We start from the raw sequence: 144,179 nt of genomic DNA, 5'->3' as shown, positions 1-144,179 counted from the left end.
GAGCTCTCACTCCGCCTCTGTGTGAATGTGAGCAAGTCGTAAATAATAATAACCATGTTATTTAGCCACTTGAGTTAAACAATCTCCACAACCTTCTCTAGCTGAAGACTATAGGATTATTATACTGAACTGTCATCATTTTCCCACAAAAAAGCATTTTTATTAAATTATTTAAGGAAATGAAGCTAAATATATCTGTTTCGCCGAGGTCAACAAATGCAAATTTAGCCAAAGCAGCAGAACGGGAAGAAGAAAACAGAACCAAAAGACTAAAGAGAGGAGAGAGGGCAGATGAGCCTTGGAGCAGAAAAGCAAAGCTGTGGTGGTTTAGCATGAATGGGCAGGAAGTCCTTTTGGCTGTGTCTGTGGTTCACCTGCTTAATCACAAACTTCTCAAAGTTGTAAATTGCACCTTTTCCTTACAGCCCACTACCGAGCACCAAGGGACCCTGAACAAACACAAACTGGTTGTGAGGGAGAAGAGAGTGCCCGTTTCTTGGTGTTTATTGGGCTGCTGAAAACATTCTTTCCACCTGCCTCACAACAATCCAGTCGTTTCTCCTGACAAGCAGCCCCTTCCCTTAGCGGGATGAACACGGTTAATCCAACCCCCAGAGCCGCTAGATCAAGGAGAGCAAAAACTGGGTCCTCAAGAGCACAGATTGGCCTGAAGCGAGGTAAATTATGATGCTAAATGCGTAGCTTCAATTGCTCACCCCATTCTGAATATGCTGTTTACAGGCCTCAGCTCAGCTCTGCCAAAGTTGGGCTCCCCGCCCAGCAGCCAAGGCAGACAAAAGGGGAAGCGCAGCGCCACCTGCTGTCCGCCCGCGGGGAGCTGCGAAGAAATTGCTCTGGAAGGAATTCCTTCCAATGGGACTGTGACTACATTTTGTAAATCAGTTTTCTCTACTGTAAAGGAATACATGAAATTTAGCTCTTGAAGTATGCTTTATTATTTTCTATTGTTTTGTTTTGTTTTTGTCTGATATTCTACATAAGGGTCTCAGACAAAAATGAAATTTTAAGTTTAAAACCTAGTTTAGAATATTTTAATGTATGTGCTTCATAGAACAACAACACACATTCTTTAAAAAGCATCTGACCTTAATTACAATGCTTTCCTTTGCCTGCATTCATTTTAAGTACCATAAAGTTAATGCAATACACACAGGGAACTACTGACAAGGGAAAATGTATCAATGTTATAAAAGAAACAACAGCACGTTTTGAGTTATTAAGATAAATATTTTTAAATTTATCTTTATTGTTAAAAGTATTACAGATGTCTCCCTTTTCCTCCCCATTGTTCCTCTCCACCCCGCACCCATCCCCACCAGGCCTTCACCACACTATTGTCAGTGTCCCTGGGTTATGGATATATGCATTTAAGTTCTTTGGTTAATTATTTCTAAAATAACATATTGAAATTTAAATAAATTGATTCAAATGTAGTCTTGCTTCTTAAAAATTAAAAAAAAAAAATTTAATTAAAAAATGCCAAAATTCTGCATCGAGTTTACTAACGTTTTTCTTAACTGGACTTGGTAATAAAGCCTATTTTTAGAGCTGACAGTGGTGCACTGATATTCTTTCAACTATGAATAAAGAAGCCCTGGTTAGGACTAGATATTGGCTCTCTAGCTTGGATGATTTGGGGCTTGTGCTTTATGACCAGAAAAAAAAATGCTGAACAAGATGTCAAGGACAGCCACAAATGTCTCAGAAGCCTTACCTACCAGACAGCCGTCCCTAAGACTCTGTATTGCTACCGCAGCAGCCACCTGGACAGAGAAGCCCAGAGACAGCTTCCTCTGGCCCCCTCTGCCGACATCTGACTCGAGTGATTTTATTAATTAAACTTCTATTCCTAGGAGTGACAGCAAGAATCAGTGATGCTTGTTTTTTATTACAAACATTCCCAAAAATATTAAGAGAGAACAAGATGCTAGAAATAGTGCTCATGAAACAAATTATAGATTGAGCCATAAGAAACTGCTGCTACTTGACTATTTTTACCTAAAATAAAGCAATGTGCATGCTACTTAGGAAATTCTTAGGAAACTCAAGAAAAGGAACACTGGCATGGACGTGACTAGAAAATAACATCCCATGGAAGCACAGTTTTCAACTGCACAGAATTTGTTTATGACTACCCCGTGCGTATGTGACACTGAGCTGGACAAGCGCTGCAGCTTGCTATTCGAGTTACGAAGTTAAAGGAGCACCATCGCTTAGCAGGCCCACACACGCAGACACGCTTCCAATAGGGACGAGCCATTCGGGTGTTAAGACTTAGTTTCTCATCCTTGTTTAGTAATTAAGTCTCTGTCAAATGTTTCTTGTTATAATATAAATAGGAACTCCATAAAAAGTTAGCATCTTCATACATCAACTAATAGGCATGCTCTGTTGCAAAAGTCCATTTTTAAGGCAGTTGCTTGAAAATAAGAAAGCACCTCCTCAAAGAAATAACAAGACGCTAAACTCAGCCCAGCTGGCTGTGGCTCAGCGGTTGAGCATCGACCTAGGATCCAGGATGATCCCAGTTTGATTCCCAGTGAAGGGCACACACCCCGGTTGCTGGCTCGATCCCCAGTCAAGGGTATGCAGGAGGCAGCCGATCCATGACTCTCTCATCATTGATGTTTCTATTTTTCTCTCTCCCTCTCCCTTCCTCTCTCTGAAATCAATAAAGATACATTTTTAAAAAAATAAAAATGCCCAGCCGGGCGTGGCTCAGTGGTTGAGCATCGACCTAGGATCCAGGTGATCGGGGTTTGATTCCCGGTCAGGGCACATGCCCGGGTTGTGGGCTCGATCCCCAGTCAGGAGCGTGCAGGACGCAGCCGATCAATGACTCTCATCATTGATGTTTCTATCTCTCTCTTCCTCTCCTTTCCTCTCTCTGAAATCAATAAAGATTTTTTTTTTTTTTAAATGTTAAGCTCCCAGGCCAGGTCACGAGTCTGCATAATCCACAATGCAGCTACACAGTGATGTTACTTTACAAACCTGAATTGCAAGCCCAGGAAGCAGAAAGACAAAAGGCGGAATGAAAAGGATCAGAAAGTGACACTGTGACCGTTAGTGTTTGTGACACCATTTCCAGTATTCTGATGCACTATACTATTTTTAAGTACTGAAATACGTATTCAGTTCTGGATAATACTGTTGTTTTAATATTTGAAAGAATGTGAAATCTGAATCATTTATGTATTCAAAGATCAATGACAGTGGTCATCTTATGCCACAATACAAATTTATGCTCGTTTTTTTCCATCTGGGCAAAACCATACCCATCAGAGTTGCAATAAGCAACCAAATGTGCAATTGCAAAGCTTCCCACTGAACGGATAAGGCCTCTTCCGATTCAAAGACTTTCTGAACAAGTGAAATATGGAAGCGGCAGCACTGAAACCGATGAAGATCCCTCAGCCTCAGTCTCCACATGCCGAAACTAAGAAAAAGACAAACCCGAAATGATTGCTTCGAAACAAAATACTACAGCTTGCCGTAATAAAAGGACTGTCACTCGGGAAAAAAAGGCTACGCAAATTTTCAAAAAGTGCTCCTCGAAGAGATGGGGTGGTTTGAAGATGGGGGGCTGAAAAGTAAAGTCTGGAGTTAGCATATAGCCTGCTCCTCTCTTCCCGCCTGGGTGGAGCCAGAAAGAACATCCAGCAGCTGGAAACATTCGACAGAAATACGCCTGTAACTGAAGGATGATACCATTCACCTCATTTTTTTTTTTTTATGTTGGTACTTCTTAAAAGAACTACAAATTATATCAAATATTTGACTTTACATTTGGGGACTAATTTTCTTCATTCTATAAAAAGACTACTTTTGTAAGGAATTATTTCATGTATTTCAGCTCTTAATAATTTATACTTTTATAATGAATGTTTATCTTCATAGATTTGTATTTTACTTGAGGTTTTATAGGTTTATATTTTTTATTTTTGAAACGTGCAGTTTGTAGTCCCACTGAATTTTTTTTTCAGGAATTCTGAAATTTCGTGTTAAATAAAGTATAGATAGTATGTGTATCTCAGTGTTGGTTTCACTGAAAATCAAAATAAATACTGAGGTGCCAGAAATACCATTTTTCTGACATATCCTAAAGTCCAGTGGTGCTCAAACAAGATGGCCTGTTGAGGGGAAGGAAGAGAGAACCAGGACTCCAGAGGCCTATATTTCAGGTCTAAACAGAACCTATAGAGGTCATAAGTAGTGAATGGAACCCCCTCACCAATATGTAATTAAAAATTAAAACCAGCCTGGCCGGGCGTGGCTCAGCGGTTGAGCGTCGACCTAGGATCCAGGCAATCCGGGTTCGATTCCCGGTCAGGGCACATGCCCGGGTTGCGGGCTCAATCAATGACTCATCATTGATGTTTCTATCTCTCTCTCTCCCTCTCCATTCCTCTCTCTGAAATCAATAAGGATATATTTAAAAAAAAAAAATTTCATCATTAAAAAAAAAATTAAAACCATACTAAGCCATAAACTAAGGCAGAGTCCTAATTTTCCCCATAATGAATAATAAATGTTTTTTGTTAAATATTTCATTTCCCCAGCACCCTCCCCCAAAATATAATGTGTTGGCTCCCTAAGCATAAGACACACTCCGCCCATCCGCTGGGGTGCAGTCCTCTTCGGCCTGTCCTGCCCTCGTTCTGCTCCTGTCCCTCAGTGACGTCACCTCTCCAGGCCTCTTCATGTTCAAAAACAAAATTCAGCCAAGTAAATGCGAAGATCTAATTGGCTTTAGTAAGAGACTCACTAATGAGGCAGCATCCCATCCGGCATTTCTAAGGCTTTGTACAAAACGGAAGGTTTCTACAGGAAGAAAGGTGGGGCAACGGAGCTCTGAGCAAAAGAGGAAAGGATTCTTTGTAGCCAGGACAACTTCTTTTGGGGGAGGGACCAACGAGCGTTTTGCATGCAAGTTGCCTCTTCTTCCTTGCAGCTGTGGGGGCAGCGAGGCGCATTGTGAGGGACCCTGTGACAGGTAGCTTGCCGGTGCTAGACCAGAAAATTCCACATTAGTTGATTAAGGTTACATTTCTGATGAAGGTTAAAACTGCAGGTAGGTCAGGTACTAAGTCTGGGTTTAGTATCATGGGCTTTTAGCACAAGCAACACCATTTTGGGCCTCTGTTTTTCTCCTTAACATTCATCAACACAATAAAGGGTTTTGACTAGATGATATCAGCCTCACATCCAGCTCCAAAGAATTACTCTCTGTTTCTGGTCACTGCAGAGTCAGTTCTTGGCAATTATGATATTATGATTTATAATAAGAAATATAGATTTGAAAATATATATATAGATTTGGTCTTCATATCCATTTCTAGCACAGAGCTTCTAAAACCTTTGGAATTTCCTAAGCAAAGTGTCGTTATGTTAAAATTAGATGACACTGGAAAACATCCAAGGGTGGGAGCTTGTTGCCAGGTGAACCAACCATGTGATTAGTATCACTCAGGAAGGGACTGGTTAAATAAATTATGACACAGCACACACAATGAAATACTATACAGCTATCAAAAGACTAATGTATCTCTGTAACAGTATAAATAATCTCCAAGTTATTATAGTAAAAAAAAACACAAAAAACAAGGTACAGTAGACACTGTATAGTATGTTATCATTTGTGTTATCTCTTCCAGTTGAGTTTTAAGTTTATAGGCCCTGTATTCTGGCCAACTGACATGGTTTAACTGGCTTTATGGCCACGCTAAGGCCATAATACCTTTCCATTTTCCTGTACCATCTCCTCTGTTTACCTCCTCCCAAACAAAATATTAAGTTTCTGTCATGGCCTGTGGTTGACAAGAATAATGTGAATCTAGAAATTGTGTGATTAGATTTTAGGTGATTTCCTGTTTGGGATCCACTAAGAGACTAGAAGTTCAAATTATAAACTGCTACCTTGAGTTTGTTTGGCCTGAGGATTTCACTGTATTTTTTTAATTCTGTGGATGGGGGGGATGAAGCAATGTTTTTATGTGTTTGTGACCTTTAACTCTTTAGAAAACTGTAGCATATGAAAAGATTCCTTTTTAGAAGTTCTACCTGAAACTAATATAATGTTGAATGTCAGCTGTAACTGAAAAATAAAAATTTAAAACAAAAGAAGTTCTGGAGTAGAGACCTAGGGTATGGACTGAGCACACCTTCATATGGAGAATGTAACCAACTCCTTCCAGGTCCACGAGTAAAATTCTCTGCCTGTGATAGAAAAATAATAGGAAATGGGAAACCTATTGTGAGACTTTAATTTCATTATGGTGATATGAGGAAGAGAAACTCACTTTTTGCACTTTGTTGGAATAACATAAGGAAGATTTAATAGTCATGTGTGCTTTGATTTTCGACGAGAAAAATTAAAATATTAATGAGAAGAGGAACTTGAACTTTTCTGTGAAATCAAGGGGTTTCATTCACAATCAAATCTTGGGCATGCTGTATCACTGGGATATATGTCCAGTGTGCTTCTCCAGGGTGGGGAGACCTCTATCTCTACCGGAATTTATTGTGTATGCTGCCTTCAGGTTTCCTTAATTAATGCTCTTCCTTGACCCATTTCAGAATCTCTGGGAGCAACATAAAAGAGGAACTTACAAAAGCCCTTCTGGGGCTGCACTGCCTTTTTAATTAGCCCAAAAAGTGTCTAAGATTTTTGAAGTGACTCCAAAAAGATCCAAGCAGGATATGTCACTCTGGATTTGGTTAGAAAACAGGGTCATGGCAAGTAGTAAAAAATAAGGAGCTTAACATAGGAATTCAAGTCTGCAGGTAGAAAAAAAGAAAAACAGTCACTAACAACCTTGGCTTATACTAAAGCCCGGGAGGAGAAGGGGGAGCTGGGCCTCACGGGGAAGCCCCAAAAACCGTTGCAGCTGGCCCTCAAAACCGCCAAGGCGAGCTCTGGAGAAACTGCAAAGCCCACAGTGTGGCCGCCACGACTTCCCGCGAATAATGGCCTTGCGTCCGCTTCCACCCTCCAAATGTCAATGCAGGCTTCTCTCTAGTGTCCACTTCTAACTCAGAGCCATCTCTTGCATCACCTTTACCTAGTTTCTCCCTCTCAGTCTCTTTAAATGATTCCTCTCCATCTCTCAGAAATCAGACCCATGACCTCCTTTCTGATCATCTGGTCTCATGACTTTAAATAACATTGGTGTACTGATGATGTACCCGAATATGGATCTCCAGCTCGGACCCTGCCCACAACTCTTGACTCCTGTATTCAAGTGCCCTCTTGATTTCTCTGCTCGAATGTCTAACAGCACACACCAAACTCTTGATGTCCCCCAAGAAAAACGTTTCCCTCAGTCTCTCGATTTTCGATGAGAAAAATTAAAATGGTAATGAGAAGAGGAACTTAAACTTTTCTGTGAAATCGAGGGGTTTCATTCACAATCAAATTTTGGGCATACCGTCTCACCGGGATATATGTCCAGTGTGCTAGAGACAAGGGCAATGAGTGAATTCGCAATAAATAGCAGTTCTGTTCTTTCAGTTGCTTCAGTCAACAGTCATCTTGATTTTTCTTTCATCCCAAATCTAATTCATCGCCAAATCCTATCAGCCCTATGTTCAAAATATTTTCAAGCACGTGTCTTACTGCATCTCAGCACCCCCACCTCTGTAGCCCTGTGCAAGCTTCCATCTGGATTCCTGAAATGGCCCCGAACCCACCTACCCCGCGTCTGTTTCCAACACCACAGGCAGAGGCATCCAGCTGGAACAGGTTGGGGCACATTGCCACGCTGCTCAGAACCCCACAGCGACACCCCATTTCACCCGGAGGAAAGCCAAGCATTTACAACGTCACACTATCAAAAAGGCCTGTCCTCACCACTTACATGAAACGGCAATGCCATATGCATTCTCACCTCCTGACCTGATCTTTCCCGTAGCGCAGAGCACCGTATTTATTGAGTGTTCTATGTGGAATCCTGCTATGCACTGAATTGTGTCCCTCCAGAATTCAAAAGGTTGAAGACCCAAAAGTGACAATATTTGGAGATGGGCCTTTGGCAGTAGTTAGATTGAGATAAGGGTGGGCTACTCATAATGGGATTAATGCTCTTAGGAGAGGAGACTTCAGAGTTTGCTTTCTCTTTTTCTCCCCACCATGTGAGGTCCTGGCTTTAAAGCCAAGGCAATGCTTTCGTCATTCCCTGAGGAGGGCTGTCTACAAGCCAGAAACCTCGCCAGGAGCCGGATCTGCCTGTACCTTGATCTTGAACTTGCCAGACTCCAGAACTGTGAGAAAATTCATTTCTGTTGTTGAAGCCACCCAGTCTGTGATATTTTGTTATGGAGGCCTGAGTAGACCAGGACGCCCCACTCTCCCCAACTAGATTATAAGGTTTATAAGGGACTAGGCTTTGTTTCGTTCACTACTGTATCCCCAGCACCTAGTTGCCACTCAGCATACAAGGTATTCACACAATGAGCAAACTACTGAATGAATGAGCTGCCCAGTCTTAGCTAGAATGTGACTGAGCTCTGGCTGGCTCAGATGCTAGCTGACAACTACAAAATGAAGTGGGAGTAAGTTTCTCTCTTAATTGTTTGAATCTAATTTGCAAATGACAATGAATCTTAAATATTCTGAAACATTCAGAAAATAGTACAAATTCTGCCTCTCTGGTTTTCTCCCGTTTGAAGGGAGTGGTCCTCTATTTGAGAAAATCTCATTGCATATCTATCCTGCCACAGACTTCATCCAGTGACCAGCATTTAGGGATTCAAAAAGCGCAGCATTAAATTCCAGTCTCTGCCTCCCCCATCCAAACCACAGAAATGTGTTCATTTCTTAAAAGCTATCGCAGGGCTCACTCCCAGTATAAGGGCTAACCAATACACTTGAGGTCCTGACTTTGAAACCAAGGCAGTCCTTTCTTAACTCCCCAAGAGGGAGTCCATGTTGTTACAAAGACATAATTCATTATGCGAATTAGCTTTTGATAATAATTCATCTGGTTCCTCCAACGGGGAAAGCTCAAAGCCATGCAGCAGAGTTTCCTTCAGACTGCTGAAATGAGAGAACTTCCCAAGCAGCAAATGGTAATTGTCTCTGAAAACCAAAGCCAAATGGGCCAGAAATGAGGAGCGGTTTGTAAATTCTGAGTTTGGGCCCACCAGAGCCAATTACTCTAACGGGCAATTCGGGTGTCTTTATTTGGACGCTCAAGGTAGCCTGTTTACTGCAAGGTAAACGAATTGATGTGCTCTCTCGCTGTAATTGAGGAAAAGCCTGTTGGATCACAAATTCACCCAGTGGTTACTTTAGGATTCCTCTGAGAAGGTGCCTACATAATTTCCTTTGTATGGGTTTTCCAAGAAGACATATGTCTCCTATCCAGTGTTCTCGAGACCACAAATGTACCCCATTGATTTCCCCAGTCTACAGTGTGTTGATTTTCAGCCCATAGTGTGTAAGGTAAAAGGAAACAATAACTGTATATAGAAAATATTGATCTGCAACCATTGATTGAAGGCCCCATGGTGCCAAAAGATTAGTTACCTTTAAAAGAAGCACTAAAGGTGACTTTCAGCTACTTTCTATTGACTAGCACAGACCAGATAAACCCTTCTATTCAAAGCCATAGACTTGTCTCCAGAAGCCATAATGGAAGGACCGCTATATTCCCTTGCTTGAGATCTAAATAATACTGTCAACGTATTTTCCAAATACATATAAACATAGGCTGTACTGTCACCAAATGTCATGGTATTATAATTTAACTAGACTATTAATTAATACATTTAGTGTTTACTATGTCCCCTAAATTGTTCCAAGTGATTTACTTTTTTATGTTTTTTTTTTATATGTACTTATTTAATCTTCACAACACTCCTCTGAGGGAGATACCAATATTATCCCCATTTTGCAGAAGAGGAAACTGGAGCCCAGAAAGATTAAGTAACTTGCCCAAAGTCACACAGCTAGGAAGTGGGAGAGCCAGGCTTTGATCTGAGATAAGCTGGCTGTAGAAATGATACTTTTAACCACTACACAGTGGTAGTCAAATATTGAGGAAAATGTGAGAAACTTCATTGGCCAAAATTGTGACATTATTCTGCACCTGAAGAAGGTGAAAAAGGAAAGGTAATTTTTTTTAATTGTAAGTACTTTTTCTGGTTTGTCTTCAAAAAAATAATTTAGAGAATAACAAAAATTAAGTTATCCTTTCATAGCTTAATAACTTATTCAATGGAAGATTTCCTATCATGATTTTTACCTTTAAATCCTCTAGACTTAGAATTTAGAAAAATGCAAGTTGAAACCACAATGAGCTACACTTCACACCTGTTAGGGTGGCTGGCATAGAGGGAAAAAACAACAGAAACTAACAAGTGTTGGTGAGGATGTGGGGAAAATGGAACCCTTGTGCATTGTTGGTAGGATTGTAAAATGGTGCAGCTGTTATGGAAAATAGTGTGGAGTCTCCTCAAAATATTAAAAAGAATTACCATGCAGTCAGCCCAGCAATTCCAATTCTGAGTATATGCCCAAAGGAACTGAAAGCAGGGTCTTAAACAGATATCTACACACCCATGCTTGTAGCAGCAGCATTCACAATAGCCAAAAGGTAAAAGCAAGCCTAAGTATCCATCAGCAGATGAATGGATAAACAAAATGTCATATATACATACAATGGAAATATTACTCAGCCTTAAAAATGAAGGATATTCTGATACATGTACAACATGAGTGAACAAAAGAACAAATACTGTGTGAGTCCACATACATGAGGTGCCTACAGTCATTGAATTCATCGATGCCTGGAGTCATCAAATTCATAGAAACAGAAAGAGGAATGGTGGCTGTCAGGAGCAGGGGCAAGAAGGAAATGTGGAGCTTTAAATCCTCACCCAAGGATGTTTTTTCCATTGCTTTTCAGAGAGAGTGGAAGAGGGAGAGAGAGAGAGAAAAAACAGCGATGTGAGAGAGACACATCGATTGGTTGCCTCCCATTCGACCACCAACCAGGGCTCAGGATTAAGCCTGCAACCGAAGTACATGCCCTTGGCTGGAATCTAACCCGGGACCCTTCAGTCTGCAGGCCGATGCTCTAACCACTGAGCAAAACCGGCTAGGGCTATGGAGCTATTTTTTAATGGGTATATAGTTTCCATTTGGGAAGGTGAAAAAGATATAGAGATGGATGATGGTGATGGTTGCCCAATAAGGAGAATGTTCTTTATGCCACTGAACTGCACAGTTCAAAAATAGTTAAATGTTTGTGTGTTCAGAATAGACAGATGATAGATAGATGATAGATATAGATAGACAGATGATAGATAGATGATAGATAGATAGATAGATAGATAGATAGATAGATAGATAGATAGATAATAACAAAATAGCTTAGACATAATTCCATACGAGCACATTACTTTAAAAAGCTGCTTGATATTCTGTGGTTGGGGATACTATAATTCATCTAAGTTACCTGTTAGCAATGATAACTTAATTAGTCTTTTGTTACAACAGAAAATTCTGCAACAACAACAAATCCTCTAAATAGACAGTGCCCAATAGTTCTTTCATTAATCAGGTAAGATTAGGTAATATGGTGTTAAAAACAACCCCCAAACCCTTTACTAAAGTAGAAAAAAACTCTCGAATTCTCTTAAAACAACAAGAGTTTATTTCTTACACAGGTGCCATGTCCTATAGGAGTCCGCAAGAGCTTCTGCTCCACACAGTTCCACCATCCTCTGATTGCATCAGCCAGGCATTACAGCCTCCCTCCTTAGTCACTGGCTGTCCACCATCTCAGCCCAGAAGGAGCCTCATCTCTCTTAGCCAGAACTAGGATTTGCTCCCTCCACACTAAAAAGAGGCTTAAAAATGTAGGCCAATAAAACAATTTGAAGAGTGTTATGACTATCTCTTCCACACTTCAATCACATAAATAGAAATAACTTCCTTACTACAGATGAATTCAAAGTTTGCAAATTATTTGCGGAAAGCTTCTTATCTCTCAAGTGATTATATTTCATTCAACAAGTATTTCTATCATTCCTACTACATGCTGAGTGCAGGAACATGGGAGGCATTCAATACATATTTGCTAAATAAACAAAGGAACGATCCCTAATTATACTAGTAATTGCTGCCATTTCTCCCAGAGCAGCCCAAATACTAGAAATGGGTAGAAAGAGCAAATAAGAAAAGGCTTTTTCTGTCTTCTCACCTAAGTCACTCGGCCAGAGCCCAAATTATCCTAACTTCTTGTTTGAGGCCAAACCTTGACCCGCCGGAGAACCAGGAATCTTACTGAGCTCCAAACTGCAGGTAAGCCAGGATCATTACCCAGCTCAAAATTCGCACTGATTCAAGGTCGACCTGAAGCAGGGCCGGCGCCCGTTTCGCTTCCAGCTCACGTTTGCATTCCGCGCGAACGTCGCGCAGAGGCAGAGGGAAGGCTGATTAGCAGCACCTGCGCGAGGGCCTCGCTCCCGTCGCCGCTGGCTCCGCTCGCAGTCAAGGACAAGTGATTACGCCTGTCAGATGATGACAGGACTGGCTTCGCTTTTTCTGTTCATGTATAAATTAAATGCTGTATTTTTAAATATCCCACAACATTTTTAAATGACATTGCTATTTTTGAGTTTCAGTTAGCAGATTTCAATTGTCAGTGACAGAATTATAATTCAGTTCCTAGAAAATTAAAAAGTTGTATTTACATGCATAAGCATACCCTTTAAATCATTAGTATCAGAGTGTCTTCTCTACTGGGTCTGATGTCCATCACTTCATCCCTGTGCCTAGCAGAAACCCCGGCCTGGGTGGATACTCAATAGCTATTTGTTGAACTAATTCAACTTCTGCCTCAAAGTTGATGACTCCCAGATCTCTCCAGCTCCAGGCTGCTCACTAAATATCTTTCAGTAGTCACCATTCTACAGACAGTACATGCTCTACTACAATAAACATCTACATTACTTTCTAAGTTTACAGTCATTCAAATCAAGGTAAAAAATTCCTAGTATTCCTGTCCACACATGAAGAAAGTCTTTCTTCCTCTGGTCCTAGAGGTAGCGTGATGGTGTGAAATGGGCTTTAGAGCCGCAGACCTAACCTGGACCACGGAAAGTCCTGTGGAGATCCAGGAATGCCCTAAAAGTCACCCCAAATTAGTGTCGTGTGCAATTTCTCTCTCCCCCTGGGAAGGAGAGGCGTGGCTGCAGGGTCCCGTGGGTATGGAGCATGGACACGATGGCAATCCCAGGTGCGGGAGGACCTGTGTGTCAGTGTGGGGACAGTGGTGGTTGTTCCAGGTCCACATGAACGGCGTCCACTTGGGATGGGTGGTGGTTGCTAAAAGACTGAGTGTGCAGCCCTGGCGGGTGTGACAGTGGTTAGAACATCTCCCTGCAAACTGAAGGGTCCCGGGTTCGATTTCCAGTCAAGGGCATGTACCTGGGTTGCTGGTTCAATCCCTGGCCCTGGTCAGGGTACATGCAGGAGGCAGCCAGTTGATGTGTTTCCCTTACATCAAAGTTTCTCTCTGTCTCGCCCTTCCATTCTCTCTCTCTTCATTCTACTCTCTCTGAAAAGCAATGGAAAAAATATATCCTTGGGTGAAGATTAAAAATAATAATAGCCCAGCCGGGTGTGGCTCAGCGGTTGAGCGTCGACCTAGGATCCAGGCGATCGGGGTTTGATTCCCGGTCAGGGCACATGCCCGGGTTGCGGGCTCGATCCCCAGTCGGGGGCGTGCAGGAGGCAGCCGATCAATGACTCTCTCATCATTGGTGTTTCTCTCTCTCTCTCTCCCTTCCTCTCTCTGAAATCAATAAAGATATATTTAAAAAAAGAAAAAAGAAAAAATAATAAAAATAAATAAATTAAAAAGAGGAAAAATGTTACAGAACAGAATATGCAGTGACCCACCCTGAGGTAAACATGGGCTGTTCCAAGAATTATATTCCTGGTCGTATGTATGGAGCAGAGTATATGAGGTGGGAGTAATAGAAATGAGAATGGAGGTGACGTGAAAGCAGTTGAGAGGCTCACTGGTGACACTATATTATATAATAAGAACCCATAAAGATCTGGTAAGCCAAAATGACAGGCTAAATACAAGAAATTTAATAGGGATAAATGCAAATTTCAAAATCTAACTACTAAAGGGCAGGGCGGAGCATGTGCAAAAGACCTTAGTTGACCGCAAGATCAGGTGACCGCGAGATCAACTGTGTGGCAGTGTGGGGACAGGGGTGGCTGTTCCAGGTCCACAAGACCTTAGCTTCCCACAAGATCAGTATGACTCACATGAGTGAGGGGTAACCCACGAAACAAACTTCTTCAGAATTCAAGTCCTAGAAGGGAGACGTCAGAATCTGACTTCAGGACATGGTGCCTGCCCTACATTTTGTCATTGTCCTTGCCTTCCAATGTCGAAAGGGCTTTTGGTGTGGAAGAAGGGTCAGAGTCGTTGCGGGAGGCCTGGGGGACAGACCGGCACGGGGGAGTCAGAGGAGCGCGCACGTTCGCCCCGGAGAAGGACAAGTCTCTGCCCGAGCTTGTCAAACGCGACAGACCGACGGGTGTGGTGGGAGTGACGGTGTCGGAACGTGTTCGAGCAGAGGCTTGTCTGCGATCGTTTGGGTGGATGTCTCCAAAGACCTTCATCCAGCTCTGACGAGGCGGGGAGACGAAAAATGAATAAGCAATGCCTGCCTTCTCGGCACCCACAGTGATACCTGGCTCTACAGGCAGAGAGAGGTATGTGGGAATCAATTAGCACAGTGAAATGATACTCTCACTCAAAACTTGTATTTTTGAGAGGTTATTTCCCCTAAATGTTAGCTTTTACAAGTCCTTGTGTATCACAAAAATTTTTACATCACCAAAATATCTTGTATTCCATTGTGAAGTTAAACGGCGTTGATTTACAGCCTGACATAAGCAAACCCCACTCTGGCTGCAAAGATTAAAAAGCTGTTCTCCGTGCAGGCCACCCTGGGAACCCATCCAATACACAGGGCTCCACGATTCCTGCGAGGTGGACTCAGACTTTGCCTCCAGCTGTACAATACAGAACCCTGTAGACAACATGTTTAAATTTACCATTAAAAGTATAAGAATGTTTTCCAGACCCTCCAGAAAACGACCCTTTGAGACGATGGGAGTTACTTTTTTCATTGCACGAAACTGAAAAAGGCATAATAGTCAAAGTCTTTATACTCAGAGAGCACAGAGATTCATTGATTTCAACTTCTACCTGAGAATGAGCCACAGCAGCAGTGACCTAGAGTTTCTTACAGATTTGTCCTGAAAAGATGCAGACTGGCCTTTCCACTCAGCATGCAGTATCTACGCTTCTACTGTGAGACTCTCATCCTCGACGTATACTTTTGTCAGGTCATGGATATTCTGTGCAACATTCACTTGACTTTGATCACCAATTTGACAGTTTAGCCTCTATCGCAGAAAATATCCTCTAGGTTAGAGATATAGTCTTAGAAACTGTGGTAGATTAGTCAGAGCAAGGCAATTTTTCTCTATTTTAGAATCTTTAGAGACTTCGAAGAATAGGAAATTGTTTTCCCACCTTCTCTTTTATATCAGGGAATTAGAAAAGTGGCAGAGGCAAGAAATAAAGCACGATGATTTTTAATATTTCTCTTGAATGGAGTGAGAACCTAAAAATGTAATTTGCAAAACAAATAATATCTACTTTTCAGAAATAAGACAAAATTGGCACAAAGTATAATCAATAGGGCTTGGAAGTTTTACTCCGTCATGCTGACTCTATGAAACGTCTTTAATTCTATACAATATAAATCATCAAACAGTATTAAAATTAAATATAATTAGAAGTTAATGATGTGAAGAATTTATTTCAGTTATCATTTAATCAAACCACTTTCTTAATTTAACTATTCACCTTGGCTTCCCAGAAACTAATGAAAGAAATAGCTTCCCAAATGGTGGGGGGATGGACTTTTGGTATCTGATCTTTACCACACGACTACCTCTATAACCTTGTACTAGTCACTTCACTTTCCTGAGCCCAGGTCCTCATCTGAAAATAGGCAAAATAACACCTACAGCATACATTCTGTTCATCTATATGACAAATACGTCTCAAGTGCTCAAATGGAGCTAGTCACTTAGATACTAGAAATTCGATTAAAAACCAGACAGGGTCTCTATCTTTATGAACTTACATTTTAGTGGAATAAGAAAATAAGAAAGCAGACAAATAATCACGTATCATGGCGGTCACATCTAATATTCTGACTCTGATCCCACTTCTCATCACCAAGTAAAATCTGTACCCAATTCCAACATGGGGGATGGAGGGTCCCACACCAACAAGCGATTCTCCAATACCAGCTGGGTGTCCTACAATGCAACTCAGTTCTGACACTATCTGCCACGAGATAGCATCAGGCTTCACAGGTTAAGGGTTCAATCCTACAGCACTGCTCCTCCCTCTTCAGATGCCAATCACAAATCCAGGTTGTCACCGGTGCTGTAACCAGCTACGGACTGGAGGTTACAATGATCCCCTCCTTGGGTTCAATTAATTTGCTAGAGTAGCTCACAGAATTTAGAGAAACATTTTACTTACTAGATTACTGGTTTATTATAAAAGGATATAACTCAGGAACAGCCCGTTGGAAGATGCATGAGATAAGGCATGGGGAAAGGGCACGGAGCTTCCATGCCCTCTCTAGGCGAGCCACCCTTTCCAAATCTCCACATGTTCGCCAACCCAGAAGCTCTCCAAACCACATCCTTTTGGGTTTTTAGGGAGGTTTCACAGCATAGGCATAATTGATTAAATCTTTGGCCGTTGGCATGTGATTCAACCTCCAGCACCTTTTCCCTCCATAATTCTAACCCTCTAATCCCTGATTGGTTCTCCAGGCCACCAGCCCCTGTCCTTAGGTAGGGTCCAAAGGCCACTCATTAACATAACAAAAGACACTTCTAACGCTTTCAACCCTTAGGAAATTCCAAGGGTATTAGGAGCTCAACAGGGGTGAAGACCAAATATATATATATTTTTATTATAAATCACAATATCACACCACCATACAGGATACACAGGGGTAAGCACAGAGAAGAGCAGGGTCCTGTGCATATAGCAATCATTGTTACAGTAAAGATGACAACAATGGGATCACAGGTACTGAGCCCTGGGCACACAGAAGGCCTTCAATAAGCAGTAGGTTTCACTATGGCACTGCTTCAGAACAGGATGAGAAAATTCTAAAATGCAGGTAGGCAAAATTTGAAATTTAAAGGAAGAGCAGGCTAGGTCGTTTCAAAAATTCTCCTACAAGATACTTAGAAAAATTGAGTAAAATATAATAGCCAGCCTTTCTAACGCATAGCTGAATTCATTTAAGAAGGATTAAAAAAAAAAAAAAAAAAAGGAAAATTCCCAAGAGCCAAGACTAAAAAGCAAGTGATAACCCACAGTTGCAGGCTGACATTGAAAGTGCAGTTGGCGGTTATCTAAAGCAGGGGTCAGGAATGTCCAGCCCATATAAGGCCTGAAAAATCATTTGGTCTGGCCCTGCCAAGGCAACCGCTGGCGGGACTCTAAATTCAATAAATCTCGGAGCATAACTAATTTTTAAGTTGGTAATTTTGTATGGCCCACTAATGGTGTTATAAATATCCAAATGGCCCTTGGCAGAAAAAAGGTTCCCCACCCCTGATCGAAAGGCTTGGGTTTTAATGGCTGCCTGGGGACGGAAAGAAGGCCTTGAACATGCAAAAGGTAGGGATTTGGAATTGAAGTCCCACATACATTGCTCACCTTCAGTGAAAAAGGCTAGAAAAAAAGCTGCCCGCCAGCAAAGATGGAACACAGGGTAATCTGTATGTCTTGGCACAGATTTAGGGTGTTTAAAAATATAAATTCATAATATCAATTCATAGATTCATAAGGATATAAAAATATAAATTCATAGATTCATAAGAATAAGCCTATCCTCATGCATTTGGGATTAAAATTCAGTCTCTGATTGGCTTTGGAAACTTCAAAACAAGAAATTAACAGATAAGGTTCAGACAAACATACTGGCCCAAGTATTTAAATTTGAAAGCTGCAAAATTACCCAGGTTACCAAGCTTAGATACTCTGTCCATGAAGGAAAACAGGAGCTTTCTCACATGGCTACCATATTCAAAAGTCACGACGCATCTTCAGACACCAACATGGCAAATAATCAGGTACAAAATGGCTTACGGGGAATGTTCAAGGTTTCACTATGGTAGAGACCAAACTCCACCAAGGCAACCTTGTTGTTTTCAGTTCGCGTCAGTTACATGTTTTCTCTGTCACAAATGAGGTCCTTAATCATATTGGAAGCAGGGCAAAGGGTCACTTCTTGCTTCTCCATGATCAAAGAGGAATTTGGGGCCAATATGTGGACTCTGGTGTTTACTGTGGGTTGCTGAGATGAGAAGAATGCTGTGTAGGTCTGAGCTGCACGTGTTTTCCAGCTCCGCCACGAAGAAACTGAGGCAGAAAGATCAGCTGACTTATTTAGTAACACATTGCACAGCATAGCTGGGCCACGGGATGCAATCGATGGTGCAGTTGTCAGGCCCACTTGTCCAGCCCTTCTGATTAGCCTACTGAACCATTTTACTTCTCTTTCAATAACTCCCAGTGAATTAATTCAAGTGTGGGTGTGTTTCCGAGTTACTTTCAACAAGACAAATGATGGGAGCCTCACAAGCAGCGCCCATAATTCAATTATTCATAATTAGGTGGTGCTGATCTAAGGAAGAATCATCCTGCAAGACCTTGATGCCTCCCTGGATACATTAGCATTATTGTCGGAGCATCTGCCTCCTTTATCGCCAGTTCCAAAACATACGACTTATCTCTTATTTTATTATATTATGGGGTCTTCCTCCTTGAACCTGGAATGTGCAATTGGTGTCCTGTTTAACTATGTTTTTCATCTGGCCACAGAAGGAACAGTGTCAAGTTACAAATCTGCCTCAGTGGTGTCATACTGGCTCAGACATTAAGGGATTTCCATTTCTGCTACCTGGCTCCATCTGCCTCTGCCGATGGAAAGCAGCTCTTTTTAAAATCTTGATTCTATTTGTTTGGTCTGTACTACACACTGGGCTTTCTGTGATCCAGTAATTAAGCATTAAAAAAAAATACTTCTATATAATGATTTATAAAGCAGAGAATTATTCCCATATATGTTATTCAAAGATGCAAAAATTCAGACCTTGTCCAGTTTCCACTTGTGTTACAGGGTGATTTTTTTAAAATAAATATGTCTTATTGATTTCAGAGAGAGGAGAAAGAGAGAGAGAGAAACATCAATGATGAGAGAGTCATTGATCGGCTGCCTCCTGCACGCCCCCTGCAGGGGGTCAAGCCCCCAACCTGGGCATGTGCCCTGGCCAGGAATCGAACCTCGATCTCCTGGATCCTAGGTCGATGCTCAACCGCTGAGCCATGCCGGCCAGGCACAGGATGATTTTTATTTATTTTTTAACAGAATGTTGAGTGGGATTTTTCTTTTATCCTGATACTGTTTTTCATTTAGTCACTCTTCGTACTGGCTTAACATGCATGGGCCACCCACCAAAATATACACTTAACTCTCTAACTGTGCAATTGCATGGTGTCTGTGAGCACGTGTATAAACCTAAATGAAGGCAGTGAGAGTTGGTGGTGGAGTGGGAAGGGAACAGAGAGAATACATTTTAAACATTTTGGACTTGGGAGTAAAAAGGCTATCAAAGTGCTCTGAATAAAATTTATCTTTGTTGGTTTTCCTTATATAAAATAAGTTTTTATTATTCTTTGAAATTATAACAAGTATGGTTACATCGCATGTAACATCTGGATAGGATTGAGAATTCTTCAAAGATGTTTTGCTCATCAACTGCCCTCTTAATAATTTAACTAAAAAAATTGTAAATGAATACAATGTAAATTAAAATACAAATAAAACCGTTCCTTTAAAAGTAATTTTTTAGAGCAAAGCGTGTCCTTCGAAATTCTTTTCCCCCACTGGTGGCAAGTTTCACCTCAGCTGGTTTTATGGCATTTTGTTGAAAAGCATCCCATGGGCTGACAGGGTGTCCGACACCGAGGCAGAGGGGACCCTCTCCTCAAACTGGACTCTGGGATGGGAGGCCGAGGGCTGGTCCCTAAGGCTTTCTTGTGCGCGTGCTAAAATACGTATCACATCAAATTCAACATTTTAACCATTTTTAAGTGTACACTTCAGCAGTATCAGGTACATTCACATTGTTCTGCCGCAACCTTGAGCACTTCCTTCATCTTTTGAAACGGAAACTCCACGCCCATTAAACAACTCTCCCCACTCCCCACCCCCCTCCCGCCACCCCCAGCCCCTGGCCCATGCTCTCCAAAGAAACCCGAGTCATCTCCGTTCAGTGCTCTCTGACCATCCCACCAGTTCCCTGCCTCTGGGAGTTAAAGTCAGCTTGGTGACCTCCAGTGCCCTGCCCACCTGTACCCCTCAGCTCTGTCACCCTCCCCTCCCCTGCGCATCCCGAGTCCCACTCAATGCTCTCTGTGGCTCCTTGGCGTCCTTATTAGCTGGTGTCACCCCTCCTCCCAACATTTCCTTTAGATTGCTGCTCAGTCAGCGTTTTAACCCAGGTCTGAAACTTCCCTGGAGGCTGTGTCAGCTGCAAGGGCAGGAGCGACAGGGGTGTAGCCAGCTGCAGCAAAGCCCTAGACGCGGAGGGGACTCAAGAAAGTGGCTGATTCATAAAAACCACCACTTCTTTGGCCACTGTCCTGTAAAGAGTCTCCAGCCTTCCTTTTTCAACCACAGCTCTGACATCCACCCTCTCCGTGCCCCGCACACTCCGCCTTCCAGCCAGTGTGTGCAAACAGCACTGCGTGGGAAAGTGTTCAGACACAGGAGATGGGGGTACAAATTCAGATGCATTCTTTTCCGTTCTTGAAAATGCCCAGTGTTATTTGCATACTAAAAGCCCTGACAAGTCTCGCATTGAAGAAACCAATGTAATTTTATCTAAAATAGCACGTTCCAAACAATTTGACTATGGATCTCTTCACATGGTGATTAAGAACACAGGTATTTGGATTCACAAAGCCCTAGATTCCAGGACCAACTGCTACTTTAGAAGCTACATCGTTACTTACCCCCTCTCCACCTTGGTTTGCACATCTGTGCAATAGGTTAAGTAACATCTACCCTTGCAAGGTTACCGTGAAGATTTAGTTAGATAATTATGAAAGTATCTGACATATGGTAGGTGCTCAGTAAACAGCAGTCAGCTGTGCTATAGATGTAGACATTAAATCAGCAACAATATATATCACTTGATATACATGTAGCTCATACTTTGTTTGCCTGGGCCATACTTGAGCAATCAAGACTTGAGCATCATTTCTAAGAGCATTTTAATCCCAGCCCCCAATCTCCAGTACTGTTACAGGGACTCTTATGCCCCACTACCCCGTCAAGTAAGCTGAAATTCTAGTCCTGGCTGGGTGACTCAGTTGGAGTATTATCCTGTACACCAAAAGGTTGCAGGTTCGATTCCTGGTCAGGGTACACATCTGGGTTTGGAGTTCAATCCCATCGAGGCATGTACAGGACCCAACCAATTGCTTGTCTCTCTCACACACTGATGTTTCTCTCTCTCCCTTCCTCTCTGTTCTCCTCTCCCTCTTCAGGAGCAGTAGACATGAAAATTTTATCTAGGCCCATGTGAAGAATATCCCAACCTCCACTGCAGCTAGTCCATATGACTAGGTTCTGAGCCAAAGGAACATAATTTGTGACACTCCCCAAAAGTTGTACTGAAAGCTGGGAGCAGGCCCTTTTCCTTCCACGTCTTCCTGCCTGCTAGCTGGAAAGCATACATGCTAAATGGAACCAGAATAACATTCTTGTACCACTGGTGGAAGCCATTTACTGGAAACGACCAAGGAGCAGGCAAGAGGAAGATTGAGTCCTTGAGCATAGTGGAACCTCCAAATTAGACTTGACAACCACATTTACATGAGGGAGAAATGAGCTTCTATCTTCAAGTCACCATTATTTTGGATTTCTGTCACTTGTAGTCAATTCTCACCCCAGGTAACCTTACCGAATATACAAGTTCATGAAGGTTTTCTTTGTAGGTTATTAAATTCTGTAAACATGGATATGATATGGATATAAAATATGGTATTTATTGTATTATTCAAATCCTCTAAATACATGTTTATTTTTGCTCTTGATGTGCAAATTCAGAAACAAGTTTATTCAAGATTGACACAATGACAGTGGCTTCAACAATGTCATATTTCTGGGAGACTTTGCTATATGTAAACTTCTATGTTTATTATATAACAACTATTGTGTATTTTGGTAGACTACTGTACAAAATTGTTTAAAAATATTACTTTGTCCTGTTTTAAACTTTGGGTCTTGATTTTACTTTTCTAGTATTTTATTTTGTTTTGTTTTTTCCTTCTATGCCTTTCCCCCATTCCTTTACTTTCCTTCTTCCTTATACACTTCAATTAGGTATTGCAGGATTAACCTCAGAGAGTCCTGAAGGCTAATTCTTTCAAGGGATGCTAGGCCTGCCTGGGAAATTGCTTCATCCATCCTCATGGTTAAGTGTTAGAATTAGAAATACCTTGGGATTTCTATGCCGCTGGTGAGTGGCACTTGACTTGTTGTGCTAAACCATTTCTCTAGGTCATCAATTTAATTTTCAACTATCTTTTCTAATTTATCACACTTTCAATGGCATCCTTCTGATCCTCAACTTGTTTCTTAGGCCCAAATCTCTTTTTAAATCTCATTCAACTGTTTTATCATTTCATTGTTGAAGTTCACCATAATGAATTCATGACCTTAATAAGCTACTCTACAGTATGAAGCACTTGAGGAAAATCTGTTCCTTAGGATATAGTGTCTATACTCCAAGTTATCAAGCATCCTAACCCTAAACATTTCAAAACTGATTATGATTGACAGAATAATTCAGACAGGCTATCTGAAGAAATTAAACATTTATTGAGATGTTCGTTTAGTAACAGCAACACATTTCTCAAGAAAAAGATAAGTTGAACTCCCCCAAAACAAAACAAAGCAACTTTCCTTTATTCTCAGGTGACAGTCAAATCTATAATCTTATATTCCCCTTTAATAAATGTCAAGATATATAAAATACTTGGAGGAAGACATCCAAATTATCCTAAAACCATAATATTCTAAGGTAAAACGCAGTGTAAAGGTAATAATCTCTGCGTATCACAGTACACCAGATGCCTTCTGCAGCTTTACAACCATTCTACTCAAATTACAAATATATGTATGCAAAATGCTTGTAAAAAATGGAAACATCTGCAACCTTTCCCAGTTTTTGATTTCAGGAACAGGTGCGAACCATCTCCCCTTCATAGATCTTCTGTTATCGCACCCATCAAAACCAACTGGTCCGGCTCTCAAATAATGAGCACACAGCACGTGTGTTCTGCTAAATCCGGAATTAATGACATACTCTACAGCTATCTACAAGCCCTCAATTATTTTTGCACAACATTCCAATGTTCCCTGAAGAGATCTTATACAAAGGTTGAAAATAGCTATTTTCCATCATAGTCAAAGTCAATTTACTTTATACGCAACACACACTGTTGCATTGTATTCAATTTTTATAAGGAGTTGCTATGGTCTTGTGTGTGTGAATATGCTCACATACTCAGGCTGTGCATACACTACACAGTCAAAGGCTCCACATCAGTTAAGCTTGACATCAAAATGTCTGGCCAAGACCCTCCAAACAGCACTCACAGTATTAGTATTGGAGTTCTTTTCCTTCCTGTCTTTTCAAAGGCTCTCTGTTTGAAAACTGAGTTTATAGATAATTCTAAAGAAATACATCCCATTAGACACTTGGAATTATTGATAGATGAGGTGATAATACATATTTCCCATTTAAAAGTAAGTTTGACACTGGTTTGTAATCAACTCTAAATGGCCTACCCCAAGATGCTATTCCATGTTCTCAATATTCTGCATCGCTAGATAGTCGGCTTTAACAGCATATTCATTTTTCATTTTAAAAAAGAACATTCTTTTTTAGACTTTTAGACTTAAGTTTATCTAACTTTATAACTTAGTTTTAAAAATCTAGTTTCATGTTCAATGAATTAAGAAACAACAGATGTAAGAAGAGTTCGGCCAGAATTTAACAGGCAAAAAAGGGTTGCTTTGGCTGTGTGTAAAGAGACAGCTGTTACAGGACAAATCATTGTTTAGCCTACTTTCATTAAATATTAAAAGGCAACTGTTGTTTTAACACACTTGAAATTACATTTAATAAATAGGCAACTGACCCCACACCTGACATATTGCTCCCCTACTTTTCTTCTTCATTTACTCTAAGGAACCAGAAGTTATTTTTTTTAAAAAAACTAAAACAGATCAGTGGTCTTTCTAAAAACACCTCAAAGAGGTTCTGACTATTATTAAGGAATTTACTACTTAAAATATAAACTTCTGAAAGAGACGCTGAATTCTATCTTTTAAGGTTTTTCCCTTCCATGTATGTCTGCTCTCTCCTGTTCTCCTGAATGCACTCAGAGCGCTTCAACGGAAAGGATGCCTATTGAGTCGACAGACGTGACTGACTGTTGAAGCTGCCGTTCAAGGCAGGGCGGTGGTTCCCAAACCTGGCCTCCTATCGTGAGTGTCATCTTGGGAAAAGGATGCCAGTTCCCGGCCCCTTCAGGCCTAACGACGCCATCCCCTCCACCCTAACCTCTCCTGTGATTCTATGTGGTGAGTCTTTCATAATCCAACATTTGGGATGACTAAAACGACAGTTTTGAGGGAAGATACTTGTCGCTGTGTTTCCGTGGGTCCTACCTCATAAACTGGGGTCCAGTAATAAAAAATAAAAATACAAAAAACAGTGTTGAATCATGAGCACTAAATACATAAGGCGATGGGGGCATAACTCCAGAACCAACAACCCAAACAAAGGGGGCCTGGGCCTTGCTGCCCCTTCCCTGAAGGCCGGCCCCCTTCCAGCCCCTGCACGGCCCCCCTGCAGGGCCCCCCTGCACGGAGCCAGAGGAAGGCGAGCAGACAGCGCGCGGGCGCGGCCCACAACCCAGTAAGCGACTGTTCCCACACCATTTCTCCCATCGCTGCACCTCCGTCTTCCCACTCTCATTCCATCCTTTCCTACTCTGCCCTTTTCCATTCTCTCTTACTCCCTTCTCTTTCCTCACTTCCTCTCCTTCTTTCTTTTAATCATTCACTTGTATCATTCTTTTCTCTGCTTTCTCTTCCTTAAAAACTCTCCCTCACCTAATATAAGCAAATTAATACTGGAGATACAATACCTGTCAGAAAACATAGGCCTAGGGAGACAGGACGATCTGCACAGGAGGAACAGCACTTCCATGTGACACAGCCATGCGGAGTGTCTCAACTCCATCACCTCTGAGTCTCACAGCTTCCTAATTCGTGACTGCTTGGTCTCACGCGGTTAGAAGGGCATGCTGATTACTTACAAACCCAAGGCACTGAGGGAGTGAATTGATATGCCTGGGGTCCCTTACCCAGGAAAAGAATCCAGACCTAGTTCACAGTCTGATTTTCTTTCCATTACACCAGTAACATCAGACTGGAGGCAATGAGAGAGAGCAACAGTAAGCACTGATACCACTTCAGGTTCCAAAGATAACTGGGTTACCTAATACATTCCGAACTATTCTTCACAAGGGGGACATGTAAATCACAATATACAGGGTGCCCCCAAAATGTACACATACTTTGAATATAATTATACAGGCAGTGTTTATTAAAGTACTTTTCATTTTGGGGGACACCCTGTATATTTCTAGAAGTTTTCCATGTTCTTTGAAGATGCCTACTTCATACAAATGAAGTGTGAATACATTTTAGCCATTTCACTTTGGTAATACTGTAAGCCCAGAGATAGTTCTGAGGTCAGAATTGTTCTAACATATAGACTCAAAAAATATACAATGTAATTTATATAAACTGCATAGATATACTGTTTTATAAAAAGAAATATATTCTCTACATTGTTCTATAATTTAACTTCATTAATGCTGAGCTGCATTTCTTAAGAATTCTCAAGAACAAAGTTACTGTATCTAAAGATAAATTCAGAAAACTCGTTTTAATATTTTTAGGGACTTCCTGTGATACCCTAAATTTTAGGTAAAAACAGTCCCTAAGTGAAAACACCATAACCCAATTTATGGTAAAATGCCCAATTAGGACAGATCTGAATAAACCAGATGAAGAATCTTCCAACTGATTGACAATGTAGTGTGTGTGACAGTGTAAATAAGCCACAACATGTGTGAGACCACTGTATACAGTCCAGCTGGATTAAACTGTGACCACCCTCTAGTCCCAATCACTCATATCAGAGCCCATGGGGCTGAGATTCCCTTTTCACTGAGGAAATTAAACCTAAGGAACGTGCTTATAATATAAATTCATATCTTGTCAATAACCCCAAGTACTTCCTCTAACATTTCAGAACCACAATTATAATCCACTAACTGTGCCAAGAATTGTGATATCCTAGTTTTAACCATCAAGTTGGCAAAATGATTTCCAGTGGTTCCCAAACTAGCTGACATCAACATCACCTGAGGTGCTTATTAAAAACAAAATCATAATGTGACTTACTTTTGCACCCTGATCCTAACACTGGAGACAATCAGGGGAATTCGCTTAAGGACTGGAGATGCATTTAATATGGAGAAGGCATGATGTCACTGCAGTTACCAAACTGTTCATGGTGTTGAAATAACATGCTGTCTGGGATTTTCTTTAAGATACTTTAGCAAAGAAAAAAGGGATAGATGATGCAAATATGGTAAGATACTGGTAAGTGCTTGATCTGGACAATCAGCACCATTGCATTCTTCTCTCTACTTTGGTGTAATTCTTAAATCTCTTCATTAAAAAAAATGTTTGCAGACACCATCCTAAACACAGTGGACAAGAAAGATAAAGCCTTGGAATCCAATCTCAACAAGCTCTCCTGGAGAGTCTAATACAGCCAGGTAGGGAATGGTCTTATTTGGGGACTGTTAAACACAACCTTCTATATACCCTCCAAACTTATAGACAGCAGTGAGGAACACTGAGAGAAGTAATAGTTTTCGCAATTTCAACATTAAAAAAAATAACTGTCTTAACTGATGTTCAAAAAAGGGAAGCTATTCACATTGACCCAATCAAAACTACTTTTCTGTAGTCAGAAGTAATGGTTTTCTTAATCTCAATCATCCACGACAGTTGTTTAGGGTAAGGCTCTGTGTACTGGCTTCTTCAAAAAGGTCTTGCAAAACTGTTTTGAGGTAGAAGAAAATAAGTTAAATGACCACTTTTTCCTGCTCCGCTGTAACTAAAATGACTGTTCAAGGGAAGTATACAGCTTGTGCATTTTGGTCCATCACATTTTCCACCATCATATAGGTATACTATTTATGTTTTCATTTTATTATCATCTCTCTTTTTGCTTCCAGAATGTCCAGTAAAGCTGAAGATTTTCATTTGAAGTGATAAAAAAAAATTTTCCTAAAATATCTGTTTAACGATCTTAGATCAGGGTTTGGCAAGACAGTTTAACATATACAAATGAAAATACTACATTTCACAAGCAGACACACACACTAGAACTCCATAATTTTCAGTTTGCCCTCTTTCTTACACAGCTCAATTTTAAACGTGCAGTTTACTTGTAATCTAAAAATAACTTGAAACATGATTGTCACCAAAAGATTTTAAAACAGAGATGAAATCTATAAAGGCACACACAGATTGTCAATGGTTACATCACATTTCTTTAGAAACAGAATCTTCTCTGCTCCTGTAAACGTTTTTCTCACACATTTAAAGTGAGGTTAGTGCTGACATAAAATTATTGCTATGCTCACAGTCTGAGTGTCCTGCTGTGCGTGAGGTACATCTTCTCTGCCCACACCCCCACTGTTCTTACTCACTTGAGGATAAGAGCCAACCAAAGTCGGTACACAGAGGCTACAACAATTCAGTATCTTCATCAATACTGGGACGGCAGCAACCACGACAAAACATCAGAGATGAAAAATGTCTTCTTTTTGGAGTCCAAGGTTTTAACTTATTCTTCATTAAATGAATATACTGCTCATTTAACTTCTTTAGGAATAAAAATTACTCTGAAAACGAGTAATCCCTTCCTCACACTTCACCCACGGCTCCTCCTTCACGTTCTGGATCTGTGGGCTTAACTTGTCTGACTTAGTGGTCTCTGAGCATCACCTTTCCTTTGGTGGGCTATCACAGCGGTCTTGTATGCTTTTGGTCAGCCGTTTGATAAATATTTTGTAAATTTTCCCGCAGTATGTATGCATTGTCTTTTGCAATTCCAGTTCTAAAGGTTTTAATAAGGAACGGATGTGGTCATCTTCAAAAGAACACTAGAGGAAGAAAAGACAAAGACAAATATATATATGTGTGTGTGTATGTGCGTGCGTGTGTGCAATTAATTCCAAATAACTTCTTCAATCAATTTAATAGTGACAACCTCCATAAAAGTCTCACAAAAAGCACCCTGGCCAGTGTGGCTCAGTTGGCTGAGCACTGTCCCGCAGTACACTGAAAGGTCACCAGTTCGATTCCCGATCAGGGCACATGCCCAGGTTGCAGGCTTGGTCCCCGGTTGGGGTGTGTACAGGAGGCAACCGATGGATGTTACACTCTCTCTCTCACCCTCTCCTCTCTCTTCCTCCCTAAGGTCAATAAAAACATATTTTAAAATAAAGTCACAAAGAGCATATGCTCAACAAATATTTTCAATTAATTAAATAGAACTATGTATGAGCTCACATTCTAGAGGCGGGAGAAAGCAATGGTAAATCACTGGGGTACCAGGGAAAGCTTTCCACAGAAAGAGTAATGGAGGCGGGCATTTCAAGCCAAGGTAGGAATTCTTACATGTTCAAGGGCAGAGAACACCCAAAGACATTGACTGCTGTGAGATGGCAACCAAAAGCTCTGAGAGAAACTAATAAAAATCCCAAATCACTCTGATAATAGTGTTGAGGCTGAACTGGAAAGGAAAGAGACAGAGGCATGCAGTGGCAGGAGTGCAAAATGACATCACAGTTCTGCATTTCCCAAAGAACCCTAACTGCACAAAAGGATCCCAAAAATAAGTACACTTGAGAACTGCTAAACATCACACACTCTCAGTGGGGATTCACCCAGGCACAGGAAAAACTCTAACAAAACAAAATACATCTGTTGAATGTTGTTTGGTCCACTAGTTCCAAAATATATTTTTCACCAGAGTCCTTTGTTACTGTAAAATAACATATATCCCAAGGAATATGTTTTGGAAAACATTATAGTGGTTAAGTGGTGAAGTTGTGATCCTAGTATGCCAATCAGGTATATTTTTTGATTTAGCATTTAATAGGAATATTTTCAATTAGAAAGCTGGATAGGGCTTTAAATCAGAACTCTTTACATGAAAGCTGAAGTCAGTGAAAAATGCAAGATCCCAAAAGAAATTCAGAACCTGAAATCTCAGAGGGCTGCAAATGCCGAGGTTCACAACCATGACACTAAGGGAGAGGAAATGAAAGAGCTACTCAGATCACATTATTGAGTCTGTAGGAAGCCAAAGCCAATCTAGGGAGTCAAGGATAAACTTATGCTAATTTATTACATGGATTTTTATCAGTGTAGAGATGCCAACAGATCCTAAACCTTGTATCTCTTGAGCAAGAAAACTGTGAGCATTAACTGCATGAAACCATCACTCTTGGGGTGACTTTTCAAACCCAGTCACATATACTGAAGATAAATATCTAAAGTTGTTCCAAAGACAAAAAAAAAATGGGTGAAGCTTAACTAAGGAGAATGTAATGAAAATAATAACAGCACACAGGTATCTGGGAGAAACTACTAAAAGCTGGACTGGTTTTAAAAAGGGCACTTTCAACATGCCAGGCACCATGCTAGCCTCACACCAACTTTATGAAATGGTAATATAATTATCCCCATTTCCAATGAAACAACGAAGGCAGGGAGAGAGAATTTTCCCACTGTTACAAAGCTAGTAAGTGGCAAAGCCAGGAATCCACCCCAGCTGCCCAGCTCCAAAAGTCGAAGCGCTTTACTGTGACACAGCACTGCTTAATCTGAACAAGCAACCACCACCATGCCAAGTCAGCTTCCAAAATCCTGATAAAGATGAAGCTCAATTAACAGTGGGAAACTGGAGAAAGTGCCATGCTGTATACTGATATAAATTTGTTGGGGTAAAAAGTGGCAGCCAAGTTGAAGGAGGTAACCTTTATCATGGGTGATCACCTTTACCAAGTGACACTCTCAAGTAACATTTCCATGAGTACACAAAAGCATACTTGGATGACGGGTTAAGAGGCCATTAAGAGTGGGAAGACCAAACTATGGTCTTTTCTTACTAATCAATGACAATAAAATAAAAACATTATAAAGGTGTTTAGAAGCTAGTTCCCAGGAATACGAAGTGCTTCAGATTCAGTTCATTCATTTTCATGGGATTTAAATCCCAGTGTTTGTGGTTAAACATTTTTTCTTCACTGGGAAAGTCTTTTGATGACTATTTTCCTGAAATAAAAATAGTACCTCATGAATCAGGCCTCTTTTAGTGCACAATTTAACACAAATAAATTGACCTTTAAGGGAGCTGATAAATTACCAATATTTCCACCAATATAAATATAGCCTCAGGCCACTGCATTCTTCCATTCACGCAATGCGCAGTGCCCACAGAGTTGTGTAGGACATAACCAGCATCTAGGTGTTCCTTTCCCAGAGGTTACACATGCCCTAACCTGACTGCAGGCCTCTTTCCACACTGCATGCTGTGCCTGACTCACCTTCACCTTTACCTACCCTTCTCTGCCTGGTACTCATGCCTTTCAAGCATCAGCTACTCTGAGAATCCTCTCCTGACACAGTTAATCATGCCCTCCCTTGTCATTGGCACAGACTCTCAAGAAGGTCATGCTTTGTTCAAAGACTGTGGATTGAAAGGCAGCAAATAAATAGTGAGGTTATGATGACCACAGTTAGATAATTCAAGGCATTTTCAAAGAATAGGACATGTTTTAAAATTATGGCAGAATGGCAGTTCAATCCAGCAAAAGATGGGTACAACCATATCTTAGAAGGTAGTGTAGGAGTAAGCACTTAAGAACCCCCATGCAGAGATAGCTATGCAAATACAAACAGGGTGTGAAGTAAATCAAAGTTAACATAGAAATACCAAGAAATATAATTCAGAATGAAATACATTAAGCAGAAAATACCTTATAGAGCAATAAAATGTTTTGTTCCCATTCTGAATTTGCAATTTTTAATCTTAATATTTACTTAATATTTATTCACTCAACAACTAATATTTAAGAAATATGTATGGACTGTAAAAATTGATTTGCTGGCAGACATAGCCATGCATTTACAATTTAAAAATGATTCATATCCTTTATAATTCATATTGTTCACTGTTTTCAATAGCTATGACTAAGTGTCTGTCTAAAACTTGCATAAATACCTTTGTCTGAATACAATTCTTTTAAAAATTACACTCACTGAATTATAGATAAGGGAAGATAAAAACACTAACGAAAAGCACCATAAAAGGCTGATTAACTACATTAAGTTGAACAATAGAGTTACCACAGACCCAAAACAAACACACAAAAAATCATTAATTCAGTATTTGAAATCATCTTAAAAGATTTATTTTTTTAAAAATCAAGTGTAATTAATCAGCTTAAAATCATTACTCAGCTTTTTAAAGGCACATATTTATAAAAGTTCAAAGAAAGGATCAAATGAATTAGCAAGATTTAATTCTTTAATAACGTATTTTTCATGCTCAAAGGAAACAAAGAAATTGAATTTTTATAAGTATGCATTTCTTTTCTATCCTGCAAAGTCTCAGAATCCCCAAAAGTACTTTACTTCATTTTTATCACCTTTTGACAACCCATGAAAAAGCATCAGTGAAACATAGATAGATAGATAGATAGATAGATAGATAGATAGATAGATAGATAGATAGATAGATAATAGATAGATGATAGATAGATAGATAGATAGATAGATAGATAGATAGATAGATAGATAGATAGATAGATAGATGATAGATAGATAGATAGATATAGATATTTTTCAACCTCACCCAAGGATATTTTTGCCATTGCTTTGTAGAGATAGTGGAAGGGAAGGAGGAGAGAGGAGGAAGAGAGGGGGGGAGAGAAACATCAGTGTGAGAGAGACATGGATTGGTTGCCTCCTGCACATGCCCCGACCAGGGCTGGGGACTGAGCCTGCGACCGAGGTATGTGCCCTTTACCAGAATCAAACGCAACACCTGTCAGTCCCTGGGCTGACACTCTAATCACTGAGCCAAGCCGGCTAGGGCTGAAATACAATACTGACTTCTGAATGCTACATTAAACATCAACACTAAATTTTATAATTCTTAGATGAGTGTAGTTCTATCGAGTCACAGTGGATTGCCGATAAGTATTTTTATTCTCATTCCTATTGATGAGGCTATACTAGACCAGAGGTTTTCAGTCATTAGCAATTAATTAGAATGACAATTCAGTAAAGAGGGGCATCAGCTCTTCTCCTGATCCCCGCATCTAAACCAAACCAGGACTCCTGTGATTTACGTATGTTCTGTCTTCACATCCATGTAAGATTAGGCACCGTCTAGCCTAACAGAGAGCAAAACTACATGAGAGATCAGTGGTCACATATACATCTCCCCAGGTATCAGTGAATTAGCTGCATGTATAGTGAGTGATCCAGCTCATTAAACAAAATCATAAATTCAACTCTCATTTGGATTTGCCCCAAGTTGTGGTCCCCAACATATTCTGGCCTGGTTCTAGGCTTCAATCTAGAGGTATGTGAAGTATAATCACCCCCTCTTGTAAACCACCTTAATTACACAAGAACAAGAAAAGAGAGACCAGATATCTGAGGCAGTGTAACATTTTCCCCAAACTCAATAAAAAGGAATGCTTAGATAAGAAAATCCCATTTACAAAAGCAACAAAGATGATAAAATATTTAAGCACAAACTCAAGATATGTTCAAAATCTGTATGAAGAAAACTATTAAACAATTCCGAAAGACACAAATGGAAAGACAGCCCTTGTTCTTAAGATGTTTCAACACCATCAAAATAGCAGCAGCCCCTCATATATGAAGCTGATACACTCCCAATTAAAATACCAACAAGATTTTTATATAGTTAAATGAGTTAGTATTTGTGGGGAAATAAATATACAAGATCTAGGAACACACTGAGAAGGACAGGCTATGAAGAGGAAGTGGCCCTACCAGATAATAAAACAGAACACAAAGCCTTTGTGAGTAAAATAGTGTAGTATTAGTGCACAAATGAAGAGACCAATGGGACAAAACAGAAATTACAAATGCAACTTTAGTATATAATAAAGTCAGAATTTCAAATCTTCGGGTTAAAGACAGACTTTTAAATAAATGATGTTGGGATGACAAGACTGCCATTTGGAAAAAGGTCAAATGAGATCCATTCCTCACCCAATATAACACATTAAATTACAAACTGAGCAAAGGACTAAATGTAATAATAAAACAATACGTAGGTGAGTGCAGTTAGGAAAAGGCTTTCTAATTATGGCTTTCTTAAAAAAAGGTTGATAAACTTGATTAAGCAAAAATTTTTAAAAGCCAGATTGAATGGCAAAAAATATCACGAAGTTAAACTGGGAGAAAATATTTACAACAGAAATCACAGATAAAGGACTAATATCCTTAATATACAAAGAACTTACAATAAATGTCAGGGAAGGGGTAAGTAAAGATCAAAATACCTTCATGGTGATGGTTGCATCACTCTGCAAATGTGCTTTAAAAAATTACTGAATTAGCCCGGCCGGGTGTGGCTCAGCGGTTGAGTGTCGACCTGGGATCCAGGCGATCAGGGTTCGATTCCCGGTCAGGGCACATGCCGAGGTTGAGGGCTTGATCAATGACTCTCTCATCATTGATGTTTCTCTCTCTCTCCTTTCCTCTCTCTGAAGTCAATAAAGATATATTAAAAAAAAAAAAAAAAATTACTGAATTATATGCTTGAAATGGGTAAACTTTGTGGTATATAAAATAGTTGGCAGGGTCCTGGCTGGTTTGGCTCAGTGGTTGGAGGCAATGGTGTGGTTACATGAGAGAGAGAGTTGTGTGTGTGTGTGTGTGTGTGTGTGTGGTGTTTCCCAGCACTGCTACTGAAAGGGCCAAGAAATGAAGACACCGTTGTAGCAATAAGTATGCCCAGCACCCGGAGCCCACCATACAAACCAGACCTTTTTTTGACAGTTAGTTTTAGGGCGACAGTAGGGAGGGTGTATCAAGATGAGCCTGGGAAAGTTTGTAGGGACAAACGATGAGGTACTCAAACTAATGATAAGAGTATGTCAAAGGGTACAGGAGGCAGCCAAAAGGGGTCAAATTTGGAACATAAATAAAAGGGAACAATGCATTCTAGATTATAGGAAAAAATACATATTAATTTCATACTAATTATGTGCCAATTGGCAAAAGGGAGTGCAGAATACCAAACTATATGTGGAAGGAGTGCCAGAGTTAGACAATCACCAATTTTCAACAACCAGAGTAAAGACTGGTTTGAGCAAGAACTGACAACGGATACTACATATAGTATGGACATTTTGACGAGCAGGGTATTTACATGATTTTAAAGAGTCTCCCCATAAACTGCTTGCAAGAGGAAAAATAACTATACAATGGATAAACTGAACAACATTTTGACTGAGTGATTAAAATCAACCTCACCAATGAGAGGCAGGCAGGCAGGCAAAGGTGACTGAATGGGATACCCTGAGGACACAACTTCACTTGTATAGTACTCTGCCCAGGAGGGCGTACCCTGAACCTAAGCATAAGGAAACATCAGACAAGCCAATAGGAAGAACATTCTAATAACATAAGGGGTTAAGGAGCTCTATTCCGCCCCCCAAAATGCCAATGCCATAAAAGATGATGGAAGTCTGAGAACCTGTTTTAGATCAAAAAAGAATAAAGCCACATGGATCGTAGATTAAATTACTGTTTCAATATTAAATTTCCTGTGAATAATAAGAAAATGTCCTTGTTCTTAGTGAAAACATACTTAAGTTTTTAGGGGTAAAAGTGAATGATGTATTCAACTTACATTCAAATGGTTCAGAAACCAAACAATGCATAAAGAGAACCAATGGGCCCAGCCGGCTTGCTCAGTGGTTAGAGCATCAGCCCGCGGACTGAAGGGTCCTGGGTTTGATTCTGGCCAAGGGCATGTATCTCAGTTGCAGGCTCAATCCCCGGGACACCTGCGGGAGGCAACCAATCAAAGTGTCTCTCTCATATCGATGTTTCTCTCTCTCGCTTTCTCCCTTCCACTCTCTCTGAAAAGTAATGGAAAAAATATCCTCGGGTGAGGATAAAAAAATAAAACAACAATAAATAAATAAAGAGAACCAATGATAACACAAGTAGGGTAAAATGTTACCAACATATCCACATCCTGCCATAAAGGGTATAGAAATTCTCTGTACCACTCTTGCAAATTCTCCGTAAGTTTGCAAGTATTTTCACATAAAAACCTTTTTAAAATGCTTACATTTCTCAGTGCTTCATAAATAGCTCTAAATGCCGGTTGCTTATTATCATGGTAAACACCTCTGTTCCCATGAAGAATAAAGATTCCTTCTTCTTCTGCTTCTTGGCAATTGCTTCCGTATATACAATGATCTGGTCGATAATTCCATTGACATGGAAAAACAAAAAGGCTTTCTATGTGAAGAAACACAAAACAATTAAGCAAATAACCCTAATTCCACAGAATTAACATTTCACAAAAATTTTAGTTTAAAAACATAGCCCTGAGAAAATAAAATTTAAAATAACAAAAAATATGTTTGGCATTTAGATCTCTTCCTACTAAATCAATATTCAAGTTTTATTCTGTCTTTAACATAAATAGTAATAATCATTAATATAAGCCAAAATCAAATAAATGCATTTTTTCATTTTGATTAAACACTATCTATAATTTTTTACAAATGCAAAGAATTAAAGAAATTAAATGATTACCTGGATTATGAAAAAATATGATATTCAACAGATCTTGATCACCCCATGTGATATTCAGTTTGTATTTTTTGAGCAAAGGCATAAGTATATCCCCCCATCGTAGTCGTGCAGTTGTCATATCATTCTGTTGGTAAACACATTAAAAAGATCCTCAGGCTTCCAGGTTCAAAATGATGACAGTTCCCCACTCTTCCCTTAGCAATCATTATAGAACAAGAAGAAACAAACCTCTTTTGTTACAAAACCCAGGGACACTCATGTAAACCTTAATGTGAGTAAGGCTGTCCAGCTGGAGTGGGGAAGGTAACAAAATCAGCTATCTAAAGCTGCATGTAGAAGTGATAATACTAACAAAGTCGGGAGAGTAATGGAAAGAAAAAGTAGGCAGTAGTCTAAGTCCTATGACTGTAACCTCATCTAAAGATGCAGAGCATGTTAGTACCTATGTCTGATGTCCAGAAAAAGTACCTCTGTCTATGTCTATGTCACAGAGTTGTTGAGGATTAAACCTATTACAATATGCCCGGCCCGGCGTGGCTCAACGGTTGACCATCAACCTATGACCCAGGAGATCGAGTTTCGATTCCTGGTTGGGGCACATGCCCAGGTTTCAGGCTCAGTCCCCACCGGGGTGTGCAGGAGGTAGCCAATCAATGACTCTCTCATCATTGATGTTTCTCTCTCTCTCCCCCTCTCCCTTCCTCTCTCTGAAATCAATAAAGATACATTAAAAAAACAAACAACAAAAAAACTTATTACTATATAATTAAAAGTACTTGGCACAGTACCTGACATATGGTACGTATGCAGTGAACTATCATTGCTGCTATGATCATTATTACTCTTAAACTGATTTGCTAATCTCCCATAATTGGCATTTCAAAGAGATCATTTAAAATTGATATTATCAAAAATAGACACTATATTTCATCAGTTGCCTTTCAGCCTCATAGCTCTATTTTATAACACAGAGTCAAATACCTAAGTAAACAAGAGAACTGAAAGAGGGCCCTGGATCATATGAATCTGGAATGTGAAGGGATAGAGTTGAATAGTAAGCTTCTGATACCTATTTGACTCTCAAACTCTCCAGACTTAAATCAGTAGTCCTCAAAGTGCAGTTTGCAGCATGACAATCAGTGAATTTTTTATGCACTCCACAAGTACAGAAATTTAAAAATTTAGAACTTTTTTAAAAATATTTTTTTATTCATTTCAGAGAGAGGAAGGGAAAGGGAGAGAGAAATAGAAACATCAATGATGAGAGAGAATCATCAATTGACTGTCTCCTGCACACCTACTGGGGATCAAGCCCCCAACCCAGGCAATGTGCCCTGACTGGGAATCGAACCATAAACTCCAGGTTCTTGGGTCAACACTCAACCACTGAGCCACACCAGCTGGGCGAAAGATTTAGAACTTTTAGAGCAATTTAACAGAGTAATTTTATGTCTATTTAATCTAATATTTTAAAATAACTTGTTTATATCATTTTTAGAAAAGTACTGGCTCATGACAGATTGTAAATTAAAAAAAAAAACTAATCCTTCTTCGAAGTTTAAAAAGCACTGTTGTGAGCTATTCTAGGATAAACTCAGTGGGGATATAAACAATTAATTCTTAAAGGAAGAGAAAGAAAAGCTAGAATTCCTGAAGAAGAAAAAAACACATTTAAACTAAATATGATCTACTATAATTGTATTACCTTTGTGTGAAGTTTGTCAGAATGCAGTAATTACAAAATAATCAAAAGTCCCTCCCCCAACAATCTGGAAAATAACTGAAACTAGTTTCACTTAAGGAAATAAGAAAATACTTTATTGAAAGGATGACTCTGAAATAAGTCATTGAGCAGGTTAACAATATGTTCTTAGAATCTGAAAACGGAAAAATGAATTGCACAAAGACAAAGACCAGCAACACATTCAATAGACAGGCCTGGTGGACCCCCGGTACCCTGCCATGTTCCAGCCTTCACCGGGTTCAGTCTATTCAAATATAGACAGATAGATAGATTTATACACACACACACACACACACCCCTATTCAAAGAAAAATCAATGAATGATATATTACAAGATCCAGTGTAGTCTTGGTGGGGGGAAAACCCTTTATAACTTAAAGAAAAATCCCACTAGAAAAATAATGGACAAGAAGCAACAACACTAATATTATTTGCTGATGATATAACCTAGAATATTCAAGACAACCAATGAAAAAACAATGAGATATGAGTTTAATATAAAGGCATTATATATAAAAGGAGTTCAAGTCAACAGAATTAGAAAAACAATCAGTAGAGAAATGGTCTAAGGATATGGAAAAATAGCCATTCACAAAGGAGGAAAAAGTAGAGGCTAAAAATTATGTAACATTTTTATCTACACTGATAGCAGTCAGAAAAACACAAATTGAAATACTTATTTTTCAGCCATGTAACTTCCTGTTCATACTAGTATACACAAACAATAAAACCCAATCATCCATTCTCCACAATACCACAAACACATTAGAAACAAATGTGATAGACTACATGCATTGACAAAAAGCAGTCAATTATATATTTACTAAGTTAAAAAAGCAAGGTGAAGATATAAAAAAGGACCCTATATACAAGTGCTAATGTACAGGTGTATCAGTTTCAAATTACATTTTTTAAAGGGTATGAAGAATATGTTATATAGCAAAGTTTATGTCATTTGGGCAAAAAAATGAAACTGGGGAGAGTGGTGTGTAAAGGGGGAACTTGTTTTTTGACTCTACATGCAATGAATTGTTTACATTTTTATAAGCATGATTTTAGTTTTGTAATTAAAAAAACAACAACACAGAGGTTGGCACAAGTAGGTTTACAGTTGTGAGTACTCAAAACAGTTTATTCATGTATCATTATTTATCAATTATTGTATTATTTTCCACACCCCATACATAGTTCTAATTTACTAATTTTAGCAAACTTACTATTAAAATGCGCATGTATTATATCAAGATCAATTACTTTCATTTTTAAAATTACATATGCTTTTGAAAATATACAGGCTCATTATTATTATCAGTTTTCCTTATAAATATAAAACTGATAGGTGGCTACTCATATTATATTCCAACAATGCTAGAAACAAACTCATCAATTCCCAAAGATTAGTTACCCCACTAATCTCTGAAAAGTTCTATTCCTTTTGGTAAGAGGTTCATTGATATTCTGTTCTCATAAGGTATAGTATATATAAACCAATTAAAGTCCTATGTCACATACATCTTTCAAATATGTAAAAACAGCCATTATGTCTATCTCATAGTAAGTGTTCTCTTTTCCAGTGTTTTCAATAATTTATTAATGGCCTGGTTTTTGTTTTTTTTTAATATATCTTTATTGATTTCAGAGAGAGGAAGGGAGAGGGAGAGAGAGAGAGAAAAACATCAATGATGAGACAGTCATTGATCGGCTGCCTCCTGCATGCCCCCAACTGGTGATCGAGCCTGCAACCTGGGCATGTGCCCTGACCAGGAATTGAACCATGATCTCCTGGATCCTAGGTCGATGTTCAACCACTGAGCCATGCCCAGTGGGGCAAATGGCCTGGTTTCTAAAGATTCACCTGCCTTTTGTCAGTGATCATCTATAGAGTTGCTACTTTATGCTGGACTCCATGCTAAATATTCTGAATACAAAGTTGAACAAAAGATACTCCCTGCACTCAGTGGGTGGAGAAAAAAAGACAAAAATTACTTTTCAAAATAATATATGGCAGAACATGAAGAGGGTACTGTAAACACACAAGAAAAGGATTCTCAAGGTGCCTTACTTATATTCTTTGTTTTTTCTCTAATAAATAGAAAAAATTGAAGGAATAGTCTAATAGGGATTGAACACTGCACATACAATAACACAAAACACAAAGAAATAGCTTAACCAGCATTATATCATTGTCTATCAAGCACTATGATAAGCAAAGAACAAAAGAGTAGAATTTTTACTATTTATAATATACATAACTATAATACATCAGGTTAGAACTGAACAGTCAAGGATGGTACAGAATGGGAACAGCAAAGCAGTAAGAGTTTAAAACACTGCCATTGTCCTAAATGGGTAGTCTTACAGCTTTCCATGTGGTAAGAACTACGGGACAACATTCATGGATCTGTGAAACAGTTTAGAAAGTTATTACAAGTAATTCGGTTATACACTAGAGTTCTAAAATTTAAGATCTGTGCCAGAAATTGTAGAATTAGGAAAAAACAAGGCAATGTTTGCTACAGATATAGCCTGGAAAACAATCAGGCAAAGAAAGAAAGATTATGAAAAAGGAATTAAAAGCTCAATAAATTTTGTAGAAGTACCCCAGCAATCATAAATGTAATATTTGAAAACAAAGCAAATTTGCGTAGTTCCCACTAAGCAAGAATAGGGTTGCTTGGAACAGAGATAGTAGGTGTGAAGCAACTTGTACCTACTAAATTAATGTACAATCGTGCCTCTCATATTTTTTCTTCATTAAGTCATTAATGCACAGAAGAAAGCTAATGTTTGAAAGTTTAGAAAGTATTTCAACTTCCATCTCTGCATCTCCAGCTGGTTTAGAACATGCCACAGGCAAAAAAAAGGGGGGGAGGGGGGAGAGACTAGACTGTTAAAGTGTTTAAGAATGACATTTAAGTAAGTGAAAAGTAAGCAAAAAAATAATCACAGATTTGAACTATATAGTTGTATTTTGAAATTTTTAAAAAATTGAACAATGGTGTTATACTAAATGATCTCTAAGGCTCTTTGCAACACTAACTTTCTCATAATTCTGTGAATTTCAAATGAAGGGTTACTGAGAAGTCACATTATTCCTTAGCAGATAATCTTACAGCACCATCTTCTGGTATAATATTACTGTGCATAGAAAAGGAAGAAAACTCATGATTTTACACTTTGTTTAGCAAAATTCATGGTACATGAAATTTTAAAACTCATTAACAAATTGGGTAACTGTTTGCTCACTGTTAAGCAAGAACACAGGTTACACCAGCCTCATTAATGCATTCATTTGTGGGAGACAAAGGTAAAATGAAATAGATTTCAGAAAGGTTCAGAAAATGGAAAAGCACCCTAGATTTACTAGATCTATGGAAGGAAAGAGTAATGGGTATAAACTGTCCTAAGACTGAACTGTCAAGACGTGGGTGGTGGTGGCATCACTGTGCCTATACCAAGGATAAGAGGGAACAACTCTAAATGAGGGAAGATTTAAATCAGAAAGGAATAATAAATAATGATGCAAATTCTTTTTTTTCTTAATATATTGTTATTGATTTCAGAGGGAGGGAGAGGGAGAGGGAGGGGGAGGGGGAGGGGGAGGGAGAGGGAGGGGGAGGGGGAGGGGAGGGGGAGGGGGAGGGGGGAGGGAGAGAGAAACATCAATAATGAAAGAGTCACTGATCGGCTGCTTCCTGCACGCCCCCCACTGGGGATCTAGCCCAAAACCTGGGCATGTGCCCTGGCCAGGGATCGAACTGCGACCTCCTGAATCATAGGTAGATGCTCAACTGCTGAGCCACGCAGGCTTGGAAATAATGATGTAAATTCTGTTCCACCAAAAGCCATAAAAAAATACATACATATATACTCATATCATATAAGACTTACTATCTCTTAATGTTTACTTCAGTCCTAACTAGATATAAAGGGATAAAAAGTAAGTCTATGTGGGTGTTTCAGAAGTCACACTGTTAGCTGACATTTAAGTGCTTACTATGTGGCATGCTCTGTACATTTACTATGTGTTAACTACTGTTACTTTTTTTTTTTTTTTTTAAATATATCTTTATTGATTTCAGAGAGAGGAAAGGAGAGGGAGAGAGAAAGAAACATCAGTGATGAGAGAGTCACTGATCGCTGCCTCCTGCAGTCCCCCGACTGGGGATTGAGCCCGCAACCCCGGCATGTGCTCTGACCGGGAATCGAACCCCAATCACCTGGTTCCTAGGTCAGCTCTCAACCACTGAGCCACACCCAGCCGGGCAACCACTGTTCTAAATAATTTCATCCTCACAAAAGCCTGACATAGGTATTGTTACCTTACCATCCTCATTTCACAGATGAGAAAACTAACCCCCACAGATGTTCAAAACTTACCCAAGGTCCTAGAGTTTGAACCAAGCCAGCAGGCTCCAGAGTCTTAAGCTCTTAACCACAACTCTGTGTTCCCCCACGATGTCTCTCACTTCAGATTCAAGTATTCTACAGCTGCACAGAGAATGACTGCTGCCTGAAGTAACAACCTAGGAAGGTGATGTTCACTACCATGCTTTAGTTCACTTCACTGTAATGCCATCTCGTTTGAGCTACTGCAGTGCTCTAATAAACAGAATACTAAGAACATACAATTCTTCAAATTTTTAGATAAGTGAAAAAATTCTGAAGAGTTCGATCTAGTTTTTAATAAGCAAAATTAAATCAGGAACCAAACAATTTGGAGGGAAAATAAAGAAATGTTAACCAACTACCTATACCAGTGACTTACCTTGAAATACTTCCTTCTCATTCTAGTCATGTTCATCAACATAACTCCAGAGTTTACTCCAGTTTTTCCATAGTATGGATGTCTCGCAAAGCGATTATACCATCCTATTCGAGGCTCTTCATGTTCTGGTGCCATTGCAGCAATTTGTGTGGAATTAAATTTCTTGAGTAAAGACCAGATGTCATCAACAGGCCGTAAAAAAAGGATATCAGTGTCGACATATAATAGTGAGTCAACTTCTTTCAGGATTAACTATAAGGAGAGATATTTGAATCATGAACTATAATTCTATTCATTTAATATAAAATATAAAAGGATTTAATTATAAAAGAAATACCTAAGAGATAAGCTACTTTACATTTACTTAAAAAATATATATATTTTTATTGATTTCAGAGAAAGGAAGGGAGAGGGAGAGAGTGATAGAAACATCAATGATGAGAGAGTCATTGATCGGCTGCCTCCTGCATGCCTCCTGCTGGGGATCGAGCCCGTAAACCAGGCATGTGTCCTGACTGGGAATCAAACCGAGATCTCCTGGATCATGGGTCAGTGCTCAACTGCTAAGCCACGCCAGCTGGACTACATTAACTTTTTAAAGTAGAGTAATTTTTCCTCAATTTGTCATTTTTTACAATAGCATATATATAAATATTATGCTAACCTTTATATTAACTTTTAGAGAAGAAAAGCAATAAAACAAATCAGAACAAAAACTCTAACAATAATAATAAATGAAATAAAATATAAGCAATATGCTCAGAAATTAGGGAGAAAATATTAATTAAAAAACACTAACTTGGGTGAATTTCTATCTCGAATCTTAATTTCTTGAGATAAATATAGAAATAAACCAATACAAATGAAGATCTGAACTTGTTCCCTTGGCCTATAACACTAATGACTGGCACCTTTACATCATTTTGGTTTCAACTAGTAAATGGCAGAGCCAAAACTGGAACCCAGACCACCTAGCTCAAGTCCATGCTCTTACTTCTATGCTTACTGTCCCCCAACAAATCAAAGAGAATGTGCACATGCTTAGCAAGAGTAAAGACAATACTTATCTTGGAAGACAGACTGGCTATGCCATTACTTTCTGAGAGAGGTTAAATCTCTAACATGTCTTCTACAGGGATTTCCAAGGGTAATTTTCTTTTAATTTCTGCCTTACCCATGAACTTCAGAATCTGACTCCTGTAAACTTAAATGTATTGCTATCCCAGTGTATTAGTAAGACTCAATAATTAGGTTAAGCTAAACCTTTTTAGTTAAGAATATAATGGGAATAAGAGCCTGATCTTCATTCTGCTCTTTTTCAAAGATGCTACCTCCTCCTATAGCTAAGGTTGAGCAATTACCTTAATGAGCAGCTAGGAGGCTGAAATCATCCAATTCCCCCCTGCCAGCTGGTTAAATATCAGGCTGAAAAATATCTGATGGTTGACTGCAGCGTCTGACTAAAGCCCCCAATTAAAAGAGTATGTATATATGTCTGTATGTCTGCCTGTCTCTCTTTTGGGGGCAACTGTTTTTATATCAGCATTCTGCTTCTGTACCACGGTACAATGTGAGTTTACAGATTACTGGCTTGTTGCAGATTAGAAAGACACTGCATAAATCTCCAAGTCCATTTTTGGAGCCACTGCCAGCTGAAGATCAGACATAAGGTTAAATAATAACCACATCAGTACTTTTCTATGGTTCCTTTTGGGGGAAGAAGTTGGCAGAGCTTACATTAGTTCTTTCCATCCATCTATTTTAAAGGAAGAGAAACTCAGTAAAAAACTTTATCACTTAGAAAAATAAAGCATCAATTTACTAAAATCATTTAAAAGATGCAGAAGTAACAGTGAAGTATGGAGACAATCTGACAGGTTTCAAGTACTTTTAGTATTTCAAATTCCACTCAGGAATTTAGCCAGATTACATCATTATATGATTTGGCAAATTTTGTATCACAACATCAAAAATTAAACTTGTAAGTATTCATCAATAGATGAATGGATAAAGAAGTGGGGCATATATACAATGGAATATGATTCAGCCATAGAAAGAATAAAATCTTGCCATCTGCAACAACATGGATGGACCTAGAGGGTATTATGCTAAGTGAAATAAATCAGACAGAGAAAGACAAATGCAGATGATTTCACATATATGTGAAATCTAAAAAATAAAACATAAATAAGCAGAACAGAAACAGACTCATAGGTACAGGTAACATTTTGACGACTGCCATCTGGGAGAGGGGTTGAGAGGATGGGTAAAAAGGTGAAGGGATTCAGAAGTACAAATTGGTAGTTACAGAAAAGTCATGGGGATGTAAAGTACAGCATAGGGAATATAGTCAATACTATTGTAGTAGCTATGCATGGTGTTAGATGGGTACGAGATTTATTGGGTGATCACTTTGTAAGTTATATGTCTAATTACGGGGTTGTACACTTGAAACTAATATAATATGTCGACTGCATTTTAAAAATGTCAAAGTTTTTTAAAAATTAAACTCGTTAATAATGCAGAACAGAATAAAAAAGGTAGTGCCCTCATGCTGCTTTCATTGCTTATTTTTTTAAGGAACATATTTGTGTGTGTTTAATGTCATATTGTGTTTGTTTAATGTCTATCTCCCACATCAGAAAATGAACTATGAAAACAAGAAACCTGTCTGTTCCATTCATTCCCATACACCCAGCACTTCATTACACATGCCTGGTAAAAAAAAAAAAAAAAAGGTACTCAGCCCAGCCGGGCATGGATCAGTGGTTGAGCATTGACCTGGGATCCAGAAGCAGCGGTTCGATTCCCGGTCAGGGCACATGCCCGGGTTGTGGGCTCAATCCCCAGTTGGGCGCATGCAGGAAGCAGCCAATCAGTGATGACTGTCTCATCATAGATGTTTCTCTCTCTCTCCTTCTCCCTTCCTCTCTCTGAAATCAATAAGGATATATTTAAAAAAAAAAAAATAGGCACTCAAATTATTAATTAAATGAATGTGATACTGCAATAATGCAACATAAATTTTTTTTTTTTTAATGTATCAAGCCTACATGAAGTACCTAAAACTTCTTAGGCTTTTTTCCATCTTAATTCCTTATTTGTGTGCTTCTTACAGTGGAAGTGGAAACTGAGAAAGATCCTAGGATCCAAATTTTTTATGCACAGCAACAAAGACACTGGTTAGGAAGACTCAGCTATCAAAATCATAACTTTAAATCTTATTGACATCCTGGATTCAGTACACTATGTTCTTAATGTGCTAAGAATTGCCTTAACCCACTTAACAGTAACAAGTAACTGAAGTTTCTTCCCCATAATTCATATACTTTCCAGAAACTTGTAAGCCTCTTAAATTCAGTATTTCTATTGCCATAACTATTTTAAACATTATAGTGGTCCTAATTTAACTACTGTGGATTTGAAAACTGTGAGTGAAACCAATTCAAAATGAAAGAGGTAACCTTGCTTCTGAATATTTTTAAATTAAAAAAATAATAAGGTTTATTGACAGAGGACAATATCAAACAACAGCTCCATGTTCTTTTGAGTTTACATGCCTTAAGGTTTTTTTGTGTTAAAATATCAATTAGAAAAGGTAAATTGGCTTGGTATAAGACAAAAATGGTTACCTAATGATGCAATCTACTTCATTTCCCAAATTACAGATGAAGTCTGCAACTTGAAGGTGATACTACCACAGCATTTCTGCTGGTAACAGGCTGAGCTCTGTTAAAATTTGACGACCTCGACTTCTTCTTAGAGATATAACAGTTTATAGCACTGAATAAATTAAAATGTAAAAAATAGTATTTCCATAGAAATTACTTACATTTTTCATTTTAACAGAGGGTTTTTTTGTAACTTTTATCTGTTCCATGAAAATGTTTGTTTTCCTTATGTTTTTGTTCAAAGGAAAAAAATCATACATGTGTATTTATTTAATGATTTAAACGCAACTCTTCATTAATTCATGTGTGTAAGAGTAAGAGTCAAAAAAAAAAACCACAAAAAACCACTGGGGGGAAAACTTACTGGCAAGAACAATCTCTGGGAAGCACATGGTTTAAAGAGCTTTTTCCACTCTGCTGCATTCTCACTTGGGAAAGTTATTGGGTATAACGAATAATTAAATGTTTGTAGAAATGACCAGCTGTCGAGCTAAAAAGTAAAAATAAAAAAAGTTTAATTTTGTTTCACTTTCAATTTTCTCCTTAAAATCAAACACCAACAGATTATTATTTTTAAAGCTAAACATTACGATAGTATACATTTTATGTTGTATACAGTTAAGAGAAAGTCAGAATCTTCTTTCTCACCATTTTGTTTTCATTCAAAATCTTAAAATCACAGTAATATGCTAGAAAGGCTCCACCACAAAGATCTGAGGCACAATTAAAGTTATAAGGAAGTCAATCACAAAATCAGACAGTTGAAAGAGCCTTGAAAGTTGTTCATCTCCTTCAACTTTACCTGATAAATAAATTTTTAATCCCTAAACAAATTAAACTCAGAAAAAGTAAGCACTAATTTTATTACCATAATATGTATAAGAGAAAATGTTTATATTCAAAGACTAATATGAAACTAATTAGAAAATATTTGTCTATTTATGTGCTTTTAATTTGAGTAGATATTCCTGAAAATATTCTGACAAATACATATCCAATGACAATTTCTACAAAATCATTACGAAAAGTAAAACATCTAAAAATCTATAATGAACATATTTATTCTTTAGCACCCTGAATGCATTTCAAGACACTGAATTGTTTCAAATTCAGCTTAAGTACATATTACCTATCGTTGTTTCATCAGAATTGTTGATTCAAATTTCCTAAAGAGCATTCACAATTTATTAGGGGTCGGGGGGGTGGGGAGCGGGCAGGGGGGACTAAATAGTTTACGCAACATGCTGAGGATATTCTCTTTTTGAATAATGACTGTGTTCAAGTAATTTTTTAAAACAATGTTTTCCAATATAGCTTAAGGGAATCTTTACTTCCAACACTCTAGTTTGATGTCTCTGTTAATTAGTTCAAAACATTAGCATCTTATTTTCATTGAGCAACCTATATGGATCCTCTTAATACCAATTTCAAAATGAAATCTTAGTCATTTAAAAAAAAAATGTTTAATTGATTTTAGAGAGAAGGGGGGTAGAGAGAGAGAGAAACATGGGTTGGTTGCCTCCCATGCTCGCCCAGCCTGGGGATCAAACCCACAACCTGGGTATGTGCCCTAACTGGGAATCGAACCTGCCACCTTTCAGTGTACAGGACAATGCTCCAACCGAGTCATACTGGCCAGGGCTCTTGGTCATTTTTTTATTTAACATTCTAATATTTAGTTGTCTAATATTTAATATTTTTCTACAGTAAAATCATGTTCCATGCCCGGCCGTGTGTGGCTTAATGGTTGAGCGTCGACCTAGGATCCAGGCGATTGGGGTTTGATTCCCGGTAAGGGCACATGCCTGGGTTGCGGGCTCGATCCCCAGTTGGGGGCGTGCAGGAGGCAGCCGATCAGTGACTCTCTCATCATTGATGTTTCTATCTCTCTCTCTCTCTCCCTCTCCTTTCCTATCTCTGAAATCAATAAAGATATATTAAAAAAAAAAAAAAAAGTTCCACAAAATATTCCATACCTTTCATCAAAAGCAAAACCAAACATTCTCAGAACTAATTAAAGAAAAACTAAGTTTAAAATTTAGTATTACACAAACAATAACTCAGCCAGATCTGAACACAACAAAAAGGCTGCATATAAAATAAAGCAATACATTTATTTTATTTTTTCATTACATTTTCAAAGGTTTCCACAGTTGGTAGTAATCTGTTGCTATTCTCTGAACTGCTAGGATAAGATTAATTCCTCAATTAATATTTTAGAAAACAATCCAGATAAAGAGATCAAGATCACAAAAGCTCATATCAAAAATATAGATACTAGAAATCTTTTTAAAGAGTAACTAAAGCTTTATACCTCTTGGAATCAAAGATTTTGAGAGAAAACTAAAAGAATTGAGATCACAAGTATTTTTCACTCAATGTGTAAAATGTAACTTAAAAAAAAAATACTTTTTTTCCTACATAGTTAGACCAAGCATAATAATCCAAATCAATCTGGAAAGCTTAATTCATTGTAGGTGCAGGGAGGTTGGATCATCATCATCATCATCATAGCACCATCGCAGAGCACAGGTAAGATTTCAGGTGAATTTTCTTTTTCTTGTATGTTTTCCCTCCTATATCTATCTGTTTTCTTCTTGCATAGTAATTTGTTTGTTTGCTTGTTAAGGAGGTTACATAGCTGCCATGATTCAAGATATTTTCAATCCTCACAAAAAGCTAGGTATGGTCACATTAATAAGTTCAGGCCAATGAGACACTGGCAGGAATGTCATGTGCAACTTCTGGAAAGTGTCCTTACTGGGAAGGACTGCCCTCTTCACTACTTCCTCCCTCATGTTGGCTAGAATATGAATGTGAAAGCTGGAGCTTCAGCAGCTATCTTGGGTCATGAGGTAGAACCCTTAGGTTAAAGGAGGCTCAGCCACAAGAGAGAAGAAGCCAGAGTCCAAAAGAAGCAGAGCTACCATATATACTGCAGACTGCCTACTTTCATGAGAGAGAAATAAACGTCTATCTAGATTAAGATAGGTTATTTTGCGTTTTCTGCCATTACAGCCAAACTGACTGTAACTAATATAAATCCAAAATAAAGAAATTTCTTATCAGAGCAAGAAGCCACTTCCCTCCATACTGTCAATCAAGAGTTTCCTCTCCTCAGAAAAGAATTAAATCCTTTGTGCATACTCTGACCGAGGCACTTCCAAGCCAAGGGTAAGAACAAAATTAAATCATAGGACTTCTCAGGCAAACATCCTGAAACTATAGTCAGTAAATTAAAACCTCCATGATTGGCAAAGGACTTTAAGTAGCCACCTCCTTTTCAAAACAAACCTTCCTCTTACACCCTAGATCTGGACTCTTAGATGGAAGTGGGAGCAGGAAACACTCCCCTCTAGCAGGCCAGGTTAAGGAATAAATATTTTTGTTCAAAGAAGGAGTAAAACAACATTCTACTATAATAAACCATTAAATAGTCAACTCTACAGACTTAAGTTTCAAATACTTACTATGCCTTTAAAACTATCATGTAGTTGATCTTCAGCAAAAATATGGAACTGAAGAGGTTTGATGCTGAAAATGATCGCTGACTTCAACATAGTTACAGTTTCTTCCAGTCTTTCACCACAGGCAACTACAGCTAGGTGCATTCTCTCAACCGGCTGTATTTTCACACTATACCTAATAAAAAAGAAAACCACATTTTCACAGTTTTAGTAAAGGGTTAACCTGTTAACAACAAGGCATTCTGACCATGTTCAAAAACTGAAGTTTGAAACTTCCATTTAAAAAGCAAAGAAACGTCAAATTACAGAACAGTACAATGTTGACTCAATCATGTATTTCTATACCCTCAACTGGCCTTTCTTGGTCAACGTTCCTCTCTAGGAATCATAAAATACAAATAAAATAAAAAGCCTACTTACTTTCTCAGTTTTCCCAAGAGTGGTACATAATTAACACCATTCTCGATGCACAGGAAAGAAGTTCATTCATTCATTACTCACACTGCATGCCTTAGGGCATTAGGGCTTAATTCTCTCAAGGAACCCCCCCTAATTGAGAAGGGGAGCACCACCAATTTGAATATCTTCCATTCAATTTTTAAAGCTTTTTTATTTTTTAAAAAATATCTCAAACACACATAAAAGTAGAAAGAATACAACTAAAGATCTCCATGTTACCCATCTCCCAGCTGCAACAATCATCCATTCAAAATTATTCTTATTTTATCTAAAACCTCTGCCCACATCCCTTTCACTAACCAATGAATCATTTGGAAGCAAACACAGACATAAATTCACCCATAAATATTTCAATATCACATCCAATCTTCACCCATGCTGATTACAAGAAAAGTTTCCTTCCCGTAACTTTTCTCAATGACGTAACATTCAGTCCCATTTACCAAGTAATCAGAGAGTAGTAAAAATTTCTGAGGTGGTCTGAAACATACAAGTCAAAAACACTAGTACTGCATCTTGGAAGGAGAGAGTCCCTAAACCCAAGTTATTGGCATAGGCTATGTTAGACCCTACTTCTAACACAGAGCAGCAGTAAACAGTATCAGGCCTATTTCAAACCTCTTGCCCCTTAACTGAACTAATAATAATCCACCAATACCTAAAGAATGGAACTAATTATGTGTGACTGTACTGTTATCAAATAAAATAACATATTTATAATATATAGATCCCATCTGTAATTATGGCATAAAACAATCTTTTTGAAATTGACAGCAACGTAATGTAAGAATGGAAGACAAAGGAAAACAAAACTAGTAATACATTAAAGTATTATAAAGTACAAACATTCCAAACTAAAAATATAAAAATTTGGCTTTAACTCAATTTTTGCTTACAAAGATCCTTTCTGTAAGATGTATAACAATTAGAAATTATAGTGTTTAACATTATCAGTTGTATGCATACATAACAGATTTGCAATAGCAGGGATGGGTAATTAATCATTTCTCTTAAAGCAACTGACTATATATAAAAAACACACTTGAATATCAAATTCATACATCTTAATGTTGTGACATTAAACATTTGGAATTTTTCACAGTAATAGGATAGAAAATTAAGTCTGAATCCTGCTTTTACTGTGATATATCCCTTCCTACTAACAAGCTTGTTTTGCTAAGGGCCTGGAGATTTTTAAGACAGTGGTTAAAACTGCTGCTTTTCTGGTCTGACTAGGTTCTTTGGGCGTGAAAATGGGTTCGTTCTGCTTACATTGGGATATCTCACATACACAATTACTGGTAACTGTGAGCCTTCTTTCAGCAGAGGAGCAGAAAAGCTCTTCAGCCAAATTACTCATCTCCTAGAAAACAAAAGGATCATTTCCTTCCCTGATCCCTTTACTGGGAGGCTGAAACTTACACTCCTCAATGCCTTCCTTGATAGCTCCCCTTTTGTTCAGGTACTGTAATGGGCCAATTATTCTATAGATCAGGTTCTTGCCTGGCCAGGCATGGCTCAGCGGTTGAGCGTCGCATCGACCTAGGATCCAGGCAATCGGGGTTCGATTCCTGGTCAGGGCACATGCCCGGGTTGCGGGCTAGGCAGCCGATCAATGACTCATCATTGATGTTTCTCTCTCTCTCTTTCTCTCTCTCCCTCTCCTTTCCTCTCGCTCTGAAATCAATAAAGATATATTAGATGAGGTTATTTTAAAACTTGTATGTGTTTTTTTAAGGAAAATAAAACTCTTCCCTAGATAATTCATAAAGTTCAATATTACTTAAATAGCGTTGAATGGAGAAGTCACATGTAAAATGGTGTCCTTGGAAGAATTATTTTTGCTATTCCAGAAGCAGTGGTGATATTCTTTGCCCAGGTATTAAGATCATCATTAAATTAAGATATAATAGCCCCTGCTCAGCCGGGCATGGCTCAGCGGTTGAGAGTCAACCTAGGATCCAGGAGATCAGGGTTCGATTCCTGGTGAGGGCACATGCCTGGGTTGCGGGCTGCAGCCGATCAATGATTCTCTCATCATTGATGTTTCTATCTCTCTCTCTCCCTCTCCCTTCCTCTCTCTGAAATCAATAAAGATATATAAAAATAAAAATGTTTATAATAGCTCTGGCTGGTTTGGCTCAGTGGTTAGAGCGTCGGTCCGTGGACTGAAGGGTTCTGGGTTCCATTTCGGCCAAGGGCACATACCTTGGTTGCAGGCTAGGCCCCAGTTAGAGTACGTGTGGGAGGCAATCAATTGACGTGTCTCTCTCACATCGATGTTTTTCTCTTGCCCCACCCATGAAAAACTATGGAAAATATATCCCTGGGTGAAGATTAAAAATAATAATAACTAATTAATTAAGATAATATTAGGTACATACTTTGTTTTTAAAATTTAGATTGATCTACCAGGAATGAATTTTATGAAGGTTTGAGGTAGGGGACAATCACATAGTTTTGCACATGGCTATCCAACTGTGCAGCACCTCTGTTACAGTTGCCAGTTGACCCTCTCTCTGCCCACCCGCTTTGCCACTTCTTTCACAAATAGGTGTTAACATAAGCTCGGGTCTTTTGGGCTCTGTTCTTTTCCACTGACAGCAACAGAAAGAAGCAGCACCTCCTCCCTGTCTGCACCTTCTATCAGCTCCCCTCTTTTCTGTTGGGCCCCTCAGTTTCTAATATTCAAGACTAGTTACCTACGCTTCTATACCTATAATAAGGGGGCGGGAACCTAGTTCATCTCAAAGCACAAAGGACACAACAAAAGATAAGGCAGTGAAGACACACAACAATTTCACAGAGCTCTAATTATCTCATCTTTCCAGCAAATGCCTCCAGATCCCACTTCTCATGATGGCATAAAGGCCCTCATTAAAGTACCAAGCAAGACTTGAGAATCTATAAAGGGCTCGGATTGCTTAATTGGCCTCAACTAGATCCTGCCCCAAAGCTAAAAGCCAAGAGATTTTAAAAGTAAGCCATAATAGTCATGTGTCGTTTAGCATAGCATTCTCTACACACAATGACAAGAAATATTAACAAACCTTTTTAAGAAAAATAAGTTAAATGTTCAAGAAAAAAAAGCCCTCTAAAATCAGTCCCAGGGACTCCTCCCAGGCACTTTAGCAAAGCTGGTTTCAGTCACACTGTCCCCACTCCTTCCACCAATTTCTACGGAAGGAGTACCATCAGCTACATTGCATCTGCTTTTCTGTTGTGTGTAATCCTTTTTAGCAAAAGCACTATACACAGTATAGACTCAATATCTAAGCTGACAACATGAAACACTTTTACATGTCTCTGCCCATCACCCTGTCCCTAGACCTCAAGGACAGGAAATAATTCCAAGTGGAAGAAATATCTAAAGTAAGCTTTTACTCTATGGGGAGCGGAAACTAAAACCTCTAAGAAATGACAGGGAAACTGCCATTCAAGTAATGTTGGTCACAACTGAGTGGTGTAATCTTATCAGGCTCTGTAAAAGTGTGCTATGTTTTAATCAGGGTAAATAAGAGAAAAGGCCCTGTGGGATAAAGAAATGTTGTCCAAAAGGACATTTTTAAGCCAAACCTATTTTCCACAGATACGTGATTAGAGGAAAGATCTCAGATAATTCAAAGATAACACCTGAGGGCTGGCATGGCTAAATTTGGCAAAACCTGAGCATGAACAGGAACTATGAGAAAAATGCACAGCAACACATTAGATTTAAAAATGAATCCATGAGTCTACAATGATGCTAAATAAAAGGATAAGGGGGAGGTGGAACTCTTCTTTAAAAACCAGCACCACCCTGCCAGCATGGCTCAGTGGGTGAGCATTGACTCCAGGACCTGGAAGTCACGGTTCAATTCAGGTCAGGGACATGCCCAGGTTACAAGCTCAATCCCCAGCAGGGGCCATGCAGGAGGCGGCCGATCAATGACTCTCTCATCATTGATGTTTCTCTCTCTCTCTCCCTCTCCTGTCCTCTCTCTGAAATCAATAAACACATATTTAAAAGTGTGTGTGTGTGTATACATATATATAAATAAATGAGTACCAACTGATAAATGTAGAAAGAATAACAGAATTACAAAAATCACCATTTTGCAATCACCATTATAATAGACGATTTAAACAAGAATAATTAATGGATGCTAAGACCACTGAGTATCAAAGTATTATCCCCGGAAGTAACAAAGGGGATAAAGACACTGTTGCAAGTGTAGAAATGTAACATCACCACCTTAACCACATGATCAAACTTAACCAATGTTAAACTTATGACATCAGAGGCCTCCTGAGAGCAGGCCCAAAGAGGAGCACAATATCTACTATGCAGTATTCCTGCCAAAAATCCTGAAACTAGCCATGAGACAGGCCAATCGAAATAAAGGGATATTCTACAAAACAAAACAAAAACATCAAGTCATGAAGGATAGCACCCACTCACCCACCTACTCCAAAAGGCTGAGGAACTGTTCTAGAGTAAAAAATTAAGATTGCTTAGGAAGCTTACTACACAAACATGTACACTAGTCTGAAAGTGCGGGGGGAAAATATTAGTTATTTACTGTTTGGCAAGCACCTTCCTGGGCATGGGGCTTACATGATGAATGCCACGTGGTATCTATCTGTAAAGTCAACAGTCTAGAAGTAGATTCAGAACCACAATAGATGCAATAGGTGCAGTAATACAGAGGATACAGAAAAGGCAGGAGCAGTGGGCAGGGAAGGAGATCGCACTAGCTGGATAAGAAGTAATAAGCACTGTAGTCAAGGCAATAGGAAGGAAGAGGCAGTCAGGAACAACTGTGGAAGGAGCTGGGTAGAAGAGTCACTGTGGATTGATGTGGAAAGTCAGTCATGAACCAAGATATAAACTACGAATGAGGGAAAGTGTGAGGAACTAGACTATGAGTTCAGGTCTGAACAAGAGTGTCTGAGGCAGCTGAATCGGCTAGGTAAAATGACCAATATGCAGCTGGAAATACAGTTCTGGAGCTCAGAAAAGAGATCTGCACAAGCTATACCAGTTAAACAGGTTATCCTCAGTGGGGAGAGAAAAGAGCAGAGTCCTAAGGAACTTCAAAGCTCAGGAGTCAGAAATAGAGAAAGTCGTCTGGGAGCAGAGAGATCAGAGTTAAGGACAGTAGTCTCCAGAGCCGGAGGCTGGCAGAGCAGAAAGAAAGAGGAAGTGGTAACCAGTGTCAAACGGACAAGTGTAAGATTAGGTCCAGAAGAACAATACAGAGGCCGGGGTGACTTCAATGAGAGGCAGACACTGCTCATTGTGGATTGAGGTGTGAAGGGTTGGTCAGCTTATTTACTGAAGTAAAGCCAGTAGAAACTCTTATAAGTTTGCTGATGAAGGGAAAGAGAGTAAGAATGCTTGAAGGAAAAAAGGGTTGAAGCAAGGTATTGCAGGGATTTTGTGTTTGGTTTTAAGGACAGAAGAAACAGAAGAGGTGTGATTATTCTGACAAGCTGCCGGGAAGCAGTTGGTCAAGTAGGTGACTCAGCAGCAGATGCAGGAACAATTACTAAAAGGATATGCTTACTTATCGATGGTGAAAACACTGTTGATGGGTGTTGAGGCAATTTTTCTTTTTTATGTTATTTTATGTTTATTGTATAATAAATTGATTGGGAGAAAATAATCCCCCCACATAAGCTTTAATCAACATAAAATTATATAAAGAATTCAAATCGGAATAGCAGGGATAGGCCTGGGAAGAAGAAAATGGTACCAGTTAGTGCCCACCGGAGCCAGGCAAAATGCAAGACCTAAGAGGACAGTAAAGGGAATTTCAAAGATGCTTTGCTCCTTTGAAGTAAGGAGGTAGGCAGACGAGATAAGCTCTTAAAGAGTCAGGGGATAATGAGGAATTACTTAGAGTAAATTCTGACGTGGAGGGAGAATAACATGGCAATTATATGGCATTCTGGCTTGACTGCATGTAAATGTGAGGGATCCTAAGTTCTAAGTAAGAAACAAAATGATTACAGATATATACTGTGGATTCAATATTACAAGTAGAGAGTATAACAGAAGTACAACCTTTAAAACCTCAAATTTGGGCCCAGCCAGGCATGGCTCAGCGGTTGAGCATCAACCTAGGCTCCAGGAGACTTCGGTTCGATTCCCGGTCGGGGCACATGCCTGGGTTTTGGGCTTGACCCCCAGTCAGGGGTGTGCAGGAGGCAGCTGATCAATGACTCTCATCACTGACATTTCTATCTCTCTCTCTCTGAAATCAATAAAGATAAATATTTTTTTTTAAATAAATAAAACTTCAAATTCAGGAGAGTAACGAGCACAAGGGTAAACACTATGTATTCATCCACATGTAATTCCTTCCATGGACTATTTAGGAGCATTAAGAAAATAATGAGCTGGAGAAGCCAAAACAAAAGGAGTAATAAGCAGATGCTCCAGGATTCAGACTAGGCGACTTCCCTGGGCTACTCTTGCCGTTGAGGAGGGGAGATTATTACTCATGCCATAACTTACAAAAGGGTCTGGGTTGTATAAATTAGAGTATAAGAAAGTTTTCAAACTTACCCAGCTTTGAGAGTGAGGAGATTTATGTCACAAGGCTGGAGACAGCAAAGTGGTGCTTGTCAAGGCTCTATTCATTAGCAAACTTTTATAAGAATAAAAATATGCAGCCCCAATTCTCCAAAATTATTAACAAGCTGAAGAGCAAGATTACCCATCAATAGGGTAAGATCATTTTTAAAAGTCTGAATAATCTGACTTGACTGATCCCTGTTAGAATTTTAATCATTCCATCTTTCCCACAGCAACAAGATATAATTAAAATATCTGATTTCAACGATTCCCTCCCAGTAGTTCATGAAACACATAATGTATAGGGAATACAAGAATTTTAAAATACATGCTACTGATACATATTTTTAATATGTACTAGTTCTTCCCACCTAGACAACCTCCTATCCTTGAGCCTGTTCTTCATTCAGTTGCTCCCTCCAGGAAGACTTCCGTGATGCCTTAAGGTGATCCCACCAGATGACTCATCTGTTTCTCCCATAGTCAGAGCTACAATACATCACCCTCTATTGCAATCTGAGGTTTACCAGTGTGAAGATCGAGTCTGAATGTAAGCCCCAGAAGGATGGTGCCACATTAACCAGACTCACGGTCTGGTTCTTAGTACTTAGCACTGTGCCTGGCAAACTGAATGAGTAAAATTAAAATTTAAATGAATCACAAGACACAGTAAAAGTAGGTGACTTCTCAAAGAAATTTTACTTTTGGGAAGGGCGTTTCAGGCTACTGCCTCACTCTCCCCTGCCACTATCTCAGGGAGACAGGCTGAGGTCCTATTCCTACCCATACTAGTTTCTTTCACTGAAAGTAAGGCAGGAAGGGGACCTGAGCTGTCAGCCAATCCAAAGCCTTCCTGATACAGAGAAGTGAACAAAGCCGAACTATTCAGTAAACAATGCCATGCCATTTGGTCCTTTGTTAAACCCTCCTCTCTCTTCTCCCACTCCCCAATATTCAATCCCTCTACTAAGAGCCAACACAGTCCTTGCTCGGGTCTCCCCATGCACCTGTAAAATGGTGTTTTCAGTATACCAGCTTTAAATTAAATAAACGTCATATATATGTACATATGTCTGTGTCAGTGGAAGTCTACCTTAAACCACCTGTTTACCACTTTATCACATTAACAAAAGTTAGGTCATAAATTCTAAGAACAATGGTTTATTTATCATAATAACATCTAAAAAAAAAGTTAGAGCATTTTATTTGCAGTATGTACTAAAAATCAGTAATAACTACAAAGTGGGGGGAAAAGTAGAAAAATCAGAAAATAAATAATTGTATGATAATATTATATTATAGAAAAAAACATTTTACATCCTATTTATTATTAAAAATGTATCTACTATCTAATCTTACCTACACTGACTGATCTACCAATTAAATATTAAGTGCCTACCTAAAAGCCGCTTCCCAAAAGCAGTTCATTCCACAAACATCAGAGGGCAGCATCCAATAGGGATTCCAGTAACACAGAGAGAAATCTTTACACCTAACAGAGTAAGACAGAAATAGAGTCCTATGTGAATATTTCAGTTTAAAACTAACAAGGAATTTACTCGATAACATAATAACTTACTGTCCTATTTTACAGCAATAAAACTGTAAATCCAATTTTGCAAATTCAATATTGCTAAGGTAACCTGAGGATTTTTGAAAATTGATGTCTCTATTACTTAGGGTATTATTATTTTAAATATAACTTTAAAACCTTAGGGTAGAATATACTACAGACTAGAAACCAGTTTCTTAGTCAGGAACTCTCCTAATGTATTAAAATCCCCAGCCGGCCAGGCGTGACTCAGCAGTTGAGTGTCAACCTAGGATCCAGCCAATTGGGGTTCAATCCTCAGTGGGGGCGTGCAGGAGGCAGCCGATCAATGACTCTCTCATCATTGATGTTTCTATCTCTCTCTCTCCCGCTCCTTTCCTCTCTCTGAAATCAATAAAGATATATTAAAAAATAATAATAGTAATAAAAATAAAATAATATCCCCTCCTCACATGACAAAGAAAATACAAGAGTGCATCTAAAATTTTCCTTCACGGACTACACATATTCCCCTTAGAATAAAATCCATTTCAGCAAAACAAAATATTTGCTTATCCTAAAGCAAAATTAAAATGCCACAAATGCTAATGAAAAGGCGAGAGGAAATTTAAATGTTTTCAAATTAATCCTCAATCAAAGCTACTTATATGGTGTTTCAAATTGAAAAAATAAGAAATCCTGCTGATATTCATGGTTCAGTTTCATTATCTACATTATGTCAGTTTCGCTATATTACACAAGCTAAAATGGAGAATTAAATGTGTTCTTTCTCCTTCAATTGCAGGTTGGAAAAAAAACAAAACAATGGCTCACATTACAAAAAGTATGTTTTCCATTGTTAACTCTTTTTCAAAATAGTCTAGCTTGAAATTCGCTATAGTGGAGACCTGGGTATTAAATTAAGCAAGTATTAACTCAGGTCACCTCATATCCCATCACCGTGTAGCTTTGTTTTCTCTTAATAGATTCAATTATAAGTCACTGTTCTTACAACGAAAGGTCTATGTAATTTCAGATTTGCAAAGATCTCTGATCATACCTCTCACAAATGCCAATGCCCCACACCAGACCTATTAAATCAATCTCTGAGAACAGGGTTAGGCACTGCTGGTTTTTAAAATGCTGCCTAAGTAATTCTGTACATTTCTGCATAATAAAGTTCAAAGTCAAAATTTTAAAATCATGGGAAAAAGGTACATTGTAATCTGACTTTCCTTTAAAGGGACACCATTTTCAAACAAGACAAAAAAATGTTACATATCTTAATTTAAATGGTTGATAAATCAGAAAAAGAAAAGAAACTCTGTGCAGACCAGTGAAACATACAATTTGACCAGGAAATTTATGTTTGTCCCCCGCCTCCAACATGGTTATGTATTTTTTTAAGTCTTGCTTTTCATACTAGAGACAGGCTCACTGGTAGTGGTAACAACTAACACTGAGTTTTTTTCAGATTCAAGGGCTTTCACATCCATTTAAGCCTCACAATGAACCTGTTCAAACAGGTATCTCCATCTTTCAGATTGACATTATCACCACTTTCTTTCAGCAAATCCACAATTTACTGATAATCAATCCTAAAGTGTACCTTTGTTCCAGGAAGGAAATAACTAAGCTGGTTATTCTATCTCCCCATGTCAAACCTCACAAAGGTGGAAAATGGAAATGGATAATGAACTCTCAAAGAAAATTATTCCCTAATTAAATTTTTCTATAAAAATCACTGCTTGAAATTATGTAATAATACCATTTATTTCTGCTTCAACTTGCAATCCTCGATCCCTCAGCTCTAGGCAACCAGGAATTATTTTCTGTATCCACAGATTTTACCTGTTACGGGCATTTCACATAAATGAAATCATAATAATATGTGGCCTTTGGAGTCTGACTTCTTTCACTTGCCATATTTTCAAGGTTCATTCACTGTAGCACTTATCAGTACACTTCATTCCTTTTTATGGCAAAATAATATTCCATTTTATGGGTGGATATACATTTTGTTTATCCATTCATCAGGTTATAGGCATTTGGGTTGTTTTGCAACTTTTGACTATTATATATAATGCTGTTATGACTATTCATGCACAATTTTTCTGTGAACATGTTTGCAATTCTCTTGAGGTATACCTACAAGTGGAATTGCTAGATCATGTAATCACTGTAAAGTGATTAATGCAGATGAAACTGCAGCAAAAAAGTCAAGTTTCAGGTAAGTTTCTCAACTATAACTTAATGTCAGAAAACAGTTACAGAAGGATGTTTTTCTATCTTTCTTTAATGGAAATATAAAACATAAGCATTAGTGACTACACAAGCTACTATTTTTTTTTTAATCATAAAACACTGAGGTGCTGCAGGCAAAAGGTGGCATAAAGTCTTATTGCCTAAATTTATATTCTTATTAAAAATTTATTTTAAAAATTAAGATACAGAGTAGAAACTCATTACATGCAGTGACTGTTACTACAAGCAATAAATTAGGGAAAGCAACTAATCTGGAGACAGATAGCACTTGTACTTTCAGGCCAGAAAAAAATAATAAAGCTTAAAAATACTGGAAAAGTAAAGGTAGTTTATCCAAGTTCTGGTTATTAACTGCTTTTGTTTTTATTCCTTAAAACTATTGGAAATGGAATATTAGGTCCATAACAAAGAGGTAGTAACTCTATTAAATACTTTTAATGAGGCAAAACTGTAAGCTAAGTGGGTATGTCTTTAATAAATAGTGACATCCAAAGTCAGACAAGTCCATAATAAATGCAGTTTTTCATTGTGGATCAAAATGAAATAAAACTTTACTGTGGATCATCCTCAACTGTCATATGGCTTAAAGTTTCTAGCTCTAGATGGCCTGTTCATAAGCAAACTGATCAGGAGTAGAACAAAGGATCTTTGTGTGATAAAACAGTTCTGTATCCTGATTGTGGGGTGGTTACATGAATTTACATCTGTAAAAAAATTGCATAAAACTACACATACAAATGAGTGCACGTAAAACTAGTAATATCTGAAAACTGATCTTGGATTATACAATGTCAAATTCTGGGGTTATATTGCACTATATTGATATGTTTATATTCCAGATATAGTGGTATTGCACCATGCTCATGTAAGACTTTACTACTGAGGGAAACTGAGTGAACATGGGTTATCTCAGCAACTCCCTGTGAACTTATATTTCAAACATTAAAAAAAAAAGACCAAAAATAAAATTCCCCAAAATGTCAGTACTTGAAAAAAGTTTCAAAAATTGAGACATTTCATGCTCTAGATTAAAGTGAGCATTTAACACAATGCTCACAATATCAGTTCTCAAACTTGTTTTCTTTAAAAAACTTACATACAAAATTTTCTTTAAAAATTTTAAGTTTATGGGGGTGAGGAGAGATTAATCAAAGAACTTACATGCATAAATACATAACCCATGGACGCAAGACAATAGTATGGGGGACGTCTGGGGGTGGGGTGGATGTGGGATAGAGGGGATCAATGGGGAGAAAAAAAGGGGACATCTGTAATACTTTCAACAATAAAGATAATTTTTTTTTTACAAGAGGGGAAAAAACTTTAAGTTTACTTAAATGATACCAGAAGGTCTTTAATACTTTTAAATTAAACTGAAAAAAGGTATTTTTCACATCAAAATGTCCACGAGGCTTTCATGAAAACCATGCACAACTTACAGAGTCAGGGATATGTCCAGGCATATCCAGCATGAGACTGTGGAAGCATGAACCAGGCGCCACAAGCCAACAGTGCAACCGCCAGGTGCAGATACCTGCACTGTGGCTGTGCCCTGGTAAAGGAGACCATGCCCGTGATACTGACAGAGAACCATTATTTGAAGATCAGAGCCTGTGTCACTCATTTTCAACTAAAAATTGTCTCCAGACAACTTCAATTAATTTCTAGTTTCTTTTTTCTTAAATCTCTAAATTTCATGAATACTCAGGAGATGGGGAAAGGACTGCTTACACACAAATGGCACTAAACAGTATTAATATTATCTAACCATCTCAAAAATAAGTTAGCATCACACTGTACTCCCTTCATCCCCCAACCCCCCCAAAATGGATTAAAAATTTAAACGTAAAAAAAAAAAACTGGGGGGAAAACTCCCTGTGGTTAGAAAGTTTTTCTATGACTGACAAAAGTAAAAAATGATAAAGAAAAAACTGTCTATCTGAATACATACAAATTTTAAGTTTTACATGGTATACAAACTGAAAAAAATCTAATCTAAAATGAGGGGAAGTATTTTCAACAGGTATGACTGATAATAATTTTAATGTTTTAAAATAGGATTTGTAAATCAAAAGTACACATTTTCTCATTAACCTAATCACTTTCCCCTCCAAAAGCACAGAACAATATTTTAATTAATTATTAGCTAGATTTGTGCTAAACACTTTACACCTATGTGAAGTATAATCTTCAATGAACTAAAATAACAAGGCGCAGAAAATTGGTTTTATATAAGATGTCTCTGCATTAACAAAGTGGAGAATTACAGTCAATAATATTGTAATAACTATGTATGGTACCAGGAGTAATAGACTTATCAGGGCATCACTTCATAAATTATATAAGTGTCTAACCAATATGCTGTACACCTGAAACTAATATAAAATAATATTGAATGTCAACTGTAATTGAAAAAAAAATTCTTTAAAGCAGAAGTTCAGGTCACTTTAATAACTGAAACTTCACTGGTCACTGCCCCAACTCCTCTCTTCTTCAAAAATAACTGCAAGGAAGAGGGAAAAAATTTCACCACTAAAAACAGTAGTGTGAAAATAGTGATCAAACCATTCTGTTAAAATAGTGTTCCTAAATCTTTGGATTTATAACAATAACCTGGACCCCACGGCCAGGCATTCAGGTTTAGCAGGTCTGGACTGGGGTCTGAGCCCCAGAATTTTTCCAAACATCAGAAACTGGGGGGGGATTTAAATCCCTCAAAACTTAAATGATCAAAATCACCACCATATTAGCTACAATCTTTTTTTTAATCTTCACCAGAGGATATTTTGTCCATTGCTTTTTCAGAGTGAGTGGAAGGGGGAGAGAGAGAAACATCCATGTGAGAGAGACACATTGACTGGTTGCCTCCTGCACGTGCCCCAACCAGGGCCGGGGATGAGCCTGCAACGGAGGTATGTGCCCTTGGCCGGAATCAAACCTGGGACTCTTCAGTCCATGGGCGATCGCTCTAACCACTGAGCCAAATGGCCAGGGCTAGCTACAACTTTATTATGCCAGACACCATACTTAGTAATCTATACAAGCTATTTCATTTCAAATCTCACAAACAACCCAGTATCATAGGTACTTTTACCTGTAACTCATGAGGAAATGTGTTCAAGGTTAACACAGCTAATAAGTGGTAAAGCTGAAATCTGTCTCCAAAGCCCTTACTCTTTCCACTCTAAATTACTGATGTAACCTATTAGTGTTCACAGGACCCAGCAGAAACAACTCAATGTCTAACCAGATCTGAAAAGGAGTGAAGTGACGACCTTCCTGTGTGAAAATCAGTCACACAAAGGGCATGGACAGTCCAGAAATGGTATCGTGGAAATGCTTAGTGTCTGTTGATTCCCCATGACTACAACAGGATGAGATCTTGATAATCTCTATGAAGATTCATTAGTGAAATGTGAGACCTGAGTAGTCACCCTGAGTAGCTAAAGTCACAAAATGTATTAAAGAGAAGTAATAGTCTTCTTAATCTTTCAGGTAAGATAGCCTCAAAAACAGAAAGAAGGCAATGATAATGGAGTCCTACAGAAAAAAGAAAGATGTTTGCCTCACCCATAGCCCCATTCTCCACTGATAAAACACTACAAGCTAGATTCTTATAACAACAGCTTTATAGAAAGAGCACTTGGAGAGCAATAAAAGGATATATAGATTTTAATCGTGGTTCAAATCCCGCGGCCGATGCCCTATGAACCTTGGTCAAATGATTTAAACACAGGAAGAGGTCAAGGATACCTACTCCATATCCCACGGTAGCCAAAGAAGTTGCCTGGACTCTTTGAGAAATCTAAAAGATGTTACAAATGATATCTAAAATTTAGAGTCCTGATGTCTTAGGATTCCTGACCTTAATCAAATGGTAGGGTAAAAACATGACAATATTCGGCTTTCCCACGTTGTCCCTCTGCCCAAACTTCACATGCACATGCGGTGAAATGTACTTCACTACAGTTTTACAGACTTTAGTTCTTTCTAATTACACGTTCAGTTTTAACTTAGATGTTTACCCCATTTAAAATGAGGAGTTATGCTGCTCAGGGGACCTGTAATGTACAGCTTTTCAGTTGACTCTATTCTGACACATCAAACTTAAGATTTCAGTAATGGCTCTATAAAATATTAATTAAAACGGAGGTGCTTATTTTCTAAATGTCAAAGACATTTTGTTCAAATTAGCTGATCAAGCAAATACAATTTATAAAAATCTGTCAAAATAAAGATGTGAGACAAAGCACTAAAAATGAATGTCATTCTATCAAATTGAAATGTTAATACCACAGTATAATTTCATTCAATGTTTTGATTAAAATGTTGCTTCTTTATCAGTCTAGCCAATACAAAGATAATTGCTTTTCCACAATTTTCAGTGCTTCACAGTAACATAAACTGCTGCTTTCCCTGAGTATTTATGAGCTCATCCTGGTCTTCAAGTGACTACTTCTCCCAGGACAGAAAACTGAGAGCTGACAAACCTGGCTCTGGAAGTAGTCCTGCTTTTACGAATAGAGTGCTGAGGTTAGGAATTCGCCCGAGTGTAATCAAAACATAGGGTAAAAACATGACCATTTCCACGCTCCTCTGACCAAACGTCCCCCTTTCATTTTGGGAATGACCAGCAACTCTCAAAAGAATGCTAAACAGCCCACATCTGACCGCGCTCCCTCCTCTTTCCAGTGCTATACTTTCGGTATCAAAGCAGCCTTTGCCTCTAACGAAGGGAACACTCGGGTCTCCCAGAGGTGCCCACAAAGAGAGGAGTCCGTCTAAGGAAGGGGGAGCGCTCGGGTTTTGTTAAGCATTCATGCTGCGTTGCATTCTTTTCTCCATTTAAATCGCAGGTCCATTTCAACTCTGGCAGTGCTTCTTGTAAATCCACTTAAGTCATTCTGCTGCTTTTTAAATACCAGTTTTCAAAGACGGACACCTCCATCCCATCTCACAAAAGACATGCGCCTGTTAAGTATCGCTCAACTTTAACTTGCTGTAAATTTCAGAACAGATTGTTCCCTAAAGAAAAATTCACAATCAGCCTAAACGCTCTGTCCAGACTGAACTAACCAACTAATGATGACAGATTTAGTAACACACAAAAATCAGACGCCCCGTTCAGGAGGGAGTAGAAAAGAAACTGAACGAGGGCGTCAGTCTGATGTTTAAATATCTCAACCTGATCTCCATGGAGACAAGAGGGAATCCCGACCAGTCCGACAGCAAGAGGCTTTTGTGAGGCACCTCTTATTTTCAAAGAATCTTTTTTTTTTTTTAGATCAACTGCCAATTAAAAGTTGAAAATTAATTTCTTGTACTTCAAAGAGCGTGTAAGGAATGGGTCAGAAAGCAAACACAAAAGCGCGGGGCGCGCTCAGGCTGGCGCGGCGCCGGGCTCGCCCCGGGGTTGAGGGGAAAGGAGGGAAAAGAGCGAAGGGGCTCGGAGACCGCGGCAAAGGGGCGGGCGGCGCGGGCGCGACGGCGGGAGGCGCGGGGCAGGCCGGCGAGCCGCCCGGGCCGGCAGACCCCGCGCCCCGGCGCCCCCCGCCCCGCCCGGCTCCCGCCACACGGGGAACGGCCCGTACCTGTCCGACCCGCCGGGATGCGCCGCGGTGGCCGCGCTGTCCGCCCCTTTCGCGGCCCCGCGGCCGCCGCCTGCGACCCAGGAAGCCACCCCGGCCTGCGGCCGCCCGCCACCGCCGCCAGCTCCTTCCTCCGGGGACGCCGCGAGCTGGCTGAAGGCGTAGAGGAGCGAGCAGAAGCCGCAAGCCAGGCACAGCACTGCGATGCGCAGGTAGCGCCGCATCGCGCCGGCCGCCTCCTCCTCCTCCTCGGCCGCCGCCGCCGCGCCCGCCTGGCGAATTAGAGGGGAGGAAGCGGCACGGCGCAGCCGCGGGCGCAACAAGTTCCTCCGCCGCCGCGCCCGCCCACCACCTTCGGCGGCGCGGCCTCCGCCGCCGCGGCCCCTCCCCGGAGGGCGGGCCGAGGCCGCGCGCGCCGGCGCACTGAGCGCGAGGGGTGAGCGCGCCGCGCTGGGAGGCGCTCGGGCGCGGCGGGGTGCGGGTCCCGCGGGGCTCGGGGATGCGCACCCGGGGGTCCTGGGCTGCGAGCTGCACGGGAGACCTGTGGCGGAGGGAGCAAGGCGTTGGAGACAGCTGACCCCGAGCCGTGGGCCGGTGCTTCTACTTGGTAGCTCGTGATGTTGCGCAACCTCAATGCCCTGAGCACGTTTCTTCGTTTCTAAATGGAGAGAAGAGCCTCGTCATGGGGTGGTTGTAAAGGCTCGATTGCTTAATGCGCATAAAACGCCCTTAACTTAGAAGGCACGTGATTAAACCATGTTTCAGCTCCATTGTCCTCAGCAGGGACTTCCCCTGCCTCTTAAGTTTGTATAATACTGTCTGCCAGAGGCTTTTCACCCAGATATTCAATTACCTTGTAATACTCTTGGGAATGCTTATTTTGCCTCCCAAGTGTTGGGGCAGAGGGAAGGCACCAGGTGTTAGGCCAGTGGGGTTAGACCAGTGGGGTGTGAGGTGACCTAGGTTCAGCAACCTGCTACTTGAGTCTATCAAGGAAAGAATTCAGAGCCAAACTCAGACTATAAGAGAACATTTATTTGGAAAATCACAGAGGTAGAAGAAGTAATTCTAGGGAAAAAAAGGGCTTAGGAAACAAGTTATAGAGGTAAAGGAAGGGCCCTTGGAGCTTAGAAGTGAGGAATGTAAAGGTAAGGTGCCTGGGAGGCGGGGGAAGGCTTGCTCCCAGAAATGGTGGAGATGTTGGGGAAATCTCAATAGGCTCTTCACCAGCTTTCCAGGTGTGTCCTTTCACCATTGTGGTCTCCACTGATCCGTTGGTCAGTGACAGGGCAGGGGCCATTAGTCAGTGCAGCCTGTCCTGAGGTCAGCCACAGTGCTGCTTGTCTGGTTTTGCTGCTTGTCTGGGCCTGGAGCTGAAATACAACTGAAGCCTAGATATTATCTCTAACGAGGAAAGGTCAGGGGGTCCAAACCACATGACCAGTGATATGTTAGGGGAGGAAAGGTCACCCTGGACCAATGTCCCTTGCTACAATTGTCCTTCGCTAGGCACCCAGGGCTTTCCTCCCTGTTGACCTTCTGGCCCATCATCCTTGCTCTGCTCCTGCCCAACTGTAAGTGCCTATAAAGCTGAAGTCCTCCCTTTTTCCTTTTATCTTCCTCACAACTCGTTTGCATGTCCAATCATATTCTGTGGACAGAGCTTTCTCTTCAGCTACACGTTTCTTCTCCTGCTTCCTCAGCCATATTTCCACTCCATTCACTTACTGAACATCTGCAGAGCACCACTGTGCGCCAAGCACTATATGAGTACCTTGGGGTATGAAGATGCCCTGTTCCAGTATGGCGTGGGACAGTGGGTACTCCGAAGTGCAATACAGACATTAGAATGCAAGCCTGTAAGGGGTGGGCATGCAAACAGGAGCAATCAGGTCTACAGTGGGTGTGGTCAAGAGAAACTTCCTAGCAAATGTGGCCCTAGAGCCTTGGGGAGGGTTGGGGGGTGGAGGTGGGGAGGGGTGTTAAGGGAAGTAATTCCAGGGTGGGGGAATTAATGAAAACAGGCTCTTGTGTTTAGTGAACTTCCAGAAGTTTGATACCACCAGCTAAGTGAATGCAAGAAAGAATATGATCAGCGATAAGACTGTAGGAGCTGAAGGGGCCAGATACTTGAGTGCCTTGTTTCATATGCCAAGGAGTCTGAACTTAATCTGGCAGATAATGGTGAACCACTGAAGGGTTTTTTTAATTAGGAAGTAACATGATCACATTTGCCTCTTAGGGAGCACAGTCTGGCTGGGACAGAGATTGAGACTGGAGCCAGAAAGCAGCTACAGTACCAAAAAGTGAGGGAAAGAAAGCTTTAAACACACACATACTTCAGGGAGAAAAATCTTGCTGTTAAACTGTTCAGGTTGCATTTGGAGCTTTGAGGAGTTTGGCCATGAGAAATAAGGTGGGGAAGTGCTATGTAATTTAAAAATAGTTCTCTATTTGAAATCCCTACACCAAAAAAGTGCTGGCTCTGTGACTGTGGGAAGTCCCTAAACAAATTTAAGCTTGTTTCTTTCACTATAAAAATAAAATGTTGTGCTTTACCTGACAAAATATGAAAAACTAGCATTCTATCAAGATGTGTAAATAGAATGAAAACATACACTTATTCATTCAATAAACATTTATTGAATATATTCTACATGCCAGACAAGGGGCTAGAGTGTACTGCCCTCAAAGGGGAGAGAGGCAGATAGAAACAACAATATTAAGTTAATCCTTCTACTACACCTTACAATTCTTAGAGAAATAAAGATAAGCGCAAGGAAATACAAAGATTGATAATAAAGCCATTTATAAAAATGGAAAATATAATTTGAGAGAGAAAACTAAAGGATATGGTACCAAGAAGCTAGAGTAAGAGTTAGTGCTCAAATAAAGGATGGTTAATATAAAGAGATGCTAACTACAATTGTTCTCTATCTCAACAAAGAAGTAAAATGTAGTCAAAATAAATAATTTAACGACCCACAGATTGTTAAAATACTGGGATGGCAGTTTTCCTTTCTGCAACAATTTATGAGAAGAACATATCCAGAAGAATAATCATCCATCTACTTGACATCAGGGTCCTGGACCATATCCTCTCTTTAGGTTCCTTTTAATCCTGTAATTAAAAAGGAAATTCTGTTGAAAAAGTATATAAGGTATTCCAAAAATAGAAATGATTTTTGTATTACATACTGTCTTAAGTGGTTATCTTGGAGTATAAGGAGCTGTGTGCATGCCCTTCTGATCACTTCTAGGATTCACATTACATTTTCATATTCCTAAAATTAAGTTTAAATATTTAAAGTATTCTAATGTCATAGGTTTGTTTTTTTTTCATTTACTCTGTATGTACATATAACTAAATATTTTTTCATATCTAGACCATCCTCTTAATTCTCTGATAGGCTGGCTATATCTAAAATTTTAATCAATTTTGGTCTTCCTTTCATCCTGTCAAAAGGTAAATTTAGGCAAAAAGAAATTTAAAAGTAGCAATATCTATTGTTTAAATTATGGAGATAAGAGACCTTCTCCATGATCTGGAAAATTCTCAGACCCAGGATAATCCAAATCTCAAGAATCTTCTATTCCAAAGATTAACCTTGATTTTTCTTATAGCTTCTAATTTTGATATTTCTTACAGATTATAATAGATATTTGATTAATGTTTTTATTTTTTTGTCTATTCTAAGTCACTCTAGACTAAACTCGGGGTCCTGCTCAGTATTTCCTTCCCATCTCTGTCTACACTGAGTACTTGATTCTTTAAAAAAAAGACACCCTGCACCCAGCCAGGCGTGCCTCAGCGGTTGAGCATTGACCTAGGATCCAGGAGACGGAGGTTTGATTCCTGGCCAGGGCACATGCCTGGGTTGCGGGCTCCATGCCGTGTGGGGAGTGCAAGAGGCAGCCGATCAATGACTCTCATCATTGATGTTTCTTTCACTCTTTCTCCCTCTCCCTTCCTCTCTCTAAAATCAATAAAGATGTATTAAAAACACACACACACACCAGAAAAACATCCTATTGGGGAAAAGGTAAATTCTAGACCTTTTCAGAATAAAGTTTAAAAACCTTTTTTATTATAACTTCCACTTTATAAAGGTCTATGCATAATCTAATTTAATCCTTATAACACTTATATGAAGGAGATATTTTATTCTTTTAAATAACAAGGAACCTGAAATTCAAAGACGTTTGTTAACCACATTGCTAATAATGAAGATCTATAATATGAATGAAAATCTTTGAGGTTACAAAGTCTACATTTGTTTTTTCCATTATACCATACTATCTCACTGTGAACAAATAAATGCTCAACTGAGTGATGCAAATTAAAAAAAGGGGGAAAAAATCAATGTTATATAACAACCTCTTAGGGTGATGTTGGGGGTTAAAACAAATAAGATTTACAATCAGAGAACTACAAGTCAGATTAGTTACAGAGCACAAAGAAGCAGAAACTCAGGCTAAAAGTAAAAATTATTCTCTCCCCCCGTAGGCCTCTAGTAAAATTTCTCCATTTTCCACAGCACATTTCCTAGAGACCTTGTTGGACGGAAGGAAAAAGTTGGAAAATAATGTAGTCAGTTTAAACAAAAAGTATTTCATTTTTAGTGTTCATTCAGACCAGTAAGTGTGGGAAATGGAGAGGGTCAGGAACAGGATGAAAGAGTAAAACACTAAGAAACTCAGCTAGAGGCCACACGAATGGGGACACCTTAACTCCTGATGCCAGGATTTAGCTGGCATTCCCACCCACACGCGAGAGTGCGGAGGGGTTGGAGTAGAGAAGGGAGTAAGGACTATCCTGTGGACCATCCCTGTATTTCTCCCTGGTTCCATCTTCATTCCCATTACAGTAGATTATAATCTATTATTTTAAAAGAAATGCTGTCAGTAACATTAAAAGCTAGATTTGCAGGGAAATTTAGTCATGGGAAAAATTAAAATTAAAAAACATATGCACAAATTCTCCTAACCCAGGTTCCCAAGAATGAAGGCTGAAAATAAGAATTCTGATATCCTCACACTTCCGAAGTCCAGTGCTTCATTGAAAAACATCAGAATTCTTGTTGCTACGCATTCTCCTTTCTACACAGGAATTACATCACCAGGCAGTGCTGAGTTATGTTTGGTTTCTTTTTGTTTTTACATTCCCATATTTTATTTTGAGTAAAGTTAAAAAAAATTATTTGTTGCTCTAAGTGTCCCTTAAATTATTTTTCTTATCCTGTACTGGAAACACAGGTTTATTGTTGTTTTATTTACTCTAATTAAAGATCAAAAACTCTCTCAGGCCTGAGGCCAGGTCGCTCTGCCCTTGAATTCAGACTACTCTCCTTTTTTAAAAAAATGCTGTCACTGCCATTTTGTCCTTCAGTATTCTTCTCCCAAACTGTTTTTAAACAAGTATCCCAAGTCTTCTCTATCTTGCTGACTCCAAAGTAAACACAGGCTCATTCACTGCTGTTATTACAAATTAAAAGAGGACTGTGAACATAATACACACTAAAAAGTCTAAATTGATAAATCTTGGTACCCAGTTTTGTTTCTGAATTCTCTTGCTGAAAGAGTTAATGGAAGTATGAAGATGGTATGGTAGCTTTCATCCCAACTCCGCACTTACTTCTAAGCAGGTCAGCAGAATCTAAACCAAGGTGTAATCTCAAGACCTACCAAACTCGTACAATTATTGCCACTCATCAGGAATTCCAGCTGAGAGGCTCCACTTTACTGGCTCCTTGCGTCAAAAACTTCCCTTTGGGGCTTATCCTCACACCTTGAAATAAAGCCGTTTTTTAAAGCTGTTTTAAAAAGTATTACTATTTAGCCTTATTTACAGAAGAAATTAAAGGAGCTTTAAAAGGACACAAAGAAAAACATAAGTGGATAAAAATCGCAATCTAGAAGAAAAATGAAGAACAAGTTAGAATATAGACATGCAGGCATTTGAGTCCTACATAATTATTTAAAGCAAACTTAATTTTAATCCGAGAACAACAAGAACAGGACAAAAGTCAAGGACAATTAAGATTTGTATTATCCGTAAGAAAAAGGCAAGTTGATTTCTCAGGAGAAGTAAAGCTTTTCCTGAAACAGGTCTGAATACAATTTCTCATTTGGATTGAGTGATGTGATGTTTCCTCAATAATCTTCACAAAAAGGCAATAGCAATCCTCATCCAGATGTTTATTTTTAAAAATCAGTATGGAAAAATAATAAGTAATCTCACATGACAGGGCTTAACATTTTAAACTTTTGAAAATCCAAACTGGAATAATGAAAGAGTGCTGGCTAAAAACTATTTGTGACACCCAACATTACCAGCTCAATTATCAAGATGAGATCCAAACGTTTTCACTGTACACTTGCACTGGATACTTAGGCCAAGATGAATTTTCTAGAAACAAAATTGTGACAAGCACACCCACCTCACTGCTACTTCTGTATCTTATGCATATTTTTATTGTTGCAGTGAAGGCACTCTAGTAATTTACAGATCTCTTCTCCAAGATACGAGTTCCGTATTTTTGTCCTTTGTAACCAACCCCTCGCCCAGTCCTAGCACACAAAATATACTCAATAAATGTTCAGAGTTGAATGATGCTGATGTAAAGAAAACCTAGATCAGGAAAATACTGGAAATACTACAACAGTAAAACAGCTACTACTATAATCTACAGCTCCTTCTGATGGCAAGGAGGGGATCACCACTAGAAAAGATTCAGAACATGAAACGTCCCACAGCACTGAAACCTTTCAGAGCTACACTTGATTTTCCCCATAAAGTACCTGGTCTTATCATAGCATTTCATATGCTCCAGAATTGGCCTATTCCATAAAGGCAGGACTTTCTACACTGGCTAAACAGAATGCCACATTAGAAACATATTTAAATTACCTGGGCTAGTGGGGATGTGAATTCAGGAAAGTATTCATGTAATTCAAGATAAAATCTCTCTAGGCAGCTTTTTAAAATGAACTGGTTTTGAAGAACATCGTAATGAAGTAATTACATACTGCTGCCCTAGTAAAAAGTCTACCAAACACAACTGAAACTTTAATGACTGTCATTATGACTTATCATAGAATGTTTTTCAAATATTCTGAGGCAAACATGCTGTAAGTTCCATTTGTTCTCTCTCCGTTCCCAGTGATTTTTCTCTATCATCCTGATTGCATCCCAATGCCCCATTTTCTAATTTCTGCTATCTGTGCTTTGCTTTTCCGCCTCTTCTTCCCTCATTTTCCCCCGTTCCTATTCTACCTTGCCTTTGATATTAGCAGGGCTTATTTTTCATCACTAGCCACTGAGAGTATTCTGTACCTTCTGCTTTCACAAAATGATCAGTCACATCCTGTATTCTGCAACCTTCACTGTCTCTTGATTCTGCTCAGCTGTTTTTGTCACTGATAACTTTCTACATGTCCATTTTCTACATTCATGGTTCCAGAGAACTGAAGGTGCCTGTGGTTAAAGGGGAGAGGGGCCAGTGCTAACAGGTCAAAGTATTATTTTATAGTTATCCTTACACAAACTTTTCTATTTTTTCTTAAGTTTCAAAGTACAGTACAGAAATTGTCAATTTCACAGTTGCTACGTCAGGTCTTAAAAGATTCTGGAAAAGAGATTAAGTTGCAAACCAGGAAAATATGTAAAAATGAGCCTCAGTGGAAACTAAAACTTCTAGACCATTTAGCATTAATGCATATAATATGCAGAAATTACATTCTTTTTAAGCAATAAGAATTATCTAAAAGAAAGGTAATAAATATGCAATCAACTTAGAGAAGCTGAGGGTTTTCTTCCCTTTTTAATGTTTTCACTGTCTACTATCATCACTATAATTTTAGGAAAGCATTTAATAAAAATAAAACCTTTATTAAGTCAACTATTTCTAGTGTGTAATACAAAAGGCTTTAAGAGTTATGTATTCTTGTATGCCTCAAATTATATCTTCACTCTTACTTATATCAAAATAAGGTAATAAACTCTGAAAAACATCCAAATTCTTTTTGTACGGAATTGGGTTAAAAGAACCCACTGCTAAAATCACAGGGTAAATTGATGAAACAGAGCTAAAAATGTACTCTGAGCCCAAGCTCTGAATCTTTTTGCATATTTTAATATTAGGCATAAGTATTTATGGGATTTGGGTCTGCTTCCTCGTTTGGAAGTGTTTGAGGTAGGGTGAAATGAAAGTGAAATGAAGGCAGGTGAAGATAACTATGATTAATGAAAGGAAAACAAAACTTTAAACTAGCCAACTCAGTTCATTTCTCCCGTCTCATAGTGCACACCATCAGGTTTTTTAGTTATGGGAAGATGGCTGGTCTGGGGTCAGAGCAAACATCTGATGTAGAAAATTCATTGTAACCTATAGAACACAATTCCTTTCGGTGACCCAAGAGGGCATGGGAATGATTTTTGTTACAAAAAAAATTTTTGTAATGGGATTTTACCGATGAAGATAGTAAAGGCTCACATTTGCTGAGCCTCCAGTACGTGTCAGGCAATTGTTAAGAAGTTTATATGGAGCGTTAATCCTCCCAGCAACCCTATGAGTTAGACAGGATCATCACCACCGTTTAACGGATGGGAAGGGACCTTGAGTAATTTACTCAGCCTCACTTAGGTTCTACAACAGGGCTTCAAACACCAGGCACCAGTTATTATCATCTCCCCACCAATATAGAAGGATGACTATGCCCCGCCCCCTTCCGGTAAAATCCCAACTTCTGTCAGATTTTTCTCTCTTTTGCAGTTCATTGAAAATACATCCTGAAAGTATGGGAGCATGATCAGGAGACCCAGTACCTCTAACGCATAGTTTTGACTTAAAATTTAGAATCTTTTCCCTATTACTATTATCTGTAATTTTTGCTAGGTCTAAAAATAAGTATATAAAAAAAACATTTAAAACACATTAAAAAAAAACAAAATGACAAAAAACTTCATGTTTTAAAAGAACATAGCCAGTTAGTTGCAGTTCCATTGAAAGTATCTTATAATAAAAACAAATTTTAATTTTTCATTTAACAACACTAAAGAATGAGGTATATAAATGTTTTAATCACAGACTTTTACTGTATGCAATTAACTGTATTTCACAACTAGCATCTTACAAAAAAAGACAGTACCATTGTGCCTGTAAAAAGTACTGCAATTAAACAGAAAATTACATTACCACGTGAAACCACCATATATCACAACTGTCAAGGTCTACAGTTTTTTTTTCTTGAAATGCTAGCATGATGTCTTTATGTGATATTTGTATCCAAGTTATGTTGTTAAGTTCATTTATATTGCAGAAGTCTCCTACAGGTGGCTATATATTAAGCAAATGGCTAAGAAAAAGCAGGAGACCCTAGGAGAATTTAAGTAGTACTGTGTGGTTTCTAGGTTTGATTTTTAAATATAACATAAAACATTTTATTAGTTGTAAACAAAAATGCAAAATCTGTAGTCATAAAAATATTTTATTCATAACTTTACATAATAGTAAGTGGGGCTGTAAATAGTTCTTTATTCTGGGATATTGATAAATGCATAAACTGGCAGTTGTGTCTGAAAATAGGGCACTATGATTTTCATAAGAATTGTTACATTTAATAAGATGCCAATTAAACTGACTTAAGACTAGTTTTTTTCCCAGTTCTGTGCAACAGTTGCCATTTCTGTATTAATTAGATTCATACTTCTATAACCCTGGATAAAGTTTGGGGCGAGGAAACAGTGATAGAACTATTAAGTTAAAGCTTTTCCCAAAATTGCAGCTTTTAAAATATGGCAGGTTTCTTTTCTGCTTTTGCCAAATGCTTATAATTATTTGAATTTTATTAATATCTTATATAATACAGAAAATACCAGTGTTCAATGACAATAGCACTAAACCTGAATTATAAAGCTAAATAATCAATGTTTTATTGTTTACTAATCTGAAAGTAAACATTACAATAAGTGAATGTTTTGAAAGATAAGCAAAACAAAACAAAACAAAACAAAAACAGATTAAACCAGAAACATAATTCAGGAATAATAATTTAGTAAAATGTGTCAAAAATATTGGCAACGGTTCATACAAATTCTTTATTTAATAACAATTTTCCTATTTAACCACACCAAGTACCAGCAGGTGTATTAAGAGGATAACCATTAAGAAAATCCTGTTGCAGCAATAGTTGATTAAGTTGATCTTTGACTTGTATACATATAACTATTTGTTTCACAATTCTCAAATAATACATATTTAGGCAGCTTGCACTATGTTATAAAAATTTAAATTCGTTACATGCCAATAGTAGAGAATTCAAGAATTATGTGTTAGAATTCACTAAACTAAAAGTGAAACAGACTTACCAATAACACTGCATAATGAATAATTCAACCACATTTTCATGGCACCTTTAACTGTGGGGACCAAAATGAGGAAGTCTGGAAATGTCTAGTAGGCATCAACTGCAATAAAATCTAACAAATTCTAACAAATCTCTATTTTATGTAAAAAGCAAATTTATGAATTGTGCATGAATATGTTTGTCATGAAAATGTGGTACTTCTTGGCATAATCTGTGTATCTGCATGGTATGACAGAAGTGACTAAGAAATTGGAGAAAATAAACTTTAATGAGATTCTCCATTCAATGATGAGGCTTCTCCTCTGGGTGAAGATGACCTGGACATTCCCCTCTCTGTGTTATCAGGGCTAGAGCCACTCTGATTGTGCTGATCTGCAGCAGCAGCACTAGATGCAGGCGGTGACTTCGTTTTCTCCTTAAAGTCTGTAATAATGACGGTCAGATCTCCAACAGTAACTTCCAGATGCTGAGCACTACTCCGATCCACATTTTTCAATCTTGGCCTAAACACACAAAAGATGATATAATTTTAAACTAGCTTTTCTGCCTACCAACTTTCTATGCATATAATGAATAAATTAGGAAAAAACAACAAAATGAATACACCTATGTTTAAAGCTCTACATTCATGTGTAACCACAAAAATATTAAATGTGTCAAATCATTAACATTAATCAAACCAATCACTCATAAATCTTCTTTGATGTGACAAAAAAACAGTGGCACTCTGGAAATAATGGTCTCTTAATTGTGCTTTTATAGCTTTATCATAATTTTTCAGACATTTATCAGTTTTATTTAAAAAATGTTTTGGAACTGCAATGATATAGTTGCATCACAGAGGAAGTTGGTAACAGCTAAGGCTGCATTATACACAGGGCTGTTACTCCGCTGATGTGCATGGATAAGTGATCGAGACTGTCTGTTCCCCCTGGACCCATGACCATTTTCACTCATTAAAGCCCATGCAAATATCCGTGAATACTGTGAATACCATTCCTGGCTTTATGAATGGAAAAGAAATAGCTCAAACACAAATAAATGTATTTTAATCTAGGGAAGAAAAAAAAAGCATCCTCACATTTAGGCTTGTGTTTGTGGCCTCTGTGTTTATTTCTAGTACACCTTTCAAACTTAAAAAAAAAATCACAATTTCATGATATTTTACAATAAAGGAAATAAAATCTTTTATTTCTATTTTGTATCAATGTTAAAAGAGATAAAATGGTTAATTTTATTATTTCAAAAGTACCATAAAATACTCTTTAAATTTACCTGGTTTTCTTATGACTGTTCTTTTTGCTAGTTGTTTCCTTTTCACTTTTCTCTTTTTCTACTTTATCTTTTTTCTCTTTCTTTGACTGTGTAGGGGGCACAAACTGCTGAGTAACCTGCTGTGCAACCAACTGGGAGACAGGTCGAGGTTTCCTGTGTGTATGTCAAAAAGAAATTTTTTATTATTATAACTTAAGAATACATATTCTTTATGAGAAAATAGCTCAAGTTATGAGAATGGGTATATATCATGATTTTCAAGTATAAAAATTCCTCATATGTAAGGTAATTCACATGTGCAATTTAACAAATATATATATACACATATACACACACAATTTAACAAATATGTATATGTATTTGTTAAATTGCACATCTGAACACACACATACACAGTTTTTCCAATCCAACAAAAATAACATATCAATCAACGTGAAAATTATTAAAAATGTTTATCAAGCTGCTCATAAAAATAAACATTAATTTTAAAAATTAACTTGAAAGTTTACACTGAAATAGTTTAAATTTATCCCTCCTCCCTCAGAGAAGGAAATATCTAACCATCTATGATGACTGTTTTTTTCCTTTAAAATCTTTCATTTACTCATTTAATAAATATTTGAGTGTTGAAATTTCTCAGCCCTTACTGTGCAGTTTTTTGAGGTTTTAGCCACAATCGCACAATGCTTTTTTGACCTTGGAGATCTGCCCAGTCCTTTGAGACATGCCTCCTCACTCACTTATTCATTTAAAAAGAATTTATTGAGAAATTACTGTAGGAACTGCACAGAGATATCTGAAATGTTGCCGGGCTTTAACCTTTGGTGCCAGTCAGTACAAGCTATCACTTTATTGGCCCAGATCAAGGATCCTTTCAGCTTTACGGTAGAATCTGGGCAACTAAAGTCAGGATTCAAAGCAAGTAGTCTCTAAGTTCTCAAAATGAGAGAGAGAAAGAAGACTGAGGAAGGGAAAAGGGAGGGAAGGGGAAAAAGGGAAGATAAGATAAAAATACATTTTAACAGATGGTCTACAAACAATAGTGATTTTATTGTCTGGAAAAACCTGACCCTATTATGGTCAGTGGAGTTACTAAAAAAAAAAAAAAAAATTTTTGTTTTTGGTTCCTCAAGAGCAAGACAAAATAATAAACCAATGAGAAAATTACTACATAATCTATAATTCACAGCTGCAAGGAGGAATCCTTTGAAGGAGGAAACAGGAAACACAGTATGTAAAACAAATTTCAGCAGATGGGAAATGAATTTTGTTCAGACCTTAAGAGTCTGAAGTACAGGAAGGATATCCAGGATAAATGTCCAATACACAATTTAAAAAGTAGGATTGACATAGAAATCAATGCTAATGATGTAGATTAAGAGTTACACAAATGAGGCCTCGTTGGTTTGGCTCAGTGGTTAGAGCGTTGGCCAGAGATGGAGGGTTCAATTCCAGGTTAGGGGCACGTACCTTGGTTGCAGGTCTGATCCCCGCCCCAGTGTGGGAGGCAACCAATAGATGTCTCTCTCTCACACTGATGTCTCCCCCCCGACTCTCTCTAAAAAAATATCCTTCCGTGAGGAGTTAAAAAAAAAAGTTACACAAATGAAAATGATACTGAAAGCATGGCAAGTAGTGGCTGAGATTATTCAAGAAATGAACTTTTTAGCCCGGCTGGCACGGCTCAGTGGTTGAGCATCAAGCGATGATCCACAAGATCGCAGTTAGATTCCCAGCCAGGGCTCGATCCCCTGCAGGGGTTGTGCAGGAGGCAGCAGATCAATGACTCTCATCATTGATGTTTCTATCTCTTTCTTCCTCTACCTTCCTCTCTCTGAAATCAGTAAAAAATATATATATATTTTTTAAAAGAAATGAACTTCTAAAAAAACGGTTAAAGGAGTGGCTCTCAAATTTAAGGTACAGCAGCAGGATCACCTGGAAAACTCAGCCCCACTCCCAGGGTTTCTGATTCAGCAGGCTTGAGGTAGAGCCCAATAATTTGCATTTCTAACTAGTTTCCAGGTTATGCTGATGCCTCTGTTCTGGCCACCACACTTTGCGAAGAAGCTTGAGGAAGTGCAATATATTAGTACTACTGTAGCATAAAGTTTGAGATGAAGAACGGAGTGGCAGAGAAATAAAAAGAGCAAAGCTGGATAGCTACAAAGAAACTCGATAATAAAAAGCTAAGGAATCTGAATTACCTGGAAAAGATGGGAGATCACTGAAGAAATTCAGATTTAAATTTCACAAAGATTACTGGCAGCAGTCTTAAGAGGAAAGGTACAACAGAGGCAAGAAAACTGTTAAGAAGCTTCTTTACTAGATCAGGCAAAATTAAAATGGGCTTGAGCTAAGGAAGCAGCAGTGGAGTTACTTAAGACAGACTAAAGCAGCACAGTCAAAGGGACATGATGACTAGTCAGATGTGCCTTTCTCACTTCTCAAGTAACCAACATTCCTTTAGCAAAATATACAGAAATCTTTGCCCTCATGAAGCCAAATGTCTGTGGGTGGCATAAAAAAAAATTTTGATGTTAATAAATGCTATGAAAAAAATCAAGTAAGGGACATAGGGAATGTTGGGGGAGAAGATAAAGTTTTAATTTTGTCTTGTTTCCTCTTCTAAAATAAATTCCACATGGGAAGAGATGGTATTATGTACCACTGTATAACCAGTACCTAGCACAGTACTTAAAAAATACTAGATACTTAGCATTTGCTAAGAATGAGTGAATAATAAAATCAGGAATGAGGAAGGAAGTTGTTGTTTTTTAAGAAAAGGAGTACAGTAATGTCTAAGCTTACTCATGTCCAGGATCCACCATTCACTACACAGAGCAAACAAGTAATGAAAAGAGCAGCAAGAGCCCTGGCCGGTTTTGCTCAGTGTTAGAGCATCAGCCCACGGACTGAAAGATCCTGGGTTCGATTCTGGAAAGGGCACGTACCTTGGTTGCAGGTTTGATCCCTGGCCCTGGTCGGGGCTCATGCAGGAGGCAACAAATTTATGTGTTTTTCTCACATCTCTCTCTCTCTGCAGATTTTATCAACTATAAGCAAAGCTGTCCTTAGGGCAAGTGGAAAATGTGAGACTAGTGGTTAGATAAGCACCAGGTAATATCTGTACCTAGTGTTATTTGTTATTGATTTTATTTTTTAATCACCAATAAGTTTTCTATAGTGGTTCTCTTTTTTTCTTAAGAAAAATGTTATTTATTTCTGTTATTGAGTAATATTTCTTATTCTCTTTTTATCTTATATTAAATATTAATAGTAAAGATAAATATCTTATATTAAATATTTATCTTATATTAAATATTAATAGTAAAGATAAATATATACTATCCACACTTTTTAAAATTATTTTAATGGTGGTAGATTTTTTTCTTTTTTTAAAAAAATATGTCTTGATTTCAGAGAGAGGAAGGGAGAGGGAGAAAGAGAGATAGAAACATCAATGATGACAGTCATCATTGATTGGCTGCCTCCTGCACCCCCCCTCTACTGGGATCGAGCCTGCAACCTGGGTATGTGCCCCAACCAAGAATCAAACCGGGATCTCCTAGATCCTAGGTCAATGCTCAACCACTGAGCCACTCTGGCTGGGCTGGTGGTTGATTTTTACTTAAAGATTATAACTTTGCTTCTCTGTTCTAGGATTATGTGTTCTGGTTCAAATTTGGGAGAAAAGCACAAAATATAAATATATATGTATACATATAGCCTATTGAAAAAAAGTTTTCTGCTGCTCTCTAGGGGGGTTGAATGAGCTTTAAAGATCCTTCACTAAAGATAGAGGGAACATAGCTCATGATGATCTTTTTATCATATCATAAAGTGACTCATTTTCACCAAGCCCTGTTAAAAAGAAAGCCCTCCTATCTCCAGGGAGCGTAGGAAGGTTTAACTGTGATCCCTTCTCTATTTGATGAGAAAAATGAGGATAGTAGGGAATTTTAGAGGAGTGAGACAGTTAATTCAGGAAATAAGGGGCAGGGCATCATTTATATAGTTTGCCTTTTTATGTTCAGGGATTTTATCATTCAGGATTTTGACAATACACCTGTAATGCCAAAGGTTCTGTGATAAGGACAAAAAGGTCATCAAACTAGTACAATAAGTGCTGTCCAGCTATATTCCAAATGTACTCTAATACTTTCCTACATATGTCATGATTAGGCTGTAACTTGTGAAATACTGTGTTCAAAAATGTTGGGCCTGGTCGGCATGGCTCAGTGGTTGAGCACCGACCAATGATCCAGGAGATCATGGTTCGATTCCCAGTCAGAGCACATGCCTGGGTTACAGGCTCGATCCCCAGCAGGAGGCTGCTGATCAATGACTCTCTCTCATCACTGGTGTTTCTATCACTCTTTCCCTCTCCCTTCCTCTCTCTGAAATCAATAAAAAAACATATTAAAAAAATTTTTGGAACCCCTGTGTCTCTATGTGTCCATCATAAATGCCCAAATAGACGGTATATTTTGGCAGATCTAATGATCTATTGTAACATAAAAAAAGAGAAACATTTCAACAACCATTGAATGGATATCTACTATTCACCACAACAAAATATTTTAGGAGCTGTTAAGCCTTCCACGTGAGTAGGAGGCTTAATATATTCCATTACTAATTATGTGTCTGTTCTTCACCTCCACTACCCTCCAATACAAATTCTATGTGCTAAATATAAGAAAAATGTTTTAAGCTTGATCAATCTCATTACAATTTAACTTATCTAAATTGAACAGTCAAAAACAAAAAAAACACACAAACAAGTATAAAACAATTACTACTTCTATTCTAAAAGAGGCAGCATTACTCACAGCTCAGAAAAAAGCAATCTGGTTCATGACACTACAATCTGGTTCATGACACTGTGGTAATTTGAAGCAATATAATAAATCTCAAAGAGTAAAAAAGGCTGAACTAAACCCAAATCGTTTGAGTCTGTGGATATATTGTCAACAAAAGTCCAAAAATCCAACCAAGGACGATTTTATAAGCACCCACCCTGTTTGATGAATTTATTGCACACTTAACATTTGTCAGGTACTAGGTGGGGTGGTGGAGATTCACCATATAACAAGACAGGCTTAGCCTGTGCCCTCACAGAGTTTATTAGCAGATGAGAAAGACACCACTCAAAAGGAAACTACATAAAACTAAATTGTCAAAAGCACTAAGAAGAAAATGGTGTGCTATGATACAGAAAACAGACAGAGGACTTACTATAAACAGAGTAGAAAAAACTTTAGATCATGTCTAAACTATAAGCACACCAGGAAAAATAGCCATCACCATGGACTTCTTTTTAAAATATATTAAACCATTTTACAAATAATTTATAGATGAAATAAAGGAAAAATGAGTATTAAAAATTTTAGTAACACAGTAAGCCAAATTTTTATTCCTTAATAATGTGATTTTAAAGGTATATGGACCTAAAATACACAAAGTGTTTTTTTGGTTTTTTTATTTTTATTTTTAAAATATATCTATCTTTATTTCAGAGAGAGGAAGGGAAAGGGAGAGAGTGAGCTGAAACACCAATGATAAGAGAGTCGTCGTTGATGGGCTGCCTCCTGCACACCTCCAATGGGGATCGAGCCTGCAACTCAGACATGTGTCCTGACCAGGAATCGAACCGCGATCTCCTGGATCCTAGGTTGATGCTCAACCGCTGAGCCACACCTGGCTGGGCACATAAAAATTTTTTAATATAACTAACATCAGCTATCATATATAATCCTGGGAACAAATCTATCTTATAAACACTGGTTTCCTGAATTAATATACATATCTGATAGATTTTCACTTATCTTTACCACTTCTTACACTTGCACTGCCAAAACATTTTACTTTGAAAACCTTAATGGCTCATCATTCTTTGAAAAGAGGACAGCCCTTTTATTTGCTCCAAAATTACCAAGCATTTTCATTTTTAGGCTAGTATACATACCTATCCTCCAGTATATCTATCCACTTATGAGTAATACCAGATAAATTTAGGTGTCAAATACCATAGAAGATAAAAGAATACCATCACATATTGTTTTGCTTTTAGAAGCAAAACAAGACAGTTTAGGTTCATTGTTGCAAAATACTGCATGATAAAATCCTTTCTGTTGAATGACTACTCATGAGAAACCATATTTCCTTTTTGTCCTTACACATATATTATTCATGTGATGACTTCCGAGTCTGAGAAAAAGTCATCTAGGATACTGTCATTTGAACACCTGATCAGAGAGCTCTAGCACCATGCAGCCTAGAAAGGATTAATAAACATAAAGGGATAAAAAGTACTCCATGTTAAGTCCCTGGATTTTTCCTCCCCAGAACCTCTGAAGAGCATTCTCTAGCTTGGCCTGCTCAATGACTCTTCTATCTCAGGCTTTCTGAAGTAGATCTTACTTGATAGATCCATTTTTGAGATTTTGTGATGGAGAATCAGAAGTAAAGAAAGTTGAAAGAAACTGCCAGAATAGGTTTTGTTTTTTTGTGGGAGTTAGAGAGGTTTTGAGGACTATACTTGGGAGCAAAACTATTAGGTGAGGGCAGAGGTGGAAAAGGGAAAATAATGACTAAAAAATGCTTCTAGGGCTGTATGTCTTTTTTCACAGTGTTTGAGAAATACAAATAAAGGATTTGCTACTTTATTTTGAAATTTTAAAAAAAGAATACATTAATCTGCAAAATAATTTAATTAGCCTTAGCGGTATTTCCTTCTGTGGATGTTAATATTTGGTGCAAAAACCACGTTTATATAACGTGTTATTTTATTTTTTAAATGGTTAAAATATTTTAAAAAGAAATGGCCATCAAATATTTGTGGAGCCCCTGAAGTACCTCTAAAGAACTGTGGTCTTCCACACTTCTCTGTACTGCTATTGATCCTTGCATGGCTGTGTTCTATCTCCCCACCAATTGGACTATATAATTCCTACATGGGAAAAGATGACATCTTACCTATTTTTGTATCCTCAGCATTTAATACAGTAGATCTTATATATATCAGCTGCTCAATAAACATGTATTGATATTAATATAAGTTAAATAAAATGTATAAAAACAACTATTAATCAACTGTGTGAACACTGATTTGATTAGGTGCCAACTTCCAAGGACTCACTTTCTTGAAAAACTTTCTGATGCCATCTTGCTTTTGAGCCATCTACTTCTTTTCCATAAAGACAGAATGAAGAGTTTAATGTACTGCTGCTTTCTATAAAATTTTATTATTAAGTCAAAGGATAAAAAGTCCTTTTTAAGTGGTTTTCCCCACCTCTAAACAATGGACTCATCTACTCTGCTAATACCAGCACTATCTGACTTATTAGCAAAATTCATATATTAGCTACAGTAAGGATATTCAAATTTGTTTTTGTTTTAAATAGTGTATTTTTAAAAAATATATCTTTATTGATATGAAAGAGAGGGAGAGAGAGGGAGAGAGAGAGATAAAACATCAATGATAAGAGAGTCATCACTGGCATGCCTCTGACTGGGGACTGAGCCCACAACCCAGGCATGTGCCCTAACTGGGAATCGAACCACGATCTCCTAGATCCTAAGTCAATGCTTAACCTCTGAGCCACACCTGGCTTTTTTGCAGCAGAATCATCACGCTAACAAAATTTTACAAGGAATCTCAGTATATAAAACTGCAAAAACAAACTTCTACATCTATGCAGTAGATGTGGAAACTCCTTGGCCCCTATGTGCTCAGTGCACATCCTCAAATCTCCCAGTTATTCCTGATGTGTGGCTGTGACAAATACAACGGGAAAACCACTGATCCAACATTATTCACACTATACCAATTAAATTTACACCACAGGTTCAGTACTCTTTCTTCCTGACACTTCCTAAATGCGTGCTTATAGAATGTATGGAACTATATCCTTCACCATTTCAAGAGTATTTTGAAGAGTATTAAATATATATATGGATATATATAATTTTCAACATCAAACATTTCTGCAGAAGCCCAGAACACAATTTTCCCTAAACTCCTGGGAGGTGGCAGCAGGGAAGACTTGATTCCTTGGCAGCTACTATGGAAGTCCTTGGTAAGCACAGACAAAGTAGATGACTACATCTGCTATAAAAACTAGGTTAGAGTGTTCAGCAATTAAGTTTCTAAGAAATCCCTCAAATCATTAAACAACATTACAGTTTACTTAACTTAAAAGACCAATGACACACACTAGAGCTACAATCAGGTCATCCTCAACTTTTCCTTCCCCTTAGCCAAATAAACATCAATTCCTTTCATTTTTTTCTTCCGTATTATTGTCACAATACCCCTTTATCAGTCCTATGAACACCACTTTAGCCTAATCCAACAACAGCCTCCTACACTACCTACTTGCCTCCTACACTACCTCCTTGCCTTCTCCCTCCCAATCCAAGATTACTCTTCCTTGCATTCCTTTACTTAACATATTACATACTCATTATGTTCAAACTACTGTTCTAAGCACTGGGGATAGAGCACTGAACAAAACTTACTTTTATTACGTGCCATATTATCATGGGGTGACCTTGATTCTTATTTCACAGAGAAAATAGAAGCCACTGGATTACAATTTCCACAAGCTGTGCCCATATACTCTAACCTCCCTATTCATGTTCCTATTTAAGAATATGCCTCACCCTGGCCGGAGTTGCTCAGTGGTTAGAGCACTGGTCTGTACACCAGAGGGTCGTGGATTTGATTGCCAGTCAAGGGCACATACCTGGGTCGCAGGTTTGATCTGATCCCCACCCCCACGTTGGGGCACGTGTGGGAGGCAACCAATTGATGTATCTCTCACATTGATGTTTTGATGTTTTTTTCTCTCTCTTCTCTCCTCCTCTCTCCCCTCCCTCCTCCCTTCCACTCTCTCTAAAAATCAATGGAAAAAAATATCCTCATTCCTTGGGCAGGATTAAAAAAAATATATATATATATATATATATGCCTCTACCTGCCCATGGGGTCCCTTCTCCAGGACACTACTCCTGCAATTGATCTCCTTTCTCTTCTGCTCCAACAATATTTATTTCCTTCTCTAACAGGTTATTCCTGTTAACATACAAACACATTATAATAGTTCTTACCTTAAAAAAAAGAGAGAAAATGCCCTTCCTTAAGTCCACATCCCTTTCTAGCCACTGCCCAATCTCTCTCTTTTGTTTTCTACCTCAATTGGTTTTTGTCCCTATTTACCAAAACAGAGTCTTTCTAGGTCACCAACAATCACTTTATCATATCCATGGGACAATGTAGCTCTTACCTTACTCGGTCTTTTTAAGAAGCATTTAACTGAGTTTATCATTCCTTCACTTCCAGCAAAACTTTCTTCACAAGTCTTTAGAATACCACGTTCTTCCAATTTTCTCCTGCCTCGCCAGCTACTCCTTCAATCTCACTTACTGATTCCTTTCCCTCATTCCCAATTTCTAAATTGTTCAGTGCCCCAGGACCTGGCCTTTAGCTCTCTCTTCTATCTACACTAACCCTGTAGGACAGTACTTCTTGAAGTGTGGTCCACCAACCCAACCAAGGGAATCTGCACTGGGTGCCTCCTAGAATTGCAAATTCTCAGACCTTGCCCTGGAACTATGGGTACTTTTATGCACATAAAGCTTGAGAAACGCTAGTCTAGGTGATCTAATTCAGTCCTTGGCTGTAAATACCATCTGTACAATGATTTGCAGCCCTGACTTCAATTAGAATTAACCTGCAATGCTTTTTAAAATAGCTATGCCTAGGGGGGAAAAGTCAAATTTTATAAGTTGAGTAAGATCTGTAAAAGTGAACAAACATTTAAGAAAACCCTCAATTTTTTTTTTAAAAACCTTACCTGAGGATATATTTTCACTGATTTTAGTGGGGGGGGGGGGGGGGGAGACAGAAATATCAATGTGAGATAGAAGCATAGACTGGCTGCCTCCCATATGTACCCCCACAGGGGAGCGAACCCAAAATCTAGGCATGTGCCCTGACTGGGAATTGGACCTGCAACTTTTTAGTGTATGGGATGACACTGTAAGCAACTGAGCCACCTAGCCAGGGCAGAAAAAAATTAGATTTTTAAACTGAAACTAATAAAGTGAACATTAACTTTAATAAAAATCCTTTATTTTTTTTTAAAAACACACAAAACCTCTCATGTTGAAACATACGAGCAAATGTGATCCATATTATCCAGCTACTCCACATCAAGATATTTATCTAGAGAGAAAGAAGTATGTGTCCATACAAAGACTTGTACACAAATGTTCTTAGCAGCTTTATTTGCAATGGCCAAAACCTGAAAACACCCAAATGTCCATCTATAGCTGAATAAAGAAACTGTGGAACTACTGGGTTATACGGTAACAATTTTTTAAGAACTCTCCATACTGTTTTTCATAGCGGCTGTATTAGTTTACATTTCCACCAGCAGTGTATGAGAGTTCCTTTTTCTCCACAACTGCTCCATCACTTATTACGTATTATTACTTATTGGTAAAAGCCATTCTAACAGGTATGTGGTGGTATCTCACTGTGGTTTTGATATGCATTTCCCTCAGAGCTAGTTACCAGAGAGAAAGGGGAGTAGGGGCAGAGGTAAAAAGAGTAAAGGGGGTCAAATATATGATGATGAAAGGAGACTTGACTCTGGGTGACCACATAATACAGTATACAGATGAGGTATTACAGAACTGTACGCACGCTTGAAACCTAAATAATTTTATCAACCAATCCAACCCCAATAAATTTAACAAATGTTTAAATAAAAATTGTGGTACATTTTATACAATGGAATGCTACTCAGCAACAGAAAGGAATAAAGTACTGATACATGCAACAACATAAATGAATATCAAAACAATTATGCTTAAAGAAGCCACACAGAAGAGTATATACTGTATGATTCCACTTACAAAATTCTAGAAAATGCAAACTAATCTATACAGAAAACAAATCAGTAGTTATCCAGTGCCTAAGGATGGAAAGGAGGTACACACAGGAGGAAAGAACTGAAAAGGAGTACAAAGAAACTTCTGGTGATGATGAATATGTTCACTATCTTAACTGTAGAATTTTCACCGGTGTATTCACATAATGAAACTTATCAAATAGTACACTTTGTGTGCAGTATACTGTATGTCAATTATACCTCAATAAAAGCTGTTTAAAAAAATGTTTAACCTAACCACTAATCAAATTAAAACATGTCTGAGCCCCATTCCCAAGTTAAATGAGAATCTGTAGGGGTGGGGCCAGGCTCAGAAATTTTTTTTAAAGTTCCCAAGCTGATTGTAAAGTGCATTCAAGGCTGACAACAACCAGTCCACACAATGATACTCCAAACTTTATTTTTTACATGTTTTTATTGATTTCAGAGAGGTAGGGAGAGGGAGAGAGACAGAAACATTGATGAGAGACCACCACCAATAGGCTGCCTCCTGCACGCCCCCTACTGGGGATCGATCCCAGGGCAACCTGGACATGTGCCCTGACCAGGAATCCAACAAGCTATGTCCTGGTGCTTGGGGAGACACTCAACCAACTGAGTCACACAGGCTGCGCCAAACTTTAAATAAAAACCTCCAATGTCTCCCCAAAACCCCAGATTTATAGAGCCAACTGCCTGTTTAACATCTTCACTTGGCTATCTAGCAGCAACTCAAAATAAGTTTGTTCAACAATAGACTTTTTTTTTAATCCTCACCCAAGGGTATTTTTCCCATTGCTTTTCAGAGAGAGTAGAAGGGAAAAAGAGAGAAACATCGATGAGAGAGACACACTGACTGGATGCCTCCTGCACTAGCCCCAACCAGGGCCAGGGATCAAGCCTGCAACCGAGGTACATGCCCTTGGCCACAATCAAACCCAGGACCTTTCAGTCCGTGGGCCGACACTCTAACCACTGAGCAAACTGGCTACGGCAACAATATACTATTGATTCCCCTCTCCTCCCACTCTTCCATTCTCTGACAGTCTCCCTATCTTAGTAAATAGTGCTCTGTACTTATATTTGTTCAGACCAAAGGCTTAGAGACAATATTCCACTTTCCCGCATACCCACACCTACTTCACCAACAAATTCTTTCCACTCTACCTTCAAAATATATGTAGATTTGAATGTTTTCTCACTACCACCACTGATATCACCCTTGTAATATTCCCATAACTAATATTCCCGATTCTCCCACAAACCAGCTGATCCTTCCAGACGTAAATCAACTTAAATCACTCCTCTCCTTAATTCAATGGGTTCCTCCTTCCCACCCAAACCCTTCCTTTGTTACACTCTGGCAACCAGAGTATAAGGCAAAATTGAGAATAAAATCCAAAATGCTTGCTCTAGTCTACAACCTACATGATTCAGTCTCTCTCTCCACTTTTCTATACTCTCCCCTCTGATACTCTCTATTCCCGTGTCTTAGGTGACTTGGGCTGCCATGACAAAATGCTGTAGACTGGGTGGCTTAAACAACAGAAATTTATTCTCACAATTCTGGAGGCCAGGTCAAGGTCCAACAGGGTTTAGCTTCTAGTGAGTGTTCTCCTCCTGGCTTGCAGAGGGCCTCCTTCTGTGTCTTCTCACGGTAAAGTGAGAGAGATCTCTTTTCCTCTTCTGATAAGGCCACCAATACTATCACATTAGGACCTCACCCTTATGATCTCATTTAACCTGAATTACCTCCTAAAAGCCTATCTCCAAATAGTCACATTGGGGATTAGGACTTCAATATATACACTGGTGGCAGGGGCACAATTCAGTTCATAGTATCCAACCTCACTGGCCTTCTACTCCTGCCTGGGGTGTCCCCTGCTATCCCCTCTGCCCACTCCCTCCCTCAATTCTTTCAGGTCTCAAATGCCAGTTCTCAGAGAAATCTCTCCTAACCTGACATAAAATAACACTCTCCTCTCCAACTCTGCTCATTACTGTCCCCCTCACTATGCTTTACATTCTTCAAAGCACTTGTTTCTACTTACCATATTATGTATTATTAGTTTATTGCCTGTCTTCCCTACCAGAAAAGAATATAAGCTCCCTAACACCCCCATAGGTGTAAACAGGGACTTTTTCCTGTTTCTGTTCACTGTTGTTTGCCTTGTGCCTGTGACATAAAAAATATCGTATGAGTTTTTTTTAATTTATTTTATTGTGAGAGTATTACAAATGTCCCCCACTTCCCCCCCTTTGCCCCCCCATCTCTCACCCCAGGCCTTCACCTGTCCATTGTCTGTGTCCATGGGTTATGCATATATGCTTTTAAGTTCTTCGGTTAATCTCTTCCCACCCTCCTTCCCGCCTTCCCACTGAGATGTGTCAGTCTGTTTCATGCTTCCATGTCTGTGGTCCTATCTCATTGGTCAATTTATTTTGTTTCTTAGATTCCACATATAAATGTGATCATGTGATATTTGTCTTTCTCTGACTGGCTTATCTCGCTTAGCAAAATATTCTCCAGGTCCATCCAAGCTGTCTTAAAGGGTAAGAGATTCTTCTTTTTTTACAGCTGCATAGTGTTCCATTGTGTAAATGTCCCACAGCCTTTTTATCCATTTATCTACTGATGGGCACTTGTGCTGTTTCCAGATCTTTGTATTGTAAATAGTGCTGCTAATGTGTTTTTAATGGATGGGTGAATGTTAAACCCTCCAACTCAAAAATTTCCAGGGCCCTTAAGTAATCTATAGCAGTTTTCCAACCCAGGCTGGACACAAGCACCACAAGGAGTCTTTTTATAATGACAATACTTGGGCCCCGCCCAGACCAACTGAATCAAAGTCTCCAGGAGTGAAATATGGTATTTTTCAAAGTTCCTCAGCTGCCCTTCTCTCACAGCCACCCACCAATAGAATAAGATCAGTGTCAGCTAAACTGTCAGATCTCTCCAAATTGGATCCCCAGATCTGGATCTGTCAAGGGCAGCAAGTTCCTGCATTTCACTAATGTGCTTTCCTAATGAGCCCTGGATCCCATTTTGTCCAAATAGCCTTCCTTATCTACTGTGGTCTGTATTCATCTCTCCCCTCTATGGAACCCTACAGCACATGTGGACTGTGTCAGATAATAGTAGTAAATACTTAACTATATCATGAAGTACAGCTTACACCCATTTTTAAATTATTTAAATTTCTTTTTTTATTCCCCACAACTGCTATGTATATTCTGGGCACTGAATACATACATACTGAATGAAGAAAGCCTGTTCATATAATTATTTCTTTATTCAATTTGTACTAAACCAGAGAAAGGATGAAGAAAGGGTGCATACTCAAATCCTTCCATTAAGAACCACTTAAATCAGCAGTTCCTATGCCTGATACACACTGGAATCACCTAAGGAAATTTTATTAAAAAATATGCTTGCCCGGCCGGGCGTGGCTCAGCGGTTGAGCATCGACCTAGGATCCAGGAGATTGGGGTTCGATTCCTGGTCAAGGCACATGCCCAGGTTGTGGGCTCTATCCCCAATGACTCTCATCATTGATGTTTCTATCTGTCTCTCTCTCTCTCTCCTTTCCTCTCTCTGAAATCAATAAAGATATATTAAAAAAAATTTTTTTAAATGCTTGTCTTGGCCCTACCTTTATAGGGGCTTTGATTTATTTAGCCTGAGATAGAGCCTAGGCATCTTTTTTTGGCTTGGTTTTTCAGTTTCCAAGGTGATTTCAATATGCAGGGAGAGCAGAAAACCAATGACTGAAATGCATCAAATTTGGATGCTAGATCTTTTCTAAATATAGAGACTGGCTGTAGTAGAAGATGTTACTTGATTTAGAATCTGCAGAAAGGAGCATTCATATTTTCCAAGCCTTTGTGATATGAATGAACTGATAGTGTCCTTACTGATCAAAATATGTCTTTTAGCTAAACCATTCTTATCCAGAGATTACTTTTCTCTTTTATGGTTCAATTTCCATTCCTGTAGTCTATATCTGTGGACAACTTAGTACAGGCATACTCCAGAGATATTGCAGGTTCAGTTCCAGACCACCACAATAAAGTCAATATTTTTGCTAGTGGAGGATCTTGCCTTCATAAAGTGCAATGAATCGAAGCAAAATAAAATGAGGTATGCCTGTACAAGCTATTTTCCCTAAGTTTCTCTCTTTCCTTCATTCATTACTTATTTTAGCACACAGTTTTCTAAGAAGGTACCCAATAATCCCCACCTCCTGTATTCATATCCTTTCTAATCCCCTCCTTGTGAGTTGGATGGACCTAGGAAAGTCCTTTAATAAGTAGGATACAGAGAAAATTATTACTGACACACAGTTAGGTTAGTAAAAAAACTCCAGTTTCCATCTTGCTCACCCTCCCTTATCTTGCTGTGAGCTCTCCTATAGAGTGGCCCACATGACAAAGAACTGGGAGAAGCCTCTGGTCAACAAACAGGTCAGTGAGGAATGAACGTCCTCTGTCCAACAACCATTAGGAAGCTAAGGCCTGTCAAAAGTGACCTGAGTAAGCCTGGAGTAATTCCTCCCCCAATGACACCTCGAGACGACTGCAGCCATGACAGACACTGAATCACAAGACCCAGCTAAGCTGTACCCAGACTCCTGACCCACAGAAACTGTGAGGTAATTAATATTTCCAGTTTTAAGCAGCTAAGTTTTGAGGTAATTTGTTATGCAGCAGTAGATACTAATATACTTATTGGCACCTATTCTATTCCAAGAATTGAGATGCCATTCTTCGTTACAGAAAACCTGGCACCCATACTACTTGTTTGAAGCACCTGTCCACTGAATCTTTATACATTACACAGAAGTTATGGTACTGACTACAACAAAGCAGCCACCAGATTACAGCACCTTCAGTGGGGGACAAGCTGTCTGTCCTTTGCTTGAGGTAACTGGTGTAACTGATTTGCCCTTCAGTTAGCACTCTCATACAGCTGTTCTATTTGGTGTTTCTTTTCACTCCTTTGTAACATTCACCTTTATTCTGTGCTATCAATAATTCCTGTTATGCAGTTTATTTTGCATTGTCTCTCCTTACTCCTTGCCCTACTGCTTTTCCTCTGCTTCTTGGCCCAATGTTGGTAGGACACTGGTTTTCACTGTCATCGCCATGAAGTAGTACTGTTCCTTTCATTTTACCTCTCCTTTACCTTTCATCAGCCAACCCTGTTACTTCTTGTGTAATAATCAGATCTGTGGCTGTTTCAATATCTGTTCCTAGAGCAGCTAAGTGCAATGTCCTCAAAGCATGGTCTGTGTACCACTACTGGGCCATGTCAGTTCACCTAGTGCTCCACAGTCAGCCTGGTATAATCATAAATTTGAAAGGTAAGATCAGCCCTGGCCAAGTGTCTCAGTTGGTTGGAACACTGTCCCATGCAGCAAAAGTTTTCAGGTTTGATTCCCAGTTGCAGGTTCAATACCTAGGTTGCACATTCAATCTCTGGTCAAGGTGCATGCAGGAGGCAACTGATATATGTTTCCCTCTCACATTCTGATATATGTTTCTCTCTCCCTCCTTCTCTCTATAAAATAAATAAAAACATATCCTGGGATGAGGATTAAAAATAAATAGATGAATAGAAAAGATAAGATCAAACATGATTTTTCACAGAAACCGCATTGTTATTTTGTAATGTATAATCCAAACTCATAAAAACTGTTTTAACCCATAAAAGTAGACAATTCCACAAACACCAGAATTCAGAGTAATGATTTAAACACTGAAGAGAGCTTCAATAAAATACAGAAGGTCAATCAGTATGACTGAGGCGCATAAATCTCCAAGTGTTGATGTGTACACACAAGTACCCAGAAAAATGGGAAGTGTATTGATAAACATCTGAAAACTGTTTTTTAACAAGTCAGCATCCTTTTGTCTCCAGTGACCACAGTACAGTTCTTTGTCAAATAGTGGCATGAAGCATAATCAAAGCTTTTAAGTAATTTTTAAAATAAAGTATTTCTCCAGCAAATCAAGTTATTACAAAACAAGGACAAAATATGGTCTTCAGTGTAAAACTGATATATTCTGTCACCAAAAAAAGAAGTCTAAAACTACAATGGCATCATTCAGAGCTGTAATCATAATAGCAAAAACATGATAAACAGAAACTTTTTAAAAAATTCATAAAACTGATGCCATATGTTTGAAGAGAAAGCAGAAGACACAAAATTCTTTTAATATGTGATGCAGTTGGGCATTGTATAATATTAGCATGCAGTGTAAGAGTTAATACTGTTACATGTGCATGGCTAGCAGGTATTTTTGCTTTATAGCTGGAAGAACAAACTACAAATGTGAAAAAATATCAATCCATTCTTGTTATACCATTATAGACAACCTATTTGATAGAGAAGTAATCAATGGCTTTTTGTTTATCACTGACATTCCAAGCTACAGAAAAGTTATTTCCAGTAGAGTGAAACTACACTGAAAACTGTGAATTGCGATGTCAGCTGGAAAAGGTGGTTTGGAATCAGTACTGACAGAACATCAGGTATTGGTGTAGATATGAAGGTATAAAAGAGGTTGCAATTAACCGCCTAATTTACATGTTATTTTATTCCTTGATGTATAGCTCTCAATAAAAAAAAACACACCTCCCAATTTTGATTCAAAGTGGTCAGGATGGTCATAGTGTCTTTCTATACAAAAAAGAATTTCTGAGTATATTGTCTTTTCTACCTTAACATAAACTGTCCATTGCAGGAAAAAGTGTTTACATTTCTTCAAGGCACTAATAATATCTGAAATGATCGTTTCTGTTTTCTAGAGATCTGTTCAAGTGGTATGCATATCTGAGCAATATGTTTAAATCTTGAATAATATGAATATATTGATTTAAAACACAATAGAATAAATTTAATTTTTAGTTTAAGAAAAAGTCAAACACGATGCATAGGGTTGATCAGCAAGTAACTGACTTTCCCACTAATAACCAAAAAGCTAATTAATATTACAGTTGCCACTGCCTCGATTTGAAATAGTCCAACTTTCAGTATTTTAGTGGGACAAGTTCAGAGTCTGAGAGTACAAGGAACAGCTTAAGAAATTATCCATAATTTGCCTGGCCAGTTTGGTTCAGCGGTTGGAGTGTCAGACCAAAGATTGAAGGGTTGTGGGTTCGATTCCAGTCAAGGGCATGTACCTAGGTTGCAGACTCAATCCCCAGCCCCGGTTGGGGCGCATCCAGGAGGCAACCAATTGATGTGTCTCTCCAATTGATGTTTCTCTCTCTGTCTCTCCTCCTCCCTTCCACTCTCATTAAAAAATACAATTTGGGGAAGCTGATATATAATTCAAGCTCATGAGTCCTATAGAAAACCTGGTAAAAAAGAAAACCTGGTAAACAGCATCTCTTTCACAGATATGACATAATAAATAATAACTATTATTTTTAAAAATACTATTCTCTTTTTATTACTTTAAGTGTGACAGTATTTTTTAATTTACCAAATATTAGTGATATGCTTATACAGTGTTCCAAAGATACTGAAAGACTGAGATTCAATAGCATAATGTTTAATAATGCCTGGAGGTGAAATAAGATTGCCTGGAGTCTAATCCTATTCTGATACTTACTTAAAATCTCATTTCTTGTTTATAAAACTGTAATTGTGAGGAGTAAATATTGTGATTGTGAAAATATCTTAATACACTGTCTTATATGTAATAAGTACTAATAAAGATTAATAAACTACTGTATTATTTATTCCTATTCTTTGAGGTTATTCAGACAATTAAGTGTATAAAAACCTGAAACCTAATATGCGAAGGTACCACTAAAATATGATTTAGGAATGCATCCTTATAAGAGTTTAAGTCTTTCATACTGAGTCATTTTCAAACAAAATGGCAATGCTACCCTATACCCAATTTGGAAAAACTAAAAGCTATTTGGCTTTCTCATTTCATCTCTACGTTTCCCAGTTCCAGATAACTACTGCTAGCCTCTAAGATGGTGGCCAATGAGCGTCACATCTCTTGGCATTTGTGCCCCTTGCACTGTCTCTTCCCACACTGAAAAGTGCTGACCCGTGTAGCCAAAAGGATACTGCAGAAATGACTAGGTGGGATTTTCGAGACTAGATCATAAAAGACACTTTGACTTCCTTCGTGCTCACTCTTGGATGACTTGATCTGGAGTAAGCCAGTTGCTGTCATCAGGACACTGAAAGCAGGCCTATGAGGAAGTACGCATGGCAAGGACCTGAGGTTTCCTGCCAACATCAGCCAGTGTGGGTGCGCCACCTTGGAAGCAGATGCGCAGCTAAGTCAAGCCTTCAGATGACTGCAGCTCAGTTGATGTTTTAATTGCAACCTCATAATAAACCCAGAGACAGAACTATCAAGCTATGCTGCTCCCAAATTCTTCATTTGCTGAAACTGTGAGAAAATAAATGTTTTGGGATAACTTGTTACACAGAAATGTATAATAAATGTTTGCCAAAAATCCATGTGAAAACAACAGTGGTGTCTGGTTTGGGAAAGGGGAACACAGAAGAGAGAAAAGGAGAGAAATGGGAATACAGCTAATCAAAGTGAAAATAAATCAATGCAAAGTATTCAAAAATATTTCAGGCTGTCATTATTTCTAGGTTCCTAAGATCTTGTTTGTCCTTATCTATATTTTCATACTTTTAACAGTATACTTTACTTTTCAAAATAAAAAAAGGTAAGCTTTTTAAAAAAAATCTATCTTTATTGTTCAAAGTATTACAGAATGTTTCCTTTTCTCCCCTCACTGATCTCCTCCACCCTGCCCCACCCAAGCCTTCACCACACTATTGTCTATGTCCATGGGTTATGCATATATATGCATGTAAGTTGGTTAATCAATGGCCCCCTTCTCTCTGAGGTCCCTCATTCTGTTCCATGCTTCTGTGTCTCTGGATCTATTTTGCTCATCAGTTTATTCTGTCCATTAGATTCCACATATGAGTGAGATCATGTGATACTTGTCTTTCTCTGATTGGCTTATTTCACTTAGCATAACAAAAATATACTTTTTAACTTTAAAAACTTTCTAAGTATTCACATGTATAATTTTATTATGCAACAATTACTTGAAAACAATAAAGGTCAAGTCTTGAAATCACCATCTACTTCACACCTATATGCAATCACGGTGCTAAATGCAAGAGGGAACTAAGAGATGAAGACTGAAGACATCATGGTTCCAAACATCATGGAGCCTCAATTTAGTAGGAGAAACAGGCAAGAGGAATCCAATATGGCCTACAACACAGAATATATTCCCAATAAGTATTTGCTGAATAAATATGAGAGGTAGGGAATACTAAAATAAAGGCACACCTACAACTGGAAGGGTAAGAGTAGAAAAGAAACACGCCAGGGAAGCCTTCCTAAAGAGCTAGTGTTCAAACTGAGCCTTAAGTAACACGCAGAATATCAACGGATAAGGTTGAAAAGAAGGGCAATTAAGGCAGAAAGAGCACAGTGAACAGTCACAATATCAGGAAGATACAGGGAATTTCCAAAGCATTTTCAGAAAACACACAATTAGAAAGTAACCTGGTACAGCTGGAATACTGAGATTATAATAGGAGACAAAACTGGAAAGGCAAATTGGAACTGGGCTATAGAGAATTCTGTTTATATATTTAGAGGTCTGAATTTTAGATTTCATTCTAAAGGAACACGGAACTACCACAAGTTCAATCCATTTGTTACTCTCTCTACTTTTACATTTTATGTCTGAAATGTTATATAAAAAGTTTAAAAACTGAGATAGTTTTTGAATCCTCACTGCTGACAATGGAAGAGCATCAGGGTGAGACTTGAAGCAAAAAACACCATTAAGCCCTGGACGGCTTTGCTCAGTGGTTAGAGTCGGCCCGTGGACGGAAGGGTCCCAGGTTTGATTCTAGTCAAGGACACACACCTCCGTTGCAGGCTCAGCCCCCAAAGGGGTGCATGAAGGAGGCAACCGATTGATGTTTCTCCCTCTCTCCCTCTTCCTTCTGCTCTCTCTAAAAAGCAATAGAAAAAAATATCCTTGGGTGAGGATTAAAAAAACAAAAACCATTAAGCAAATATTGTAATAGTTGAGAGAGGCGACAAGGGTCCAAAGTAGGGCTTTAGGGGTTAGATGGGCTATGTTATATGTGAGTGAGTATGAGAAGAAAAATACTCAGCAGTCTAACTAGATTTAGGGCTGCTGAGACAGAGGAAAGGAAGAAATAATGACTTTAAGGTTTAAAGCTGGGTGCCTGAGAGCATAACAATGCCACAATAGCAGAAACATATTCAAAGTTTGCTGTTTGGCCTTGTGTATACATATATGTGTTTGTGTGTGTATACATATATACATACACATATAGCACCTATATATAACCTGATGTTTAAATGTTATATATATTATATATTACAAAACATATATAATACATAACATATTTGCAGCAGATATAAAATCATTAGAAATTTTATATTCCTGATTGTTTCTTAGGTTAATATTAATATTAGATGGAATTTCATAAGTACCAATTGATGGTATATGGTACAGATAGAAAGGGAAGGTAAACAAACCCAAAGTATCAGAGGAAAATTATCTTAGTATGAACATTTATTGATAATTCATATACAAATAATCAGTTAACGACAAACAGGTTCAGTAATTTACACATCGGTATACACTTTGTAAAAAATAAAAGCAGAAAGTGTTAAGCACAAAACTTGATAAAAAAATCATCTGCTTTAATACACCATGCCTTACCGTTTTCTTTAGACTGCTTTTTCTATTTAATTCAAGAAGTCTATAATCACAGAGATTTTGTTCCATTTTAAAAAATACTCTTTTAAAGATACCTATAATTAGAAAGATTTAAAAAATTGAGCCTAATAATACCAATCGTAGCTAGCCTATTTCTTTTTCATTGTACTACACATTAATTTTTCACCATTAGGGTCATAAGAAGTCAACAAATTGTTATCATCTCCTATCTGTAATTCAGCCTTCAGTAAGTTCTCTAAAATGTGGATCCAAAAATTTGGCTATATATTAAGTTTATGGCAGAATACCATATTTCTTAGAATAAAAACAGTATTTTGAACGAAAATAAACACTCAAATGTTTGCTAAGATAGGTTTAAATAGTATGAATGAGTCATAATGATATATTCCAAAATAACTGAAAAGAGGAAATTAAGACTTGACAATAATATCAAATATAAAAAACATGCAACAAAAAAGAGGCCTACCTAAAGTAAAAGAGGGGAGAAAAAGACTAAGGAAGGGACTTCTGTTGATGAACAGAGTCCTTATTTAGGAAGGACAAATGGCCCTCTGTTTTCAGCATTTCTCAGCAAACACTAGTGAACTCCCAGTTTCTCTTCCCAAAGACTATAAGGAACCACTTCAGGATCCTCTATTCCTAATGAGCATAAGAAATTTAAGTCAAGGTTACCTTCCTTCCAAATTGTGATTTCCTCTTCCATCCCATAATTCTCCATCTGCTCATGCTAGCCAAAACTTACTTTAGCACACAGAGCTAAAACATAAGTGTGTGGCTAAACTGACAAATTTATAAACATGAATTAGTAATATGTCAACCAATCAGCAGGCATAAGTGACTACTTCAGATCCTTGCTGTTTGATCAAAGGTAAACATAAGAACAAAAGTGTATAAGGTTCTCTAAATGAGATAAAAAAAGAAACTTGAGAAGACTAACTTTTTAATCCTACACAGGATTACACCAGTTAACATGTATTATGTACTAAGAAAAGGAAGCTATGTGCAGAAATTTTTGTTAGCAAGCCCACTATTTACTACCACCAGCACCACTGAGTAATGACTACAAATCAACTCAGTTTTTTGAAATAACATTAACTTCCTATGATGGCACTTTCTTAACATAGAATTTACTAAGTCATCACAGTTATCAACTAAATTTAGCAATTCACTAGTAAGTCATTCAATATAAATGAGATACTACCACATTAATAGTCAAAGTTAAGTGTTGTCAAACTGAAAATATAAGATCTGTACATTTTATTGTATGTTAATTATACTTCAGTCAAAAAACTAAATATAGCAAGACTTTAGTTATGAGTAATTGAGGATGAAATATTTAGATAAAACTAATTTTCCAGCTGAGTAAGGTACGCATTTTAAAAACACAAATCTTTTTATATTCTTCCTAAAATGTGTTACATGCTTCACTGTCTGAGTAAATAGTATAACATATAAAAGCTATTAACTTTTTAAAGGGTGTCTTATGTGTGCCAAGGATCATGCTAAGCTCTTTATATTCACTAACTCATTTAATTTCAAATTCCTTTTTACAGAATGAAGAAACCAAGGCTCTAAATGTTTAAGAAGCCTGCCATGATCATATTCCAAGTTATACCTGACTCCAGGTCTGCCTGAATCTAAAGTCTACACTTTTTCTCCCCCAGATTTATTATAGTAAAATTGACAAATAAAATTGTATATAATTAAGGTATACAAGAACTGTTTTGATATAAGCATAAATTGTAAAATAGTTACCACAATCAAGCTAATTTACAAATCCATAACCTCACATCATCTTTTTTATAGTATGAACATTAGATTTACTCTTTTAGCAAATTTAAAGTATACAATACAGTATTAACTATAGTCACCATGCTGTACATTAGATTCCTCAGAACTTTTATTTATCCTGCATAACTGAAACTTTGTACCCTTTGACCAACATCTTGCCATTTCTCCCACTCTCCAGCCTGAACAGCAACCACTCTACTCTGTTTCTATGAGTTCAACTTTTTTAGACTCCACATATACGTGAGATTATGTGCAGTATTTGTCTTTATACAGCCCATACTTTCCATGCCACAATGCTGTGCTGTCTTGATGACATAGAACCACCATTTAGAACCTCATACAACATGTCTCTCTGGGGCAATAGAGATGTTCTGGGCCACCAGCCTTTATCTGAAATGGTAGCTCCAGAATGTTGTGCCATCCTAGTTGGTAATTTTTTGGCTCCTGTCTTGCTGTCAGTTACCACTTCTCAGTATATCTATCTGCTCTGGGCAACCTTAATCATCCCATTCACAACTCAAACTCCCAAGCCGGATCTAATTTAATATCTATCATAATCAAAGAAGAAATGAAAGCTGCCAAGAGTAAGGAGACCTTATCAAATTAGTGATCATATTTTATAAAACAACTGTTTTATATCACTGTTAAAGACTATGGCATAGAAAACTGCATAAAACAGAATATAGTTATAATTTGTAAAGCTGCATACTGTACACCCAGTACCTAGTACAGGAGGGGTGAGTGAGGAGAAAGAGGTAATGAAACCCTCTACAATCACAGTAGTTCTGCTTTTGTTTTACTAATTGGAGTTGAAAACAAAATTCTGATTTTATTTTAAAAGCGTGAAAACTATTAAAATAAGCAAACCGAAAACACTGTAAGATTGCATTGGGTGAAAGTTACTGGAAAGTGGCTAAAAATTCAACAAGGCAAACAGTTGAAGATAAAGTAATTAAATGTCCAGAACAAAGCACTGGAAACATCAAAGGGTTTGGGGGTTACTTCTCTATCATGCCTCTTTAATTTCTATAACTTTTAGTGGGTTTAGAACAACATTAAATAATAAGAGAATTTTCTTGCCCTGTTCCTAATATTAATTTCACATATAAAGTACTTTCCTGATATGGATTTGGGATGCACATTTTAATTATGTTAAAGTTTTACTGAAGATGACTTTCAGAAATATATGTCTCATTTTATTAACTGCAGTTCAAGATCTATTGAGATGATCATATGGCTTTTCCTCTTTTATCTACTAATATGGTGAATTATTTTAAGAGCATTCCAATACATCCTTGCAGTCTTGGAATAAATTCTACTTAGTCATAGTATATATTTTACACACACACACACGTATATATACAGTAGTACTACATTATATTTTGAACATATTATTGAATTTCTTCATGAATATTCTTAGATAAAATTGATCTGTAGTTTTATTTTATTATGATATCTCCATCAGGTGTTATCAGTATTATGCCTGCTCTACCACTTTATTTTTGTGTCACTGATATTTATTGAACGCTTTCCATATGTCAGATATTGTTATAAGAATTGTGTTTGTATTAACCTGTGTAAATTTCACAGCAACTTTTCTGATGTTTACTCCTTTTAATTCAATTTTGTCTAGCAATAATATCAATCCATTGATAACTTATTTATATTTGCCTACTCTTTTGTTTTACTATCAATTTACTTTCAACCCCCTTAGTAATTTTGTTTAGATGTGTTTCTAACATAAAGTGTATAGGTGGGTTTTACATTTAATCTAATCCAAGTCTTGCTTAATAGCTGAGTTTATGTCATGGGCATTTATTGTTTTAAGCATATGTGGTCCTATTTTAGTTTTGGGGGGTTTGTTTTTTTCCCTATCATGCTCATTCTTTTTTCATTTTTATTTTTTTAACAGTTTTTTCTTTTTGTTTTCCATCTTTTGCTACATATTTCACATATTAAACAAATGTTTAAGTGCCTACTATGTGTAAAGCACCATGCTTAGTGTTAGGAATATAATAGTAAACCAAAAAGTTAGCTACATGTATATAATTACAACCTATAATTTTGTCCTGCCCTCACCCCACTCCAATGCCATGAGCAACTGTAACAGGAGTGGAGGTAGGTAAGTTTTCAAGGAAATTTTCTCATAAGTTCTGGCATGCTCAGATTTTAATAAGATAAAGGAGCTGCCAAATTAAAGAGTGGAAGGAAGATTATCTCAGGCAGAAAAGTAAGTACTGAGTGTACAAAGGCGGACAGAGCTTAGTGCATTACAGAAACTGAAAGTCAGTAAGGCTAGAGAATATTGAGTGAGGGGAAAGATCAAGAGGTAGCAGGCCAGGTCAGGTCTACAAATGGGTCAAGTTAAGGAACCTAGTTATTTTAGGGGAGACAGACATCCTAAAATACTCTTCAGGAGAGAAGTGACTTCTATCGTATTTCCATTTTTAAACTGTTGTGTACAGAATGAACCAGTGCATGACACATAGAGTTGGACAGATCAAGTGCTACACTAGTAGAGTAGCCCATACAAGAGGTGATAGTGGCTTGCAAGAGTTGGCACTGGTGAAGATAGATGGAAATGAATGGATCCAAACATTCTAAAAAGGTAGTAATATCACTCTTCTTCCTCCCCTTCCAAGATTACTTTTACACATAGTATAATTTGGTTGTTCTTACAATAAAGACATCACTGTTCCTTTACATAAACTCATTCAATCAGTAAATATTTATTAAGTGTTTATTACTGCCAGGTAATACACTAAGCATGGGAATATAGCAAAGAAGAAAAAAATTCTCTAGCCTCACAAAGCTTATAGTTTGTGAAATAAAACAAAACTAAGCTTTCCTCATATTTCTAATTATGTCCTACCATAATATCCTAAATCAGTAACATTAAAACATTTTTTGCTGTAATATAGTCATTCATTCACTCAACAGGCATTTACTAAACACAGGTCCTAATCAACAGATTAGGGCATACATGCATTCTAGAAAAGATAGGCCATCAAGTATACAGGGTGTCCCCAAAAAATGTATACACACTTTGAATGACTATAAAGTCAGTGTTTATAACATACAGTTCATTCTCAAAATTTAAAAGAATCTACAGAAATGAGTCATTTTTTTGTCAATGCCTATTTTCAAACTGATGACCATTCTGGTCCAGGCACTGCTGTTAACGAAAAGCAACAGAATCACAAACATGAAGAATCATTTTGTTCGGTGTTTGTGTGCCCTCAATTGGTCGACTGTTGTCGGTTTTGTACCGTAAACTTTATCTTTTATGTATCCCCATACAAAAAAGTCTAGTGGCACTTTAGGATAAATTTTCTTAGTTCAAAGCTTAGTCTGGCTTCACCCATTATTTCAAATAAGTTAAACCTGAAAAGGAGTGAATATTGAGTTATCAGCTGTTAAAGTGTGTAAACATTTTTTGGGATACCTTATATGTATGTATGAAGTATTATTAGGCAGTCGTAGACCAAATATAAAGCAGGGTCTGGGAAGAGAGAGTTACACAGAAGTGTTATTTTTCTACAGGGAAATCAAGGAGACCCCATCAGAGGGATGAGGTTACACTAAAACAGAGTCCTGATGAAGTGAAGTAAGCCATGCAGGTATCTAGATATAAAACATTTAGGACAGGCAGGACCAACTGCAAAGGCCCTGAGGCAGAAGGCTGACGTGTTCAAGGACACTAAAGTGACCAAAATGTCTGAACTGCGATGAGTGAAAGAGAAAATAATAAAGTCAGTTTGAAGAGGCAGCCAGTGGCCAGATCACGTAAGGCCTGCCTTTCATACAATGGGAAAAACTTGGAATTCTATTATTCTAAGCAGAATGAGAAACTAAGTAAAATGGGGAAGTTCTGAGCAAGAGAATAAGATCTAACTAAAGTTAAAATAAAAAATACCTGGCTGCCCTATTAGAATGGGCAAACTCCAGAACAATGCCAACACCAAATGCTGGTGCAGGTGTGGAGCAACGGTGAATGGATGAATACACTGTGGTACATCCAGACAATGAAATATTATCAAGCCATAAAAAGGGATGGAGGAACTTTAAATGCATATTACTAAGTAAAAGAAGCCTATCTGAAAAGGCTACATTCCATATGATTCCAACTATATTACATTCTGGAAAAGGCAAAACTACAGAGATAATAAAAAGATTAGTGATGTCAAGGGTTAGGGGAAGAGGGATTAATAGGCACAATACTAAAGCTTTTTAGGGCAGTAAAGCTATTTTTTATGATACTATAATTATAGATACATATCGTTATATATTTATCCAAACTCACAGAATGTATACCACCAAGGATGAACCTGAATGTAAACTATGGACTTTGGGAGATAATGATGTGTCAGTACTTCAATTATAACAGATGTACCACTCTGGTGGGGATGTTAATAATGGGGGAGGCTATGCAAGTCTAAGGGCAGGAGTTATATGGGAATTTGTGGTTCACAAGACAAAGCTTTGAGACATGAAGATCTATAATTAAATTCTGGTTCTACTACTGAATAGCTTCTGTTCCTGTAAGTCACTTAACCTTTCTGGATTCTGCTTTCCTGGTAAAATAATTATAATAATAGTCCTTCTAAAAGGGGTTTGTGAGGATCAGATAAATATGTGCTTTGGAAACTTAAAAAAAAAATTACCTGGCTGCTATTCAGAGACCAGATGGTAGGAGAAGAGTGTAATCACAGAAACCAATTAGGAACTTACTATAATAGGCAGGCAGGAGATGATGGTGGCTTATATTAGGATAGCCACAGTAGAGGGTGGAAAAAGTGGTACAATTTTAAACATATTTTGGAGGTACATCATCTAGGATTTGTAGATGAATAGGAATTAGAGAGTGAGAGGGGGGAAAAACACAGTGTGTCATCAAGAGAGGAGGAGAAATTTGGGGACAGAAATGTAAGTTCAATTTCACACATTAAATATGAGATACCTTGGAGACAAACAAATGGAGTTGCCTAAATAATTGCCTAACAATTCACATGTAAAGAAGTGAGAGATATTCACACCACACTTACTGAAAACACTCAATGTTTTTTAGCCACATCTTAAACATGCATATGGTGAATATGCAGATCATATAAACTCCACGATTAAACTATTATATCAACAGGTGGATATAACAACACAGACATGGTTTCAACCCTTCCTTAGTTTACAGTTTAATGTAAGAAACAGGAAAAACACTCAAGCAGTTAAAATATAGACACTAAAAGGTATTATGGTATAAGTCCAAAATTAAAGAAGAAATTTAGGTAGAGATAAAAACTTCAGGCTAGATGTAATAGTTCTCAATAAATGAGGGAGAATATCCAGAAAAGTAGTAGAGGTTTGACTCATGAATGAATATAATCAATAGATAAATTCCTTTAGTTAGCAATATACCATAAGTAAAGCATAGGTACTGGCACCTTACAAATGAAATTGTGACATTAGAAATAACTTCAACTCAAAGTAAAATATATGAAACTATGGCAAGTGCTAAAATGAGAGGTATCTAAAAAGTATTGCCAGAACTTAAAAGGAGCAAAAGGTAAGTAGATACTGAAATAAGCACCCCACCACCACCAAAAAAATCTCGTAGGATAGACCCCAAGTTGAAGTCTAGAGGACAAACAGAATTGGAAGATTAAAGAGAACATTTCATCCAATAGAAACCACATAAGCAAAGACTCAGAAGCAGGAATTATTACAAGAGCTTAGAGAAAGTAGTCAGCCATTCAAGAAATATTAACTATACACCTATCTTGTGACAGGCCCTGGAAATCAAAGATGAAAAAGACACCCTTTAAAAGTCTACTGAATGATATGGAGTTCAGACTATCAAAAGCAGTTGTAGTAAGTATTAAGACTGGGTTAAATTTGGGCAGTTATTAAAATACATAGGCAGACCCTGTGGAAGCTGGGAAGGCTTTCTGAAGGATGTGACATCTAAACTAAGACATTAACAGAAATTAACCAAACCTGGTGAAGGTCGGGAAGCAGTGGGTACAGAGAATGGGGAGGAAAGGGAAACTAGCATCCAGAGATTAGTGTGTGTGCGCAAAGGCCAGAAACAACAGAACACACCACCAGTAGGTGGGTGGTAGATATGGCTGGGGCATAACTTTACTGGGGTGAATCGCAAGAGCTAAGGCTGGACAAATAAACAGGAACCAAAAATTTCTAAGTCATGTTAAAGAGTATAGACGTTACCTAAGGATGTCCTTTTGGCCATACTAAAAGGTTCACATCAAAGAAAAGTTTAGCGTAGTGAGGGACCAAATTATCTAAACAGGGATTGCAAGCTCAATTATCTACAGCACGGGAGGGGAACATCCAGCCTGAGGCCCGAAATCATTTGGACTGGCCCTGCCAAGGCAGCTGCAGGCAGGACTCAAAATTCAATAAATCTAGGAGTGCCCAGCCGGGCGTGGCTCAGCAGTTGAGTATCGACCTAGGATCCGGGCTATAGGGGTTCAATTCCCGGTCAGGGCACATGCCTGGGTTGTGGGCTAGATCAACGGCTCTCTCATCATTGATGTTTCTATCTCTCTCTCCCTCTCCTTTCCTCTCTGAAATCAATAATGATATATTTAATAAATAAATCTAGGAGCTTTTTTCATAGCTAATTTTTAAGTTGATAATTCTGTATGGCCCTCGAATGATGTTATAAATATCCAAATGGACGTTGGCAGAAAAAAGGTTCCCCACCCCAATCTACAGAGACCAGGTAAGTAAGAAAAATGAGTAAAGAGAACTAGGTACTAGAAAAACTCAGGAGATAACAGGGAGTGATAAGAACTACTGAGAGTAAAAATCCCCTCTAAATGGGGCAAACTGTTACAATGAACAATATGGGGCTCAGTGTTGCTAGATCTTCCAATTAATAAAAAGAAGCTGGAAATTTGAAATTTCAAGAGAAATATTCCTGCATTTCTTTAAAATGGCAATTCGGTTTGTTTAAAACATCGTATAGACCAATAGTGAGGGGACCAAACAAAACAAGACTTGAGAGTCAAACCAGCAGTCATCACTTTCCAGACTCTACTGCAGAACCTCAAAGACTATAGGACCTTTGACTTAGACCTGAAGCAGCAATGAGTTACTGGACATTTAAAGAGGAATCACAAGTAACCACCACTTGAGAAGGCAGTGCCTGCCTTATTCACTGCTGAGAAAGTATCTGATACTTTATTAGTTTCAGTAAATATTTATAGATGAAGTTAAAACTGGAATTTTTTAAAAATCAGTGTCATGGCAGCAGACAGGACAAACTGGAGGACAGAAAATTTTTTTAAGAAGAAAACTCATCCAGTGCTCCTTTGCTCTAATACTAGCCCACTCTTCTACCAGTTTTTAGTTTTGTTCACAGTTGCTACCATATGCTGCCTAGTGTTCTTTCTTTGGCTATAAAACTGCCTCTAACTCAGAAATTTGGTCAACACACCAGAGACCACAATTAGCAACTATCAGTTTTCACCTGGCTAGGGACAATGAAATTAAGTAGGATGAATGATCACAACAGATGGCAGAATGCGAATATTCTTTGCTTCACTTCAACATCAGGCCAGGACCTCCGATGCCAATTCTATCTTGTTGCTAAAACTACCTAAACGTCAGGGATAAGTAACAGTCAAATGCTTCACTAACTGTGCTGGGAACACCCACCAAAAATAATGGGTATGCATGGAAAGTAGAGTTGGAAAAGAAATAGAATGGAATTGAGATCTGCTGGAAGGGAAATGGAGTAGCAAAGATGTGGGCTGAGAAAGACTAGAAACTCAGAGCAGGTATAAAAGTTAATAATTAAACAAGAGGGAACCCAACCCCCCCCCCCCCCCCCCCCCCAGAATCTGAGCATTTATATGTTCAGAAGCGAAGTAATCTCATAAGAGCAAAGTCTGGCACTGTTTGATATAAATCATAGAAGATTCTTCTGCTGTTATTGGGACACATGAAAACCAGTATTAGATGTTATAAATTCATTTACTGAGAATAATCTTCTTAAATGCCCCTCATCTAGGAAAGGTGAAACCAACAGGCTATTAGAATGTCATGTGTGTATACCTTAGATATGGTTTTATTTTGTAATGCAAGTATCTACTAGGGAAAAAGCAGAGAAAAATGCATTAACTTAAAAATCTCTAAGCAATTAATATCTTAGAGAATGTACACCCCCCCCCCAAAAAAAGTCATCATATACAGAATCCTACTGGTTCAGAGCAACAACTTTAAACCAAGAAAAGAGAGGTTTGTTACCCAGCTAGGGTAAGGGAGATGACAATGGCAATAATGCTTAATCCTACCTACAATGGCCCATGTAGAGGGTCTGCATCTGATAGTCTGAGAAAAAGCAGGAGTCCATATTCTGAGTCAAAGCTTATAGGAAGGAAACTTTACTCTTTATCTTAAAAAAATTAAGTAAACCTAAATATAAGGGAACATTACAGAAAGATCTAAATGCTCTGTCAAATTTAGGAATAAATAGTAGAGTTTCAGGTCACCAATGATCAATAGTAAAGCAGAGCACCCATGAACAGGTGAAGCAATAAAAGAAAAATACTCAAAGCATCTTTAATGAAAAGTAACAGAAGAATGATACAGAACCAAATAATTTTTCAGATACTCTATAAGTCTGAGCTGTACCATGAAAAAGCCACATGTAAGTAGTGGGCACTTGAAATGCACTAGTCCAAATTGAGATATATTCTAAGTACAAAATACACTCCAGATTTTGAAGACCTGGTGTGAAAAAGGGCTGTAAAATATCTAATAATGGAAAAAACAATACTTTAGATATACTGAGTTAAATACAATATAGTATCAAAAGAATTTCACCTGTTACATTTTACTTTTTAAAAATGGCCAAAAGAAATTTTAAAATTACACATATGGCTCCCTTCTGTGGCTTACATTACATTTCAGTTGGACAGCACTGTTATAAATTAGCCATATTTAATGTGAAGCTTTAGATTAATGGATTATTCTAACATTTTCAATGAATTTACTATTGTTTGTTCCTTTAGTATTAAATTCTTCTTGGGTACACCCTGAATCAGAGCAATGACAGCTTACCAGACTGTCCAGAAAAGAGAGTGAATCAAATTTCTGGGCAGTGGCTTGAGCCAGCAGGATTGTTCCACTCTGGCAAAGGGTTACATAGTAAGAAAGAAGCACTATGTATACATGGAATGGGATTTTGACTAATAGTTTAATATAATCCATCCAGCACAGTAATATGCTTTAAGGATTTTCTCAATTATAATCCAGGTGTTAAACTTACAAAGTAGGATAAGCATCTTTCACTGTGATTTATTTAAAAAAATATCCATTTTCAGCAATTTTTAGATGTTAAAATTTGCCTTTTTGGGAAAGATCTCACCTAACACTGACTAATTTGCTATCAAGGGAAACATACCTCTCTCACTGGAATGAAAAGAAATAACAGTAACTACTTTTTATGAGATACCATGACAAATTTTAAAAAGACACTAGAATTTTCAGATAGTGAACACTAATACAACCTGTAAAGAGTCCATGGTCCATCTGAAAACTTCAAGAGAATGTGGTTTGGGAAAATTAAGAATTTCACAATTAAGATGCAGACTATAAACACATTACAAGACAGCAGTGACTCAAAGACAGAATACAGTGACTCTCAGAAAAACAACTGCACTATCCCAATATTAGAAGACTAGTAGCTTTTAAAAATGTTCAGACTCAGCACAATGAAAATAAAATTGGATTTAGAGATTCAATATTTCCTACAGATTAAAATATTTCTCAAGTCAGGGTTCTTTGGCACAAAACAATTCAAGGCTTTATATAGCGTTCTCAAATTACTCTAGCCTTTGGTAACGAATGGAAGAAATGGAACCAATTGAAGACATCCTAGATGGCTTAAGGAGAACTCTGGGTTCAGGCGCTAGCTGATTTGAGAGTGAAGTGTGAAAGTGCAGCAGTTATTCATTCAAACACCAAGCACAAGGCATTCTAAGTTTAAGTTCCAAAGACACAACGGTGAACAAGCTACAACCTCTAACCATTATAGGTTTATTCTCTGGTAGTTTTGTAAAAGAATAAGAAGATCGCCATTGATATTTCATTGTCTGTTTCCCATTCCCAAATCAAGATATTTCCCCCTTCTCCTATTTGTATTTGGAGGGAAAGGGGTGGATATGGAGAAACAGGGAAGAAAAGAAATCTGCATTTAACATAATGAATTAAAATTATCTCTTTCCCTGTAAAACACTAAATCCTTAAAGACAGAGGATGAAACCTAGTCACCCCCTACCCCTAACTCAGTGTCTGGAGCTCAAGCGCAGCTCAGAATCTCAGAATTAGATTAAGTTATAGCCATTGTGCTAAGGCCACTGTTTTCTTTTTCTACTACAAACCAGTATCAAAAATAAATGAAGAGTAAAACAATAAAGGTCAATCCTTCCAGTGTTTCTTTTCGCAAAAGTAAGCATATACATACATTAAATGTAGGTGTTTAAAAGTAATATACATATTCTTTAAGGAAAAACAGGCAGTTCCATAAAGCTAGTTTCCTTCCACCATAACACTAGATCTCCCTCACCTCCCAACCCCAACCAGAGGTAACCACTTCCACGAATTTCATGTAAATGAGATCACATCATTCTGCAACAAACTTTTCCTTATACTTATGAGGTCTCTCCATATTTATACACATCAAATGTAAAGCATGGCATAGTGAACTCTGGAGCCAGGCAACTGAGGTTCAAATCCTAGCTCTGAATCCCAGCTCTGCTATTTACTACCTATGAGAGTGGGTAGGTTATTTACCCCTCTATGCTTCAGTATTCCCATATGTAAAATGGAGACAATGTCGGTGAATATTTCTGAGTTCCGAGGAGGACTAAAATAGTTCATGTTTCTAAAATGCTTAGAACAATCCCTAGGCACAGACAGTACAATGTTTCTTAAAGTTAAAAAAAAAATCACCAACAATAATCTGAACATAGATCTAGGTAATTCTGTTATAGAACTATTTCATATTTTAATTATCCCTGACTCCTATTGATAGACGTTTAGATTTTTTTCCAAACTAATATCCCTGTACAAATCTTGCTGGGCAAATGTGTGAGTTTCTCTAGACTAATACCTTGAATAGTAATTGCTGGATACTAGGGTATGTACATTTTCAACTACGTAACACTTGCCCGATCCTGAGTTTTGCAATCTAATGAGTGAACACTGATGGGTCATAAGTTTTTAACTGCATTTCCCTGCAAATGAGACTAAACATCTTCTCAGTTCATTAGCCATTCCAATTTTCAGTTTCCTCTGCTGTGAATTTCCTTAATATCCACTGTTCATTTTATTTGTATCATCTGTCTTATTCGTTTGATCTTTATATATTCTGGACAAAAAATCCACTGGATATTATAAACACTGCACATTATCTCCCAGTTGTGCCACTTATGTTTTAGTTTGGAGTATGATGTCTTTTATTAAACCTAAGTTTTTCATTTCAAGGTACTCAAATCCTTTATCCTTGATGGTCCAGTCTTCTTCCCTGACTTGTTAAAGAAGGCCTTACATATCCTAAAGACACATATTCTTCTACATTTTCCTCTTTTTAAAAAAGCTTTTCACGTTTAGTGTTTAATTCAACTGGAATTTAGTTCTGCATATGGTTTGAGATCTAGTCCCTTCCCCCATACAGAAAATCAATTCACCTGTTCACACTCTTTCTCTGCTGATAGAAAATGCCACCTCTAGCACTTACAACTTCAAATACATATGGATCCATTTCTGAACTCTGTCATATTAATCTGCCTTTTCCTGTATCAAGACTGTATTACTTTAAACACCGTACATTTTTAACTTACTTATTTACTGAGGTATAATTTAGAGTATACAAATACTGTATACAGCTTGATTTTTAGAAGTCTAATACCCCTTTGTGATCCAAACCAATATATTAAAATTTCTCCTGTTCTAGAACGTTCCCTCATATCCCTTGCCAATCAGTACCATGTTTTCAAGATAACTATTATTCCTATCTCTATCACCATAGATTAGTTCCACCTGCTTTTCAGTTTCCTATAAATGGAATTATTCAATGTGTAATCTGTTGTTTCTCACTTTCTTTGCTCAACATTAAGTCTGAGAGATTCATCCTATGTTGTGTGCAGTAGTTTATTCTTTTTCATGGTTATGTAGTATTTCTTTCTAAATACTGTAATTTAAAAATTAGTCTTGATGTCCACAGGACAAGTTCCTCCTCCTTACTCTTTTTCTTCTTTCAGAACTGTCTCAGTAATTCCTATGCCTATTCTTTTGTATATGAAGGTCATTTTCCACACAAAAAAATTCTATGGGGGTGTTTGTATAAAACTACATATAAATCATAGAGACATAATTTTTACCCAATATTTGTACTCCCCTAGAAACAGAGTTTTATTTGCCTTTTATTTTATTTTATTTTAAATATATCTTTATTGATTTCAGAGAGAGGGAAGGAGAGGGAGAGAGCGATAGAAACATCAATGATGAGAGAGTCATTGATCGGCTGCAGCCCGCAACCCAGGCATGTGCCCTGACCGGGAATCGAACCCTGATCCCTTGGATACTAGGTCGATGCTCAACCGCTGAGCCACACCCGGCCAGGCTTATTTGCCTTTTATTCATGTCCAACTTTAAGTCTTTCAATAAAACTTCGGGTACTTTATAGAATTTCCTGTAAAGGAGTTTTGTTTTGTTTTTCTGAACAGCTATTGCCAAACGGAATGTTGATCTTGTAGCCAGTAACGTTTAATTCCCTTTGACAGTCAGTTGACTTTTTAAAAAAATTTTTTAGTGATTTGTTCATTTCCTTTTTCTTCCTCCAATCCTTTTTGATTTTCTTTCTTTTTTTTTTCTTATCTTACTAGCACAGGTATATTTGTCCTATTCTTGACTTTCATGAGATATCTCTAAGGTTTCACCATTAGGCATGATGCTTGTTGTTTGAAAGACAGGATTTGAAAGACAGCCTTTACTAGAAGAACAAAGTTCAAGTCTCTTCATGGTTTAAGGGTTACTTTAAAACCAAAACAAAACACCAAAAGGCATTGACTTTTATCCTATACTTTCACTAAGTCTTCCAAGATTTTTTCTACCTGTCTTATGAAATTTAAATTGATATATTTTTCAAATGTTGAACTGTCCTTACATTCTTTTTCTTTTTATCTTTATTGATCTCAGAGAGAGGAAGGCAGAGTGGGAAGAGAAAGAGATAGAAACATCAATGATTGAGAGTCACTGATCCGCTACCTCCTGCACATCCCCTCCTGGGGATCGAGCCTGTAACATGGGCATGTGTCCTCATTGGGAATCGAACTGTGACGTCCTGGATCATAGGTTGATGCTCAACCATTGAGCCACGCCAGCTGGGCTGTCCTTACATTCTTAACTATAATTTTTATGTCTCAGTTCATAGATGAGATTGAATGTAATATATTTTCCCTTGTATATTCCCTCCAATTTAGGTTTCAAGGCTAACCCTGTCTATGATAAATGAGCAGGATAGGCTTTCTCTTTTTCTCTATTATCTGGGTCAGTTTGTATAAAATTGGTATTGTCCTGGTTGGTGTGGCTCAATTGGTTGAGAGTCATCCCATGCATCAAGAGGCTGCTGGTCCATTCCCTGTCAGGGCACATGCCCGGTTGTGGGCTTGATCCCCAGTAGGGGGCGTGCAGTAGGCAGCCAATCAATGATGTTTCTCTCTCATCTATGTTTCTATCTCTCTATCCTTCTCCCTTTCTCTCTCTAAGATCAATAAAAACATATTTTAAAAAATAGATGAATCATAAATAAATAAAATAAAATTGGGATTTATCCGTTCCACAAAAGTACACCTGAAATTATGATAACAAATATCACAATTAAAACTATTCCTGCCCGGCCGGGCGTGGCTCAGTGGTTGAGCGTTGACCTAGGATCCAGGCGATTGGGGTTCAATTCCCAGTCAGGGCACATGCCCGGGTTGCAGGCCCAATCCCCAGTTGGGGGCATGCAGGAGGCAGCCGATCAATGACTCTCTCATCATTGATGTTTCTCTCTCTCTCTCTCCCCCTCTCCTTTCCTCTCTCTGAAATCAATAAAGATATAAAAAGAAAGTAAAAAAAAACACAAAAAACTATTCCTTCTGATACAAATTGGTAGTTATAGAAGAGTCATAGGAATATAAGATACAATATAGGGAATACAGTCAATACTGTAGTAAATATTTATGGTGTCAGCTGGATATGAGATTTATCGGGATGACCCTTAACAAGTTATATAATGTCTAATCGCTGGGTTGTATACTTGAAACTAATGTATATCAACTGTAATTTAAAAATAAAAAATTAAAGTAAAAAAAAACTATTCCTTCTGAAACCACCTCACACCATTGAGGATGGCTATCGTTAGACACATAATGAAAGTGTTGGTGAGGATGTGGAAAAATGGGAGCCATCATACACTGCTGGTGGGAAAGTAATCCGGCAGTTCTTCATAAAGTTAAACATGAAGTCACCATGTAACCTAGCAATTCCACTTCTAAGTATATACCCAAGAGAAATGAAATCATATGTCCACATAAAAACTTATACACAATGCTGATAACAGAACTATTCATAATAGGCAAAGAGTGGGAAACAATCCAAATATCTATCAACTGATGAATAGATAAACAAAATGTGGTATACCCATACAATGAAATATTACTTGGCCATAACAAGGAATGAAGTGTATTGGTATATGCTATAACATGGTTGGACCTTAAAAATATTATGCTAAATGAAAGAAGTGAATCACAGAAGACCATATATTAAATTATTCCATTTATATGAAATGTCTAGAAGGGGCAAATGGCCTGGCCGGTGTGACTCAGTTGGTTGAGAGTCATCCCATGCACCAGGAGCTCACTGGTTTGGTTCCTAGTCAGGACACATGCCCAGGTTTCAGGCTCGGTCACCAGTAGGGGGCATGCAAGAGGCAGCCAATTGATGTTTCTCTCTCTCCCCCTTCCTCTCTCTGAAATCAATAAAAACACATTAAGCCCGGCTGGGCATAGCTCAGCGGTTGAGCGTCAACCTAGGATCCAGACAATCGAGGTTCGATTCTCAGTCAGGACACATGCCCGGGTTGTGGGCTAGGCAGCCGATCAATGGCTCTCTCATCATTGATGTTTCTCTCTCTCTCTCTCCCTCTCCTTTCCTCTCTCTGAAATCATTAAAGGTATATTAAAATTAATTAATTAATTAATTAATTAATTTTAAAAATAGAAGGGGAAAATCTATAGAAACCGAGAGCGGATTAGTGGTTGCCTACTGGTTTGCAGAGAATTGGCATTGAATGCTAATAGGTACAGAGTTTCTTTCTGAGGTGATGAAAATATTCTAAAATTGACTGTGGTAATGGTTGTACAACTCTGTAAAAATACTACAAACTACTGAATATTACATTTTAAATAGGTAAATGGTATGGTTTGTGAATTATAGCTTAATAAACTGGCTATTTAAAAAAAGCTCCCCTTGGGGAAATTTACTACAGCTTTAATTTCTTAAATGGTTTTTAGTTTCTTTGAATTTTCTTTTTCTTGTACAGTCAATTTTGGAATGACTTCCCCCCCCCCCCCCCCAAAAAACATACCTTTTCACCTGGCTTAAAAAACTTATATACATATAAATTAAAAGTGATTTCTGGCCCAGCTGGGCATGACTCAGTGGTTGAGCGTTGACCTAGGGTCCAGGAGATCGGGGTTCAATTCCCGGTCAGAGCACATCCTGGGTTGCGGGCTGCAGCCGATCAATGACTCTCTCATCATTGAGGTTTCCCTCTCTCTCTCTCCCTCTCCTTTCCTCTCTCTGAAATCAATAAAGATGTATTTTAAAAAAAGATGATTTCTGGTGATATTTAAATTACAATTGCACATGTAATGATATTCCCTTTTTATATGCAATTGTTCGTAATTATATTCCATTTTTAAATTTTATTATATGTCATCTGTTTCCTGATGAGTATTTTCAGAACTTAATCAACTGAAAAGAACCAGCTTTGATTTGAATAAACATCACTACTGTTTTTATTGTTGATTATTTTCTATTTTACCAAATTCTGTATTTACTTTTATTTCCTCTCTCTTCCTTCTTTCTCTGGTTTTTCTTTCTCCGTTTTTAAATTGAATATCTGGTTCATTTATTTTCTTTCAACTTAATACATGCACTTAAGGTTATAAATTTACCCCTAAAGCCCCACTTTTCTTATACTCCTCAAGTTTTGATACATTTTGTTGTAATTAAGCTCTTTTTTAATTCTTGAAAAATTCTTAGTCATTTTTTCCTTCAATATTGCTTCTCTACTAGTCTCTGTATCCTCTCTTCTGGAACTCCAATAAGACATTCATTTGGAGCTTTTCAGCTAGCCTCCAAGATATCTCAGCTTTCTTTCGCATTTTTCATCTCTTTATTTCCCTGTGCTGTGTCCTGAGTTACCAGTTTTATCTTGAAATTAAGAACTTCTTAATAAATATATATTAAGCTAATACACTTTCAGGTGATATGTTCTTTGAAAAGTTCTCCATTATAAAACTCGAATGTCAAAAAAAACTTCCTGAAAGTCCTCTTGACTGCTATTCTACCAACCAAGTGTTATCCCACTGTGCCTACCTGCATCAAGGCATGGAAAGAACAAGTTCTATTTTTCCTATTTTAGAATTAGAGAAACTGAAGCACAGTAAAGTTCTTTTTAAAGTACTTCCTCCCCAACTTTTTTTGGGAAAAATATCAAAGTCACAGAGAAGTTAAAAGTACAATATATGCCCTTCACCTAGGTTCAAAATTAACATTTGCTTTATCTTTCTTTTTATCTTTATACATTCATACACACACCACACCCAAATACCAACATTTTCTTTTCTGAGCCCATTCCTAAACCCACTGTGATACTTCAATTCTAAATATTTCAGTATATACCTCTAAAGAATAAAGGTATTGTCAATAATAACCATCATACCATTATCAAACCAAAGAAAACATAAGATTGTAGTCTCTTATGTGGATGTGCATAAACAGACTCAAGACAAGCACTGAAGTCATCTGACTAAATGTTCTTTATTTTGGCTTGTCTATTGGACATGAACTGGTTCTCTGATAGATTATTTAGAAGTGACAGTCAATCTGTCAAAGAGCCTTTCCTTCCTCAGTGACCTTGAAAACAGATTTCATTTACTGCTACATCAGATAGGTATACTTAAATCCAATTCCTCAAAATTAAGCAATAACCTTCTAAGATAGTCAAACCTCAAAAAATCAAGTATACTGAATTCCAGTTTGTTTTCTAACAGTACACAGAGTCCTAAAGTAAAGCCAAACTAATTCTCTCAAAACTATACACTCCTTTGTAATATTCCATAAGAGAAGTTTATATTGTACTAAACTATTATAATTTTACTATACCAGTATTATAGGGGGGAAAATGTTCTTAACAAAAACATACAGTATAAACAGCACTGATAAGCCAAATAAATCTGTTTATAAATGCAAAAACTGTTAAGTATACTTGTAAATTTAGATAAAAAACTAACTTTTCAATGGATACAATTTAATCTACTCACTAGTGTGAGGAACTAAATAAGATAAAGAACAATAAAATCCTATCCTTGATGCCCTGGCTGGTGTGGCTCAGCTGGCTGGGAAATCATCCTGTATACAGGAAGGTTTCAGGTATCAACTGATGTTCTCTTTCTTTCTCCCTCTTCCTCTCTCCCCCTTCCTCTCTCTCTAAAACCAATGAGCATGCCCAGCCAGAGTGGGCATCGACCTATGATCCAGGAGATCGAGGTTTGATTCCCGGTGAGGTCATATGCCCAGGTTGTGGGTTCAATCCCCAGTAGGGGGCATGCAGGAGGCAGCCAATCAATGATTCATCACTGATGTTTCTCTCCCTCTCCCTTCCTCCCTCTGAAATCAATAAATAAATATTTATAAATAAATAAATAAATCAATCAATCAATCAATCAATCAATCAATCAATCAAGCATGTCCTTGGGGGTAAGGACTTTTTGAAAAATCCTATCCTTGACTTGTTCTCAAAGACCATACAAGTCAGCTTAAGAGTTTTATTTAAAAAGAAACAGCATTATAACCTCAAGCTAATATTTAAAGGCTAAACTGTGTCATACAGATAAGAAGTATATCTATAATCACAGAAATGTTTAAGATCAATCTACAATTAAATAATAGCTAACAAGAAGAGTGTTTACTATGTGCTGCTAGGCACTGAACTAAGTACATTCCATGAATTAATTCAATCCTCAGAGCAATCTCATGTTTCCACTCACTGAAACAAATGTAAAAGAGAGGTGCTAGCATAAAAGGATTTACGTAAGAGGCACTACTTGACCTCAACCTTAAAGTATAGAAAAGAATGGAAAGGTCATTTCAAGAAAATGGAAAAGCACAAACCAAAATATAAACATAAGTGCCCAGATAAGGCCAAACAAAAATTCCAAAGTGAAGAAATTTGGGCTAGATAAATAGGATGAGATAGGATTACGAGAGGCCTTTAGTACCTAGCAAATGGAAGAAAATTTTATAAAAGAGCTAGAGCAGGGCACCACTACAGGCTCTTTACATGCTAAAAGTGTCCTTTTAGAAATGGTAACCTGGTAACAATGCATAATGTGAGAGAGAAATGAGAAGCAAAGAACTCTGTCCATTTCTAACATTTACATGCCAGCTCAATAAATTATCTGGTACCTGAGGAACCAGAGAGCAAACACTGAACCAACTGAGCAACGCTTCACATCAATAAGTCCATCCACTATGAACATGAACAAGGAAGTGGTAAATAAAATTGCAACATGCCCTGAGTTATTTTCTAAATACACCTTCAGTGAAGTTAAAAGATACACTGAAAACTATGTCAGTAAGAAGTGCTAGTCAGGTTAAATAAAACTATTTTTGCTGTTCAGCATTATGTCAAAAGAATGTGCCCAACTGGCATAAGCATAACTTTTAGTGTTAAGTATTTATTTCAATAAAAGCAACATCACAAATAAATGACTTAACATATTTCAACACATTCCTTAATTTGCTTTTTATACTGTTTCCATAAGATAATAAACATAATTTTTATAAACAGCCATTATATAAATGATATACTTTGAAATTAATGTCATGTTTATTCATACACTATTGAAGAACTAGGTATTTATCGTCCATACAATAAATTCCATAATCCATATCAAACTTACAAAAAGAAGCTATCGCAAACAACTTCCTTTATTTGTAATTAAACGAACTCCTTCTAAAGAGAAGAAATGTGAGAAAAAAATCTCAAGCTTGAAAAAACTAGCTTACTTACCAGTAACTTGAGTTATCCTATTGGGTCTTTTCCCTCACAGATCCACCTCTCTTGCCCTTCTGTCCAGCATGAGATTCTTCCTGATGGGCTTCCATTGGAACTGAGGGGGCATGCAGTACAGATGTATATGTAAGAAAGTTGGGGGGAGGGGATTTGGAAGATGCTAGAGACATGCTTCAGTGCACTTGCTTACCTTCCTGAAATTGGAAATTTCAACGGTTCCTTGGTCCTCAAGGCATTCACAATAACTTCAAAGAATGTGGATCTGTGGAGATTACCCAATAGGAGAACTCCAGTTACTGGTAAGTGATCCAGCTTTTTCTTCTCTATCAGAATAAGAAGATAATTTCATTTTATTTGAGATTATTAATACATACAGAACTACAGAGAAAAGGGTTGTAAATTCACCAGATAACTACATATGCATGTACCAAAGTAAATACAGACACTGCTAACTACACTGTCAACAAAAACTTCTGGAATTATTAGAAACACAAGCAAAAGAAAGTGATTTAAATGGTTTCGTTTTTAAGTTTCCACTATAATGGTAGTTATATTTTAATACACAAATATATCAGCTATCAGACTATTCCATTTCACTGAAACAACACCATCATTTTTAATATTAGTACAAGGATAATTAGTTGATCATTATCTGTAATTTCCTAACTAGCCACTGCCATTAACATTCACTGAATTTTGGTGTTGAGGCCACTACAATGGATTAACAATATACAAGACTTCAAATAAAAAGCATCAATACAATTCCCATTCATCACTCCATAAGTCTTTAAAATAACCATTTGCCACCTATAACAAACCAACCACATACACATGCATAAAAGTATGCCAGACCATGGACAAATAACAATGATGATTTTAATTTAAACACTTGTACAAAGTAGTATAGTAATATTTTTTATTAACTGTTATACTTTTAAAATAATTGCCTAAAAATGGACCTGTCATTAAAAAAAATCCAACTGCTTCTAACAAAATGAAAACAAGGTCTACTCAACAGAACTTTATCTTCAAGTTCACATTAACACATCCTATATCCTTTAACTCAATACATATCAGGCATATGTTCATTTTAATGTGCTACAGCAGTGATGACTTCAAACACTAATTCTTGTTGAAGATACAGAAAGATATATTTCAGTAATACACCTCCCTTTTACCATTATGTTACTACCTTCAAGAAACTATGGTTTCATGATTCTTCATCCTTTGGAAACAAATTGAAGATAATGTATACTTTTTCCTTCATTTTAATTGTAAATAGGATAAAATGGTTTATAAAATAGCTATTCAACAAAAAAATTGAAAATGTAATTCTAATTAAAATCTTCCATTTCAAGCCCAGCCAGCATGGCTTGGTGGTTGAGCATCGACCTCTGATCCAGGAAATCGTGGTTGGATTCCAGTCAGGGCACGTGCCCGGGTTATGGGCTCGATCCCCAGTCAGGGGCATTCAGGAGGCAGCCAATCAATGACTCTCACCACAGATGTTTCTATCTCTGTCTCTCTCCCTTCCTCCCTCTAAAATCAATAAAGACTCTTTTTTAAACCTTACATTTCAATCTTGTTATGAGGTAGTATTTGTATTTCATAAAGGCTAACAGCACACATCAAGATTTTTGCTAGATTTCTACTTAATTTTAAGATATAAATGGTCTTTGGTAAATTATATCCATTTTTCTATAAATCTGAATTTTTAAAATGACACTAATTAATGCATTCATTTTTAAATGAATCATTCACTCAAACAGGGGCACAACACAGACCTCCATTTCTAACTGTAATACAAGAATAAATACCAAAAGGGTCATCTAGTTAACTTTTCTAGTTAACTAAATTCCTTGTTAACTTTGATTCCCTGAAGAGTGAGCAAGTACATGGCACAAAGGTTTGAGTTGATAAAACAGACATAGGAGCAATAATCCAAACATACTAACCTTATGGTATAAGCTGGTATAAAAGATGTCATTAAGAACTAAGCAATAATTTCCAAATTTTATTTATAGCAATGCAGTCTCCACTAAACTCAGGTCTTACAAATTTAAAATAGAGTCAAGTACATTTTCAAAAAACTTAAATGAATTAAAATCTCTTGAAAATATTTTAAGGTAAGCAAAAGGGTCACTTAAAGACCAGTATTCAAAGTTATGTTTGAAGCTCAATTATGATGAAGATTTTATCAGAACAGCTTAGAAAAGAAATTCCAAAAATTAGGATGTTCTATTCAAAAGTACCTGTGTAAGCTTTAATAATCATTACACTCATCCACAAAAAGGTATTCGCCCTCCTTAGTAATCAAGAACCAAATCAAGCATTTCACTAATGAAAATCTACTCCATCAAATCAATCTGAAAAAAGTGCTCAGAAAACAATGTGGTAGCTAACTTTCACTTCCATTACTACCCATTGGTTTGGACATTATATTTTGGCAAGAAGAAACCTAAATTACAACTGGTTTTGTTTTCAGGTATATTATTTTCTAATTTCCATTAAGATTTAAATATTTAATGTAAGGTATTACAGTTGTGAAAGTTGTTCAGGATAAATCCTGTAATAGTATAATAAAATTTGATATTATACACCTATTCACACACATATAAGTGACATTATTGAAGGTTCATATATAAATATGCAGGGATGTGTGTTTATGTAATTAAGTTGAACCTCAGTTAACCACAGTAAGGTTAAAAGTGAGTTATAGCCCTAGCAGGTTTTGCTCAGTGGTTAGAGTGCCGGTCTGTTGACTAAAGGGACCAGGTTCAGTTCCAGCCAAGGGCACATACTTTGGTTGCAGGCTCAAGCCCCGGCCCCGGGTTGGGCACGTGCAGGAGGCAACCAGTTGATGTCCCTTCTCTCTTTCTCTCCCTCCCTCCCCCGCCCTCCATTCTCTCTGAAAAGCAATAGATAAAATATCCTCTGGTGAGGATTTAAAAAAAAAAGAGAGAGTTATGCCCTGGCCAGTGTGGTTCAGGTTTGATTTCTGATCAAGGGCTAGGACCCCTGCTCTGAACAGAACGGTTCCCCTTTTATCTACAATATTATTTTGAGTTTCCCCTACCCATATGCTTTCCTTTCAAGAAAGGATTCTGCAGTGTTCTCCCTCGAGGAGCAAACCTGTGCCTATCCCCTTCCTTTCCTCTTTCCCTTCTCCCTCTCCCTCCCCCCAGGCACTGTTATCAGCTTTCTCACTCCCAAGCTCCAGGGTCCCATCCTTTGCCTCTGTAACTTGTTTCCTAAGCCCATTTCTTCTAGAAATTGCTTCTTCTACCTCTATAATTTTATAAATAAATGTTCTCTTACAAAAAAGAAAAGAATTCTGTAATAATTTAAAGTTTTAAACTTTTAAAGGATAGTGCCTTGGCAGTCTCTAAGATGTCATAATGATCCTACCTTCTGGAATACATGCCTTTCTGTAATCTCCCCCTCAACATGGGCTGGATTTACTGACTCATTTCTAAGGAACAGAAGTAATGGGATTTCACTCTGGAAAATGGATTATAAAAAGATTATAGCTTTTGTTTTGGGGGCTCCCAGTTTGGGGTAAACAAGCTGCCATCTTATGAGCAGCCCCCTGGAGAGACTTACATGGCCAAGAGACTGCTATCTCTGGCCAATAGCCAGAGTCCTGAGGCCCACCAATAGCCACATGAGTAACTTGGAAACAGGTGTTCTAAGGTCTGCTGACAACTATGAATTAGCCTGGATCCTCCCTCAGTTGAACCAGAGAGACCCTGAGCCAGAACCACCTGCTAAGCTGCTTCTAAATTCCTGACTCAAAAAAAAAGAAAAAAAGATAATGTCTACTGTTTTCAGCTACTAAGTTTTGAGGTAATCTGTTACACAGCAATATATAACTAATACAGAAAGCATACAAAATAATTAGTATTAAGCTAAAAGTAGCAAAGCAAATGTCAATCAGCTGCCTAAAAAGGAACTCATAGGAAAATAATATTGATGAGTTGACAAGGGGGGCCCTATCCTGAATTTTGTTCTTGGTTTTTAGACCCCAAAATTCAATCAAATACCAAAGCGGGTAACACTCAATGACTGAATTTTACCAACCATCCTCACCAAACTTATTAATAAATCAGATGCCACCTTCCAGGGCATTTCCTTCCCAACATTTCCATGTACAAAGAATTGCACAATGCATAGTATGCAGCAGCCCTGGAAACTGGTTGCTCTATCTACTGACTACTTTTTAAAAATTCAATGATGTTAAGATGTAGCAAATATAGATATAAAAAAAGTCTACATTGCCCTGACTGGGTGGCTCGGGTGGTTGGAGCATTGTCCAGCACACCAAAAGGATGTGGGTTCGATTCCTGGTCAGGGCACATACCTAGATTGTGGGTTCGATCTCTGGTTGGGGGGCATATGGGAGACGACCAATCAATGCTTCTCTTTCACATTGATGCTTCTCTCTCTCTGCTCCTTCCTCTCTCTCTAAAAATCACTAAGAATATATCCTTGGGTGAGAATTTTTTTAAAAAGGCCTATATTACTACAACCCCAGAATAAAGTTCCATTCTAGTGAACATCAAGTAGTGTTTTTCACTTCTTACCACCTCTTATACTACGCTAAACATTGACCAATTATCTAATGTTGTAATGCTGTGTGGTTTTGTTTTACATCATTTTACGTACTCGTCATATATCCTAAGGATCCCTTAATCACATTAATTGGTCGTAAACATTTCGACCTTCCTAATTTGACAGATACCCCAGTCCCTTAATTAAGCGCATCTTATAAACCATATCTTAAAATGGGATACTTTGTAGTCAGTTAATACCATCTATTCTTAACATTTCCCTAATCCCAGTCCAAAATGTCAGGAGCATTACATGCAGCCATTTACACACTGATTATAGTTAGTATCCAAGTTAATATGCAAAAATGTCAACAATTATGTCAACACAATAAGGAAGCCTAACCTTCATTCTGTAATTACATTTTTTCTCATCTTTTCTGATTATATTACAATTAATGTGACCAGAGTTTAAGCCCTCCATTAGTTTTCAAATCAATTCTTAATAACTATCTCAAAGATGTTAAAGTACATATCTTCTGTGTAAAACTGATTTTATAAAACATTGGCAAATTTTTCCAACATAATAAATTTCAATATAGTCTGAAGTCAACAGTAAGTTTTCAAACTATTGCCTGTGCTCTAAGTAATAGCTCTGTTATTCAGCACTCATGAAATCTGAATCACGAGTCACATCAAATCCAATGCACTCCACAGACGACTATCACTTTACAGACCAAATATAGATTTATGGAAAAAGCTGCGATTTGCTTGGTTAGCTGATCCATAAAGAGCACAAGGATTCACTCTTCCTAAAAACAAAAGATAAAGGCTTCTTCAAGCCATTCATGCTCCTCCACAATTAACCATGCAATTTTCCAAGATCTTCAAATTACTGTACATTTACTTACCACTTTAGAAGTTCTTGATACCAAGATGGACCCAACTTTTTTTATTCATTCTATTAATTTCTGTAGCTATAATCAGGAACTACCTGTGGAAGTACAGGCTTAATGACAGATTTTACTAGATAAGTTCTCTTCCTTGAGAAACAAAGTTAGATGCTAAATAATTTTACTCATCTCCCAACCTCCTTTACTTAACCTATAGATATAATTCAGAACTGTTGTAACTATCATGAAAAACTTAGTACAAGCACTATGCAGGATTATCTTGTTACAACTTAGAAAGTGTATTTTAATGCCGCATTTGTTAAAATAAACATTACAGAGAATGCAGGGAGAAATGTGACTGCCTGATGAAGTGGCGGCCCCATGAGGCGGCTGGCCATATTCCACCCTTTCTAAAACACTCTTCCCTGTCTCTGTCACATCACACCTTCCTGGGTTTCTTACTCCAGATTCAGTTTTTCTTTCTCCTCCATTTCTTTCTCCTTTGTGGCTGCTCTCTTCTACCACCACAAAAAAGTAGTGATGTTTCTCAAGTTTCTGTCCAGGTTCTCCTTTCTAATGCTATGCAGTCTATTCTCTCCCTGTTTTCCACTCCCATGTCTTCAACATATTGATGACGACACCATCCTAAGCTGTTCTCCTTCCTAAGCTCAAGCCCCACATATCCAACACCCTCATAGGTCTCCCCTCTCAGATTTCCCTCAGACACCTGAAATTAAATAAATCTAAAAGGGAACTATTACCTTACCCAAACGTGCCCTTCTTCCTGTAGCCCATGTCAGTGAGAAGGTCTACCATTTATTTACCCAGCTACTTAATTAAGCTAGAATCTGGGACTCATCTTTGCTTCTTCCCTCTCTACAACCCACCTGCCTACCTCCTACAGCCATATCTAACCACTCATTAAGTCCTATAAATTTTCTCTTAAACATGTCTAGAATCCATTCATTTCTCTTTACCACAGACATTATCCTTGTTGGGCCACTACTATCTCTTGCCCAGGCTACTGCAATGGCTTCCACTAAATGGTCTATCTGCCTCTAGTTAAGCATATTAAACAGCTGAAAAAGTCAGGTATGAAGGTAACATGAGTTTACACAAATTCTTTTATCAAATAAAATGGGCATAATTAAACATACTCCACCTGACTCATAATGAAATTAAATTATATTAGTCTTTAAAAAACAAGAAGTGGAAAACAATTTAAAGGAGCAACAGAATCAGATAAATGATAAAGAGCCTTTGCAGTTAAGTTAAGCATTATTAATACCTATGTAAGACACCGTGACAGGCATTTAGAATTTTTATTACTATCATTTACAATTATCTTTATTATTAAGAACAGTGCCAATTTCCTTACATCATTCATCACATTTAATTATCACCAAAAAGCCCTATGGTTATATGGCTACAAATGGCAAGAAGGGGATTTAAACTGAAATGTTATTCCAGAACCCATAGTACTACTCTCAAGATTAGTCCAGGAAAGGAAAGAGAAACAAAAACAAAACATTTTCAATATGCTGTGTAATACAATCATCACATTTTGCATAGAATGCTTTGACAGTACTTGAAAGGGCATTCATTCTGGCCTCAAAATAAAGGAGTCTTCTCAAGAAAGATGATGCTTAAGCAATCATAAAGAATTACAAGTTGTGGAGGATAGGAAAGTGTAAGGCAGAAGAAACAGCATAATATGACACAGAACAAGATGACACAGTGTCCTAAAAAGGACCATGACCATGCTGACAATCCAACATGAACTTACTCTTAAGTGTATATTCAGTGCTTATCACTATCACACTACCAAAGTGCTTTTTTTTTTCTCTAACTTTTTAAAAAATGTACCGATATTTAGAGGAGAGAAACAGCAGTTCGTTGTTCCACTTATTCTATGCGTTCATTGGTTGCTTCTTGTATGTGTCCTGACTGGAGATTAAAACCACAACCTTGGCGTATTGGAATGATGCTCTAACCAGATAAACTACCCAGCCAGGGCAGAAAACACTTATGCTCTGGTTTTGTTAGTTACCTCACTACAATCCACACATTTGACAATAGGGACTGTTATACCCCTATATGAATTATATTTCCACTTGTGTGTTTGATGTTTTTGGCTAACATTTTTTGAGGACTTACTACATAGCAGGCACTGTGCCAAGTACTTCCCAAGAATTATCTCCTCTAATCCTCACAACAACCCTATCAGGTAGGTGTAATTATCATCTCCATTTTACAAATGAGAAAACTGTGGCTCAAGAGGTTGAGTATCTTTCACAAGGTCACACAGTAAGTGGTAAGACCAATATTTAAACCCAAAGAGTGGAGTTCCAGAGTCTAAACTCTTCACCACAATACTACTTAATTGTAGAAAATTACTAAATACTGAAGCTCTTTTCTCTTTCCATTATCAGACTAAACACATATAAAAATTTAAAATAAATACATATTTGAAGTAAAACTAGATATATTTTCTTGCACTAAAAATATGAATATATAACGAAACCCTATACAAGGGGAAAATGGCAAGATTATAGTTAAAATGTAAATTACCAAGAAATATTACTGTATAAATATTACTGAAAAATGCTGTGTAATCAGACATTAAGTTTATGGAAAATTGGCAACAAGGGAATAGTGGCCAAATTTGCTAACCAGAATCTCATAGATAATAGAATAGTCCTATTAAATTTTGTCAAAAGTACAATTTGGTGACATTATGAATTTAATATATTTTTCATCTATAAATTGTACTGCTCATTACTCATCTAATCAGATTATGTAGCTCTGGGCCTTACCAGCCCTGGTCTTAAAAAAAGAGGTGTCTAAGAAGATGGGTAAGAAAAAAGGAAAGATACAGGGAAGAAAGGAGGGAGGAAAGGCTTTTCAAGAAAGCAAGCTTCAAATCTCCCCACCAATATACAAAACTCATTATCAACTCTCCCCTTTGAAATGTGAGGCTAAGGGAAAGGACTGGGGAGGGGGAAGGAATGGGTCATTGGGGAGAAAAAGGGACATCTGTAATATTTTAAACAAAAATAAAATTTAAAATAATTAAAAAAAAAAAAGTCCAGTCACAATTAACCCAGTCTGTTGTAAACAGAAGAATCTGAGTTGTAGAAGGCTAAATGGATGGAATAGGGCAGCAATTTTCAAAAATAGTGCTTTGATAGCAAAGTACCTTTAGGAGATAAAGATCAAAACAAATCCTAATAAATAAAATGAGTGTAGGTGGTCTGACTGAAGTGGAATGGGGAGCATGGAGCCCTACTTGCTTGCTCCTATTGGCAGCCAGTGAAACAATTCCATGAGACCTCAGGGTCCCAATCAACACAATTCAAAACCCCTGGGCCCTCTGAGGGACAGCCAACTCTCTTCTACTCCAAGAAATGTTACTTGATTCTAAGTGGCAGACCCATCTCCTCCTACTCCCTTATGTCCTGCAACTTGCTCTCTCACAGGAGGCTTCCAAAGTCAGCCCTGAATGAGCTGTATGGTTGAAGGAACGTATGGTTGTGTATGAATAAACAGAAGCAGGGATAAGAGGAAAAAGGTGTTAACAGAGGGAGTCATTTTTGGACATAGAGTTCATGAGGGAAGTGTTGGCTGAACAGAGAAGGGGCACCATGAACAGAAACACACCCACACTCACATGCCTGTATATACATGCATGCCCACATACACGCATATTTGCAACCCTGCCTGCACACATGCACATTGCTCACACAATAAAAAGGGGGGGGGAGAACCCTCTGGAAAAAGCAGATCAAGTGGAATAAACAACTCAGAACCTTGCCCAGTTTCTCTTATCCTGAAAAAAAACTAAAGCAGTGCTCCTCAAATTTTAATGTGCACATGAATCATCTAGGGATCCTGTGAAAATGTAGGTTCTGACTTACTAAGTCCTCAGTGGGGGCCTTTTTTAGGAAGTGTTTTTACTGATTTTAGAGAGGAACAAGAGGGAAAGGAAACATCAATCAGCTGCCTTCTGCACAACCCCTACTGAGTATCGAGCCCACAACTCGAGCATGTGCCCTAACCAGGAATGGAACTGGTGACCTCTTCATTCATGGGATGACGCTCAACCAACTGAGTCACACTGGCCAGGGCAAGATTCTTCATTTCTAATGAATACCCAGGTGATGCCAATACCACTGGTCTTTGGATCAACTTCAATAGAAAGGGTCCACAGAACAATATGTCCCAACATGTTCTGGTCAAGTAAGATAGATAACTGTTCAATTAAATAAAACAAGTTGTTTTACCAGAGGACTTCTAAGAAACTTTCATTTATTGAACTCCGTGAAGATATGATATGCAGTATTTTCAAACTTTCTTGACTTCTTGTTTTCAAAGAGCATTCCCTAGGACTAGTGTCTGTGAAACACACTGGAGCATAGAGGATCAGGCAAGGTGAAAGCAGTCATGGGAAGTCAGAGAAGGCCACTGATTTAGAAGTCTTCTCCATTCTCCCATTCTTCCAACCAGATACCTCAACTTCCACTTTTAAACGCTAATATCTACATGTAAAAAGACAGAAAAGAAACATTAAACACAACATTTGAAAAACAGCTCTCTCTCACTGGAGATATGTTATGATGGACATTCCTATTTTCCTCCTTATACTTCTTTATTCTTTAGTATCTTCAATGAGCATGTAATACTTTTGTCATCAGAGCATTATCTTAAGGAAAAAAATAACGCTATACACCATGCTCACTTTTATTTACATTCACATTTGAAAGAATTACTTTATTTAGATTTACATAAAGCAGGTAAGATTTTCTAGTGAAGGAAGAGCTGTTGGTGGAATGAAGAAAATAAAGGAATCAGAACATTTTTGAATGAGGGCTAGTAAGGAGACCGTGGGCCCTGGGGAAAAAGATAAATAGCAAAAGGGAATGGAAAAAGACAAAAGACGACCAAAATGGCTTTGCCTACTCTGCAAATGTACGTAGAGCTGTACAAACTTTTTATCGTACACACACATTCATGTATACACATATAATCAAACTGGTTATTAGTTATACTATTAGTGATTCTTATCACTTATGTCACAAATAAAAGGGGAAGTAATATTTACTGGGATTCTTTTCCTAAGAAATACTATATCAAAGAAGGAAAAATACATAGCACAATAAACATTACTATAAACGACATCAAAATGAAGTTTGTTAATATTTGTACTTCAAAAGTATTTGTAGCAACTATGCCAAGCCTATCAACAATAAAATGGTCAAATAACTGTGGTGAATGAAACGTTAGCCAGCAATAAAAATGAATGAAAAAAAATATATATGTATTTGTTAAATAGGGAAAATAACAGAGTATTTTGTTTCTCATTCATTATAGTACTAGCCCAGATTTTAACATAAGTTCTCATCATATTAGTTATAAGTAGTAGGTTTAATGTTAGGAGTTATCAAAATATATAGCACTAGATCTAGGTATAATGAAATTTACAAGAAATCCTTATGAAGTTACTTGCCAGCAAATTTAAACGCTACCACAGCAATGTAATAAAAAGAACTGGAAATCCAAATACCTGAATCTGACACTAGCCACAGTCACAGTCTTTCCAGGCCTGTTTCTTACCTGTCAAGAAGATGCTAGGCTAGAGCCATGAGTTCTAACAACGGAAAAAAAGACCTCACCCAGCAGATTGCTGTATGTTACCTGGAGGTTCTCTAAGACAGTACCAGAACAAGAATCCTCCAAACTGAGCTGAAAATCCTAACCAAGAAGGGTTTGCAAACAATAGCGGCCTCAACCCACTTCAAAAGTTTTAATGTGGACATCTCTACCTGAAACCCCTCAAGATCTTTCCTCTGAAGATCATCTTATCCCTTTACCATTAAGGCTCCAAGTAATAAAAACTAGCCTGTCTCAAGAATTACTAAACATTATGGAAGCTCTTGAAAGGTTCCCTCCCGCTCTGAATTTCTCAGTAATTCTGCAATTTTCCATAGTAAACAATATTACAGAATGGAGTGCACACTGAATCTTTTAAAACAGATGATTATTAATCTCAGATCATATATAAAAAGGTAGAGATTTTATTAGCAAACATTTGAAAGCCAATAAATAGAAACATTTTAGGTATTCAATATTAAATGAATAACTTGCAAAGTCACCATGACATTTTATGCACTTGTAATACCAGTAAAATTACAACCTGTAAAAGATGATTATTTAAGGAAAATGTCTTCCAAAAAAAAACAGAAACATACACTAAGTGTTCATTAAATCCTTGAGAAAACTTGATACCCCACAAAATGCTAATCTTTCTTTCAGTATACTGGCCCTATAGCTAACCTTGAAGGAAAGAGGAATGAGCAAAGAAACCTTTTACCCAAATAGGATTGTTTTATAAACCTGTTTATCAGAGATGGAAGGGTGAAAAGATCAACCAAAAAACCGGAGTTTCAATCTACGTTCTAACACTAAATCTGTGATGAGATGACCATCTTCCTTTCCTCCATCCATGTAGGGTGGTTTGATGAGCAAAATGAAGGATACACAGGAAAGAATTCTATAGTACAGTAGTACTACATGAATGAAATTTAAAGATACTGCTTTCACTGAATTCCTACCCCCCACCACAAACCATCAATAGTAACTAAAAATTAATTTGGCAGTAATAAATTATATTCTTTAGCATTTTTTGATTTTTTTTTAGAGAAAGAAGAAGAGGGAGGGAGGGAAAGAAACACTGATCAGTTACCTCCCATACACGCCCCGAGGACCGAACGCACAACCTGGGTATGTGCCCTGACCAAGAATCAAACCCATGACCTTTCAGTGAACTGGATGATACTCAACGAGCTGAGCCACACCAACCAGGGCCACAAATTACATTCTTTCAAATACGTACTTAACAGTAATGGCTCCCATATAGTAAGCATTTACTACAGGTAAGCCACTGTGTAAAGAGCTTTACAGAAATTAAGTTGTTAAAGCATCTCAGCAGTACTTTTTAAAGAAAATTTTAAAAACCTAAGTAGCATTGCCAATATAACTAATAAGATAGCTGAAGAAACACACATTAAATTTAATAATGTAGTCCTATTACAAAACTCAGAAAAGGTGGTTTCTGGGATGAATAAGTATAATTATATATGTAAATTTGTAAATTTACATGTAAATTTGTCATAGGCAAGTGATCATTTTAGTCTTCTGAAATCTTCAATTATATAACAACTATTATTTTAAAAACAGTAGTTTCTTTTAAAAACATACACTTCTACACACACATACATATATACATGTACAAAGAAAGAAAGAGAAGGCTTCTTTCATCCAGCAATGAAGTGGCAGCTTCATTTGGTTGAAATTTCGTAGGAGAGAGGTAATACATCAAATTAGAAATTGGCCGTGATGTTAAAGCACATTTTATTGAAAGTGCTTTACTAATAATGGCCACAGCAATAACTGATTTCATATTTAATTTGAGCACAGGGACCTCTCAGAAAACTAGGACTGTGTTGGAAAATTAATTTTAAATTCCTTCTGTTTACTCCTTAGTGATATTATATTCTTTGCTAGAATTCAAACTCTCAAGAGAGCTGGAATTGGGTCTCATCCACAATTCTATAGTCCTAGCATAATTCCTGGCATATGGTAGGTGTCCAATCAATAGCATTTATAGAATTTTAGAATTTTGTTCACTTCCATTTATTTCCGATAATTTGCACGTGTATACAGAAGGGTTCTTTTCTAAATAATGACTTATACAACCTGTATCAGAATTCCAACTTTTCAAAGCTTATTTTTAAAAAATAATAAATTTTCCTTTCTAATACCTATGGTCCTCTTTTAACAAACCTTTATTCAATACCTATTACTTCCCAGGCACTTTGCCAAGCATTTTCAAAAGAGATCATGGAAAACTCGTATTTTCCTTAGAAACTAATAGCATAACAAGTGAGTAAATGCATACGTGTAACAGAACTATAGTATGCTAAACGATATAATAAAGGTAAACATCACAAATGTTTGCTTTTGAGGGACTATTCATATTCTAGAAAGAGAATATAGTTACTCTCATCACATTAACCAAAGAACCATCCTCCCCACTCTGATCAGTTTGTCCTCTGAGAGAGAATACTCAGCTTCCTGAGAAAGCAGAAATCAACTCCAGATTTATGAGGAAATGCCAAAGCTAGCTGGAGAATACAATCAGAGGTATGCACAAAAGAAACACAAAAGAAGGCAAGTTTGGGATGGGCATAGGAGAATCTCATAGACATGGGAGCTGGGTCTTGAAGAACAGTTAACTAGGCAGGCAAAATAATAATGAAATTCTAGAAAGATATCAGTGGCTAATCCTGTTAGCCTGACTCTGAACAATTAGATGTAGTAAAGAAGTACAAGATGAAGGAAAATTCCATTGTTTTCTTAATGCCTATCTAATTTCTGTAATTGTTGTCTGCTAATTTGTATAATTTATTTATCTTTAAAAGCAATAATTTCACAGGTAAAACAATACTACCTCAATCAGTAAAGATTAATTCAATTTTAATTATAATTAAATTTAATTTGTTCCATTAATTTTAAACTCAGTACAGTTCAAACAAATGCACTATCTGAATTCTAAATTATTTTTCAATTAAACGATCTCAAATACCACAAACCTCTATTTAATTTTAGTATATTTTATTTTTTGATAGACCCACAATGTCAACTATCTTGATTTTAACAGTCATTCAACAAGAACTTATAATTTAGTTGAGAAATTAAGTATATTTCATAATATGCTGTATTCTTTCATGACTTCAGTAGTTTACTTCTCATTTATAGCTGTACTATATAAATCTCAATGGCCTGGATAACAAGACCTAAATGAGTGGTGGTAAATGAGGTAATAAAAATAATAAACATAAAACGTTCCAAAGTTATTTCTTAAAAATGCTAAGGTACTCACATATAATATCATCTTTGAAATAATGATAAAACATGAAACTAATATAATGTTATATGCTAATTTAAAAAATGATACAGCTGCCCTAGCCAGTCTGGCTCAGTGTTTAGAGCATCAGCTGCGGACTGAAGGGTCTCAGGTTTGATTCCAGCCAAAGGCAAATACCTCGGTTGCAGGCTCAATCTCCGATCCCAAACAGGGTGCATGCAGGAGGCAACCAATCGAAGTCTCTCTCTCTCACATCGATCTTTCCCTCTCTCTCTCTCCCCCTTCCACTTTCTCTGAAAAGCAACGAGGAAAAAATATCCTAGGGTGAAGATTAAAAAAAAAAAAAAAAGATACAGCTAGAAATGTTCAAAAACTGAGAGGAAAATTTTATTTTCTACTTGCACACGTTTTTAAGAACAGAATGAGAACAAATAAAAATACAGTAATAGAGAAAAATAAGGCATGCTAAGTTCTTTAAGTATATTCTAATTTAATCTTCAAAATAATCACATATTGTTGTAACATTATTGTGCTATAAAAATACTGCCATGTTTAAAGATGAAGACACTAAAACTCAGAGTCACTCATCTCAGTTACTAGTCTAACTGTAAAAACTGTGCTTTTAATCAATTAACAAAGCATCAAAATATAAATTGTGAAAAATAATGCTAAAAGTAATATATACATATAAATTACAAACAAAACAGTCTGATAGTATTTTTAAAAACACAGACTTAAAAGTTATTGGAAAAGCAATGCCAGTAGTCAAATTCAAAAGTCAAATTTAAAAAAAAAATTAATTGAAAAAGTTTAAATGCCTACAATATTCCAGGTATTTTACTAGCTCCTGGGGATACCAAAGTGAGGAAGAGAGTCAGTGCCTCATAAAGCAGATAAAACATCTAGACAATAATACTACAATATGGTAATTCTCTAGGAATAATTATTATATATACATAGATAGGTAGATTAAATCAATATGATAATGGGGGGGTAATCACAGAGGGTTTCTCTTACGAAAGACCATCTGATCAAAATACTTCAGTGCTGATGCAGCATAGGATTGGTTGGGATACATAGCAGAAAATGAAGCTAGGAAAGTAGTTTAGGGATAGATTATTATTGCCTGAAACACTATTCTCAGGAGCTTGACCTTTACTCAGGAGTCACTGGAGTCTCAATTTTTTTTAAATACAGGGACCAACATAATTACACAGCTTTCAAAAACTATACTGAAGATAACAGTAGCAGCATTCTGGAGAAGAGAATAATTTGTCCAGTAACTCATGAGAGGTAATATGGGCTTCTAAACTACAGCTACATAAATTGGATAAAGGACAGATTTGAGAGAAAATCCAGAGAAAGACTAAACATAAGGGATGATGATGGGTTAGAATCAAAGCTAAGTCAATAACAGTTTCTAGCTCAGGTTCCAGAAAGTCTGTGCCACACACAGAGAAGAAGCCAAGTTTGGGTATGCAGAAATTGATTTCAGACATCTACAAGGAAAACTAGGAAAAGGTAGTGTTATAGATGACAAGGAAGGAGAATTTCAATTTTTTAAAAAAGGTTGCCAATATCAAATACTGCAAAGGTAACATAGAAAGAAGACTGAGATTAAGCCACTGAATTTAACAACTAGGTCACAGAGAGATCTTACTCAACAAAGGATAAAAGGAGAAGAATGCTGCTGAAATAAATCTGTTGTATGTAGAAACCCAAGTTAGTACAACTCTAGACCAAACAGTTCATAAACCTTTTGGTCTCGGGATCTCTTTACACTCTCAAAAGTTAAAAGAGCTTTTGTTCATGTAGGTCTTATCTGTCAAGAAATAAAATACTTTATTAGAAATAAAAACAGAAAAAAAATTAAATAAATATTAGTGCATTTAAAAACTAACAAAAGTACATCACATTTATATAAATATTATTTTTATGGAAAAAACAAACAAAAACTCTGTATTTTCCAAAACAAAGGTAATTTTACTTGAAGAGTTGCACTTGTATATTTTTGCAAACCTCTAACATCTGGCTTAACAGAAGTCATCTGGATTGTTATATCTACTTCTGCATTCAATTTGTTGCACTATGCTGCTTAGGTTCAAGAATACGAAGAAAGTCTGGGCTACCACAAATATGTAGTTGAAATAAGGGAGGAGTATTTTAATAGCCTTTTCAGATAATAGTGGATATTCTTTGATATTACATAAAGACACAACAGGTAGGTTTCTCAAAGATGCACTACATGTTAAATCTGAAACCACATCAAGGAAGTTTTCAGTGTTCCCTTACTTAAAACACACTAGCTTATTGAGTACTTTGAATAGGTTATACCCATGCATGGTTTTATAACATCATACACTGGTTATTGGGAAATAGTGGGTCACTGAGTTATAGAGCTCTTCCAAATATTGACAAATTTCATGATAAAATATCAGAAATTACATTAACTGATATCGCCACACAATCTCATCATTAAAGTATTGGGAGCCTGGCCAGGCGTGGCACAGCAGTTGAGCACTGACGATCTAAGAGATCGAGGTCTGATTCCTGGTCAGGGCTCATGCCCGGGTTGCAGGCTCAATCCCCAGTCTGGGGCGTGCAGGAGGCAGCCGATCAATGACAACTCTTTTATCATTGATGTTTCTCTCTCTCTCCCTTTCCCTTCTTCTCTCTGAAATCAATAAAAACTTATTTTTTTAAAAAGAAAAACGTCAATGATGAGAGTCATTCATCAGCTGCCTCCTGCACCCCCCCTGCTGGGGATCGAGCCTGCAACCCAGGCATCTGCCCTGACTGGGCATGGAACCATGACCTTCTGGTTCATAGGTTGATGATCAACCACTGAGCCACGCTGGCCGGGAAGTTCTCAACGTCACTGTAGTGGTTACAAGTTTTCAAAACCTCTGATTTTTCCTTGAAAGCTCAATTTTTATCACTCTTTAAGTGAAAGACTCTTTGTGTTCATTTTTTAGAAAGTATCTGCTAAATGTCCAAGTCTGAATAACCATAGTTTGCCAGGCATTCTTTCAAGTAAAAATAATGCTCTACAAAAAAAAAAAAAAAAAAAAAAAAAAAGCAGCTAGTTTTGCTTGCAACTCCAACAACTACACAAATGCTTTCCCTTGAAAATTAGTAACTTTTACTGCTTTATCGAAGATATCGTTAAGTGAAACTGACTATTTTTACTGCAAATGCATGGTGGTGAAGATTACAACGAAGGGAACAATTCAGTGCCACTGCTTTGATTCATGCTAAGAGGTCAGCAGTTTCACCCACCATTGCCTCTGCACCACCACTGCAAGTGCCAACACAGTGAAAAAGGCAAATCATATCTAAGTATGATTATGAAAATAGTTTGAGCCTCACAGGCTTCCTAAAAGGATCCTAAAAGGGAACTCCAGGGTTCTTCAGATCACACTTTGAAAACCACTACTCTAGACTATCCAAACTAATTTTCAAAATTTCTCTGTGAACACTGAACCCATGTAACTACTCTAGCCCAATATATAGGGAGGAAAACAAACAAACAAACCTCCTAGAATAAAGAGTCTCTGAACAACTGTGTGGTAGCTGGAAAGGCTCCTCAGACAGGTAAGGGAGGCTCAGGAACTCTGTGTATCTGAAAAAAGGACTGACTTAAATGGTCCTCAACTTTTTCCTCCCATTCCCACAGCAAAAGTCTAGTATAGAGTCTGTGCCAAACTTCAAATTACAAGACAGGAAGCAAGTATTTAAAAGACAACGACACTAAAATGATTTTTATCAATGACAACTAGTTTCTTTAAGGTTTCTTCAAAATGTGAATTTTATACAGTTTAATCTCATTTTATAAAAGATGAAATAATTCATTCTTTTTACCAACAGTCAATCCTAACCATAACACTGTGTTCAGTTAAAAAACTGTTTTTCTTTACAAGAGAAAATTTCACCTCTTCAGCTCACACATAAAGGAAAGATTTAATAATACTACCTCATGTATAGAATTTGGAACAATTCAAAGTGTTCCCGATTTGATAAAATCATAAAATTTTACAAAGGAAACATCTATTTTGTTCACCATTGTATGCTCAGTACCTTGCTCAGCCCATGTATAAAATAAGATGTTCAATAAACATTGCTGAATGCTGGGTACTGAAGTGGAGGAAATAAGAACCCTGGTTACCAGACTCCTGGTACAATATATCCAGTCCTCTTTCTACTATGTGAAATCTTTTTCATCGTTCTCTAACATAACATCTGAGGACTCCAAAGGAACTATTACAACTTACCCTGAGAAGATACAACATTATCTGTTCCACTTGAAATTACACTAGAAAGCCTGCTATGATCTAGGTGTTTCATAGGTTCTCATTTAGATCACAGTTCATCATTATCATTTTTTAATATCTGCCATTTGAATTAAGCAGTAATATCCACCCCTATATGAAGAAGTGACAATAAGATGATAATCTAATTCAATTGTCATACACTGATGGTACTATCTTCATACGCACACTATACTAAATATTTCATTTTCTGTGATGATTCAGAACGGTTCTTAATTTCTTAAAGTTTTCTGGGTTTATATTTGAGACACTTAATTGCCTTATAAGAACTTGAGATATAAATATAAAGGAGGTTATGTCGTACTTCTGATAACAATTTGTCACTGTAACTTTTTCTTTTTTAAATTTTTCCTGTCATTTTGACATTTATCATTTTTCGCTCACAAAAACACAATGTAGAAAACCTCAGGTACACTTCAACTATGTAGTTATTTAGATTCTGGATTTTAAAAAACAATAAAATTTAAACTAATCAATGCCAGCAAGTACCAAACTGAAATTCAATCACAGAAATAGTTTAAATTTAAAGAATATAATTTATCAATTTGGAATTGAAGCTACTTCAATCAAATCACATTTCATTTAAAATACCGCTATGAATATAACCTCATTTCATCCCACATAAACTTATTCTGCAGAAAAACATGACCTACCAAGGATATAGCCAAAGGAAATGGTCTTCTGTTGCAATATAAAGGGTTTGAACTATATATATATTTCTTGAATTAGATATTCCTTAAAGAAAAAAAAATTGCCAGTGAAGACTTTAAAGGGAGACCATGGACTCCATCTTTTCTGGAGGTTTAGAAAAAAGAGATTTTTCAAGTGTCTGGGATGGCTTAGACTTGGCCTCCCATTTGTCCACCGAGACAGAATCAGTACAAAGGTCAGTCTGACCCAAGGGATTGAAGCTCCGTCTGTCTTCATGCAAACAAGTCATTAGCAATCTGCATCCTTCTGCTCTGCAGCTATCCAATCCCTGTTTTGGTAATCACCAACCTTACCCTTGAAATTGCCTTAACTGCTAATTAACATGTCAGATGTAGAGAATTATTTCTTCCAACTACTAAAACTTTTGCTTTTCCATAGTGCTCTGCAGTCCTTTAATTCTGTTTTCTAACATTACCAGAGAGGGCAATATTTTGTGATGCAATCAATATCTGCCCTATTAACAATGCCCTGCTCCATTGTTCTATCCAAACATGGATTCCACTCTGATTTTCAGAAACAGCGGTACGAAAATAAGAGACAGAGAAATTAGAGCTCTTAATTTATGGCCAAAATTAAAAGAGAAGAGACAATTCAGAGAGAGGAAGGAAGAAGCTGAGAGGGTTGTAGTGTAGAACACTTACTTTTAGGAACAGAGTGTCCCTTAGACTTCTGGTGAGTTGCCCAGAGCCTCTTCAGTTTCAATCCAAATGACAATGCTTCTCTGAGTCCTCCTCAAGTAATCCACTAAAAATTGGATCTACAAGAGCTCAGATGCACTGGTAAAAAATGTCAGGGGCCCCCATGTGGGCCTCAAGCCTCTTTTAAACTAGGCCCACTTCTCTGTCCTGGGCCAACTCCCCTGTGCACTATTTTCCTTCTTCTTCCAGGTGCCAGGTATTCAGCCTGTTTCTTCTCTTCTGAGCTGCCACCACCTACTCTATTTCTCGGGGTTCCTCTAACCCCAAGACTGGCTGTGGAGTAGGACACCAGCTTCCCCCCTTCCTTGCTGTCCCTGCAAATAAACATATAGGCTCTTCTAGTTTCAGTATTTTTCTAATGGCTACAAGAAAATAGAGGGAACAACAAAAAGCAATAATATCGTACCAGAGGTTAAGATTATAACCATCTCCACTTTAAAGTTCCTGCCTCCTACAACCAAATTTTCTGAAAATTGACTATTGAGCATTTAAAAAAGTATAAAGTACTAACATAGATACACAAAATATAACCTAAACCAATTCCAACCTTATATAGACATAGAGATATAAAGATATTCTGCTTTTCAAAAACACTTAAATCACGGGTCCAAAACTATTTACCACATTCATTTTAACAAACAGGTACTTTTTTATTAGAATGTTCTGTTACATTTCTTTGAATTTTGTAGATGTCTGAAAGTTTGCTTTTTAAAGGATATCATGAAAAATGCTCATATTGCATCCAATGTAAATGGGAATATGCAAAAAGCATATTATGATTTACAAAAAGACACATGTCAAAAGCAGCTAGTTTCACTAAGTAAATCATGAAATTTTAAATTATTGCCAACCGTTTCTGAGTCTACATTTTAAAAATTGAATAAAATGCTCTAAATGGTGTTTAAAAATCTGATACCTCATTTTTAGAAATCTAATTTCTACTGAATATGTAAATCTAATATCAATATTGTGTTGGCATTTTTTTAAACACAGTATACCACATTAGTAGTATACTCTTGTAATCTGTAACAGAATTTGTAATATCAAAATACATGTTATCTAATTATCAGGCTATAAATCACAGGATTATAATGAATTAATTTAAAGGCTACCTTCCTATAAAGGCAAAGAAACTGTACGTGCTGGCATATCAACAATGTCACTGACTTTGAATTTCCTGGATGATTTTCTTTACCCACTTAATTAACTTAAGTGGTTTTTTAAAAAAGACTCAGCTACTGCAAGCTTACAATAAAATAAAGACTGAAAATAGACAGATTAAGTCATTTAATCTCATTTGTATAGTCTAACATTGCCATTTGATCAAATTAAAGATACTCAGATATTTTCAGTAAAAATGTGTCCGTGACTGGGCTTACCTCCAACTATCTATAAAATATTGGAGAACTGGAATACAAACACTAAACAAAACCTTGATCTGACCCTTCCAGACGTCTATATAAAAAAAGGAAGTTAAACCTATTGTGTATTCTCTCTAATCAGATACTTTTTTTTGAGGAACACAATTAAATTACATCTTTTGCTCCTAAAGAGGTCTTCATGATTTTTCTTTGAGTCCTACACAGTAAAACAACAATGCAGCCAACATTATAATATCCGGAATGTGTGTGTGTGCGTGCGTGGGGGGGTGATAGTTCACCTAGCGATACGCATTAAATCGAAGTAGCTAATGCCTCCCTTAAATAATTTATTCTCTCTTGGCAGCAAAAAAAAAACACGTTACAGCCTCTTCGATTACCCCTCACCGCAAACCATCGCTTGGGTCGCGATCAATCTGACCCAGCTCCTACCGCGGCCACCACCTCCGTCTGGCCTCCTCCCGCCGGGTCTGCGAGTGTCACGGGAGGAGGGGCAGCCGCAGGGGCGTCCTCTGCGCGCGACCCGGCCGGCCGCGCGGGGCTGGCCCGGGACTCACCGGGTGGAGGTGCCCTTCCGCACATCGCACATCATGCACTTGAAGGCCTCGGCGCTGTTCCGGAAGGTGCAGACGCTACAGTCCCAGTAACCCTCGTCCGAGGACGGCTTGGGCTGCCGCTTCGGCCTGCAGGACAGAACCCGGACACGACGCCGCGCGGGGTCACCAGCAGGCCGCGCCCGGCGCCCGGGCCCCGCGGCCGCCCCCGCCCCGCCCCCTGCCCCAATTCCGCGACCCCCGCCCCGCGGGCCCCCCGCGCGCCGCGCTCCGGCTCGGAGGGGGAGGGGAGTCAGGAAGGGGGAGGGCGCGAGCGCGGCTGCAGCCGCAGCTAACGCGGCCGCCACCGCCACCGCCGCCGCTCTGACACCCGGGGCTGCAGCTCCGGCCGCCGCCATCGCGGCTCCATTGTGGGGCGGCCGGCGGCGCCGCCCCCGTTCTCACCCCGCTGCCCGGGCGGCGAGCGAGGCGGTCGCCCGAAGCCCGGCGCGAGGGCCCTGCCGCCGCACAGTCCGGGCCCGGGGGCCCGGGCGCTGTTACCTGGTGGGGCTCTTCTTGTCTCCCATGGCTTGGCTAGAGATGCACGCCGAGAGTCGCCGCCGCGGCCGCTCTGTTTGTCAATAAGGAGGATAATAAGCCGGGCGGAAGCGGGCGGGGGAGGAGGGAGGGAGGGGGCGGGGAAGGCCGCACCGCCGAGCTCCGGAGCCGCCGCCGGATCCCACGCAGCCTCCAGCTGTCGGGGAAACTCCTGCCCGGGCGCACGTGACCCGCGCCGGCCAACCAGCGGCCGCGCCTGAGACTTCAAACGCGGCCAGCGCGGCCCAGCACCCGCGGCGAGTTCGCGGGCGGGCGGGCGGCGCGGGGGTGACGCTGCAGCCGCGGGCGCCGCCGTCTCCCCGCCCGCTCTCCCCGCCTCCCCTCGGCGTGCGCGGCGAGCTCGGGCTGCCACGCGCTCCGGAGCCCTCTCCCCGTCCGGCGGGCTGGCGGGGGCTGCTCGGTCACCCCACGGGAAGCCTGGCCCGAGCTGGGGCCGGTGTTCGGAGGTCAGCCCAGCTCCGGGCGAGGTCTACGGGCAGAACCGCCCTCCCGGTCTCTGCCGTCCTTGGCTACTCGGACCCAGCCCGCAGGATGCCCGGGGGCAAGACGGGAGCCAACGTTAAGCGCTATTGCTAGGGCCCTTAAAATACTCTTTGGTTTACCAAGTAGGGAATTTCGCCGGAAACTTAGAGGAAATGAAACCGAGGCTCAAAAGAGGTTAGATGACTTCCTCTGTATTACATAATTAGAAGGTAATAGCCAGGAATCTAACCCTGGTTTCA

The 144,179-nt window shown here is 37.9% G+C and overlaps 2 protein-coding genes across 9 annotated transcripts; both read right to left on the bottom strand.

Moving 5' to 3' along the window:
* Positions 1-23,039: 23,039 nt before the first annotated feature.
* On the bottom strand, positions 23,040-66,525 carry GXYLT1 (glucoside xylosyltransferase 1). Of its 3 annotated transcripts, XM_087814723.1 has the most exons (8): positions 66,287-66,525; positions 58,299-58,391; positions 49,882-50,053; positions 46,776-46,901; positions 42,741-42,992; positions 36,229-36,352; positions 35,756-35,928; positions 23,040-28,502 (listed from the first exon to the last, which is right to left on the bottom strand). In XM_087814723.1, the coding sequence occupies exons 1-8, from the start codon at positions 66,505-66,507 to the stop codon at positions 28,341-28,343; spliced, it is 1,323 nt and encodes a 440-aa protein (XP_087670849.1). In that variant the 5' UTR covers positions 66,508-66,525; the 3' UTR covers positions 23,040-28,340. The 3 variants fall into 3 exon arrangements, with proteins under 3 accessions (XP_087670849.1, XP_087670851.1, XP_087670850.1); XM_087814725.1 differs by lacking the exon at positions 46,776-46,901; XM_087814724.1 differs by lacking the exon at positions 58,299-58,391.
* A 9,229-nt stretch (positions 66,526-75,754) lies between these two features.
* YAF2 (YY1 associated factor 2) lies at positions 75,755-143,529 on the bottom strand. Of its 6 annotated transcripts, none has more exons than XM_087814722.1 (5): positions 143,401-143,529; positions 142,864-142,989; positions 121,015-121,086; positions 77,927-78,079; positions 75,755-77,154 (listed from the first exon to the last, which is right to left on the bottom strand). In XM_087814722.1, exons 1-5 carry the CDS (start codon positions 143,424-143,426, stop codon positions 76,917-76,919), a joined length of 615 nt encoding a protein of 204 aa, XP_087670848.1. In that variant the 5' UTR covers positions 143,427-143,529; the 3' UTR covers positions 75,755-76,916. The 6 variants fall into 6 exon arrangements, 3 of the variants coding, with proteins under 3 accessions (XP_087670848.1, XP_087670846.1, XP_087670847.1); XR_015714066.1 differs by lacking the exons at positions 75,755-77,154; positions 77,927-78,079; positions 121,015-121,086 and adding exons at positions 121,105-121,147; positions 130,548-130,802; positions 140,871-141,241; XM_087814720.1 differs by lacking the exon at positions 121,015-121,086.
* Positions 143,530-144,179: the final 650 nt, after the last annotated feature.

Source organism: Miniopterus natalensis, chromosome 2, assembly GCF_054644295.1.
Source record: "Miniopterus natalensis isolate mMinNat1 chromosome 2, mMinNat1.hap1, whole genome shotgun sequence".
Taxonomy (NCBI): Eukaryota; Metazoa; Chordata; class Mammalia; order Chiroptera; family Miniopteridae; genus Miniopterus; species Miniopterus natalensis.
Note: the sequence above shows the minus strand (reverse complement) of the source record. Positions and strands in the feature narration are given on the sequence as shown.

Coding starts and splice junctions, on each gene's coding strand:
- GXYLT1 (XM_087814723.1), bottom strand. CDS start 66,507: ATGCGGCGCTACCTGCGCATCGCAGTGCTGTGCCTGGCTTGCGGCTTC. Junction 50,054..58,298: donor TTTTGGGAAGCGGCTTTTAG/GTAGGCACTTAA, acceptor CTTTTTTATTAG/GTATAGTGTGAAAATACAGC. Junction 35,929..36,228: donor CATATTTTTTCATAATCCAG/GTAATCATTTAA, acceptor TTCTTCACATAG/AAAGCCTTTTTGTTTTTCCA.
- YAF2 (XM_087814722.1), bottom strand. CDS start 143,426: ATGGGAGACAAGAAGAGCCCCACCAG. Junction 121,087..142,863: donor CGGAAGGGCACCTCCACCCG/GTGAGTCCCGGG, acceptor TAATCTCCACAG/ATCCACATTCTTTGAAGTTA. Junction 77,155..77,926: donor AACAGTCATAAGAAAACCAG/GTAAATTTAAAG, acceptor TTGTGTGTTTAG/GCCAAGATTGAAAAATGTGG.